The 144,179-nt window shown below is 42.1% G+C and overlaps 1 protein-coding gene across 2 annotated transcripts; it reads right to left on the bottom strand.

The window, feature by feature from the left end:
• Window positions 1–43,887: 43,887 nt before the first annotated feature.
• LOC127045479 (sodium channel protein type 5 subunit alpha-like) lies at window positions 43,888–137,577 on the bottom strand. 2 transcript variants are annotated; one of them, XM_050941521.1, is made up of 28 exons: window positions 137,335–137,577; window positions 134,971–135,089; window positions 132,482–132,598; window positions 130,595–130,723; window positions 127,608–127,699; window positions 126,445–126,666; window positions 123,212–123,275; window positions 117,386–117,527; window positions 103,938–104,135; window positions 102,801–102,980; window positions 101,788–102,189; window positions 100,205–100,331; window positions 95,425–95,663; window positions 94,871–95,062; window positions 93,357–93,710; window positions 86,002–86,445; window positions 83,596–83,746; window positions 82,296–82,312; window positions 81,037–81,160; window positions 72,874–73,028; window positions 69,174–69,347; window positions 68,523–68,645; window positions 53,794–54,072; window positions 52,993–53,050; window positions 50,366–50,503; window positions 49,601–49,701; window positions 47,619–47,889; window positions 43,888–45,116 (listed from the first exon to the last, which is right to left on the bottom strand). In XM_050941521.1, the coding sequence occupies exons 1-28, from the start codon at window positions 137,575–137,577 to the stop codon at window positions 43,888–43,890; spliced, it is 6,084 nt and encodes a 2,027-aa protein (XP_050797478.1). The 2 variants fall into 2 exon arrangements, with proteins under 2 accessions (XP_050797478.1, XP_050797479.1); XM_050941522.1 differs by lacking the exon at window positions 82,296–82,312 and having other exon boundaries at window positions 83,606–83,743; window positions 100,205–100,334.
• Window positions 137,578–144,179: the final 6,602 nt, after the last annotated feature.

Raw genomic sequence — 144,179 nt, 5'->3', positions numbered from 1 at the left:
AGCCCTCTACTGCAAGAACAATGCCCCAAACTTCCTTCTTCACCTACTTCTGACCTGTATATTTCTTCCTGTCCTCTGTAGATTCCTCTAATGTCCTTTGCCATGCACTTCCTTACTTTAGATTTCCTCCCATTCCACTTACAGTCCTCCAGACCTCCTCCCCAGCTGGCTTCAAGCTGCAAATTTGCTAAGCATTGCCGAAGCTGGGAATGGGCGACAGGGGATGGATCACTTGATGATTGTCTGTTCTGTTCATTCCCTCAGGGGGCACCTGGCATTAGCCACTATCAGAAGACAGGATACTGGGCTAGATGGACCTTTGGTCTGACCAGTATGTGGGTTCTTACGTAAAGCACTACCACTCAGCAGTACCTGAGATACTGCATTTATTTCCTGCTGTAAATATGTATGGTAAATGATGGCCTTGTCATGATGAACTGAGAATACTCAGCACGTTGCAGAATCAGATCATGAGAATCCTGCCCTGTAGCACAACCTGATCTCCAGAGCCACCTGTATCCAATAAACTCACAGCATGCTCCAAGACTATGCTGGGTGTTTTCTGAATATGACAAACTGGTCTGACCTTAATTTCTATGGACAGTTTCATGAATAACAACACTCTCTATTAATTCCTCCTTTCATTCACCAAGTGGAGATTCTTGGAGAAATTCTCACATAGGATAAAGCCATTTTGCACCTACTATCTGATCTCATAGATCCAGTCCAAGATTATCCCCAACAAAGGAGATCCTCAGGTGGCAGAAAATTAGTTCAGAAGACCTTATGCTGCTCCTCCTTCCTGCTGCCAGCATAGCTGGGGAAAGAAAACAATCAAGCAAGTGATTATTTCTGTTTCCAACTAAGAAATATGTCCTTCCTATGATTTTTGTTACCTCACCTCCCCTGCCCTGAACTTCTCTTTGTTATTCTCATCCACCTGTTTTGTCTTGTCTTTTAGAGTTTAAGCTCTTTGGGGCAGAACCTGTCATTTACTGTGTGTTTAGATGGTGCCTAGCACAAAAGGTCCCAACTGGCTGAAGCCTCTAGGCACTTCTGCAATACAAAGGTGGAAAAAAAGCAGTGTGGTTGGAATGTCCCTGAACCACAATCAATCACTGGCTGTAGTTTTGACTCACTTGAAGATACTGGCAGCTGGCCTAATTTAGAGCTGCCCATAAAATGCCTTAACTGTGCAATGAGGGACAGACCTGCACATGGTGGCAGCAGGATCAAGGCAGTTCACATGTGAGCTTTAGGCAACGTTGCAACTTATCTATTGGCCTTAAGTGATGCACAAGATGTTGTGCAAAATCTAGGTCCTTGGGTGAATTCCACACAAAGAAAGGAAGGTAGAGCAGATACAACCCATAATTTAATTGAACTCAGCTAATAATCTGGTTCCATAACAATATATATTCATGTTCAATGTTACTTGAACTTTGCAACTCATAATTAACCTTTTTCCCCATATACCATTGCTCTTTAATTATTCAGTGGAAATTCTGCCTATAATAGCGCTCTGATCTTTAAAACAGAAGAATGTATTATTACTGGTCACTGAGGAAGGACAGACCAAAGCCAGAGACCTCAACATACAGCTTCTTTTTAAGATAAGAAATGCTTTGACTCACTTCTGAAGACTCTAACCTGTGGTTCCTGTAGTAAGGGTAAGATCCTCCTCTTTCTCCAGAGTGTTCTGGAGGAAGAGTGCCATAGATATCATACTCCTTTTTGTAAGCTTGTCAGTCAAAGTGAAGCCGCCCCTTTTCTTTGTCACCCAACTGATCTCTGTACACCTGTATGATACTCCTTGTAAATTTCTCTGCAATTCACTTTTCAGTGGCAGTGTGATGGGGTGGCTGCCCCTCATTGGTATGCAAAGGGTTAAAGCAACCCTGGTGAAACTGCACAGGAGGCAGTCAATAAGGAAAAGGCTTGTAGTGCCAGCCAATTAGGGGAAGGTTTATTGGAGGAGCCAGTCAGGGCCAGGCTGGCCCATTTAAGAAGGGACTGCTAAGCAAAGCAGAGGCAGTCACTCCCTGGAGTTTGAGAGAGGAGGACTGGCTGCTTAGAGGGCTGGAGCACTATGGACAGAGCAGCACCTGGCAGAGTCTGAGGAAGCTCCAGGCTGATGGCTGCCAGACTGAGGCCCCGATACAAGTGGAAGCAGAGTCAAAATGAGCTCTACCCTAACATCTGGTGAGTGTAGAAAAGAACTTCAGGGGCTGATCTTGTTTGCATAGGCATACCCACCCCGCCTAGCATGAACCCACAGCTGCCTAAATGGTCACTTTGGCTGCTGTGGGAACCCCAGTTTCTCTGTTATTGGGGCAGGAAGAATAAAGTGTTGTTACTCTGGTTATGTGAATCAAGGATAATGAAACTGTTTTATGCCAGAGGGACTTGCCATCAACTAGCTAGACAAGGGACATGGGTTCCAAAACCTAGTGAATTGAGAGAGGCTGGAGACTGGTATTTGTACCTGATGGTATGAGTCCCTTTTGAGGGCCTGAAATGCCAATTGTACCACCTCCTCTCTCTGCTGTGGAATATCAGAGCTAATTTTAATTCTATTAAGAGTCTAATTACAAGCTGCTGAGCTGAATTCACGTTGGGCCAATGGTGCACCAGCACTGAGGCTCCTCCACTACAAGCTGAAATCACTAAAGAGCTAAAATCACTAAGAGCTGAAATCACTGAGTACTGTGGGGGCTGAAGCTATGTTGCTGAGTGGCTAGCTAAGTGGAGCAGTTTGCAGGACAACTGAAGCAGCTTGCGGGACAGCTGGTGGAGCGGAGCAGTTTATGGAATGGCTGGTGGAGTGAAGTGGCTCGTGGTGAAGGCTGCAGCAGAAACCCATGGAGAGGCGGGGCAGTCGGCCTCGGACCACGTAAGGTGCCCCTTAACACTGCTGTGCCCCCCCGCCCCGGCTGGGAGGTAAAACTCTGCAGATAAACTTTTGAACTCTGGGACTGCACTGACCAGGGACAGAGACCTTTGAGGTGTTGGACTTGTGGGACTTTGAGTGATCTTTTGGGTTGCTGGACTTAAGACCCTGATGGGAAAAGGATACTGCCAAATTTACTTGGGGGTGGGTCTTTTGCTCATGGTTTTGTTATGAATCATGTTTGTGGTGTTTCCTCAACATAATGCCGCATTGTTTCCCTCCTTTATTAAAAGGATTTTGCTACACTCAGACTCCGTGCTTGCGGGACAGGAAGTATTGCCTCTTAGAGGCACCAGGGGGGTGGTATGTAATTGTCCTAGGTCACTAGGTGGGAGTCTGAGCTGGTTTTGCATTGCATTATTGAAACGGAACCCCTAGATACTGAACCTGGCCCTTGTTGCTGCCAACTTAGATGGCAGAAGGGTTACACAAGAATAGAGGAGAGGTGCTGGGGCTGTGGGGAAGTGGCCCAGGGAAGGAGACGGCAGAATTGGAGGAGAGATAGCACATGGCTCCTGGCTATAGGGTCCCTGGGTTGGGCCCAGGTCTCTCCCCATCCCCACCCCCAACTTAGCCTCCACTTGCTACTGAGGGGAGTGGCCATTGTATGGACTGCAGTTTGCCACTGGGACAAGTAGTTGGACTGAGGACTGTCGGTCCCCCGAAAGGGGGGAAATAAGCGAGTGGGGCACAGCTGGAGGGCTGTGTTCAGAAAAGGACGCAGTCTAGGGAGTGGTGCAGGTCCTGGAAACAGAGACAGAAGTGATGACAGGTAAGACACCACCTAAGGAGGGTGCACTGGCAATCCTGAGCTAATTCCCAGTACAGCCAGCAGGAGGCACTGTGATGATGAGTTGAACACCGTCACACATGGTGGAGAACACAGGTACACTGTCACCTCTGATACAAGGGGAAGACAGTCTCTCAAATAGTTTTCTAAGGGATACATAAGGTGGAGAATGGAATTGGGGTATACCGAGGCCTTCTTTGCAGAGGGTTCTGGGGCCTTCCCGAACTGGACTCCAAAGTTGGTGCCTCTGTGGGAAGGGGCCAAGAGGCCACAAGGACAGCTTCAGACTCTGCTACACAGGTGCTTACCACCCAGCAGAGACAGTGGGAGGTACAGGAACACCTGCAGGCCTATATGGCCAGATTAGCAAAACAGCAACTGTGCCTGTTTAAGTTGCTGCGAAAGGGAGTCCATGAGAGTTGTAGCAAGCGAGGGGGGAAGCCAGGCACCAGAACCAGGAGGCCGAGGGAATGTTTCACCTGTGGACGGCTGCGACACATTAAGAGGCAGTGCCCATACCGGGATTGGGAACAGAGGCCCCACCTGGAGAATAGGAAAGCAAAAGAGCCCAAGAGAGACCCCCAGCCCCCATGAGAAGAACAGGAAGGAACTGGGCATATTGGACCTGTGGGCAACAGGGACACATGCAGAGACAGTGCCGTCTGGGTTGTAGGAGCAAGGCTAGTCTAGGGGAAGAGGCCGAGCAAAAGGAGAAGGACCATGAGAGGGCCATGGCCAAGGGGAGACAAGGGATATGCTTCCAGTGCCATGAAAAGGGCCATATAAAAAGGTATTGACCCTGGAGGAGAAGGAGGGGGATGCCTGAGAGCCAGGCTCGGTCAGGGAATGCTCAGAGCAAGGGGGCAGTGAGGACTGAAGCCCTGAAAGCCATCTTCCACACCCAGCAGGGGGAGTTAGGGAGGTGATGGGTAAGCTGAGTGGGACAGAGAGGACCCAGAGAAAGAGGGGAACCCACATAGGAGTAGGACAAGCTATGGTGGGGACCCAGACAGACAGGGGAAACCACAAAGGAACAGAACAGGTTACGGTGGGGACTCAGACTCTGGAAGACGGAGGCAAGCTGCGCCTTTCAGTGGAGCGCTTGAGGCAGGAGAGAGACATCCTGTGGGCCCAGCTGCAAGGGAAGCTCAGAAGATAGAAACCTCCCATCCCACCTCTGGATGTGTTAGGGTGACCAGACAGCAAATGTGAAAAATCGGGAGGGGAGTGGGGGGTACTAGGTGCCTATATAAGAAAAAGCCCCCAAAATTGGGACTGTCCCTATAAAATTGGGACATCCGGTCACCCTAGGATGTGTGGTCTTAACGTGGCGTGTGTGTGATGGGGCGGCTGCCCCTCACTGTATGTAAGGGCTTAAAGCAAACCTAGGGAGTCTGCATAGGAGGCAGCCAATAAGGAAAAGGCTTGTAGTGCCAGCCAATTAGGGGAAGGTTTATTGGAGGAGCAAATCAGGGCCAGGCTGGCCCATACAAGAAGGGGCGGCTGTGCAAAGGAGAGGCAGTCACTCCCTGGAGTCAGAGGGAGGAGGACCATGGACAGAGCAGTGCTGGGCTGTGTCAGCAGAGTATGAGGCCTGCCTGCCTGAGTCCCTGATACAAGGGCAGAGGAGAAGTGCTGGGGCTGCAGGGAAGTGGCCCAGGTAAAGAGACGGCAGAGTTGGAGGAGAGGCAGCATGCGGCTGTTGACTATAGAGTCCTTGGGTTGGGTGCCAGAATAGCAGGCAGGCCTTGGGCCTTCCCCCACTCCACTTAACCTCCATTTGCCACTGAGGGAAGTGGCCAGTGTATGGACTGCAGTTTGCCACTGGGACAAGCGGTTAGAACCTAGACTGCAGTTTGCCAGTGAGGCAAGTGGTTGGACTGAGGACTGTCGGTTCCCTAGAAGGGGGGAAACAACTGAGTGGGGCATGGCCGGAGGGCTGTATCCAGAAGAGGATGACATGGTCCAGGCAGCAACATAGGTCCTGGAGGTAGAGACAGAAGTGATGACAGGCAATACACCACCTGAGGAGAGTGCACTGAGCTAATTCCCAGGATGGCCAGCAGGAGGCACTGTGGGGTTGAGTTGAACACCATCACAAGCAGCCTTGAATTCAGAGTGAACTAGAGAAAACTGATAGAACCCAGTAGTAACAAGAAGTTGACCATCTTTCATCCTGCTTCTTCTGTACTAGTCTTTATTCCCGGTAGCGGACACAACTAAAACAAAAGGTATCAAGAGAAGTGACTACAGAAATGGCAAGCCAGCAAACATGTAGAACAATATATGAGTTTGCAATAATCATGGCTGACAAAACATTAGGGAAAATAAAATCAATTGGAAAAGTAGTTCAAATGAGGAGTTGTCCTAGTCATCAAATCTGAAGAGATTTTATAGATTTAAGGTAAAATTTTCAAAAGCTCCTATATCCCATTTTCAAAAGTACCTAGGCTCACGTCTCCTTGAAAGTCACTGATATTTAGACTCCTAAGTCACATAGGTGCTTTTTAAATATATCCACCTTAAACTTCTGTATCATCTTCTTACAGAATTTATATTCCTTTAGGGACAAGAAGAGGCATCACACATTCATATCAGTCCCCTGAAAAACTGCATATTCTCTCGTGCTTTACCTGCCACTGCCCTAGAGAAGTGGAAGTAAATGTTCAGCTATGCATGAATCTACTTAGGCACCTAAATCTATATTTTGACACTTCAGTAAAAGTAGTCCCATTTTCAGAGGTACTGAGCAATCAAAGCTTCCAATACAGCCTTGGCCTAAGTGTGCTTCCTCACCAACACTTCCAACCTCTACTAAAATGGAAAATGAGTAACTGATACTGGAAATTCTTGCACCTGGGTTTATGTATATTTGACTGAATTTTATTTCCTCCCAAAATAAGGGGAGAACAGAAAAAAGACAAAAGAACAAGAAAATGAAAGGAATGGGAAGGAAAAGAAACAAAAGAAGACAAAGGGGCAGGGAGGGCAAAGGAAAAGCTACATTTCAGTTTTAATCTGCTAGGAATTAATCAAAGATTTTTAAAAGGTTAGATCAAATCATTTCATATTTTCCTGAGGTCCGTCTTCTCTGAAACATTACCTGCTATTTAGTTGATAAGTGAGCCCAAGTGGCTGTGCCAAGTTTTTATCCCTGTAGGCAGCCATCTCTTCCATCTAAGCAATAAAAGTAATTTGACTACAAGCAAGCTCTAGAGAAAGTTTCCAAGATGATGGGATACTCCCAAAACACAATTCTGGGAAGTAATTTTTAAGGATGTATCCATTATCATATTATTCCTTCTATCTACTTCTAGCAAAAGAATTGCATCTTGGGAAAGTCCCAAAACATGTGAACCAGCTTGGCTCTGGGTGACCCACATCTCCAGCAGCAGTCTGTGTTGGCAAGGCCCAGGCACTGTAACCTATGTAGGGACCTGTGTGAATGAAAAATAATTTTCTGATGGATCAGCTTTAATCGTAGATCAATAATAGAGTTTTTAATGTTTTAAAGGGCACTTTCCCATTGGCTTAAGTTCAAGAATATACACAAATCTTTGTTCCAGACAATCTAAATTACACAGGTCTTTTGGTCTAGGAAGCTGTGACAGGCTACAGCTGGTCTGAGGAACCTGAGGAGCTATTTCCACATCACGAACAATTGTGGAGTCAGTTGCTTCTAGCACACCAGGACCAAATAGTCAGGAAGTAGGGCCTCCAGCAGAGCCAGTTTGGAAGCAGGGCCTCCAGCAGAGTCAGTCTCTGGGCAACTTAACTAGCACAGCTGGCCTGTAGAAGGGTGTCTGATTGCCTACGTACACCATCTGATTTGCAGAAGCATCAGCAGACTGTCTCTTAAGCCCAGCAACAGCAGCAGTTCAGTGGCTGCTCAAAGCATTCACCTGTTCCTACTTGTTCCCAGACTCATCCAAGGCCTACTCGTGCATTGTATCCAGCCCAGCTCCTGAGCTGGACCCAGCCCTGCCCTTGCCTTGCCTCACTCCAGGTAACCCATTTGTGACCCTTGCTCCAATTCCTGACTTCTGTCTTCAGCCCTGATGCCTGGCTTTTGACTTTGGCTCTGACCCAGGTCTCCAATTTCTGACTATTGACTCCTGCACTAAACACTAGGCATGATTCCTGTTCTAACCACTAAACATGACTTCCCATGAGACTGACAGTCCTAGCAGCCCTGAAATAAACAATAAGGGAACTACAGCTGATACAGCAAGAATGGATTCTACAAAGGCCGATATCTCTCAGACAGAGATAGTGTGAAATCTACAGACCTTGCAGGCTCAGGTTGTTGCCCTGCAGGTAAGGAATGAATCCTGCAAGCTCAAGCCATGCCACCTATGCCTCCAACCCCTGCTCCCCATGGCTCATAGACTCATAGACTCTAGGACTGGAAGGGACCTCGAGAGGTCATCGAGTCCAGTCCCCTGCCCTCATGGCAGGACCAAATACTGTCTAGACCATCCCTGATAGACATTTATCTAACCTACTCTTAAATATCTCCAGAGATGGAGATTCCACAACTTCCCTAGGCAATCTATTCCAGTGTTTAACTACCCTGACAGTTAGGAACTTTTTCCTAATGTCCAACCTAAATCTCCCTTGCTGCAGTTTAAGCCCATTGCTTCTTGTTCTATCATTGGAGGCTAAGGTGAACAAGTTTTCTCCCTCCTCCTGATGACACCCTTTTAGATACCTGAACACAGCTATCATGTCCCCTCTCAGTCTTCTCTTCTCCAAACTAAACAAACCCAATTCCTTCAGCCTTCCTTCATAGGTCATGTTCTCAAGACCTTTGATCATTCTTGTTGCTCTTCTCTGGACCCTCTCCAATTTCTCCACATCTTTCTTGAAATGCGGTGCCCAGAACTGGACACAATACTCCAGTTGAGGCCTAACCACCGCAGAGTAAAGCGGAAGAATGACTTCTCGTGTCTTGTTTACAACACACCTGTTAATGCATCCCAGAATCATGTTTGCTTTTTTTGCAACAGTATCACACTGTTGACTCATATTAAGCTTGTGGTCCACTATGACCCCTAGATCTCTTTCTGCCATACTCCTTCCTAGACAGTCTCTTCCCATTCTGTATGTGTGAAAGTGATTGTTCCTTCCTAAGTGGAGCACTTTGCATTTATCTTTATTGAACTTCATCCTGTTTACCTCAGACCATTTCTCCAACTTGTCCAGATCATTTTGAATTTTGACCCTGTCCTCCAAAGCAGTTGCAATCCCTCCCAGTTTGGTATCGTCCGCAAACTTAATAAGCGTACTTTCTATGCCAACATCTAAATCGTTGATGAAGATATTGAACAGAACTGGTCCCAAAACAGAACCCTGCGGAACCCCACTTGTTATACCTTTCCAGCAGGATTGGGAGCCATTAACAACTACTCTCTGAGTACGGTTATCCAGCCAGTTATGCACCCACCTTATAGTAGCCCCATCTAAATTGTACTTACCTAGCTTATCTATAAGAATATCATGCGACACTGTATCAAATGCCTTAGTTCTCCCTGATTCACAAATTCAAGAGTGATTATGACAAATTTCATGGGGTCCTAAACAAGTGTCAGCTCTTATTTCTCCTACACTCACCATCGTATCCCACTGGCCAAGCCTAAGTAGGATTGATTATCAGCATGCTTACCAGTGAGGCTATAGCTTGGGTTTCTCTGCTCCTGGAAAAATCAAGCCCACCTCTAAGACAATTTGAGGACTTTGTTAGAGCTGAAGCAGTGCTCTTCAATGACCCAAGTCATAAGTTTACAGATGAAGCTGTCCTTCAGGTGCTGTAGCAGAGATGCTGGCCAGTTGCTAAATATGCAGCAGAGTTCTGCCACTTGGCAACAAACACCAAGTGGAATGAGGTTGCCCAGTGTTATTTTCTGCTCAGCCTTAATGACAATATTAAAGATGAACTGGCACAGGTAGAATCTCTGTCCAGCCTGGAGGCTTTAGTTGACCTGTGCATCAAAATAGATGACTGCCCAACCGAATGCTGCCAAGAAAAAGAAATGGTCCTCCTGGCTCCCTCCTACTCCCTGTCACATGTCCTTCCCATTCAAGTCAACCAGGTCCAGCCCTGTCTCTGTGATGTAGAGAAGAACTGACACTGGGCATCAGGTCTATGCCTATATTGTGGGGAACCAGAATGCTTTGCATCAAGCCAAGGTTTGAGCTGCACCCAGGTTGGGAAAAACCAAGCCCCAGCCCCAACAGGGGAGCCCGAGCTGGATAGGCACCCTTCTCTTCACCCCAGCAGGCCACTCCCATGCTTGTCTGCTGGTATACTTGTAATGGCTAATCAGTGTTCAACCTACCTCCAACTCTTTCTCTGGCTCTGGCACCCTGCTATACTCAATATCAACCTAGCAGCACTGGTGGACTAGATTACCTCAGGGAATTTCATGGATCTGAAGTTTGCCTGAGTACACAGTATCATCACCCAACACAAGAACTCCCTTGAGTTACTAGAGTCCATAGACAGGCAGCTCCTTGTGCTGGGACTGATCACCCTCAGATGGCCCCCTTAGAGTAATTACCCTTTGAAACCACCAAGAAGTCCTCCAGTTTGAGCTAATTCTTGCACTGCAATCATCAGTTGTCCTTGGTATCCCCTAGCTCATTGCCCACAACCCACAAATCCGCTGGTGATCAGGCATTGTGTGCTTTGACACCCCATCATGCAGACCGTTCTGTTTCCTGAGAGATGACCCAGGACCAGCAATCCTTTGAGGCTTTGGTTGTCCAAAGAATTCAGAGCTGTGAAGAGAGGATCCAGAGACAACCTCAGCCACCCACATGACCTCCTCAATGGCTCCAAGGATTCCTGTTAAATATCAACACTATGCCAACATGTTGGACAAAAAGAAAGCCAACGCCCTACTGCCCCACTGTAGTTAAAACTGCCTCATTGACTTCCACCCAGGAGAATAAGTTTCCTTTGGGTGCATTTATTCCATTTCTGAACCCAAAGTATGGGCTATGTACACATCTTCAGCAGGGGTCCCAGTCTTCATGGTGGAGAAAATTAACTTCCTCTAGCTTTGTGTGCACTACCAAGCTCTGAACAAGACTGTGGTACCCCTCACTGCTTACTAATAAACTGTCTGAAAGACTCCACTCTGTCAAAGTCGGATCTCCACAGAGCTTATAAACTGGTGAGGATTCGGAAAGGAGGTGTACAGAAGACTACCTTCTGTACTGGGTCTGGCTTTTTGAGTATTGGTTATGCTGTTGGGTTGTGCATTTCATAAACGACATCTTTAGGGACATGCTGGACCAATTCAATGTCATTTACCTGAACAACATCCTCATTTTCTCCAGAATTCAGGACCTCCACAATCATCACATGCACACTATCCTGGAGAGAGACTGCCAGAATCACCTCTACACAAAGTTTGAAAAATGAAAGTTCAATAAGGACACTGGAATTCTTGAGGTATATTGTCTTACCCACATAGGGTGATGCAATAGCCAACTGGGCCATACTCAAAGACATATGCAGGTGCAGTGATTCCTGGGATTCCACCTCTCATGCTTTTGATATTTAATGGCACTGTTTAAACATGACTGCCAAAAAAAAAAGACACCAAAAACTGTTCATTTAAAGAGGAGAAACAAAACACCACTAATGGGGAAAGAGTGGATGGATAAGGGGATAATTTTAGTGCTTAATTTGTAAAGATACTGCAGCTGTTAAAAGTGGGCACACCAAATGTCACTACAAAACAAAGCAGAGATTTTGACCACAAATATCCACTTGGCTCCCATTTAAGATCTGACAAGATTGCTTAATTAAAGGATCCATATTTTCAGAGCACACATTATTTCAAAGGTCACTTAAATTATTCCAACTTAAAGCTACAGGGGCAAAATCACAATGTAATGGATCTCCACAGCACTGTCACTTCATTTCAAAACAAACTGTCTCTCTTCAAAAGTGATCTGGAAACTAGGGAGATGCTTCATTTCCTTCCAGAACACAGTTTCAATTGTTGAAGGCTTGGCCATGATGGGCCATTTTGGCCAATTCAAGACCTGGAATCTGGTCTTGAGGAGCTTCTGGTGGCCAGGCCTATGAGTTTATATCAAGAAAAGGTCCTGTGACCTCTGCACCCATATCAAGAACTCATGTTCAAAACACCTAGGTCTCCTCCAGCCTCTGCCCATGCCACTACAATATTGGTCTACTATATCAATGGACTTCATTGTAAAGCTGCCACACATCTAGGGACACACTGTAAACCTGGTTGTTGTTAACCTCCTAGCAAAGATGGCACACTTCATCTCATGCTGTACTATTCCTACTGCACGAGGTATAGCTCTGCTCTTCCTGAAAAATGTCTTCCGCTACCATGGGTCACCAATGGGTACTGGACTGGACTGGGGTCCCCAGTTCATATCTCAGTTCTGGTGGGAATTTCTCAGATTCCTTAACATCAAGTCCCTCACCTTCTCCACCTATCATCAAAGACTAATGGGCAAACTGAGAGGGTCAATCAAATCTTGGAGCAATATCTTCACTGCTTTTTGAATTGCCACCAGAATGATTGGCTTCCCCTGCTGTGCTATATCAAATTCATTGTGTGAAATCCATGCCTTGATCAAACATAACCCATTCTTTGCAAATTATGGCTTTTACCCATGCTTCCGCCTAGACTTGCCCATGAGTTCCCCAGTACCAGCTGCCATGGATTCAGCCTCCCATTTACACTCGGTGCACAAGGATCTCAAAGAATACCTGCAGTCTGTCAAAAAAACCTACAACCACCATGTGTGCCAAAACTGTCAGGATGGCCCCAATCTGACTGTAGGGCACACGGTATGGCTCTCTGCCCAGAACCTTAAATTAAGCCACCTATCAGCCAAAATGGATTACAAATATCTGGGCCCTTTTAAGTTTATAGAATGCGTGAACCCACTGGCCTTCAGATTACAGTTTCCTGAGTCATTACAAATCCCATCATTCACATCTTAGTTTTAAAGTCCTGCACTGAATAACCCATAAACAAATTGCTCCAACTTGTTACTGCCATCCACAGCAGTCCATGGACAAGAGGACTACTTGGTCCACTGAATCTTTGACTCTCAGCGAGTTAGAAGGTGGCTCCAGCACCTGGTGGACTGGGAAGTCTATGATCTGGACAAGCAGTCTTGGAAACCAGTAGAGAACATCCATGCCCTGGGCCTATTATGAGAGTTCCATTGTAAGTATCCCAAGGCCACAAGGAGACACCCTTAAGAGGGGAGTGTTGTTAGGAAGCAGGGCCTTCATCAGATCCCGTGTAAAAGCAGGGCCTCTGGCAGAGCCAGTCTCTGGGCAATCTAATGAGCGCAGCTGGCCTGTAATAGGTTGTCTGATTGGCTAAGTCACCTGATTGGTTGGAATAATCAGCATTCTGGCTCTTAAGTGCAGCAGAAGTTCAGCAGCTGCTCAACGCATTTAATCATGGCAGCAATAGCACTTGCCTCTTACTTGTCTTGTTCCAGTTTTGCCCCCGCCTTAAACCCAGCCTTGTTCCTCCCTTGTCTCGCTCCAGGTAAACCAGTTCTGATCGTTGGCTCTGATTCCTGAGTTCTGACTTTGTCTGTGATTCTTGGCTCTAGTGTCTGGGCTCTGATTCCTGACTGTCAATGCCTGCTCTAATCACTGGGCCTGACCACTCATATCCTGGTCACTGGCACAAACAGGCTCTTCAAGAGATGCTTAAGCTGCAGATAATGCCATGCAACTGGACTAAGTAGGCTGTGTTGTTACTGGAGTGCCTGGAAGGGCAGATCCTCTGAAATCAATTGGCACCCAAATTATCCCCTTATCCATCCACTCTCTCCCCATTAATGGTTTCTTGTTGATTTTCATCAATGGGCTGCCATAAAATCCAGCATGATTGATGAGAAGAGATGAGATTTAAATGTTATAACCACACTGGCTCACATTTTTCTGGCAGCGAAAATTAAACAGGATGTTTTTACAATCAAAACAATAATAAAGTGAATCCAGTATTCCTGCTAGTGGAAGGGAATGGACCAGCTCTGATTACATCAGCAGCCAAGGAGAAGTCTGTTCTGTTATATCCTTTTCTTTGGCTTTGTTTATCACCAGGGTAGATGAAGAGAATTTGAGAAGCAGTGCAGAGAACCAAGATGACAGAGGGAACATGACACACAGTATAGTCAGGCAGCAAATGCCACCCCTCCATTTCCTGCACCCATTTCCCTTGAAGCCTTCAAATACCAGACACAATCACAATTAAACATCTTGAACTCATGGGCTTGAAGAGGTAGGAAGAGAGTGAGGCAAATTAAGCACTGAGTCTAAGTGGCCTGGTTTCTCCTGACTTGCACTATATGTAGTCATTCTACACCCACTTCACAGATTTGCAAGTGCTGCCAAATCAAAATGCCTCACTCCTGTACACAGCTAGGGACTCTCATGCTCACATTGTGCAGATAGAAATCAGTACACAAGGAGCTTAATTCTCCTATGGTGAAAGTCAGTAACTCTGTTGAAATTACACTTGTGGAAAACTGGCATTTGGGGAGAATCAAGCCCATAGTGCAATATATTGAAGAATCAGGGCTGATGGCCCCATTCCGATATGGAAGCAAACTATGCTCAAAGGAGGAAGGGAAATCACTGTATGCCGCATCTGGGACCCTGGAGTGGTAGAGAAGCGCCTTTGTTCCCCACACGTTTACAAGATGTGCCATGATGAGGCAAGGGCTTCTGCAGAACCCTGAATCAGCCCTTCCACACTACCACTGCTTTTTCCAGGCAGAGCTAAGCTTCCTATTCATATATGCATAGTGCAGCCTTCTATAGCTGTACACTTTAAAATGTAACATGAGAATGTATGGAAAATCTACTGTGTAAGTGCATGAAGAAATTTTCAAGGGGTCTTATAACTTGGTCACATCAAAATTAGTTGTCACCAGAACAATCAAGGACACTCCAAAATGAGCACTATTTCTGTGCCTTACTGAAATTTAGACATTCTAGCCATTTAACTGTTACAAAAATCTATTATAAAAGGTATCCTGAAGTTTTGGACTCTCCATGTACTTAAAAATGGCTGAACCAGTTTTGCTCAAACTTCCTTTAAAAATAAAAATCAGTTTGAAACAATGATCAAGTCTGGAAAATTTCAATCCAAAAGGTGCACATTTCAGAAAGTTACAACAGAATAAAACCATGATATTGGAATGGGAAACTGTTATGCAATTTTAATTACAGCAGTTGCTGCTGCTGCCTTTATAACCCCTTATCAAGATATATATTTACTCCCATTTTCATAGTGGGGAAAAACTCAAAATCTTTTTCCTTCTTACAGTACCTTAAGTCAAACCTGATATATTTAAAATGTATATATTTAGTATAGTTATTCTTCAAATTCAGATATATTAGAGAAACGGACAAGATGATTTAATGGATGTTTTCCATGCCCTCTGTTTGCTAATCTATGAAATATTTTATCACAAGAGCTACCCAACACCTGATTTTAATTCTAGGAATAAAATTGGTTGTCTCCAGATACCACGGTACTTCAATATCAGGATGAAATCCTCTGAATTCATTTCCTTTTAACTTACAGTTTTCCAAACACTATCTTATCAATAAACTGATGATAATTTCAGAATACAGTCATTCGGTTACAGTAGATGCCAGCAAAACTCATTAAACTGGATTTACAATCAGATACAATGGAAGCAGACTGGTTGGAAGCTGACAAAGGGTATGTGGATCAGTAATTCAGAGGTTTCCTTTTTGAAATACTACAGAAGCTGCTACTTTTTCCTGATAAATATAGTTTAGTTGAGTTTTTCCTTCGCTTATATCTGTTTCCTTCCTGTTCACACCCAAGGTATACAAACATGTCTGGTTTTAGGAAAGAAGTGTCACATTACCACATATGTGATGTCAGAACAACCTGTAGCAATACCTAGTGAAACATGCAACAAAAGGAACTGAGTCTCATAGCTGTTTACGTGACAGTTTCAACATGGGCAATCACATCAATGGTGCAGGTTTCCTAAACTATCCTCTTAAGATAACAATTTTAGTAATTTCAATGAAATTTTATTGGAATTTCAGAAAACCCAAACATAGAATGATAGAAATATGGGGCTAGAAGAGACCTCAAGAGGTTATTCCCACCCCCTACTGCTCAGGCAAAATCAAATAAACCTAGGCCATCCCTGAGAGGTGTTTGTCCTAATCTGTTCTTAAAAACTTCTGATAACAGGGATTTCCACAAGCTTCCCTGGTAATTTATTCACGAGTTTAACTATTCTTATAGTTAGAATGTTTTTCATAATATAGCTCTCCCTTACTATAGATTAAGCTTTTTGTCCTACCTTCAGTGGACGCAGAGAACAATTAATCACCATCCTCTTTATGACAGCCTTTCACATATTTGAAGACTTATAAGGGCCCCCTCTTCCCCCAATCTTCTTTTCTCTGAATTAACTATGCTCTTTTTTTTTATCCTTTCCTCATAGGTCAGTTTTTATAATTTTTGTTGCTCTCCTTGGGACCCTCTCCAATTTGTCTAGATCTTTCTTAAAGTGTGGTGCCCAAAACTGGACACAGTACTCTAGCTGAGGCCTCACCACTGAAGAGCAGAGTGGGACAATTAACTCCCATGTCTGACATATGACATTCCTGTTAATACATCTACATTGAGGCAGAGTGGCCTCCCCTAAGCCAGTGCGGGAGGGACCACTCTCAGCACCTGAGGCAGCAGAACCAGGCCAGGCCCACTCCTTCAGAAGTTGAGAGGCAGGAAAGGAAGTATAAAAGGCAGGGTCTCAAGCTCAGGTGGGCCAGAGCTGCTGGAGGAGACAGATGCTTCCCATCTCCTGCTGAAACAGGAGCCCAAAGAGGACCTCTGCAGCACTGAGGACCCATCAGACCTGCCAGTGCTGCCCGCTGACTTAGGATGCCAAGTAGCTACTGGGACTGCTGCTTGCAGTGTACCCCGGGGAGATGGAGGATGACCCCAAGATATAGGTACATCACAAGGGAAACGTAGGAAGTACCCCAGGGACACCAGACAGTAGTTTGGTTTGTTGGTGCCTGAACCCCTGTCAGCATATTTCAGTCGGATCCCCGCTGACGCAGTGGCAGACCACTCCACTACTGTTAGGGCCCTGGGATGGGACCTGGTGGAGTAGGGTGGGTCTGGGTTCCCCCTACCCCTGCTGCCAGCCCCACTCCTGGGGTGGCAGCCTCCCCACATTAGGCCAAAAGGCCTGGGTTTGCCTGCTATCTGCCTGAGCTGACAGGTGATAGACTGTTAGTTAGCTCTACCCTGCCTAAGGGCCTGAGCCCTAAGACTGTTTGTTTACTCCACCTTGCCAGAGGGTTGAGGCTCATAGACTGCTTCTAGCTCTGCCCTGCCTGAGGCCCCAACCCCCTAGATGGCTTGGCGCGCCACCCTGCCTGAGGCCCCGACCCCCTAGATGGCTTGGCGCGCAGGCCTGCCTGAGGCCCCGACCCCCTAGACGGCTTGGCGCGCCACCCTGCCTGAGGCCCCGACCCCCTAGACGGCTTGGCGCACTGCCCTGCCTGAGGCCCCGACCCCATAGATGGCTTGGCGGGCCGCCCTGCCCTGTTTGAGGGCCAGACCTCCTAGATCACAGATCTTGATTTGCTAACTTCCCCCCTTTGACAGGGCTGCCCCCATAATGGCATATGGGTGTAGTTGAAATCCCACATTATTACTGAGTTTTTAAATTTTTATGGCCTCCTTAATCTCCCTGAGCATTTCACAGTCACTATCACCATCTTGGTCAGGTGGTCAGTAATATATCCCTACTGCTATATTCTTATTATTGGAGCATGAAATTACTATCCATAGAGATTCTATGGTATAGTTTGGTTCATTTAAGATTTTTACTTCATTTGATTCTATGCTTTCTTTCACATAAAGTGCCACTCCCCCACTAGCACCACCTGTTCTGTCTTTCCGATATATTTTGTACCCTGATACTACTGTGTCCCACTGATTATCCTAATTCCATCAGGTTTCTGTGATGCCTATTATGTCAATATCCTCATTCAATACAAGGCACTCTGGTTCACCTATCTAATTATTTAGACTTCTAGCATTTGTATATAAGCACTTCAAAAACTTGTTACTTTTTAGCTGTCTGCCATTATATGATGTAACTGAATGGGACTCTTTTTGATTTGACTGTTTCTCATCAGGTCCTACCCGAATTTTATCATGCCCATTCTCTCCTCTTTACTAGGACACAGAGAATCTCCATTAATAGATCCTCCCCTACGGGATGTCTCTGCCCAAACCACATGCTCCTCTGCACCTGCCAGCTTTCCCCCAGCCCTTACTTTAAAAACTGATTTCTGACCTTTTTAATTTTAAGTGCCAGCAATATGGTTCCATTTTGGTTTAAGTGGAGCCCATCCTTCCTTATAGGTTCCCCCTTTCCCAAAAGTTTCCCCAGTTCCTAATAAATCTAAATCCCTCCTCTCAACATCATCATCTCATCCATGCACTGAGACCCTGCAGTTCTGCCTGTCTAACTGGCCCTGCGTGTGGAACTGGAAGCATTTCAGAGAATGCTACCATGGAGGTCCTGGGATTTTAATCTCTTACCTAGCAGCCTAAATTTGGCATCCAGGACTTCTGTCTTATCCTTTCCTATGTCATTGGTACCTACATGTACCACAACCACTGGCTCCTCCCCAGCACTACACATAAGTCTATCTAGATGTCTTGAGAAATCCACAACCTTCACACCAGGCAGACAAGTCACCATGCAGTTCTCCCGGTCATTGCAAACCTAGCTATTTATGTTTCTAATGATCCAATCCCCCATAACTATTACCTATCTCTTCCTAATCACTGGGGTTCCCTCCCCCGAAGAAGTATCCTAAGTGTGAGAGGATACCATGACATCATCTGGAAGGAGGTCCCAACTATGGGATCATTTCCTTCTGCTCCAGTTGGATGTTCTCCTTCCTGAGACTTTCATCCTCCTCAATAGCACAGAGGCTGTCAGACCGGGAGTGGGACCATTCTACTGTGTCCCGGAAAATCTCATCTGTGTACCTGTCTGTCTTCCTTAGCTACTCCAGTTCAGCCACTCTAGTCTTCAAAGCCTGTATATAGACTCTGAGGGCCAGGAGCTCTTTGCACCAAATGCACACATATGCCACCTGCCCATAGGGCAGGTAATCATACATGCTGCATTGGGTGAAATAAACTGGATAGCCCGTGCTCTGTTACTGGACTTCTGCCAGCATTCTCTTATTACTCCTGTATCAGAGGGGTAGCCGTGTTAGTCTGGATCTGTAAAAGCAGCAAAGAGTCCTGTGGCACCTTATAGACTAACAGACATTTTGTAGCATGAGCTTTCGTGGGTGAATACCCACTTCGTCACATCTGACGAAGTGGGTATTCACCCACGAAAGCTCATGCTCCAAAATGTCTGTTAGTCTATAAAGTGCCACAGGACTCTTTGCTGCTCTTATTACTCCTGTAGCTCGTTCCTTTATTGATATTTTGTTTTTATCGGGGGAGGGTGTTTTGGACTTTAAGTTTAAAGAGTCTTAAGTGTATCTAGCCCCCCTCACACTTCCCTACCAAACTGCCTCCCAAAACTCCAGTTAGCTATTCCTGTTAGCTAGCAACCGTTCCTGTTCACAAATCTGTCATCGACTGGAACAAGCAAAAACATGTTAAATGTATTGTGAAAGGCGAATGATTATTTTAGTAAACAGAACAATACTTCTGTATCAACAAAGGAATTTAATAGTTCAGAGAAGACATGGAAGGGAAATAAACATTACATTTACTGGTTCTACTTATGGATATTTTCCAGTCAATACACATGCATGCGGTTACTCCCATATACGAATGAGAAGTTTATGTATGCATCAATGGGAGATAAGACCTTTCAAAGGGAAATACTGAAACAGAGTGAAGAGAAAGAAATAAAAATAATTAAGATACTCGCAGCCTATTCCATATCTTTGTATTAGCAAAATATTACATGCACCAGTTGTAGCAGATCTTACAGGCAACCCTATAAGCCAACTGAGCAGCATCAGAGCAGTGCATTGCTCTATCATGTTTGATTCTCAAAATCAGCCCTTCACTCTAGAGCTGGGAACATGGCAGAGGCAATAGGTTTAGTCCAGTGGTCCCCAAACTTTTGAGGATTGCAATTCCCCCCCTTTCCACTCTTCACCCCCACACGCACACCTTGGAGCAGGGGCCAGGAGTGGGGCCACAGCTCTGGGGACAGGGGAGATGCAGATAGGGGTAACGGAGCCGCAGCTGGGGGTGAGTCTGGGGCCAGGAACGGTGCCATGGCTAGGGGCCAAGGCTGGGGGTGGGAGCAGGGCCTAGAGTGGAGCCACAGCCAAGCCATGGTGGGGGCCGGCAACAGGGCTCCCAGATAGATGTGGAGGTGCACTGAGGCAGGTGCCGGGGTAAGGGCCAGGCGTGGAGACAGGAGCCAGGTCGGAGCACAGTTGAGGGTGGGGCGGGGCAGGGCTAGGTGGGTGCTCCTGGCCCACTCTGCCCCTCAAATGTTTCTCTGTGCCCCCTACAGGGTGTGCCCTACATTTTGGGGATCTCTGGCTTAGTCACTGGAAGGCAGAGAGAGCCTCTGTGTCATTCTATTGCAATCACTGTACTAATATGGGAAGTAGTAGCGTCTATATTCTGCCAGAAGGACAAGACAATCCCTGTAACATGAGAACCATAGCAGGGATAGGAACTGGTATGAAGACAGAAATATGAGGAGCTCTGAGACTCTAAGAGGGGCTGGGAAGATTCCCATTTGGGGTGAGTGGAAGGACATTGTTATCTTAAACTTACAAAGTATTTTAAAACCCCACTTATATGCCCTACACTGCACCTTTTACAAGGTCCTCATAAACACTCTCACTGTCTACGTCAATGAAAGTAATCTACATTTGGTTCATAAAGCTGCCTTACCCTGAGCACCCAAATCCATTAAAACCATCATAATTATCCTATTACAGTAAGGAAAGTATTTCAGAGAGGCTGTAGTGAGATTTTATAATTGTGCATTATGTAACCACCTGTAAAGTGTCAGACATCATACTCTCTAAATGCCCTAGTCCTTGACTACTGGCCACACTGGGGCTTGTTTGCACAAAAAGTTAGTGTGTGGCAACCTAGGGTGTAAATCTACAGCGCCTAGTGTGCACATTGTCTGTGCTGACCCAGCTGTTATGCACCAAAAGTTCCCTAACTCGCTTTGAGCTACTGCTGTTTCAGCACAACATGTGCACTCGATTGCACGATGGTTTGTGTTTTATTTGAAACTCTCAAGAATTATTTTAAACGGGTTCATAGTTTATAGGAATTTATTCCTCATTGTGCATGAAGTTTTCTCGTATATAGCAAGCCAGCACAGCAATTATTCTGAGGATTTCAAAGATGCATAGGATTTGTACGACATTGGTAATATGGATGAATTTCCCACTGTGAAAGTAGCAAGAAATTACCCTTTTCTAGTCGTATTTTATTTTGCAGGTTACATTGAACCACTTCAGGACCTGATTCTGCAAGCTCTGAAGTAAACAAGGGTTTGACACATGGAATGCTTGTAGGATTAGACCCCCAGGCTGCGTGTTAACAAACTATAAAAACATTGGCATATTTAAGTACAAGGACTCAAAATATTTGACATTTAGCTGGATAACAAGAATATTCAGTTATAATAATAGAGATTTATAAAAAAAATGTTTTGAAAGAGTATAAACTCTTTCTTCAGGGCATAAGATAAACCTCTAACAAATAGGTTTAGAAAGAAACTTCCCCTGGAGGCAAGTTATGGCAAAACTGCTACTGAAGGCGGAATGGGGAGAGACGCGGTTTAAATTTTCCTCTGAAGCATCTGAAACTAGCAGGATGGGGAAGTAAATGAACCCCTAAATGGGCCAATCCAGTCTGGCAATTCCAATCTTTAGGAATGCTCAGCTCTTCTGAACATCAGCCACTGAGGTGTTTAAGATTAGCTACCTAAAATTAGGTGCCTAATGTTAAGCATGTGAGTTTGAATGTGTATTATTATTTTTAAAATGTACCATATTCAGATGGAGTTAAATTACAAAGTTAAAGCACATCCTGTAGCTAATTTTCAAATGCAACCTGGATTGACAGTATTTTTAGAACTAAAGATTGTCAAAATCATATAGAAGACTTCTGCATGTGATGGTAGCGCAGTCTGGTATGGCTGTAGCATATCAGCATTTACAATGAAAACCCCTTTTGGGGGTATTTATTAGGGAACCAGAAAAATTCAGTTTGAGCTGCAAGCTGATCTGTATATATGTCAGCAGAGAAACAATGGTTTGTTATTATTGTTTTTACAAATTATAATATTTTTTTAAAGTCTGACCAGTTTTAGATTACGTATGGGAACAAAAGCAAATGAGGGGCAATTTAAGGGTGTAAATCTTAACCAGGGAATCTCTACTTTTGTCAATTTAAATAAAAGTCTTGGTGCTATTTTATTATTTGCTGCATGGCATTTCAAAATGTACAAAGATTCTGCAGGATTAACTTTGTTTTTGTTAAACAGATTTGAGTTATAAAAGACTATGCCCTTTATTTGCCCATCACAAACAGGATAATATGCTTTCACCGTTAAAGTTTAGGGACCCTCTGATAACAATGAGATTTTTGCACATCAGGGTGGATAAAAATCAATGATTATTTTAAAAAAAATCTTGATTTTTAATTTAAATCAGATATTTTGGATAAAATGCTTTTTGAGGGGAAAAAACTATCTAAAGATATATTATAGCTCAAAGATATCGTATCATCGAATAGGGATTATAAATTCTAATTCTATAGTATGAGACAATATATTCATGTAATATTTAAGAAAAAATTTTATAAATGAGTTCCAATGGTTCATGGATTAGGGACCCAATTTTATGGGATTCCAGGGGCTTCTGTATAGATTATTTAAATTAATCTTTCTATCTACCCAATGGGACTCAGTGCTCAGTCTAGAAGATACCATCAGAGATGCTTAGTTTTGCAGTTCTCAAACTGTGGATTTGTGTCTCCAAAGATAACATGCTTATTAACAGCAAAAATGTTTTTAAATACATAAATAAATATAAATAAATAAATAAATGAAGATGAGAAATAACGGACCTCAACTCTATTGTTCCTCTGCAAATTTGTGTACACAGAGTTAATTCCTTACCTCTCTCTAAAAGTGCACAGTTTCAAAAAGTTCAATAAATAGAAGATGGTTGGGAGTGGAATCGATCTGGACAAGAAGTCTGAAGATACGTGTTAGACGGGAGGGACATGCAGTAGAAATAAAAGTGAAACTGTTTGAGCAGCATATTCCAGAAATCTTAAGTTCTTTCTGACTGTAGCCCTCATTGATTTGAGATCAGCTATACCAATCTCTCCTTAGAAGGGAAACCTATAACGGCAGCAGGCCATAAAAGACACCGAGTTTGGGAATAAGAATCATTCAAGAAATATATTTGCTGATAATGTTTTAAAGAAAGTCACACCAGTCAGGGGTGGCTCTAGGCATTTTGCCACCCCAAGCACAGCAGGCAGGGGGCCTTCGGCGGCTTGTCTGCGGGAGGTCCCCGGTCCCACAAATTCTGTGGCAGCCTGCAGGAGTTCCGCCAAAGCCACAGGACCAGCGGACCCTCCGCAGGCATGCCACCAAAGGCAACCTGCCTGCCGCCCTCACGGCAACCGGCAGAGCGCCCCCCGCGGCTTGCCGCCCCAAGCATGTGTTTGGCGTGCTGGTGCCTGGAGCTGCCCCTGACACCAGTGGACTTGTGGAAGTCACTTAAGCACTTGGATTCAGAGACTGTTGAAGTGATAATCTCACCTTTAACAGCAGTAGCTTCTTCTGCCGGTTTAGAAAGACTATTTTCTTCCTTTGGACTAATTCATTCCAATTTGAGAAATCGTTTGGGACCTGAAAAAGCAGGAAAGCTTGTTTTTCTTTTCCAGATTATGAACAAACAAGAAGATGAAGATGACTGTTTGCTGCAGAAGCCAATATTTTAAGTTTCTCATGTTGACCTGGCTGACATAGTTGATTTAATTTTTTTGTTTTTTTAAATATTTCATTTAACTATTTTAAGTTAAAAACAATTTTAACAAAAACCAGCCAGATTTTTAAGAACTTGAATGTTTAACTAAATTTATACATTCACAGGCTTGTTTTGTTAAAATATTAGATGTTTGCTGTTGAATACATAGCATTGTTATTTTAGTTAAATAAAACAATTTAAATGTCTGTCTGGTGATGTTCTCCTCTTAATACAGCATGACAAGAAAATCCTCCAAATATTAATGATTAACCTGTTGAACTGGAGATAGTTCACCTCCCAATGACTTCATAAATATCTGCTTCAGTTACCTTTGGTAAATGAAATCACCAAACACTCATTCATTTTCTGATATAGCTGTAAAACTAATCTGAAAAGTTTTCAAAATAAATCACTGTAAAAATGTATAGTGTGTACCTTCTAAAAGTGAAACCTACATCTATCTCTGAGTTGTGAATATGTATTAAGGTTATAACAACCAACAAAAATGCGCTTTTATGTAGAAATCCATGATTAAATCAAGTCTTCCTGACTAGTGATTTAAATCATGATTTAAATCAAACCCACTCTGTTGCATGTGGGAGATCTGCAAGATAACAACTTCTAAATATTGGCCCAAATTAAGGCCTCCCTAAGGTGGTAGAAAGGAGGCAACACAAAACAGGTATTTACTCCTAAGTGAAAAGCCACAATTGGAAACAAGGAAGATTTCTGGCCAAAGCACAGGACTAAGTGTGAAGCTATGTGGAGCACAAACTTCCTTTGTGACTTCTGGCAAGATACTCAGTTTTATCCTTTTGTAAAATACAGATGATAATACTTCCCTATTTTATAGGGTGGTTGTATGTGTTAAATCAGTGGGACTATTCATGGAGAAAAATACTTCATGTGAAAATGGGAGGCAGAATCTGACCTGTATGTTTGCAAAGTGCTTTGAGGTCTTCAGATTTAAGATGCTACAGAAATGTTAAGTTTTATTATTGTTTGCCAAAAAGTGGACATCAAGAACCAGAATAAAACCACACACCACAAACTGGATCCCCCAATCAGGTACGAGCTTGGTGTTGTGTTTGTATATGACTAGTGTTAGCATTAACTTTGATTGGTCATCTACAAAAAGTTACATAAACTCAACTTCTTAAAGCTAAAATCTTTTGGCCTGTAAATCTAAATATATCACAGCGTGGACAACAGGCCAACATTAAAATTACATCACAAGCTGCTTCCCAAAAGAAGCTGTTTGCCACCCTCCAAACAGCCTGCATTTCTGAAGGTCTCTTTCTCCTGCACTTGCCATCTGATAAGATTATGCAGACAGAGACCATTCACAAAGCAGCAGACAACTCCTCCATCTCATCCTGAAACTGGTCATCCCAGCTTTCCTGTAGCCAGCTAGTATTTCATGTTCTCTGTATGTATAAAAAGACGGTTACTCACCTTTGTAACTGTTGTTCTTCGAGATGTATTGCTCATATCCATTCCAGTTAGGTGTGAGCGCCGCGCGTGCACGTTCGTCGGAAGACTTTTACCCTAGCAACTCCAGTGGGCCGGCAGGTCGCCCCCTAGAGAGGTGCCGGCATGGTGCCCGATATATACCCCTGCCGGCTCACCCGCTCCTCAGTTCCTTCTTGCTGGCTACTCCGACAGTGGAGAAGGAGGGCGGGTGTGGAATGGATATGAGCAACACATCTCGAAGAACAACAGTTACAAAGGTGAGTGTGACTCCCAGTTCAAGAACTCCCCAGTGGTGGAAACTCCAGCTCATTGCGGCGGCTCTGACCCCTTGGAGCGGTTCCTCCCCATCCCGGACGGCACCCACTCCCGAGGCTGCATGATTTATTCGAACCCTGCCACCCTGTGTGGGGATGCGCAGCTCCCAGCCTGTCCAGCCCACGGGAGGCATTAGCAGGCGCCGCCCCATGTTCTCTGCCCGCTACCTGCTGGCGACCGACTGCTACTCAATGGGTAAAATAGGAGAGGCCTGCAGGTGAGTGTTTTGCATTTACACCCACCCCCGCTGTGGGTTGATCTGTCCTATGTTTTCTTTGCAGTCCGCTGTGAATCTGGTACCCTATATCAGAGCACCGAACGGCACTGCTGTAAATGGTAAATTCATCTACCACTTTTCTGTGAAAGCCAAACGATATGGTGATGCAATGCCTCGGGGAAACAAAGGAAGCAAGAAAAAGAGGAACTGAATCCACAAGTGAAAAAATGTTCATTTTTTGAAAATATTCTTGATAAAAAAAATCCAGGGGAGATTGAGACTGGTTTTGGTAAAAATGGGCTTTGGTTTCTAGCTTTTCAATGAAAAACTGGAAAATGTCTTCAAAAATGAAATTATTCAACATAAAACATTTTCTTGAAATGTAATTTGATGAAAGATGTCACAGCTTTCTCTCTCTCTTTCTCTCTCTCTCTCACACACACACGTTGTGTATGAATCATCAGCTATTCAGTGAAGCACAATATAGACTTTAATTTTTATCGTGTGGGCCTAACGCACAAGATTTTACATGTAGTTTGCTAGCACTTTGAAATATAATCTATGTAAGAACCTTCTTAATATTAAGTCTAATGCAATATTTATGTATAATTCTCAATCGCATCTGAAGAAGTAGGGCTTTTTATCCACGAAAGCTTATGCCCAAATAAATCTGTTAGTCTTTAAGGTGCCACCAGTCTCCTCCTTGTTTTTGTGGAAACAAACTAACACAGCTACCCCTCTGATTCTTAGTTAAGCCAACATCCCCCTCCCTCTAGTGGCTAAAGAGAATATTGCTACTTCTGACAGCAATTACCTTTAAAATAAAGGTTTCAGAGTGGTAGCCGTGTTAGTCTGTATCAGCAAAAAGAACGAATATTTGTGGCACCTTAGAGACTAACAAATTTATTTGGGCATAAGCTGTTGTGGGCTAGAACCCACATCATTGGATGCATCTGATTTTGTAGCCCATGAAAACTTATGCCCAAATAAATTTGTTAGTCTCTAAGGTGCCACAAGTACTCATTATTTTTTCTTCAAAATAAAGGAACTGCAAGGATTGGTCACATTTCTTTGAGCCAGAGTAGGTCCTGGAGGTAAAAAATAAACAGCCAGGAGCAGGGAAATTATGAAGAATTATGAGCTATTATTTTTGAGTTGGTAGTAAAACCCAACTTCAGGAAGAATCAATTTAGATACAAATGCAATCCTGCAAAAATTTATGCATGTGTTTAACTTGCATTTGAGTATGTTAATAAGTCTTTGCAGGATCAGAGCATAACTCTGGATCTGTGCACTCTATTGTGGATGGCAGAAGGACTTAGTCTTTTCACATGGTTTAGAAGCAAAAGCAAGAGATTCAAAGGTTGCTATCCCTAATATTTCTACAGTAAACTACTAAACATAATAAATAAGTAAATGCATATTTTTTAAGATCGGAGCAGTACGGGGCACAAGCAAAAATATTTTTCATTTTGTATTCAGTTCACCTTTAAAAGGGACATTAGGTTAAAAAATACAAGTTTAAAAAAAAAGTTTCCTGTCATCACTAATAAGACTTTATATTTTAAAATTGTTCCAGTGGTTTATCACTCTCATGTTACAAATTTACATCTTATTTCCAGACTTAATTTGTCTAGTTTCAACTTCCAGTCATTGGATCATCTTATATCAATTCCTGGCTTTGTCAAAGACTCTGTGTGATCTTGACCAAGTCACTTAATATCTCAGTTCTTCATCTGTAGTATGGAGGTGTTATGCCCCCAGGTTTTCTACACTCTGGGCTCTGATAACTTTTGCCACCACCAAGCTTCACACTTGCAAATTTTGTATTGTGTCTCCTCTCACTCTGCTCCCTCATTGCAAGGACTTGGTCTCCAGGAGCGAGCGGCTCACTGATAAGTATGGTAGGTGCTCTTCAATGGCCACTGGAGGAAAAACCAATCACCCCAGATCCATTCCAAAGTCGTTTAATGAACTCTTACTTTATCAATTACAAGTAAACCCATGAACAAACTCAGTTACACTTCAACAGTTACATTCTCAAGCACAGGCAAGTCTTATTACAGAACCCAGTTCAGACTTCCTTCTCAGACGCTTCTGGATCTGACATCCTCCGAACTTGGTCTCAGTACCACTTTCCCAGTAGCCTGAGCCCATACAATCCACAATGGACTGGTCTCTGATGTCTAGTGAGTCCATTCTTGGCAACCTTCATTGGGATCTTGGATAGACTCACCTCCAGCTGGCAAGCCTCAACTCTCCCTTCCCAACAGTCCTCACCCAGCTGCTGGAATCTGAACAAACATTCCATGATGGTTCCTAGAAACCAAATGGGCCATTACAGAGTTCTCTGATGATAAATCTTTGTCGCATGTTCAACCACAAGTTTAATTTCCACATCCCCTTACATAAATTACCTAACATTTGCCACAAGGGACAATAGGATTTCCCTGTCTCACAAGGGGTTTGTGAGGACAAGTTCATTGTCTGTGCAGTACACAGATACAAAAGGACCATAGAAAACTCCATAAATTGTACAGTCATGTCTGGTTGTCCTACATCCTGACATACTCAAATAGCTTCAGCTTAGAGTCCTTCATAATTTGATATTTTGTCATTCAAATATGGTTTCATCCCCTGAACCGTGGTGTGAAAATGGCTAGTAGTGCCCCTTTACATTTCAAAGACCTAACACAAAGTCAGTATAAAGACAACACTGAAATACATTTCCCCATCTTGCTTGATTCTTCATCATTAGATTACTCTTCCCAACAGCACCAGAACAAGAACAGAGGGAGATAGAAAGTTGGAGTGGCCTGTGAAAGTGCAACAAAACAAAAAATAGTATTGATTTCTACCAGAAAGTGACAGTTTGTTTTGAGAATGTTTAACAGCTTAATTGTGAGCAGAACTGTGCACGTGTAAAAAAGTGCAAAGTAACTTTTAGTGTTGAGCATATGTTTTTTAAAAAAGGAAAGTAATTATGTTTTTGGAAACAAAAGGTTCAGCAATCAAAGCTAAAAATAACTGGTTTGAGTTAGCACAAAAGAAAACAAAACTTACACGGGGTAAAAATATTAAAAATAAAAAAAAAATACATAAAAAACCCCAAAGTTTTAAATGTCATCCTAGACAAAGGGTAGCTGAAGCTGTGAATTGTCCAGTGCTGGAGGTGACCATGAGGTATTGTCCAGATAAGCTTCCCACTTGTGAGTAACTAATCATTATTTACTAGTGTTTTGCCTTTATTAAGATTTGTGAGACCCATCTGCTGAGTGTTGAAACTGAATCCAACAGTGCCCAGGTCTCCTGACTCCCTGCCCTGTTCCTGATAACAAGGTTTTAAAAGTAGTCAGAATTTTCTGGTGAGTCAATGACTCAATTACATAAAACCTGGCAGGAGACAGTAATTGGACAGACCTCCAATACTCTGTAACCTTGATTGTAGACTTGGGCCATTAAAAACAATCCTTTTCTACCCTTACGCCTTTAAAATCTTGGATGAAATTCTGAAAAGCACCTAAGTGACTGAGGAGCTTAAGTCCCATTTTCAAAGTGATTTAGGAGTTTAAATCCCAGTGACTTGTCTATCTCCCCAGTAAGCCCTGAACCAAGTCAATAAAAAGTACATTATATAATCACATATAACTTGACTGTACTCAGTTTAATACCTACTTCATCACATTGTTATTTAACCATAAACATCAAACACACTATAAATCCTTAGATTCTATGTTACTGAGTTGAAAGTGTTTATATTTCACTTTGTTATTTTTAATCTCAAACCACTATTGTTTAGCTACCATACAGTTCTACTTTCATGCCACTAGTTGCCAATGGTCTCAGGTTATAAACAATGCCATATCTCCTATCTGCCTTGCAACTGTAGTCAAATGTATTTCAATCAAATTTAAAGCAAAGTTGAATGTATTTCTAAAAGATGTGCTCTGTCTGGTTCAACTACAAGTAAAAGGGTACTTAAGGATCTATCTGAAGCAATCTCAGAACCCTAAGCAATTATCTTCGGGAACTCCTGGTGTACAAGTGAGGTCCCAGAGGACTGGAGAAGGGAAAACATAGTACGTGTCTTTAAAAGGGGGACAAAAAGGACCCAAGAAATTATAGGCCAATCAGCCTAACTTTGATACATGGAAGGATACTGGAATACATTATTAAACAATCACTTTGTAAGCACCTAGAGGATAATAGGGTTATAATGAATAGCCAGCATGAATTTGTCAAGAACAAATCATCCCAAACCAGCCTAATATCTTCCTTGGACTGGGTACTGCCCTGGTGGATAGGGTGGAAGCAGAAGATGTAACACATTTTGATTTTAATAAGGCTTTTGACACAGTCCCCCATGACATTCTCATAAGCAAACTTGGGAAATGTGGTCTAGATGAAATTACTATAAAGTGGGTGCAAAACTGGTTGAAAAAACAAACAAATAAAAACATGAAGAGTAGTTCTCAATAGTTCACTGTCAATTTGGAAGGGCATACCTACTTGGGTTTGCAGCATTCAGGCCTGGTACTATTCAATATTTTCATTAATTATTTGTATAATGCAGTGGAGAGCGTAGGCCTTGGTGGAGCCCTTGGCATACCTAACAGTGTGAACTAAAGTCTGTGAGCCAGAGCAGGCCTGGCCTTGGCAAAATAGCAATGCATCAGGTGTCAGCTAATCAACATTCCTGACTGGAGAGGACTGTACAAAAAGATCTCTCAAGTAACTATGGAAACACATTCTTAAGAGATGGTACAAGAACACATTAGCCCCTCCTAATATAAGGAGGGAATGACAAGATAATGGCTGAGGATGGTTTGTTCTAACTAGGAGATACAAGGATAAGTGCACAGCTATGGTAGATCCTTAGCTGCTGTATATCACCATACGTTGAATTCAATGGAGCTGTACCAGTTCATACCAGCTTACAATCTGGAACGAACTCTATGAGGAATTTATTGGATAAAAAGAGGGGAAGGAGGAAGACAGAGAAGGATGGATAATATGATGCAAAAGAGTGGTGTGGTGAGAGCCATGGCAGATGGACAAGGGCTTAAAAAAATTCAAAAGTGTTGTGGGGCTATGTTTTCACAGCCTCCGCCCCCAGGTAGTTGATTTGTATTGCCCTTCCCTGCTCAGAAGCAGGGAGAAGGCAGATAGGCTGCACCAAAGAGGATATAGGCTGGAGGGGACAGTACACCTGGGAAAGGAGCAGTTCACTGGTGCTTTTGCAGCCACCCACAGTAGCTATTAGAACACATACCGTTGTGCACATATGTAAGATCACATATTTGAATGACTGTGAAGTTTTGGAGTCCACTCAGGCCAGTATGGGGTGCAGTCAACACCTGCGTTGCAACTCTGGGTGCCTTAAATGCTATGCTGCTCTGGCTCACAGCCTTGACACCAACAGCCAGCATACAAGCAAGAAGGTCTCATCCTGGCTTCCATTGCCCGATTATGCTTTGCAGTGGGACCTCAACAACCCTTCCAGCCCCGAGTCCCCCCCAAACCATCTCCTCTGTAGTGCTCAGCCTCTCACTGTAGCACTCAAAACTTTATCAAGTTCACTTCTTCTTAAAAGAGGCCATACACAGCACCAGCCCGTCAGTTTGGCTGAGGATTTTACTTTTCAGTTTGAAATGCTGCACTGAGATGATTGTGTAAGATTAAGTTTATTAACAAAGAACAGATTTTTAAGTGATACCAGCTAGAAAGACTTGAGTTAGAAATGGTTACAAACAAAAGTAAAAATATGCTTCTAACACTAAAACCTAACTTAACTAGAAAGTTTTGTTCAAAGGAGATTTTTCACTACAGTTGTTCTTCTGGCATGGCTAGCTAGTTCTTAGTCAGGATCCAACACAGAGTTCAAAGCACTTGGTTGCTGTGGCTTTTCAGGTGAAGAATGCCAAAAAGACCACCTCTCTCTACTTATATCCTTCAAGTTTTATCTTTGTTTTCAAAGTCAGGAAGACCTTCTGGGGGCTCAGCTTGCTAAATCCATACCAAGGAGCCTCTTGCCCTATGCCATTGGGGTGCTCTTAGGGTCACATCTTCCCTTAAACAAAGTTGCAGGAGAGTCAGCCACTGGATGACTATAGGCAGCATGTCAGAACCCTATTTTCTGGACAAGGCATCTGTCACCATATTTTCTTTCCCCTTTATATGTATAATTTCTATGTCATATTCTTGGAACATCATGCTGTATTGTAACAACTTGGAGTCTGGTTCTGTGCAACTAAACCAATGGAGAGCAATCAGTCAGGACCCTGAGCTGTGTGCTTGCCCACACTATGGTGTAACATTCTCTAGGACAGAATAATTTTGTTCAATGAGTGTTAGTTTCTTGCTTAAGAAATCAGTTGGGCGGGTTTTGTCACTTTCCCGGACTGCATCAGTACAGCAACTAAACCACACCAATGTCTGATGAGTCTGTACGGAGTTCAAAAGTCTTGTCAAAAGCTGGTCTGTCCAGAAGAGACTTTTCTAACAAGATTTTCTTTACCTTATCAAAACATTGTTAACATGCCTTTGACCATATAACGTTGTTTGGCTTTGTCTTTTTGCACAAATCCATGATTAGAGACAATATCACTGAATCCAGGCACAAATAGGCAGTAATAGCTATGAAAGATTGGACCTGCTTTTTGGTGTGGGACACAGGCCAATAAACAATAGCTTCTATCTTCAAGCGAGCAAGAGAGATTTGACCCCCATTCTACCCAATGTCCCAGATAAGGAACCTTGGCTTCTCCAGTTTTACATTTAGATGCTTCAACCATCAGACCTGTATTTCTGAGTTTTGTCAGCACAATTCCCAAGTGTTTCATGTGATTTGATCATGAGTTGTTTAGGTGTGGAACATCAATATACACTCTTGTAATCCATTTAACACTTGGTTGCCAAGCCTCTCAAAAGTGGCTCCTGCATTAATTAACTCAACTGGTAATATTTTGAACTTATACAATCCCCATATCAGTAATAAAAAAAAAATTCTGTGCATCTTCATCTAAAGGGATCTGCCAGTATCCTTTTGCAAGGTGAAAAGTGCTAATATTTTACTTCACTCAAAATATCAAACATATCATCAACCCTGGGCATTGGATATGCATCTAGAACAGTGACAACCTTGAGTTTTCCATAATCAGCACAAAATCATGCAGTGTTATCTTTCTTAGGGGCCAAGACAACAGGTGATATTAGACACTATAAACACAACACTGTTAGACACTTATTTTGTTTGTGATTGCTTCGCTGCTGCTCATTTTAAACTTCCTTTGTTTATTTTGGGTGAGGAAATAGAACAAAGTTAGAGTTGGCCAGACTGGAAAAAGAGCAAAAAGTCCTAAAATGGAAGGCTGAGGAAGCATCACAGGAAAATCAGAATTGGGAAGCCAACAACGAGAGAGAGAGAAAGAGAGCACACGCGTGTGACACCAAAAATGGGAAGCAGACCAGCAAGCCAAGGAAAGGGAGGCAGGAAAGTAGCCACAAGAAGCAGCACAATGGCGGCTCCTGGCAAGAGAAGGACCCATCCCCCAAAAAGAGAAGAAAAGAGAAGCTGCATAACCTAACTATGATGGAAAAGCATACACAGATTCCACAGCCAACGGATGTGTTCTCTCCCCAAGGAATACCCAGGTAGGATAAGCTGTGTCCTGCATACAAAGAAGCAGACTGTATTGAGGAATACTTTACCACTTTTGAAAGACTCTGTAAAGTACATAAATGTAATGGGGTCCACCCACCACAGGTAGTGCCTCCTCCTGGCTGTTTTGGGGTTAGCTGCCAAGCATTTTACCCTCCTCTGGCAGGGTCTTCACTCATTCTGTCTCCCCAATAACACTTGGGACACTCTTTTCCCAGGTGTTCCCACTGCCCGCAGGAGTAACACTGCTTTGACGGGCCCCTGGTAGGGTGACCAGATAGCAAGTGTGAAAAATCAGAACAAGGGCTGGAGCTAATAGGCACCTATATAAGACAAAGCCCCAAATATCAGAACTGTCCCTATACAATTGGGACATCTGGTCACCCTAGCCTCTGGCCTCGGTACCTCCCTTCCTACCTTGCTCTCTGCAGCCTTTGCTAGTTTCTTCCCTCAGAACCTCAACTAGAGACAGCTGCTGTTCAGCCAGCTGCACCAAATAATTCTGCAGCTACCAATGTACCTCCCATTTTTTCTGCTGGTTCTTCAGCACCTGCCACAGCAGGGCATGAAGCCATCCCAGCTGTTTGTCAGTCCCCCTCTGCTGGGATGCCATAAGTGCCCTCTGCAAAAAAAAACCCTTCCACATACTGTATCTCCCTTGTCTCTTTTTCCTGTTTTCTGTTATGGTTCTCTATGCTTTCCTTGTATCAGGAGAGTCCAGTTTATGTAGTCCTTCACAGTCCACCGGAGTCTCTTAAACATCCCTTATATCAGGGGCAAATGTGTGCCCACATGCTCCACAAACTGTCACAGGGTCCACTCAGCGCAAATGGCACCTTCTCCTAGCCATCCTGGAGATTAGCTCTGCCAGGCATTGCTCCCTCCTCTGGCAGGGTCTTAACCCAACCTGTCTTACCCTGCAGCCTCCACTCCAGGAACTACAGCCTCCTCTTCGTGACTTTGCCCTGCAGCTGGCTCACCCAACATATGGCATTTCTGGAGGTGGAGTATCAAACTCCCTACATACAAACGGCAGTCTCCCCTGTTCTGCTCCAATCATGTCACTTCTCCAGTGGCTGGTAGGGGAACTCAGGCCCACCCTCTACTCCAGGTTCCAGCTCAGGAGCCCTCCAGTCAGCAGCCAAGGCCTGCGCTGTTTTACCTTGCTGTTTTTCACCTGAGCCTTTTCCTACCTTCCTGGCTTCCCCTACTCTGAGGTCACCACCTTCCCAACTCCCTCCTCTGAGGAAGTATCTGTAGACTACTCTCTAGTCCCTAACACACCTCTCTCCTCCCAGATAATGACTATAGTCTACTTCCCTGGAGCTCCCCCTTCTGTGCTCACCTCCTGGGCTTTATAGGCCTCTCCAGCTGAGTCTACTTCCAGTCAGTTCCCTGCTCCCTGGCTCCTCCTCCAGGTGCAGACTGTAGAGTTAATTGGGCCCACCTGGTTGCCTAAACCCTGCAGTCCACTCCATCACAATAAAATTCCAGATAACAAGAAAGTCCCAACACTAATTACTAGGCTCTTGGGAAAAATATTAAATTAATGTGTATAAATTGTGTGATTTGAAAAGAATATGGGCCAAGGGAAAAAGGGCAGACAATTATGATTAGTTGGCTGATATTTTCATACCGGGACAGTTCCTATGCTTATACTCTGAATAGATCAGACAAGCTATTTGGGATAAACCACTGGATTCTGTCCAAAAGTCAGCAGATCTTGCTGGTGCTTATGTGCCAGCTAGAGCATCCAGTGAGTTCAAAGACAGGAGCAGAAATCCAGTGTAAGGAGGGGAGCCTGTTTTGTCCCTGGTAAAAAGGAGGGTGTTTAGAAGCCTACGCACCCATCTCCCCAAACTAGATCCCATCTTGAGAAATCTCACTCTCAGCCTCCTGTACAAGAGAATGGTGCAAGAAGGTGCTACCTGTGTGACTCAGCTGAGCATGAGATGTTACCCGGGGTTCTTTCAACCCAAAGCTCTTGGCAACTTTTACTCTGTGCGAGTTTGTGTCAGGAAATAAATCAGGGGAGACACGGCCGTCCGACCAATAGATGGCTGGCACAAACAGGATAACATAATAGTGCTTTCACTTAAAGCTAAACTTTTCTTAGTCTCAAGCACTTACACATGTCCGCAACAAGATTAGTAAAACATCCTCAACCCTTGATAATTTCCAAAGCTGAGTGTGGCTTTCGAGTGACACAGCAGCAGGCTTCCAATGGACAAATCTTCCAACTGAAAGATGTATCCAGAGGGAGAGGCCAAAAAGAGTCCAAAAGAGTCCCCAAACGAGCCCAATTATCTCAAGCTTTTCCCCTTATTTATACATTAGTAATATAATGACATGTCCCTTAAAGAAACCTTGTTAAGTAAGCAGTTTCAATGATCAAATAAGAGGTTCCTTTTGATTATTGATTAATCAGGTTGTTTTTTTTTCAGAGTTTTCAGCCTTGAGACCCCAATAGATATTCCTGGGGCATATCCTACTCTTTTAAAATGCATGTATTAGCAACTTCAACACAATTCTTATCAGGAAGGACGCAGGGTCAAACTGCCCTTTCTGTGGCACCCCAAAACTTCCCCCTCCTGCCTTGGTCAAGCTGAGACTGCTGAATGGCCAATTTACAGTTTGATGACTAGGTTTGCCAAAATCTCCCCTTACAGAGAAATACTTGACCTAAGCTAAAAGAAACTAATTCCACACCCCATCCAGTCCATATTAATGCTGCTGTCATTAACATAGAGGAGCCAGGGGGACCCCTGATTAATTTTGTGAGGTCTGAGCCATTACAGGTGGACATGGAATTTATCAAAGTTGCCAAGGGGAATGAGAAAGAATGCCTAGGGTAGAGAGACACCATGCCCAGATTTATCTGGTCAGGGAAATTACGGTCAAGGAGTCTGAGGTGCTGCAGTGTGAAGGTGTAGAACTCCTAGGACTGGGAAAATATAAAATTCCTCCACCATTAGCTAAAGTGCATTGGGAGTAGGAATATTCTGAGGGCCCCTTAAAAGTAGGGGAGTTGGACTGTATTGCAATGGAAATGGTGGTGGGAAATTATATTTTGAATATGTCCAAAGTAGTTAATATTGTAACCAATAGAAAAAGGAATATTGTTCTGTAATCCCAGAAGGAAATAGTAAAGCAAAAGAAACTGCTGTGGGAGAATGGGAGTGTTACCATGAAAACAGAATTAGGGTACCCATAGATTAGCTCACCTATTTCCCCCTCTCAGGTTTATCAAGGGTTCCCTCAAAACAGCCCACTTATTAACCAATCTGTTCTCCTACGGTATGGGTCTCCAGGATGGCTACGGAAATATCTGGAAGACACAGATACAGCCTTCCGATAAATGAGTCACACAAAACAACAGTCTTTCCAAAACAAGGCACCTTTTTATTGGTGCAAATAACAATCCCTAATATAATAATAACCTAAAACACAAATCCCTCACAAGTTAAAGATCACCCTAAACCGCAATAACATACTTCTGTGCTCCTAAGTGGCTGCACCCTGCTTCAGATGGCCAATCTTCCACCGGGCACTGACAGCAGCTTTTAAATGTTTCTTAAATGTTACATATATACATTCCTTTTACAGTTAACAGACATTTATACACACAAGCACACACATATGCACACTAACATTGCACTATACAATGATTATGACTGACAGGCTTACTCTGTCTGCTGACCTCACTGTCTTCTCCTCAGGTCTCTGCCTTTTCTGCCACCGTGTCCCAGTCTGTGTGTCTGCATTCCAGTGGCAGGGCAGGACACCCTCTGCCACTGTCCTTCTCCTGCTTTTTTATTGTTACCTCCTAACCCCTCGGCTGCCCACTGATACACAAACTTATACTGTCCTGTCAGAACTTTCTAGACCAGGGGTTGGCAACCTTTCAGAAGTGGTGTGCCGAGTCTTTATTTATTCACTCTGATTTAAGGTTTCTCATGCCAGTAATAGATTTTAATGTTTTTAGAAGGTCTCTTTCTATAAGTCTATAATAGATAACTAAACTATTGTTCTATGTAAAGTAAATAAAGTTTTTAAAATGTTTAAGATGCTTCATTTAAAATTAAATTAAAATGCAGAGCCCTCTGGACTGGTGGCCAGGACCTGGGCAGTGTGAGTGCCACTGATAATCAGCTCGCGTGCCACCTTTGGCAAGCATGCCATAGACTGCCTACCCCTGTTCTAGACCATTCTGCTAATATCTTCCTGTCAGATCTTTCTTGGATGCATGCCAACTGCCCACTTTCCAAACATTTCAATCATTCCAAATTGTCAGTCTATTTTTAGCCTGCAACCCTTGTTTACCTCAGAGTTATGATTTGTTGACCTTTCTCCTACTTTAGTTTTCCTGCCAATTTTATTTTTAGTGCTATGTGACCTGCAGCTTCTAGTGGGGGGGTGACTCTTGCCTATTTAAAATGGAAGCCAGAGGTACAAAATGGAATTTGGGGAATTTCTCTGCTATCAGGAAGACTCTCTCAGCTCCAGCTCAGCAGAAGGAAACAGTGTGCTTTCTGGTGTGGGAGGAGCTGATACCAACTTTTGTGTAGCAGAGGAAATTAGCATGGTCTTGGAAGGAATTAACCCCTGTAACTGAAGCAACTGTCAGCTGCCAGCATTTTACAGATGAGCATAGGGAAGACCCTATGCTAGAAAGCATAAGGGGACACATCTTAGACTGGAGGGAACCTCAGTGAGGGGGAATAGAGGAAGAGTTTTTTTTGAAGAGGAAGGAATGTTGTACAGGAAAGCTCCAATGGATAAAGATAAAAATGTTGGGAAACCTTCCAAGCAACTTGTTGTGCCTGCCCAGCATTATGGGGACTCAATGTTGCTGCCTTTTTGCTGGTCAGTCAGAGGCACAGAGCACCTATGCTAGGTTAAAAAGGAATTTTTACTGGCCAGGGATACAGAATAATGTGAAAGACTATTGCAGATCTTGTGACTTATGCCAGAAGAGAAAGAGAACTGCAGGACCCCCAAAAGTTCTTCTACCATTTGTCTGTGATAAGAGAGGCATTTTTAAGGTCACATTAGACATTATGGGCCTTAAAAGCCACATCCTACCCAAAGAAAGAAGCCATATCTTGGTCATAGTGGATTTTGTCACTAGCTATCCAGAGGCAATGGATCTCACAGAAGCCAGTGTGCTTTAAAGTTCACCCAGGCTAGTAAGGGATTCAGTCAATACCTGCTTTGCAATTCTGGGTGCCTTAAATGCTATCTCGTTGCAGCTCTCAGCCTTGACACCAACAGCCAGCACACAAATAAGAAGGTCTCACTGGCTTTCACTGCCCAATTACGCTTTACAGTGGGACCTCAACAACACTTCCAGCTCCCAATCTCCTCAAAACCATCTTCTCTGCAGTGCTCAGCCCTTCTCTGTAGCACTCACAAACCTTATCAAATTCACTTCTCCTTCAAAGAGGCAGTACACAGCACCAGCCTGTTAGTTTGGCTGAGGATTTTATTCTTCAGTTTGAAATGCTGAACCAAGATGTCTGTGTAATAAAACTAAATTAAGGTTATTAACAAAGAACAGATATTTAAGTGATACCAAGTAGAAGGTCTTGAGATATAAAAGGTTACAAACAAAAGTAAAAATACTCTCCTAAGATTAAAACCTAATTTAAGAAACTAGAACCTTATGTTCAAAGTAGATTTCTCAACACAGTTGTTTTTCTAGCACGGCTGGCCAGTTCTTAGCCAGAATCCATTAAAGAGCTCGAAGTGCTTGGTTTCTTTGTCCTTTCACGGAAGGATTACAGAATGTCTTTTTTTCTTTTAGCATTTTATCTTTCCTTTCAAAGTCAGAAATTACTCTCCAGGTCCCCCAGGGAGCTGACACCTTGTTAAGTGTTGTAGTCTTCTCCTCTGTCGTGATAATTAAGTGGTTATCTTCCCCACTTGGTAGTTTGATGGCTTGTTTACCTTTTATGTAAATGTACTTTGATTGTCTCTCTGTTCAATTTAAACTGGAGATACATTTAAAGTGGCTTGACTACATTCCTTTTATCTAGTGCAGGGTGACTTAAGCCATACTTGCCAAACATATTTTACCATCATAGTTCTAGCACATTTATAATTTTTCATGTGTCACCCATATGCACACCACACAATAATATTAATGACCAGCCTGTTACCAAATCACATAAGATATCTTACATGACACCTTTTAGATACAGATTATGACAACAGTGAGTTGGCATACACTGAACTGGTGAGATTTACTGCTACATACCTGGGAGCCCCTTGCCTGCTGGCATTGGGATCCTCTTAGAGTCACAGCAACATTCTCAGGAGATATGCATTGACTTCAGTGGTGCTATGTTGATTTATATTTACACTATTAGCTGACGCCCTGGCCACTTATGTACAATCAGGATATAACTCAATACCATAGATTGGTTAATATACATACAGATCCTAGTTTGAAAAATTTTATGCAAAATTTAGATTAAAATATCATTGCCAATCTGAGGAATATGCCTGAGCTAGTGTCCTTTAGCTGGAAACAAATACCATATTAGATTCAAAGAAAGAAGAATAGCCTCAAAATATGGGAAATGACTGCGGAAAAGAGATCTGGGGTGGGGTCATAGTGGATCACAAGCTAAATATGAGTCAACAGTGTAATGCTGTTGCAAAAAAAGTAAACATCATTCTGGGATGTATTAGCAGGAGTATTGTAAGTAAGACATGAGAAGTAATTCTTCTGCTCTACTCCACACTGATTAGGCCTCAACTGGACTGTTGTGTGCAGTTCTGGGCACCACATTTCAGGAAAGATGTGGACAAATTGGAGAAAGTCCAGAGAAGAGCAACAAAAATGATTAAAGATCTAGAAAACATGACCTTTGAGGGAAGATTGGAAAATTGGGTTTGTTTAGTCTGGAGAAGGGAAGACTGAGAGGGGACATGATAACAGTTTTTAAGTATATAAAAGGTTGTTACAAGGAGGAGGGAGAAAAATTGTTCTTAACCTCTGAGGATTGGCCAAGAAGCAAGGGGCTTAAATTGCAGCAAGGGTGGTTTAGGTTGGACATTAGGAAAAACTTCTTGTCAGAGTGGTTAAGCACTGGAATTAATTGCCTAGCGAGGTTGTGGAATCTCCATCATTGGGAACTTTTAAGAGCAGATTGGACAAACACCTGTCAGGGATGGTCTAGATAATACTTAGTCCTGCCTTGAGTGCAGGGGATTGGACCAGATGACCTCTCGATGTCCCTTTAAGTTCTATGAGTCTATGTGGCAAACCACTACCAAATCTATAGTGACTACTACTACTAAATGGACACAGAGTACAGAAGGCTAACCTAGATGGATATTTGGTTGTACTACATATTAACTTTGTCACTTCTCATATACCTGCTCATGCCTAGAAAATTTTACTCAGTGGAAAAATCTTGAGATGAAAGATCTCATGGTTTATGCCCTGTGGACAAGACCAATGGGACAGAAAGTACAAAGGCCACATTTTGATGCCTGAAACTATGCTCTCTTCATAAAGAGAATATATTAAATATACATAGTTCTATTTTTAAATATTTAACTCAATTTTATATACACAAATTAGTCACATAATAATTTCATTGTAAAACGGTCTCATTGTTGAATCTCTTTAGACAAGATAATCTCATCCGGATTTAATTTTCCATCAACCATACGAATGCTTTTAAAGGTGATTGTGATCATTCAGTGATTTCTTTAGCACGCTCAAGCTAAAACATTTTGCAAGGCACAGAGGACCCGACCTGTTGTATAGATCCAGTCCCCAAACACCTGCACAGAGGGAGTGAAGGTGCAGTGACTGATTTTCCAGCTCTTAGACTGGAATAGTGTCCATGAAGGGATTGTACTGTAGCTCCATGGCCTGTCTCTGATTGAAAGATGAATTCATTTTTCCTACCTGCATTTTAGTACCCTGCATAAAGATAAATTACTTGGTCTCTATGCAGGGAGAGATGAGTTTTACCCTAATATGAATACAATTTTAAATCTATAGAATTAGGCTTTATCTATGGATGGAGATGCATCGTGTTTACTGGTGAATAGTCTAGCAGAATGATTTCCAACAAATGGGCAAGTGCAATTCATTTTGTGTCACTGCCTGGTTCTTGCAGGGTCGCAAACAGGATTTTTTTAAATCATGTAATAACAAAAACTACATAAAAAGGAAGTATTTTATTTTGCCGTTTTTCCAGATCTTCAGCTGGTGCAAATCAGCACAACTCAATTGATTTCCATGGTACAGCATCACGGATGTCAATGACACTATGCTGAGTCACATCAACAAAGGATATCGCCCACTGTGTCTAGCTTCAAATTATAGGAAGAAAATAATAGTATGGGCCCAAAACTCCATAGTGAGAGGCCCTGTGGATTAGGGGAAGCAGGGAAAATACAACACAGAGAAAGTAAGTTAAAAGACATTATAAATATTGTTTATTATTTCTTGTACTCAAATATTACCTAGAAGCTCCAGCTCAGATTGCAGCCCTATTGTGCAAGGTACTGTAGATATGCATAGTAAGACAGTCCCTGCCTAGAGAGTTCATAATCTACATAGAGAGACAGACAAAAGTGAGGGAGGAAGAGAAAGGAATAATAACTATTATTCCCATTTCATAGATGTGGCACTGAGTGAAAGAGAGATTAAGGGTATGTCTACACTGCAATTAGAGGAGACTTGCGTGTGGTCACATGGGAAGTCTGTAGCCAAGCAAGAAACTGAACCCAGATCAGAGTCCTAGTTTAGTGCTTCAGCCATAAGTCCAAGCTTCCTCTCTGTTTGAAATAACTCCGGTGAAGAAAGAAAAGCTGTGTCTCCCATGGACCAACCACCCTTGAAAATTGCATACATCTTGCAACTTTTAAAAAACCTTATCTTGAAAATTGACCTGCATATAAACATGAGTGATATTTAAACAAATGAAGGAGAAATAAGGAGCTTGGCAATGTTGTAGCTATGACTACCTGAAAATATGACCCAAAGGAAGACAAATCAGCCACTGAAAAATGAAATGGTTCATACTAAGAGTTTGAACACATATATATATCCAATAAGTATTTACATGCATGGGAAAAGAGATTGAACACAGGTCCAGGAGTAGATGCCTTTGTGATATTTTTGCAAGTGCATGAAGGGGAGGGATAGCTCAGTGGTTTGAGCATTGGTCTGCTAAACCCAAGGTTGTGAGTTCAATCCCTGAGAGGGCCACTTAGGGATCTAAGGTGAAAATCAGTACTTGATCCTGCCTAGTGAAGGCAAGGGGGCTGGACTTGATGACCTTTCAAGGTCCCTTCCAGTTCCAGGAGATAGGTATACCTCCTATATATGTATTCATTGGGGGGAGGGATAGCTCAGTTGTTTGAGCATTGGCCTGCTAAACCCAGGGGTTGTGAGCTCAATCCTTGAGAAGGCCATTTAGGAAACTGGGGTAAAATTCCGTTTGGGGATTAGCCCTGCTTTGAGCAGGGGTTTGGACTAGACAACCTCCTGAGGTCCCTTCCAACCATAATACTCTATGATTCTAAGAGTAGCAAAGACCTTAAGAAAGAAAACATGGTGTACCTAACAAGGCCAATGCCATAACTACAAAGGGAAAAGATTCAGGTATGTTTAAAAACAAAAGAAAGTTCTTATTCAGTTTATTACTGTTTCTGGAATGTTAAATGTTACATTTATTATTTCATTATACTGCAGTAACATGACTACAATAGTATATATACCATGGCTATTCTGTTTAAATTCATCATATTGGAGGAGTTCGAGACACTGTCATATCAATGAGTCATGCAATGATTACGTTTGTGATATATGAAACACAGGATTGAACAGATTGTGAACCATAAATCTACCAGGTTTATAATCAAAAGTTAATTAGGAATGAATTAAGGCTACATTTCAACCCCCTTCCTACTTCCAAAAACCCCAAACTTAAACTGATATTTATTTCTAGACACCATTGAAATTTGTCTTCCTTGAACTTGCTCCCCAACAAAGCAAACCAATCTAAAGATGTAAATGTCTGATTAGCAGAAGTAAGTGGAATACAGCTCTATCAACACTATGTCTGGGCCACAGTAACCACACACTAAGGATTCTGCCTTAACTTGGTACTGCCACTGATATAATGGCTGTAACCATATACAGATTCTTCCTGTTCATATATAAATATAAACATTAAGCAAAGTTGAATGTAGCAGGGTCAAAATACCTTACCAGCTTCTGCAGTTAAGGGTAAAACCACCACTGTTTCTTTTGCAACTAATGTTTAATAAGAAAGCTGCTTTGATTGCTGTATATTTACATCATTACATGCTGGGAACAATATTTTAAAGCATTCTTAACAAAAAATTAAACAATTGATTCCTTTTCTCTCTCTGCAGATAGTGGACAATTGGTAGGTTCAACACTTTGCGGAGAGTCTGCCATCTTCACCTCAAGGTGCTCATTAGTGGTCCCAGTGACACTGTCATAGGATGGAGGGAAAGATGTTGAGGACACAGTTTCTGACTTGTCTAAATTTCTACCATAATTTTCATTCACCATGAATGCAATGAGGCCTTCTTTCTCTGGAGCATCTTCAAGGATATCAGCATCACAGGTTCTATGACGGTATAAAAAAGAGGCCTGCTTCATGGAACGTTGCATCAAATGACTCCTGTAAACCCTCTGGATAATAATGGCAGAAACTTCCTCTTGTTTGTGTCTGATTGTGGTTGTGATTGGTTCATAAGAAAGTCTGGATGGATTGGCAGCCATAAACTTTTCCTCCATGTGTACTTTTAGTTTATCCATCTCCTCAGATTCTCCTAGCACCCGTTTAGTGAAAGCAAACAAAATATCTAAACAGTGGATCCTATCTCCACTGACCAAGGGAAGATCCATTGCTATGAGCTTAATTTTGTTTGGTTTGGCTACACGTAAAGGTTCTGCCAGAGCATCTGCAAAGTCTGAAAGTGCCGAATACCCAATAAACTGAGTTGCCTCAGGATCAAATTTCTCCCAGACTTCATAAAACATATCAAAGTCATCTTCACCTAGAGGATCTGTACTTTCCTCAGTGGCAACATTGAAGTTCTCTAAAATAACAGCTATATACATGTTTACAACAATGAGAAATGATATAATGATGTAACTTACAAAGAAAATAATACCCACAGCAGGTTTACCACATTCTCCCACAATACCTTTTATGTTTGGATCACAAAACGGAGGTCCAGTGTTTAAAATAGGACTGAGAAGACCATCCCAGCCAGCAGATGTTGTGATTTGGAAGAGACAGAGCATGCTGTTAGGAAAGGTTTGGAAGTTGAACATGTCATCAATTCCACTCTCCCACTTAACATAAGCAAAGTTAGCCATGCCAAAAATGGCATACATAAACATGACCAGAAAAAGTAAGAGGCCAATGTTGAACAGAGCAGGAAGGGACATCATTAAGGCAAAAAGGAGAGTTCTAATTCCTTTGGCAGCTCGGATGAGTCTTAGTATTCGTCCAATTCGAGCCAAGCGAATGACTCTGAAGAGTGTAGGTGAGAAAAAATTTTCAAATATGTTAACAATGCCAGAGAGCATAGTGCCTAAAAACAGAAATGAATAATCAGTTAGAATTCCTAATTTTTGCTAATTATTAACTGAAAAACATAATAGTATCAGTAAAAATGTACTAGCACTGATGGATCTTGATTATGAAAGGAAAAGGTACACATTTTAAAAAAGTTATATGGCTTATCTGTAAAAGTTTTGAAATTAAAACAACAGACCCCAATGGACAATATTTTTCAAACACTGGAGTACTATGTATGTTGCACCCCTAAAATCTGTAAATGAACTATTGCACAAGGAAAACATACAAGTAGGTATTTTATGTGCATCATTTTGCACAACCACTGGTACATGTATATTTTTTGTAGGGGCAGGTTATGTAAGTGTATTTTAACATTTGGCTCTAAATGTTGAAAAAACAAAGCTTATATAAAAAAAAAACCAAAACATGACACCAGAGTCATAGGCATTCAGTGCTTAGATACTGTGGTGATGAAGGCCAAAGAAACCAGACAGAGAAAAAGAAAGTAAACAACAGTGTAATCCATGCTAACAATGAGGTTTTTGGTCCCTTTCTAGTGGCATGACCACACATAGAGGTTTATTAGTCTGTTACTCTAAGCTAATGGACAAGGTTTATTTGCACTAAAAGTAGAGTCTATCCTTTTAGATCCAAGGGCCCAAGGTTCAGCCACTGCAGATGACCAGTCCAGAGGTGGTGTTACACAAGGAAAGACTAAATTCATTCAGGGCTTCCTAAAGTGTCCCACTGCAGCTCCAACTAGACTTATATGACAACATAAAAAAAGGTAATCAACCAGCTGATGTCTGGAAAAGGCTTGATGTAAATATCTGTACTCTTTTTTCTCCCCATAATGCAAAAGGGTTTTCTTTTTCTTGCTCTCCCTTTAAGTCTATTTATTTCTGCTATTTTCTTGGAATTCCTTGTGGCAAGGTGCACTATAGAGAAATACTTCTCTTTTAAGGGAGATTTTTTCTTAAATCTCTAATCTTTATGGGGACCCACTTCTTTGCTCTCCATTTTTCACCACTGTCACCAAAGTGGAATCAGAAAGAGGTTTGGATACCTTTCTCTCAATACTCATACTGCCACACTAAATGGGGCTAATTATGTGGAGAGCAGATATTTTCCTTCCTCATATACCTTCTGCTATCACTTGTGCCTGTATTTGCTTTAGAAGTAGTTAAATTAGTAGAACAGAAATTTTATTCCAGCTCTTCACTCCATTTCTGCATTAAACTCCCTTCAAACTAAACGCAACAAATTTGGGCCTGATTCTCCTCTCTGTTACTCTAGGACAGTGATGGGCAATCTGTGGCCCGCGGAGCGCATGCGACCCATCAGGGTAAGCCACTGGCAGGCCACCAGACCATTTGTTTACACTTGCACAGCTGCCCGCAGATCCCATTGGCCAGGAACGGCGAACCGCAGTCATTGGGAGCTGCGGGCGGCCGTGCAAGTGTAAACAAATGATCTGACGGCTCGCCAGCGGCTTACCCTGACAGGCCATGTGCACTCCGCGGGCTGCAGGTTGCCCACCACTGCTCTAGTGTTAATCCATTGACTTCAGTTGAATGACTCCTGATTTCCACCAGTATGAGAGGAGAATCAAGATAATTTTAGTCTAAATTAGACTGTCAAATAAAATGACATGATGATATGAAGATTTTTCCATATAGAAAGATTGCTCTAACAAGAGAAATTGTCAAAGATAATGTGCTTGTTCCCAAGAATTGTTGGAAAATTGTATGACATCTACAAATATTAGGATTTTGAATATTCCCATATCGTTATTCAGGATTTATCAACTAAAGTTGCTATATTTTAATTTCAATTTTTGCAACTGAGTCTCCTTTACAATGTGAATGTATTGTATATGCTTTAAAAATGGCAAAATATTTCTTCATGAAACAAAATTATTACAGGTCATGATATCACATGAAAAAAGATTATATAATTTGAAGTCTGAAAAAAAATAATCTGAATTTTAGTAAAATTAGTTAACATTTAGTTAACATGTTAACATGTTAAAATGTTTCACATCCATAAAATAACCCCTAATTAACACAGAAAATTATTAACTTAATCATCTGAATTCTCTTTTCAGTGTTATGAGACCAAGGTATAATACTTATTATAACCTGGTGCATTCCATTTACAACTTTTCTAACAGTAAGAGAAAGAACACTATCAGAGATTGTATACAATATATCCTTCCACTATAAAAAGTAGTTCCTTTTAAAAGATAAGCTAAAACAATAGGGAAAGTTTATAAATTCCTGTTCTGTGCTACTTTGAATACATTTGTTGGTATTTATTCTTCTGACCTTTCTTCTCTTTCTCTCTTTTTTAAAAAAAACAATCTATTTTGACTACTTTCCCCAAAACTTTGTTTCTAAAATCCTGGGTCCCATTTCAGCAACAGTTTTTGGCCAAGTAGCCAATTGCAACTCACTTTCTTTTATGAAAACTAAATTTGGGATAGTGAAGAAAATGTTTGCGTATTTTTACCTACCAACAAAGGACACGATGACAACACTTAAATCAAAAATGTTCCAGCCATTGGTGAAGTAGTAGTGTCTTAGGGCCAATAATTTCATGATGCATTCTACAGTAAAGATGGCAACAAAGAGTATGTTGATTTTGTTAAGAATGTCCGTCTTCCTTATACTTTGATCATCAGTTTCCACCATCATAGTGATCATGTTAAGGCAGATGAGAATCATGATGATAATATCAAAGGCTTGGCATGTTACGATGTCAAATAAAAACCCCTGGTATTTGTTCTGTAGGATAAAAAAAAAAGAGTATTTAGTATTCATTATGAGAATGTAGGCATGCATAGAATAATAGAAATGTAGGGCTGGAAGGGACCTCATGAAGTCATCTAGTCCATCCCCCTGCATTGAGGCAGGACCAAGTATACCTAGACCATCCCTGACAGATGTTTGTCTAACCTGTTATTCAAAATCTCCAATGATGGAGAGTCCACAACCTCCCTTGGTAACATATTCCAAAACTTAACTAGACTGATAGTTAGAAAGTTTTTTCTAATATTGCACCTAAATCTCCCTTGTTTCATATTAAATTGTTTATTTCTTGTCTGCCTACTGTGGACATTGAGAACATTTGATCACAGTCCTGTTTATAAGAGCCCTTAACATATTTGAAAACCCGCTATCAGGTCCCACCTCACTCTTCTTTTATCGAGACTAAACATGCCCAGTTTTTTTAACCTTTCCCCATAGGTCAGTTTTCAAAACCTTTAATCATTTTTGTTACTCTCCTCCAGGCACCAGTTTGTCCACATATTTCTTAAAGTATGGCATCCAAACCTGGACACAACACCTGAGCTGAGGCCTCACGAGTGCCAAGCAAAGCAAAACAATATAACCCAAATATTATCCTTTTTCACAAACAGCATCGCACTATTGGTTCATATTCAATTTGTGATCCATTGTCATCCCCAGACCCTTTTCTGCAGTTCTACTGCCCAGCCAGTTATTCCCCATTTTTTATTTGTGCATTTCATTTTTCTTTCCTAAGTGTAGTGCTTTGCACTTTTACTTACTGAATTTCACTGTGTTGATTTCAGAACAATTGTCTAATTTATTGGAGTATTTGTGAATTTTATTCCTGTCCTCCAAAGAACTTGCAATCCTACCCAGATTGTTATTATCTGCAAATCTTGTAAGTGCTCTCCACTCCATTATCTAAGTCATTTAATGAAAATGTTGAATAGTACCAGACATAGGACAGATCCTTCTGGGATCCCACCAGATACGTCCAGCCAATTTGACAACGAATCATTGATAACCAATCTTAGGGTATGTTTTTCAACCAGTTTTGCACCCACTTTATAGTAATTCCATCTAAACCACATTTAGGGTGACCACACAGCAAATGTGAAAAATCGGGACAGGGGATTAGGGGGGTAATAGGAGCCTTTATAAGAAAAAGACCCAAAAATCTGGACTGTCCCTATAAAATAGGGACATCTGGTCACCCTAACCACATTTCCCAAGTTTGCTTATTAGAACCGTCATGTGGGACTGTATCAAAAGCCTTACTAAAATCAAGAAATTACATCTCCTATTTCCCCGGGGCTCCCCAATCATCCCTAGAAACTATGTAAAATAAATGTACATACTCACTAGTGGATAGCTCCAATCTTTATATATTACAATGTTATTTAATTTAATAATAGGTAGATTATATATTTATATCAGATTATACAAATCCTGAAGGATAATCAATTTGAGAATAAATATATAAAACAATATTTCAGCATTGACCTTCATAAATATTTAGTCTGTATAATCTTTATAATCAATGACAATTTCTTGGTGCAGGGTTAAGACTATGAACATTGTAGACTAATGGAAATAAACAGGTATATTGTATATATAGTCATATTTTTCAGTGGATTTAGTGAATTTTACTATGGATTTTCACCGATTAGAGATATTTTAGTTGGAAGAACTCAGGTGGTCTCACCAATGGCCTTGGGATAGGTTTTTGGGGTTTCTTGGATCCCAGTTTTTTCATTGCATTATAATATTTTCTCTGTTCTTCTGTCATAAAGATGTCTTGTCCACCTAAGTATATGGAGACAATGCTACTGTTATTTTTGATGAGAAAGAAACATTACTGTCATGCAAGCATCTAAATTATTGGAATCCAACATTTCTTTCTTTTTCTATCCTTTCATCTCTTGCTAGCCCTTCTCCTAATACCTTTTTAGGCCCAAGACAGTGCAGCAAGTTAACAAGATCTCCCAGAGCAACAGTTCTGTGGTGACAATCTAGTGGCTCAGAAAGCAGGAAAATGATTAGGTTGCTAAGAGCTCAGGCATCTGAGGGAAGGAGCATCTTTCTCCCTGCCCCTCCAACTCATCTTGCTGCTTCCTCCATCTAAGGCCCACTGCCCAATCCAAGAGCTGCTCTCAGACCCTGTTCCCACAGTGCACAGTTCCAGGGCAGGAGAAGTATCATTCATGGAACCATGCAGCTGGCTTCATAGACTCTTATGAACAGCGCAGGCCCAAGAGCCAAGAGTTACATGGCTAGGATATAGGAGAATGGTATGGAGAAAGGGAAGCACTTCACTTATAATGCTGCCTCTATTAAATTCAGTACTGATGCTACTCCATCTAATAAATGTATATAGATATTTCAGAGCTTCAGTGTACTGCTGGCATACTCTAGTTTGAAGATAACACATAAGGAATATATCAGGGGCCTGGGAACATATCCAATGTACTTATCTTTTTCTTTTGTTGGTTAAAATTGTCAATAATGACACCGACAAAGAGATTCAGTGTGAAGAAAGATCCAAAGATTATGAAAACCACAAAATAGAGGTACATATAAATATTATTGTCCTTTTGTGGCTGCAATTCTTTCTGCAAAAATGAAAAACAAGATGAAAATTGACTGAGAATAGTATGATCCTGGTCCTGGTCCTGGAATGAGTTCTGTATAGGTGCAGGGGTCCCCCTGCACAGAGATCCTTGCAGGATATCAAACTTGCTTCATCACCAGCAATGTAGAAAAAAACTGTCTGTAATGCAAAAGAATAAGGGATTATCTACCCAGTGAGTTAGTACACAGCAAGCCAGGGTGGGAATCTACAGTGCGCCTGCTTGCTGTAGCTAAACCACACACTGGGACTTTCACTCTGCTGTAGCAGTGAACACATGGTGAACTTTATGCAGTAAGCTGCTGCACTCTAGTTTCACACCCTGGCTTGCTGTGCACTAACTCACTATAGACAAGCCATAGGTCTTGCATTTCTGTGGTGGTGGGGGAGAAAGGGAAATGGAGACTAAATTTGTAGTGTGATTAAAGTTAAATCCAAGGACACCATAGACAATGTGGATGACAATTTAACAAGGAACAATGTTTTGCCTAGAATCTGATTATCCTTCCTGATAAGCTGAAAATAACTTCTGAAAATAATATGCCAAATTCTCTGTTATCTTGTTTCCATTGAAGTAAATGGGCAGAGAATTTGGCCCAAGGTCTAGTATAACTATTTGTTGTTTTGATTTCCTTTGCAAGCTTTGTTAAGATTGTTTTGTGCAGAACAGATTCCTGTAATTGGGACTGATATTGATTACATTTATGCTCAGAAACCAATAGGGCAAAATCTCCCATTTCACTAACTAAAGACTAAGAAATTAAAAGACTGAATTTAGGTTTTTTCGCACTTCAATATTCACACAAAGACACAAGATAATGTTTCTCTTTTTATGCATTTGTTTAACATATTATCCATCATAACTAAATATATGCCTGAATCAACTTTCACTGGGGTCCATGGAGTCATTACTGAGTACAGTGAGAGCTGAATTAGATTTTCTCGTCATGATTTTCACAGGTGTCAAACAATCAAGTTTTCACTGAGGTCAGTAGGATCTGTTGAGTACTCAATACTTGAAAATCAGGCCATTTAATGAGGAGTCTAACTTCAGGTTCTTCTGCTTTTGAAAATCTTGGCCTAGATGTTTTCGTACACACAAATGACACAATGTGGAATAAGCAAAAGAGTATTTCTCATTAACCGCCTGTGTCAATATGATGAAAATCTTGATGTGCACTATCTGGCCAATTGATATGTATTCCATAATCCATTTTGAAAGTATATTAAGTTCATTGCAAATCGATTTAGAGAGGACTAATGTTTGCGTGCATGTATCCCACACCCAAACTCCCTCCCGCATCCCCACCCCCTGACCTAGCCCGGAGCCCCCTTCCATACCCTGAACGCATCATTTCTGACCCTACTCCAGAGCCTGCACCCCCAACCCAGAGCCTATACCTCTCCCACACTCCAACCCCCTGCTCCAGCCCAGAGCCCCCTCCCACACTCGGAACCCCTTGCTCCCCCAAGCCCAGAGCCCTCTCCTGCACCCTAAACCCCTCATCTCTGGCTTAATCTCAGAGCCTGCGCCCCAGTCAGAGCCTGCACTCCAACCACCTACCCCAGCCCAGTGAAAATGAATGATTAAGGCAGGGTGGTGGAGAGCAAGCGACAGAGGGAGGGGGGGATGGAGTGAGCAGGGGGCATGGTAGGTGCGCGACCTTGGGGGAGGAGTGGGAAAAGATATTCGATTTTCCGCAAATATAAATTTGGCAACCCTACCCCAAGTACCAGAATTCCAGTCACATCTGACTCACTTCTGCTATGTATCTCAAAATGTGCAGCAGGAGAAGCCCCAGAATGTACAGAGCCCAGCAGTGAAGCAAAGCACCATTGGATATCCACTCAGAATGCTGACCACTTACTCCACAGAAAGTCCCAGCTGTTTACACACATGGATACATATTGAATCAGAAAGCAGTTTATAGTCTGTATGCCATCAGTGTGTACTATCTAATATGCACCACTTATTGCCCAAAAATTCATTGTGCATGAACTGCCCTCCCACTCTCTGTGTACATGAGACTTCTGTGTTCAGATAGCACCTAACCCAATAGGGACCTGATTCTGATTCGGGCTATGGACGTTACAGAAATATAAATATTAAATAAAATAATATTTGAGAATTTATTTCAAAGGATTGTCATCCACTTTAGTTCAACCCTGGATTGCTCCTAGTTATAATTTTGTAGGCTTTGAATTTGACAGAAAGCAGTTTCCCTCTAAAACATTCACTGTAGCAATTAACTGTAAGTATGGTATTGCAAGTCATTTGCAAGCAAAATGTGCATATCAGATGCTAGAAATAAAGATCAAGGAGTCTTATAAGTGGACAACACCAAGAAAGCAATGAACAGAAAAGACTTATAACATTGTACCACTTAAAACAAACAAGTATGAAAATTATCAAACACAACTAAAAACTGGAGAGATGGTCACCGGGGAGAATATTTAATTTTTGTGACCTACCCCTTTTGAATCTACTGCTGCATACATAATGTCCATCCAACCTTTAAATGTCGCCTAGAATAAAAGACAAATGATTAAAATCATATACAGCTTTCAGGGACAGATGTTTTAGCCTGTTTACAACATCTTCGTGCCACTGAGTTGGTGCAAAGGGGCTGCAGTCTGTCCATAAATGCCCAGTAGATTTACTTCTGGTTTGGGGAGATCTCCCTGATGACATGTCTGTGACACGGATGGGACTTAGGCCTTTGCGCCCCACCATCTTCTTGCATAGAGGGTATATCAGGAGAGGGAGGATGCAGACTGCAGGCATACTCTGCCATAGCAGTCCTCCACTTGTGTATGACCCATTAAGGACCTTAATTCAGTGGCAGACTAAAGCTGTCTGACAACAAGTTTAAATTGTGTTGGGGCAGGTGTTGATCCCAAGATTCAGGGAATTGGAACTAGCCCACTAATGCTGTCTTCCCCCTTCCCATTTCTGGCAGAGAGAGAGTTTTGCCTTGAGTTTCATGAAATTAAAACAAACATGTCATCTTCCCAGGAGCTGCAAATCAGAGTACATATGTTCAAATGGTTACATCATCAGTTTGTAGATCATCCCAAGGCCCTACATGTCTGTACACTAGAGTAAGAGGCCCCACATGGCCTAACCATATTGCCAGTCAGAACATGGGCTGGAGGGGGAGAGAAGGCCCTGCAGGGCCACTATTACCCATCTTGCACAGAGGTAGGTGAGAAATCAGCACCATGACGCTAGCCCATTGTGCCAACCAGCAAAAGAAAACAGAACTTACCACCTGAAGAAGAGCCAGATAACCAGAACCAACATTATCAAAGTTGACTTTAACATTTGTCCAATATATTTTTTGGGTGTCATTATAGGCTCTGCAATTCCGTTTGTCCTCTATACTTTTATTTAATTCTGAATTTTCTTCAGTCAAATTAACGCATTTTCCAAAACTTCCTGCGAATAGGTTCACTCCCATGATACTAAAAATGAGCCAGAAAATGAGGCAGACAAGCAAAACGTTCATGATGGAAGGGATGGCGCCTATCAGTGCATTTACAACGACCTTAAAAGTGAAATGAAAGAAAAGCGTACAGTTATTATAGGCATTATTATAGGCATTATAGACATGAGCATGGCCCTAAATAGCTACTCACTACATTCAACTGTTTTGAAAAACTAAGTAATCCCTTGTGTGCAATGTTTTATTCACTGCAGTTCCAAGATATTAAAGAGACAAGGTAATATGTTTTATTGGACAAGATAATATAAAGTAATATATTTTATTGAACCAACTACTGTTAGTGAGAGAGACAAGCTTTTGGGCCAATATAGAGCTCTTCTTCAGGTCTGAGAAACCTACTCAGAATGTCACAGCTAAATACAAGGTGTAACAGAGTGTTTAGTGTAAGTAATTAACACACATTTCAGTGGACCATTCAAGGTGAAGTGATCCATTAACATCCCTCCAGCAACAGGGGACAAAGGAAGGTGGGGGGAAGCGGCTAGGGTGGGGGTTCTTCGTGGGTTATAGATTGTTGTAATAAGCATAAATCCAGTGTCTCTAGTCAGTCCATGATTATAAATATCTAAAAAAGTTATGAATTTAAGCTCCCAGGTCTCTCTTTTGAAAGTGTTGTGCAGATTTCCTTTCAGGATGAGGACTGATAAGTCAGAAATAAAATGATCACTTTGTGAGAAGTGTTCACCCACAGGTCATGCGGTGTTTCTGTCTTATATCATTTTCCTGTATGAGTTCATTTGAGGGTGTAGTAATTGTCTAGTATTACCCACACAGTTGATATTTGGACATTCTGAGGTACACTAGGCCTGGGTAGGACCCATGGATCTCGAAAGGTGTGTTGTGGGGGGGTGTTGATCACTGTGGCAGAGGAGAAGATTGCACCATGGAATGGGCCACCCAAATCCCCGAGAGAGCCTGCTTCAATATAGAAATGCCCCAACAACAACTCTGTGGGTTAAATCAGACCATTACTATGCTCTCCAATGAACTCACACAGGAAAATGATAAAAGATAAAAACACCATAACCCATTCTGACTCATGCTTAATGGAGATTTTAACTTCCATTGTGAATCTTATTACATCTGGCTAGGACTAGGTGCTTCAAGGCATAATCTCTACTAATGATCTCAAGAGTCAATAAATGCAAAGCTGTCACATCCTGATTAGACATGGAACTTCTGCTCATTGCTGGTCCCAATTTTGATCTCCAGTAAATGCAGCCATGGACTTCAGAGTGAAACCCTGTACTCCAAACAAGAAAGATATGGGTGATATTTACCTTCACACAGGTCACAGCCAACAGGGTAAGATGGCTTCCCATAGGTGACATTTTGCAAGAGAGGGGTCATGCAGGCCACTGGGTGTTATACCCTAGAAATATCTAAAGATAAAGTGGGAGACTGGATTTCTTTGGGAGGAGTCGGGGGAGCGTCAAACTGACTACAGGTGTAGTATGAAGCTTATGCTATATTTGGGTGAGCACATTTAAGATTCATATTAAATTCTAAACCCAGGCAAGTTTTTCTTATATTTGTTTCTTTACAGGTTTTAGACACCTTTCATCACATCAGGCAAAATGAAAAGAAACCGCAAATATTGTACTATTCAAGTTTGCACTTTCTGGGGTTAAATGCTCCAATGACACGGGGAGGAAGAATTTTTAAGTTCTATATAGCTTCTGTAGAAATGAAGGAATTTCCCAGACAAAATCTTTAAGATTGTGTTAAAGTTGTAAATAAATATCTTAATTCAAAACAACATTTTTAGAACATGGTGATTATAAAAACAGGGATAAAATATATAGTTAAGGTTCGACAGTCTTAATTCTACCCCTATATCTCCACTCGGAAACCTGCTTACATCTACTTGTCCTACTTCATATAATTTCCAGTATGGGCTACAAAGCACCATAAACCAACCAACCATTAATCACAAGTAGCCTACAGTCTAATTGTCGATCACCTTTCAATTCACTTCCTCTTTATACATCAGGAAAATACAACCTAGATGGAACTATTATAAGATGGGGGCATAACTGGTTGGAACACTGTTCCCAGAGAGTAGTTATCAGAGGTTCGTAGTCAAGCTTGAAGGGCATATCAAGTGAGGTCCCTCAGGGATCAGTTCTGGATCCGGTTGAGTTCAATATTTTAATGAATTATTTAGATAATGTCATAGAGAGTACACAGAGTTTGCAGATTAAACCAAGCTGGGAGAGGTTGCAAGTGCTTTGGAGGATAGGATTAAAATTCAAAATGATCTGGACAACCTGGATAAATGGTCTGAAGTAAATAGGATGAAATTCAATAAGGACAAATGTGAAGTACTACACTTAGGAAAAAAAAACAATCAGTTGCACATATGGGAAAAGACTGCCTAGGGAGGAGTAATGCAAAAAGGGATCTGGGAGTCATAATGGGTTACGATTGTAATACTGTTGCAAAAAAAAAAAGCAATCATCATTCTGGGATTTATTAGCAAGATTATTGTAATCAAGACACAAGAAGTAATTCTTCCACTCTACTCTGTGCAGATTAGGCCTCAATTCTGGGCACCACATTTCAGGAAAGATGTGGACAAATTGGAAAAATTCCAGAGAAGAGCAACAAAAATTATTAAAGGTCTAGAAAACATGACCTATGAGGGAGGATTGAAAACACTGCGTTTGTTTAGTCTAGAGAAGAAGTCTGAGGGGGGACATAATAGTTTTCAAGGGGGAGAAAAATTGTCCTCAGTAATCTCCGAGGATAGGACAAGAAGGCTATAGGCTTAAATTGTAGCAAGGCAGTATAGGTTGGACATTAGGAAAAGCTTCCTAACTGTCAGGGTGGTTAAGCACTGGAATAAATTGCCTAGAGAGGTTGTGGAATCTCCATCACTGGAGATTTTTAAGAGCAGGTCAGACACCTGTCAGGGATCATCTAGGTAAAGCTTGGTCCTTCCTTGAGTGTAGGGGATTGGACTAGAAGACCTCTTGAGGTCTCTTCCAGTACTATGATTCTGTGATCAAAGACAACAACATCTTACTTCATATTCTCCACAGACACTTCAGATAGAGAAAAACTGATATGAGGGATGGTCAACTATGGTCAATAGAGCACAAGGATATTACATCTGATTTGTAATATACAGAGATTATGTCTTGCTATATACACCTTACTTGCCATATACAGGTAATAGTATGTGGAACTCCTCCACCCCCAGCGCTGCCCACATTGCGGAAACAAACCCTCCTTCCCCAGCACCGCCCTGCCGAAACAGCTGTGAGCCAAATAGGAAGGTCTGGGGTGGGGGAGGGGTGATACTTTATTCAGAATTTTTCAATTAAAGCAAACAATTTTTTAAATTATTTTAATTTTTTTATGAATCATGGAAAAATGAAAAACACCTGTTCCATTGAAAGAAAACATTTGTACTTTTCATAATTACCTTGAAAATTTAATGAGAGATATTACATCTCTTTTTGGCAACAAGCTTGTCATATTCAGGGGTCATATTTGAAGTGGATATTTTCATAATGTCTTCCAAATGCTCGTCAGTCAGAGAAGAACATTGCTTGTTTTTATTCATGTTCATGATGGAAAATGTTTGTTCACATATGTAAGTGCTTCAAAAAATGCTGAACGTTTTCAGTGCAACTTCGATAAGATTCTTGTATTTTTCATACTCCAGACTTTTGTAGAAGTGCCGCAGGCTGCTTCCTCTGTTCTTATTTCAGTAAACTGCTGAACATTGAAGTTCAATAACCTCCAACTGCAAATGTAGTGGCACTTCCTCTGGATCCACAGAAAAGGGATCTTCAATCAGCTTCAACTGGAAGTCTTCTTCTCAGAGCTGGCTCCAGGCACCAGCATTCCAAGCAGGTGCTTGGGGCAGCAATCTACAAGGGGCAGCAGTCCCTGTGTTTTTGCCCCCAAGCAGTGTGGTGAATTGCCGCCACGAACAGCGGGGACATTCCATGTGCCATTGGGCAGCACGCGTACTTCCACAGCGGTGGCAATTAGGCGGCAGTTTCTATGTTTAGCTTTCCGCGGCTGAAGACAGAAGCTGACGCTGAATTGCCACCGCTGTGGAAACGGGCATGCCACCCTAATGGCACATAGACTGCGACCGCCATCCACGGCAGCAATTCGGCACGCTACTTGGGGCGGCCAAAACAGTAGAGCCAGCCCTGCTTCTTCTTTAGACAAAGTAAGTTTTCTGTCAAATTCTTCAATCAATAGATTGATGTGTTTTGCGTATTTTTCTCCTAAGTCGCTGTGGGTTTGTGCTGAGGGATACGCTATGTGCAAGTGGGAAAGTGACACATTTCACCTTTTGACAGCTGACTTCTGAAAAGTTTCAATTTCATTTTGAAAGCTTTCACTGCTCCACACATTTGAAATATAAGTTGATTTTTTCCCCTGAAGCTGAAGGTTGAGATCATTCAGGTGTGTAGTAACATCACAAAAGAAAAAGAGATCTTGATTCCAGGACTCATTTTCAAGCTCTGGGAATTTTATTGGCCTCCTCTTTCAAAGCAACGAAACGCTGGAGCACTCTTCCTCGACTCAACCACCTCACTTCCATATAGTAGATTAAGTCGCAGCACTCGGTGTCTACCCCTTCAAGAAATGTCCTATATTTTAGTCCTCTAGAACGGATGTAGTTTACAATGGAAACTACCACTTACATTACATGCTCAAATTTTAAAACTTTGCTACACAAAACCTGTTGATGTATAATGCAGTGATGTTTGGTTATTTGTCTCCCAATAAATTCTTCAAGAAGAGTAACTGCTCCAACATTTTTTCCGCATATAGCTGGAGCACCATCAGTACAAATGGCCACCAAGTTTGTGATATCTAATCCCGACTTATTATTCATGCACTTTATCACTTCACTGGATATTTCTTTTCCGGTTGTGCAACCTGTCATGGCGCATATGTCAACAAGTTCTTCAGTAATTTCAAAGTTTTTATCAATACCTCTAATAAAAATAAGAAGTTGGGTGATGTCTTTTAAATCAGTGCTTTCATCCATAGCTAGGGAGTAAAAGCAGAATTCACTGACTCTCTGCTTTAACTGATCGCATAGATGGGTAGAAATGTCAGCTATTCTTCTCTATACAGTCATGCGTGATAGACTGACTTTCTATTAGCTGCTTCTCTCCAAATTCATTATTAATGGATTAATGCCCTCCATGAAATTTGGAGGCAGTCCAGTGTTGTTGCTGGAGGCTCCAGGACTAAGCCTTCATCTCAGGCCAACAGAAGAGTTCTTCCACAGCTGTGGAAACACTCCAGGAATTGATTATTATCATTAAGATGACTTGTTATAACTTATAAAATTAGCCTTAACACAATATGCCTAAATCTCCCTTTGGAGAAAAAGTACCAGAATACAAATTGAAATCTAACAGAATTTGGGGAGAAGCTGCTAAAAGAAAGGAAGTTATGAGTTAAGAAATTTCTCATTCTGTTGTACAGTTTCTCCCTTCATTCATTGCTAATGGGAAGTAGCAAGCAGTGAATCCCAGAAGTGGGGGTGGGGGGAAAATGATAAAGCAGAGTTTAATTACAGTAGAATAATATGCAGGAAAAAAATGGTTATTAACCTGTTCTGCAACTGTTGTTCTTGGATGTAGTGATGACAAGTCCAGACAAAGAATTTTCTCTTTGCTCTGTGTATCAAGTTTGGAAGCAGAGAAAGGGTGATCAGTGAATTTATTGACAATCTGAAGAGTTTCAGAAACCAGTACTGTCTTAGCCATGCTGGTGCAATGAGAATCATGTAAGCTGAGTCTTGCTCGAGCTTCACTAATGTTCTTGGAATCAGGGGAGGGTAAGCAAAATGAAGGCCTACAGACCATTAGATGATGAACATGTCAGCTACAGAGCCTGGACAGATCCCTGATTTTGTGCAATACCTCTGACACTTTTTGTTGCAAGCAGATCCACATGAGGCTGACCCCAATTCTGGAATTCTTAAGAACCACAGATCTCTTCGGAAACCGGTCATGGTCTGATGAAAACTCTATGAGCATTCAAAAGACCTGGTAGATGAACTGTTTTCAGGGACATCTGATATTGTATACACCATTCCCAAAGAAGTTGCACTTCTTGACATAAGGGTTTTTACCTTGTTTCTCTTGTCCATTTATGTTTCTTTGACAGGGTAATAAGGAATGAATTACCAATGAATGAGGAGAGAAGCTGTACAACAGAATGAGAAATGCATTACCTCATAACTTTCTGTTAGCAGCTTCTCCCCAAATTCAACCCAAATTCTGTTAAATAACCAGAATATAAATTGAAATGATAATGATAGGGGGAAGCAGGAGATGTTGTATATCTTGACTTCAGTAAGGCTTTTGATACAATCTCACATGACCTTCTCATAAACAAACTAGGGAAATACAACCTAGATGGAGCTATTATAAGGTGGGTGCATAACTGGTTGGAAAACCATTCCCAGAGAGTAATCATGAGTAGTTCACAGTCAAACTGGAATGACATATTGAGTGAAGTGCCACTGGAATCAGTTCGGGGTCTAGTTCTGTTCAATATCTTCATCAATTATTTAGATAATGGCATAGAGAGTACACTTATAAAGTTTGTGGACATTGCCAAGTTGGGAGGAGTTGCAAGAATTTTGGAGGATAGGATTAAAATTCAAAATGATCTCGACAACCTGGAGAAATGGAATGAAGAAAATAGGATGAAATGCAATAAGGATAAATGGAAAGTACTCCACTTAGGGAGGAACAATCAGTTGCACACAGACAAAATGGGAAATGACTGTGTAGGAAGGAGTACTGCAGAAAGTGATCTAGGAATCACAGTGGATCATAAGCCAAATATGAGTCAACTATGTAATACTGTTGAAAGAAAAGCAAACCTTCTGGGATATATTAGTAGGAGTGTTGTAAGCAAGACACAAAAAAATATTTCTTCTACTATACTCCATACTGATTAGGCCTCTTCTGGAGTATTGTATCCAATTCTGGTGGCAACATTTCAGGAAAGATGTGGACAAATTGGAGAAAGTCCAGAGACGAGCAACAAAAATGACTGAAGGGCTAGAAAACATGACCTACAAGAGAAGATTGAAAACATTGGGTTTGTTTAGTCTGGAGAAGAGAAGATTGAGGGGGTACATGATAATAGTTTTCATGTATATAAAAGGTTTTTACAAGGAGGGAGAAAGATAGTTCTCACTGACCTCTGAGGATATGACAAGAGGCAATGAGCTTAAATTGCAGCAAGGGTGGTTTAGATTGAACATGAGGAAAAACTTCTTGTTAGGTTGGTTAAGCACTAGAATAAATTGCCCATGGGGGCTATGGAATTGCCATCATTGGAGATTTTTAAGAGCAGGTTAGACAAACACCTGTCAGGGATGTCTAGATAATACTTAGTCATGCTATGAATGCAGGGGACTGGACTAGATGACCTCTCTAGGTCCTGTCCAGTCTTATGATTCTATTCTATGAAAAAAATGGTGGCAGTATTGTTGATGACTTGAACAACCTTGTCCTAGTCAGATCAAGACAAGACAAGATGAATTGCTCACAGTTCTAACAAATGTATATGTAGAAGAGGCTCTTTCTGAGACTTGAGTCTGATGATGTAGGAAGTTCACACCTCAACCTAGTTTAGCGGCATCCATTATCCTCATTTAAGTTGGTTGAAGAGATACAAATGGAAGGCCCTTGCAAACCTCAGAAGGGTTTAATCATTAACAAAGGGACATCAGAACTCAATGGGGAACTCTGACTATCATATCTATGCTTTATGTAAAGATCCACAAGTCTAGAAGGAAAGGTTATTCACCCAGTGCAGCAACTGTAGTTCTTCAAGATGTGTGTTCCTATGGGTTCTCCACTTCAGGTGTGCAGGAGTTCTGTATACCTTCAACTGGAGATTTTCATTAGCAGTTTCGACTGAAACTGTTCTTATTCTCTACACATCGTTGTGGCCCATGCCGAGGTTATACAGAGCTGCACGGATGAACCACCCTGAGTTCCTTCTCTACCACGAAGTCCCACCAAGAAAACTTCAAAGCAGAGGGGAAGGAGGGCAGATAGTGGGGCACCAAGTAGGAATACACTTCTTGAAGAACTACAGTTACTGCACCGGGGGGTTTCCTTCTTCTACAAGTAATATCCCTACGTGTGTTCCACTTCAGGTGATTTCTGAGCAGTATCCTCAGGAAGAGGCAGTTTTGGAATAAAGTCTGGCACAGATGAAAGAACTGGGCTGCCCACTGCCACATCGGATCTAGAGGCATGATATAGTGTTTGGAGAAAGTATGTACTGAAGATCACGTAGTGGCCTTGCAAATTTCAAGTACTAGAACATTCTTAAGTAAGGCCATAGATGTTGATTGTGACCTAGTAGTGTGGACCAGAACCCAAGGATACTAGGCGTTAGCAACCTCATAGCAAGTGATGATATATCCCCAAGTCCACCTTGATAGTATTTGGGTAGAAACAGTTGATAGGGACACCCTCCCGACCCCACCTTACCCAAGGCCCCAGGCTTTTTTGCTGAAAATAAAGTAAGAGTAGGCCCTTAGCTAGAAGCAAGAGTTTTAACTCCTGCTAAACTTGTTTTTCTGTACAAAGGGCACGCTGAGGCAAAAAGATGTGGTCAGGGCCCCAAAAAGAGGAACTAGAATTGGATAAAGGGGAACCAGAAAATCTGTTAAGTTATAACAGCTTTTAGTTTATTATGGTTTATTAAGTTGCTTGTGTGGGCGTAAAATATAACTCATGATCATTTGACCAAAGGAACACCAATAGGTATTTTTGGACCCAAGTTCCTCAAAAAGGCCTGAGCTACGTGCAATAGCGTAACCACAAGTAGGTGGAAAACCAGGTGTCGATGTCCTGACGATCGCGAAACCTGTAAAATGGGTAAAAAGTAACAAAGGAGCAGGCTTGCAAATTAGCTCATAACCGGTATATTAATAGCAATTGTTTTTAGCAGATGGTTAGAAGATGTTATTGTATTAGCCAAATAAGGTATCATCGGATGTATGAGTTCATATGATAATTTGCGGTTTTCGGCTTTATAAACCCAGGTATCACTGCTGTAAGGTAGAGCGACTTCCCTCTTGCTAGGGGGCCTGTCGTCTCTCCGTGTGTACACATGTATTCTCTGATTAATCAATAAAGGAGCCTCAGGCTGTCTGATCAACTCAACAGGGTGGTGATCATTTCCACGACACAGTGAAACACTTAGATCTGTCTTCAGAGGAGACAAATGGCCTAAGGCACTGATTCGACTTTCCAGACTACTGTACCCCTTTCAGGAGTCTGATTTGTCTTGTACCCCCAAGTGTCACCTAACTTAGAAACTACTTGAGAATAAACTCAGACATAAAATACAAAAGTGACACAGCTCACTATTACTGAAAAATTGCTTATGTTCTGATTTTTACAATATAATTACAAAATAAATCAGCATATATGTATTGTTTTTACATTTCAGTGTATAGTATATAGAGCAATACAAACAAGTCATTGTTTGCATGAAATTTTAGTTTGTACTGACTTTGCTAGCGCTTTTTATGTAGCCTGTTGTAAAACTTGGCAAATATCTAGATGAATAGATCTCTGGAAGATCTCTGAGTATCCCAGAGGCACTTGCACCTTTGGTTAAGAACTACTGGTCTAGAAGACTTCTGAAATAATTTGGTCCTATAAAGATAGAAAGGCAGTGCTCTTCTGACATCTAAAGTATGGAAAGAAGCTTCCTGACCTGAGTTATGTGGTTTTGGGGGGAAAATGGTAAATGTATGGTCTAGTTCAGGGGTTCTCAAACTGGGGGTTGGGACCCCTCAGGGGGTCACAAGGTTATTACATGGGGGGTCATGAGCTGTCAACCTCCACCCCAAATCCCACTTTGCCTCCAGCATTTATAATGGTGTTAAATGTATTAAAAAGTGTTTTTAATTTATAGGGGGGGGGTCACCTCAGAGGCTTGCTATGTGAAAGGGGTCACCAGAAAGAAGTTTGAGAGCCACTGGTCTAGTTCATATTAAACTCAGCTAAGAACATAAGAGGAGCCATACTGGATCAGACCAAAGGTCCACCTACCCCAATATCCTGTCTTCTGACATGGTGAATGCCAGGTGCTTCAGAGGGAATGAACAGAACAGGTAATCAAATGATCCATCCCCTGCTGTTCATTCCCAGATGGTACTTTAGGAAGGAATTTGGGAAATGGACATAGAGAAATGTTATCCTTGAAGAATATTATAAAGAGAATATCTGCCATTAAGACCCCGTTTTCCACAATTCTTCATGCCAATGCAATGGCTATTAAAAAGGCCATCTTCATAGATAGGTATAGGAATTAACAGGTCACCATAGGTTCAAAAGGAGGCCCTGTGAGACCTCTGAGAACTAGTTTAAGACCCAGACTGGAGCAGGGGCTTTGAGGGAAGAGGTTCCTCAGTCCTTTAGTGAACCTTACAGTTGTGGGGTGAGAGAATATTGAGAACCCTTCCACTAGAGAATGGAAGACTGATATTGCAGCTAGATGAATCTTAAGCAAATTACTTGTTAAGCCTGTTTTCTTTCTTCAGTTGTAGCAGGCAATCCAGGATAAGTGGAAGTGAGGACGATTCAGGGGTAATTTGCTATATTCACAGCAACAGCTCCTGCTCCACTTCTGAAGTACTATGGGTAGGTTCTTTTCTGCTGAACCTCTATTGAACAGGTAGACCCTATACCCATGAACCACTGAGGAACCATGCCCTGAGGTGGAGAATCTTTAGGTTGAGATGAAGCACTTATCCCACATCTTGAGAGAGAAAATGAGGGAAGCATGATGATTGACCATCAGACAAGGAAACAGTCAAGCCAGGTAAGGCTACCATGCTTGTCTCAGTCACGTAGAGATTATCCTGATTACCTTATCCTTGTCCTGCCTTATATTTTCCATCACTTTTAGAATCAGATGTGTTGGGGGAAAATGTGTAACACAGGCCCTTTGTCCAAGGAAGGAGAAAGTCATTTGCCAAAGACTGAAGGCCTAGGCCCTTCCTTGAGCAGAACAAACAACACTTCCTGTTTGTGGCTGAGACAAAAAGATCCACCTCCAGATGTCCCCACATTCAAAATATGTCATCTAGGATCCGCCGATTCATGGTCCTGGGAGAAGTGTCTGTTGAGAACATCAGCTGTGGAGCTTTGTGTTCCAGAAATGTACATTGCCGAAACGTGAATATGATAAGTTATGGAATTGGTGTATAGCCTAATTGTTTCAACACACAGACAGGGGATCTGTCAATTGATAGAAAATATGGAGGCTACTTTGTTTGTCGAGATCTTGATTGACTTCCCTCTGATCAGAGGAAAAAAGAAGAGACAGACATTTCTGACTGCCCTTAGTTCCAGCAGGTGGTTGTGGAGACTGGTCTCCTGAGGTGATCATCTGCCCTGGACAGTATGAACACAGAGATGTTTCCCTCCTGGATTTGAGTAGCAATGCATCTGTCATTATGGTTACCATCAGCATTGACCGAAGAAAGGCAATGCCAATCCCAACATTGTGGTGATCCTTCCACTGCTCTAGGGCATCTTTTATCTGGCATGGAACAGAAACTTGTTTGTTTGGCTAAGCTGTGTCTGTGAGGCGAATACACTGTCCTGAGCCACCCCTGAAAGCAGCAAAGGTGCAATCTTGCATGATATGTGATGAAAATGCAAGCCATCATATGACCCAGGGAGCTGCAAACAGAACCTCACTGAGGACTGAAGGCTCACTTGAATAATCTTGATGAGGTTTGTTAAGGTTATGGGAAGATAGGCCCTAGCAGTCAGCAAATCCAAAGATGCCCCAACTAAGTGTATTTTCTGAATAAGAGTCAACACATACTTCCTGACATTGGTCTGGAAGCCTAACTGTAGGAACAGTGAGAGAGCCCTCTGGGAGGCCAATAGCACTTCCCCAAACAGCTTTGAACATCCAGTTGCTGAGGTATGGCAGAACCACCATTCCTCTTGATGAGAGTGAGCAGCCAGCATCTCCAGAACCTTTGAGAACACTCTTGTAGCTGAGGAGAGACCAAAAGGAAGTATATGATATTGGAAGTGATCCTGACCTATCACAAAATGCAAGTATTGTCTGTGAGCTGGGTGTATGGAAGTGTGTCTTGTAAGTCAAGGACTTAAAATCAATCCCCTCAGTCTAATGAAGGAACTATTGCTGCCAGAGTCACCATCCTGAATTTTTGGCACTGCACAAGTTTGTTTAGGAGTCTTAGATCTAAAATCAGTATCCACCCTCCATTTTTCTTTGGTCAGAGGAAGTAACTTGAATAGAAACCCTTCCTCCTGTGTAGCGCTGGGACAGGCTCTATTACTCCTAAGCACAGGAGGTAGTTTATGTCCAGTCTTAGTATGAGTTCATGGGAAGGGTTCCTAAAGAGGGAGGGAGAAAAGGATGGAAAGGAGGGGGGTATATAACAATCTCCAAAACTCATTTGTCTGTGATAATTCACTCACATGTGTGTCAGAATGGGGAGATGGGAAAACGGTTGTAGCTGGCAGGCTAAACAATGGGGAGGCTTTAAACCCTCAACTGTTCCTTCAAAACTGATATTTTGATGATGAAGCTGGTTGTGTACTTGAACCAGGTGGGTTTGTGTTTCTCTTCCACTGGAACCTATGCTTCTTTCTCCGGGGTTTGATGCGTCTCTGGTACCTGGAGAAATGTATCAGAGGAAACCTGCTGCTGTGTGAGGGTGACATTCTGACTGCTCAGGTTATGCTGACCTTTGCCTTGAATTAGATGCAGTTGGGGTCCTATAACTCTGATGAAGAGTCCAAGGGCACCAGTACAGCCACATCTTTTCCCATAAGGAAATTGCATGGCTGCCCAAGGAGAAGGAAACTAGAAGCAAGGAAAGGTTCATAATAATTACAAGAAGACTGCTGCAGTCTAGTTTGAAACTGAACCTCTGATGAGAGATAGGCAGGTGAGGAAGAAGGAGATCCCTCCAAACTTGCCTCAGAAGCTGAAGAAAATATACATTCTTCTGAATAAGGACTTTGAGGAGTCTTCATTAAGTGAATTTCAGACCCTAAAGTTAGAAGTTCGATAGACAGTATTTATGATTCACCCATATACAGTACCAATAATGGATTTTCAGTATAAGTTACTAGAGGTGATTTGGGAAGATCAGATACAACTAAATCTGATGGTATGGCTGAAATAACTGGTACCGAAGCTGGAGCTATAGAAACTATCAGCATCAGTACATGCAGCATTAAAGAGAAAAGAGACCTGGAGGCAGCATTCTTGACCTTAAATGGCACCTGGGCACTTGGTACTGAATCCATGAGCCCTGATGGAGCACCTACAGTAGATGGTAGCATAACATTCAGAGGTGGTACTGAAGCCCAAAACAATCAGAAGATTCTCTTTAACAGTTCTGAGCTCTTAGTCATATGATTCAGGGCTTCTAAGGGCACTTTTCTATGCCTTGAAGTCCCTTTTGAAGTTTAAGGTGATTTTGCCTTCTTTTTCCTTGAAGGACCAGGAGAATGAAATCTGTGGCTCTTTTCAGCCAAAGATCTAACAACCACAGGAACATAGCCAAAGATCTTCTAAGAGTCACAGGACCACTTCCTGTTGAAGGAATACTGGAAACAAACTGGTCTGACTGACCAGGATTGGAATCAGGTCTCATGGATCTGCCCGGGAGATACATCCTGAGTTTAATCTCCCAGGTCATTTGAAACCACTGGCTGAAAGAACAGCAGATTGTACATTTATTAGAAACATGCCACTTATCTAGACAGTAAAAACACTTTTCATGTGGCTGGTATAGCAACAATACACAAATGGCATGTTTTGAAACTGGGAGATTTAGAAGTCAACATAGCTGCTTATCACCCAGTACCAATACCTAACTAAATGTTAAAACGAAAACTAAAATAGTAACAAAAGACCTACTCTAAAGCTAACTGACAAAAAAACTCTTTACAAAAGACTGAGCTACCCAAGTTTAAAACATAGATAAGTGCGCTTAAATTTTCCAATATGGTTAAAAAGTTATAAAATGCTCTATTGACAAACACTCCTAATGTACAACTGGTATTTTAATGATTAGCACATGAAGAACAATGATGTAGGTAAAAGAAAAGTCACAGATTGTAATAGAGTTCTTGCTAAAAGGAGTACAAAGAAAAGTGAGAGAATAGACTGAAAAATTGTCAAAAAGGATGATTTTAAAACTTTTATTATTCTCTGTATCAACCCATTTTTCACCAATCCACCACAAAAAATTCAAACTGTACTCATTCTGTGTTTCATTTGGTGCCATTTCAATGAGACTTTTACAAAACAGGTAGTTAAAGCGCCTGTTAAATCTGAATTCTTAAATGTAACCTTAACTGTGGTGCTGTGCAATATAATGAAAACAAAACCATATAAAATATTGTCACTTTACATCCTTGATATTTACACTAGATGGTTGCTTTATTTACTCTTACCCTCATCCCTTCAAACCGTGACAATGCTCTTAATGGTCTCAAAGCTCGGAGAGTCCTAAGGGATTTCATGGCTTCTATTTCGAAACTTCCAAGTGAGTTAGCTATGAGGGTTACTAAAGACACCTGAATGAAGACACAAAGTAAAAGTCCAAAATATTAATGAAATCCTACCATCTGTTCCTCCTCCTCTTCTTTTGTTTTAAACTCTTGCTTAAAACAAAAAAAATCTTACCAGTGGAAGTGTGAATAAATAGCCTGTATAGCACAAGTAGAAATGCATCTTAAATGGACACTGACAATTAAAAAATAATGGGTGAAATCTTGGCCCCATTGAAGTTAATAGTAAAATATCCATTCTCTTTCATAGTACCAAGATTTCACCCAATACATTTTAACAAAACAAATGTATTTATCTGAGTTATTAATGCTACCTGAGATTATAAACGATGGAGGAATTTTGAGTCCAAAATTTTAAACAGACTAATGATTTTCATTGCCCAAATTCAGACAACTTGAAGAGTCCTGATTTTCAGATGATAGGTGCTCAGCACTTTCTAAAAATCAGTTCCCCTTCAAGCTACATCCAAAAAAGAAGAGTGAACATTTTGTTGCTGTATCCAGTTCACAGAATTGTTCAAATGCAATACTTACATCTACAATTAGGAAATCAAGCCAACACCAGGCATTGGTGAAATACTTCCTGAAGCCATAAGCCAGCCATTTCAGAAACATTTCGAAGACAAAGATATAAGTGAAGATTTTATCAAGAAATTCCAGCATGGTTTTAATGTTTTTTCTTGTTTGAAGATTAATATCTTCAAATGCCTGGAATAATAAAGATTAAAATATTCCACTGAAACTCTGTAGAGTGCGATTATATTGAATGTGCTGAGATGAGAGAGGTATGCACTTTTCATTATGAAACCCCAAACCACATGAAACTTGGAGGCTTATCCTGCAAACAGTTACAAATCAGCTTAACTTTACACATTTGAATAGTCCCAATGAAGGTGATCATTACAGCTGGCTGGAACTACAGAATTTGTTTTCCATGGTTTTGGAAAAGTTTTCTTGTTTCACAGAATGGAATCCAGAAAAAGTCTAATTTGAGAAAATGTCAAAATGCTTTGTTTAGACACTTTTTGATCCAGAACAGCAAATGTCCTACTGTTCATGTTTATTCAGATTTTCACTGCATCATTCAGGGATGGAGGTGAGGAGGGTAAGATGGGGAGGGTGAGTGGAGGAAAGAAGGGATCCCCTCAACATTCCCAAAGTTGCTGCCAACCTTGGTCATACTGGAGTACTTCATTGTGGTGGAACCTTCCCTGTTACTTTACCCAGGAAAAGGGGACCTACTTAACCTGGGACTAATATACCTGCCTTCTATCACTCTCCTGTAGCCATCTGGCCTGACCCAGTCACAATATATAGTCAATCTTCATTAAAGTTATATTTTGTGACACAAAAATCTGTTTGTGGCAGACAAAGTGGTTACAAGCGGTGAGATGGAGGATGAGAAAATGTAAAGATGGGTGGTAGAAATGCCAACTCCGATCTCTCTTATGCTTCCCCAAATCCTGCATCAGCATAAATAAGTCCTCCAAGTATCAAAGCTGAAAGGACTTGGTATGTGGTCATTGTTTTAATGATGAAATAATCTTACAATTTGTTGTTTGTTTCATGAAGGGAACAGCAAGTTCTGATTTAGAATTGTGTATGCATTTCAGCTCTAGGCATCTTCCTGGAGAGCTGATGTGGTTCTTCACTCAGGGAAGAACATCAAATAAATCAGGATCTTGGAAGCAGAATTTTGAGAGAGATCAGCAGCAGATGTGATGTTCCTCAGCTGCTTTACATGTTACATGTGGAAGTTTGAGAGTTGCATCATCTGTCTCTGAAAATCCTAATACAAGTATAAACAGGTGTCCCTGTTACAAATATAGGCCTGTTCTGCACTAATGCGGTAAATTGATCTAAATTATGCTAGTTAAGTTATGTAAGAAATGTAATTTGAATCAACATAGCTTAGATCAATTTACAGTATTGTGTACACCGCGCTATGTCAATGGGAGATGCTTTCCCATCGATATAGCTTCAGCCTTTTGGGGAGGGGTAATACTGAAGTCGACAAGAGAGTGCTCTTGCATCAATTTATCATGTCTTCATCAGACCAGCAAAATTGATGGCTGCTGCATCAAACACAGCAACACTGATATATCTCATAGTGAAGACAACCCTATAGACTCAGTCAACTAAAGACCTAGATGACTATAGCAGAGTTTCATTACAGGCTTAGAAATTTCCTGGATACAATCTGTGAAACAAACAGTCAAATTCTGAGGTGACTCTAAGGAAATGTAATCCTAGAGGGAAACTAAGTTAGTTAAACCTACTTAAGGCCTCTCAATATGAGAGTTACACAAACTCAGACTCACACTAAACTCATTCAGACTTGCACCAATTTACAGCTTATGGTTACCCATGAACATATATCATAGAAGATGAGAGTTGGAAGGGACCTCAAAGGGTCATCTAGTCCAAACCCTTGCTCAAAGCAGGACCAATCCCCAGATAGATTTTTACCCCAGTTCCCTAAATGGCCCCTTCAAGGATTGAACTCACAACTCTGGGTCTAGCAGGCCAATGCCCAAACCACTGAGCTATCCCTCCCCCTCCATATATGCATCACTTCTGTCCCAAGGAATTTTATATTTGGTGGATTCTAGGGGGAGAATATATTTTCAGAAAGGTACAAAATTCTGCAGTGTTGTTGTAGTCATGTTGGTCTCAGGATATTAGAGACACAAGATGAATGAGGTAATATCTTTTATTGGACCAACTTATGTTGGTGAGAGAGACTGTCACAGAGTCAGGTCTATCCCCACAGCCTGCCACCAGTTTCCTAGGAGTGCCTTTTGTGCGCCAGGCCACAAGGACCTACACAGTTCCACAGAGATAGGCCTATGGTCTCTAAGACTGGGCCTTTGGCACCAGCATCCCTGTCTCTCTCCATTGATCCCTGCAGTGAATCCAGCCAAACCAGAGTCTGTGGGAGGCTTGTACTGTGCTCCTTCAGGACACAATGCTCTCAGTGAGTATTTACAGTGACACAGGCAGCCTTTTCAAAACAAGGTAACCATTTATTAGTCACCTGACTACAGAATCTGAAAATCCTTATCTGAACACAGAGAGGTAGAAGTTAAGCCATAGTCCATCCTGACCAAGCCTTGATGAGCCAGCCAAGTTGTGATGAACTCCATCTCCAGCTCTCTCCCCTCTATCCTGCAGATCTGGGCTCCTGAGTCCCTTCAAAAAACCCCCTTCTACCAGTCACCTGACACATCGTTCTCCAGCTCAGCTCATACGTCCAGCCTCCTGGGGTTCCCTTCTGTTAGATATGATTGTTCAGTCATTAGGGCATATTTGTGTTTTGCTGGATCCTCTGTTGATTTAGGTCAGTTTGGGCCAGGTTTTTTAATGACTGTATTCATTCTTCCACAGACAGCAAGGGGACACACACACACATCCTGCATTGTTCCAGGAGCAGTGTTAACCCTTTTGGACCCACTTGGAACATAAGAATGGTCATAATGGGTCAGACCTAAGTTCCATATAGCCCAGTATCCTGTCTTCCCACAGTGGCCAATGCCAGGTGCCCTGAGGGAATGAACAGAACAGGTAATCATCAATTGATTCATCCCCTGTTCGTATTTCTTCACATAATGCACAGTCAACTGTGGAACTCCTTGCCAGAGGATATTGTGAAGGCCAAGACAATAACAGAGTTAAAAAAAGAACTAGATAAGTTCATGGAGGATAGGTCCATCAACAGCTATTAGCCAGGATGGACCAGGATGGTGTCCCTAGCCTCCGTTTGCCAAAAGCTGGGAATGGGCAACAGGGGATGCATCACTTGATGATTACCTGTTCTGTTCATTCCCTCTGGGGCACCTGGCATTGGCCACTGTCAGAAGACAGGATACCGGGCTAGATGGACCTTTAGTCTGACCCACTACAGCTGCTCTTATGTTTGATTTTAATGCAGCACCTAAAAATGATAATCTATGCATTTGAAATAACTGCCACAGAAAAGCCACAGCAAAACCAATATACAAGCAGAATGGAAATCATCAGTCATGTCACTTACAGTACTTTACAGTCATTATAAAATAGAAGTTACTCCTATGCTAAGTAATTTTTTCCTCTCTCAACCAGTCTGAAACTTCTATCAACCAGTCTGAAAATACACGTTTCTGCCCTAAGCAAAAAAGTCATGTCTGGGATATTAAATTAACACCTCTGCATACAATTATAATTCAACCTGAGATGAGATTAAGTAAAAATTTACCAGGGCACCGCTGCTCAGCAGGATCATGAATATGATAAAGCTTTCAAACCAACTATGTTCAACAACTTTGTAGCAGGTTTTCCTCAGGTTCCACCACATTTTGCCTGGAAACTTTGTGATATTCACCACACAGCAAGGGAAATGTCGAACACAGCCTGAAAGAGGGACACGTATTACATGAGTACCCAGGGCAGCCATGGAAATTTCTGGGTTCAGGGGAAAGTCTTTAGTCCCTCAAACACTTGTCTGTCTCCTGTTTCCTCTTTCTCAGTTCTTTATTATTTGAAAGCAAACTACAAAATTATTTTTAAGCAATTAGGAGTATCTTGCACCCATTAGTGAGCTACCTTCCAGCTCACTGGAAATTGGTAAGAACACTGGGATTGCTCTCAGAATGCTGATGGCTGGGTTTACAGAACAAAGGCAAAACAGCAGGATGGACCTCATGGCATTGGAGATTTACCAGTTATCTCAACGCCATGACTAGCATTGAGAGATGGAAGAACAGCACAACCGGCACAAGGAGTTATTGTATCTTAGAAATTAGAAATAAAGATAATCTGTAGGGTCATCTAGTCCATGATATGATATGATCATATGCCAGCAATACCCCTCTGCTATGTACATCGGCCAACTGGACAGTCTCTACGGAAAAGGATAAATGGACACAAATCAGACATTAGGAATGGCAATATACAAAAACCTGTAGGAGAGCACTTCAACCTCCCTGGCCACACTATAGCAGACCTTAAGGTGGCCATCCTGCAGCAAAAAAACTTCAGGACCAGACTTCAAAGAGAAACTGCTGAGTTTCAGTTCATCTGCAAATTTGACACCATCAGCTCAGGATTGAACAAAGACTGTGAATGGCTTGCCAAACACAGAACCAGTTTCTCCTCTCTTGGTTTTCACACCTCAACTGCTAGAACAGGGCCTCATCCTCCCTGATTGAACTGACCTCGTTATCTCTAGCTTGCTTGCTAGCATATATATACCTGCCCCTGGAAATTTCCATTACATGCATCTGAGGAAGTGGGTATTCACCCACGAAAGCTCATGCTCCAAAACGTCTGTTAGTCTATAAGGTGCCACAGGATTCTTTGCTGCTTTTACAGATCCAGACTAACACGGCTACCCCTCTGATACTGTCTTATGAAAGGAGACTCAAAGAGCTTGGCTTGTTTAGCCTAACTAAAAAAGGCTGAGGGGAGATAAGATTGCTCTTTATAAATATATCAGAGGGACAAATATTAGGGAGAGAGAGGAAATATTTAAGCTTAGTACCAATGTGGACACAAGAACAAATGGATATAAACTGGATGCTAGGAAGTTTAGACTTGAAATTAGATGAGGTTTCTAACCATTAGAGGAGTGAAGTTCTGGAACAGCCTTCCAAGGGGAGTAGTGGGGCAAAAGACATATCTGGCTTCAAAATTAAGCTTGATAAGTTTATGGAGGGGATCGTATGATGGGATAGCCTAATTTTGGCAATTAATTTGGCAATTGATCTTTGATTATTAGCAGGTAAATATGCCCAGTGGTCTGTGATGTGATTGGGGTCGGATCTGAGTTACTAGAGAGAATTCTTTCCTGGGTGCTGGCTGGTGAGTCTTGCCCACGTGCTCAGGGTTTAACTGATCGCCATATTTGGGTCAGGAAGGAATTTTCCTCAGGGCAGACTGGCAGAGGCCCAGGAGGTTTTTCACCTTCCTCTGCAGCATGAGGCACGGGTGACTTGCTGGAGGATTCTCTGCACCTTGGAGGTCTTTAAACCATGATTTGAGGACTTCAGTAACTCAGATATAGGTTAGAGGTTTGTTACAGGAGTGGGTGGGTGAGATTCTGTGGCCTGCATTGTACAGGAGGTCAGATTAGATGATCATAATGGTCCCTTCTGACCTTAAAGTCTATGAGTCCATGAGATTTTGAATAGTGTACAGTAAATAAGGCATAGGACCACATACTGATCAACAAGGAGAAAATAAAATATTGAATAGCTGCTTATCAAGTAAGAATCATCCATTCTGTGCACTGAAGGAGGCAGGGGTGTTATAGAAAAAATAGTATGTGATCATGTAATTAAAGAATGTATCATAATGCACATATACAAACGGGCCAAGTTAAGGTTGCACAGACAACTTTAGCTCTGGCATGTCCTAACTTTTTAGTGCTTCATTTTGAAACTTTAATAATGTTTTTTTAACATCATTTTTTGTTTGTAATTATTATCTAACATGCACATATAATGTCTTAGGTGCGCATGTCATGGATATGTGTGTATAGCCTGAAGGAAGTCCTTTGTTTCCTTATGGTTTACAAACTTCAAATACTTTCAGATGATTACCACATATCTACATCTAGTGCATAGGAAGAGGGTAGTATGCTTTTAAATAGTTTGAGAGTCCTGTAGTGGTATTCACTGTGTTTTATGTTTTGAGGAGTCACCAGGACTAAGCAGAGCAGGGATATGTGTAGCTAGATCTTACACATTTATAAATATTTAATAACTGTGGTTATTTGGGACTGAACTGCCAGTGCAGTTTCTTCATATTATTTTTGTTCTGTAAATAGCAAAATACATACCATCACCTTATTTCAATGTATTAATAAACACTCTTTAAAATCTTGTCTCATAAACTCATCCCTACAGACCTTCAACCATGTTTGGTTTTCTCCTCTGAATTCTGTCCAGTTTGTCAACAAGAATGAAAGTAGTATTCTAAGAACAGTTTCACCATAAAGAAAGGGACCATTACTTTCTCTGATCTATAACAAGTTACAGCTCATATATAATCCAGAAGTGCATTACACACTGTGCTTGATACAGAGTCTTAGACAAAGCCAACTGAAAACAACTGGAGTCTTTCTACTGGCTTTAATGGTTTTGGATCACACTCACATTGTATTACAAGTTATATGTCATTTTTTGTCCAATACCTTACTTTATTCTCTTTTGAAATGACTGCTTCCAAAGTTGTCTTTATTTTGGATTATTTTTGCCCAAATATCTCAGCTTGTATTTTCTAAGATGAATTTCATTGTATTACTTGCCCCTGTGTTTTAAATCTTCTTGTTATTATTTCTTTGTCAGCATTGGTGTTTGCAACACTTCTCAGTTTAGTGACTCATACAAATTTAATTAACATGGTGTTTTTCCTCATTTCAAAATCATTAGTGAAGGTGTTAAATAGCACCAGACCCAAAGATGATCTCTTCAATATCCCCCGTTTATGAATTGTCCACAAGCAGCTTCCAGTTTTTGTAAATGTATTTGCTATTCAAAACTACTAGCTGAATCATTTAAGAGCAATAATTCTTGGTCTACAGATTGTTTGTGAGAAGGCTGTTGTGAATATTCATTATTCAAAATTCAAACTGCATTGGCTTCATAAGGCCTCAGTTAAATGAATGCAAGTATTTCAAACATTCGCTACATCAGTTATAATTACTTACATTTATGAGTTCAATGTTTTATTTTTGCCAGCATTTTCTAATATTCACTTAAAGGTCATTCTTTCAACAAAAATTCCAGCCATTAAACTGATCTTCTACAGGCCAGCCAGCCTCACCTAAGTCCTTGGAAATATCATGGAGCAGGTTCTCAAGGAATCAATTCTGAAGCACTTAGAGGAGAGGAAAGTGATCAGGAACAGTCAGCATGGATTCACCAAGGGTAAGTCATGTCTGACTAAGCTAATTGCCTTCTATGAGGAGATAACTGGCTCTGTGGATGAGGGGAAAGCGGTGGACACATTATTCCTTGACTTTAGCAAAGCTTTTGATATGGTCTCCCACAATATTCTTGCCAGCAAGTTAAAGAAGTATGGGTTGGATGAATGGACTATAAGGTGGATAGAAACCTTGCTAGATCATCGGGCTCAATGTGTAGTGATCAATGTCTCCATGTCTAGTTGGCAGCTAGTATCAAGCGGAGTGCCCAAGGGTCGGTCCTGGGGCCGGTTTTGTTCAATATCTTCATTATTGATCTGGAGGATGGCATGGACTGCACCCTCAGCAAATTTGCAGCTGACACTAAACTGGGAGGAGTGGTAGAAATGCTGGAGGGTAGGGGATAGGATGTAGAGGGACCTAGACAAATTAGAGGATTGGGCCAAAAGAAATCTGATGAGGTTCAAGAAGGATGAGTGCAGAGTCCTGCACTTAGAATAGAAGAATCCCATGCACTGCTACAGACTAGGGACTGAGTGGCTAGGCAGCAATTCTGCAGAAAAGATCCTAGAGGTTATAGTGGATGAGAAGCTGGATATGAGTCAACAGTGTGCCCTTGTTGCCAAGAAGGCTAATGGCATTTTGGGCTATATAAGTAGGAACATTGCCAGAAGATCGAGGTATGTAATCATTCCCTTCTATTCAGCACTGGTGAGGCCTCATCTGGAGTACTGTGTCCAGTTTTAGGCCTCACACTACAAGAAGGATGTGGAAAAAACTGGAAAGAGTCCAGCAGAGGGCAACACAAATGATTAGGGGGCTGGAGCACATGACTTATGAAGAGAGGCTGAGGGAACTGGGCATATTTAGTGTGCAGAAGAGAAGAATGAGGGGGGATTTGATAGCTGCTTTCAACTACCTGAACGGGTGTTCTAAAGAGGTTGGACCTAGACTATTCTCTGTGGTAGCAGATGACAGAACAAGGAGTAATGGTCTCAAGTTGCAGTGGGGGAGATTTAGGTTGGATATTAGGAAAAACTTTTTCACTAGAATGGGTTACTGGGGGGGAGGGTGGAATCTCCTTCCTTGGAGGTTTTTAAGGTCAGGCTTGACAAAGCCCTGCCTGGGATGATTTAGTTGGGGATTGGTCCTGCTTTGAGCAGGGGGTTGGACTAGATGACCTCCTGAGGTCCCTTCCAACCCTGATATTCTATAGTTTGATGATTCTATGATGATTCTAGGATAATTGCTATAAAATGAAACAATAGAGTGCATAAAATAGATAAATAAAACAGTTCTTAGTTTGACTCTAGCCCTCTTCCTGAAAACCTTTGTATGCTGCTTTGGCCCCAATCCTGCAAACACCTTCATACATGCTTAATTGTGAGCAGATAAGTAGGCTTCAAGGGAGCTACTCCCCTGCATCAAATTAAACTAATTCATAAGTGCTTAGGGTCTTAGATGGCAACCTTTACAATGCAAGATCTATATCTGCCTTGCGTGTACATAGTATCTAGCATATTGTTGGCATGACCAGAATACAAATCAATAATAAATAATCAAAATATTCATTGGATTTTTGTGTGTGGAATTTACTAGCTATTAAATTCATCAGTGAACTGCTTATGATTCTTCAACAAGTTTTTAATCCGTGATCTCATATCCCGTGGCACTGAAATTAATATTCCAAGTAAGATTTCATGTCTGCTATATCAATTCCTTAGGAATTCCTTGTAATAACATTATTGATGATGGATTGCTGTGGATTTATGTAATTCCACTGGAATTTAGCAATGATATTTATAGAATGAACTAATTCAACAGAAGCTGTATCCCCTGTATCTAATCAATTTCAGCTTGAAAACCAGATCCTTAGGTCCAGCCAAGTTACTCTCAGCACAGGACCTGAGATGAGCTAAAAAAGGTAGCTACCCTGGTGGTAGTCAGGGGACAGTTCTACACTGATGTAAATTAGAGAGTTTTCTAATTTGTTCTAATCTGCAGGTTGCTTTAATCAATGCCAGCAGCAATGGCCACCAAGGACTTGTTCCGCTATCTGGAGATTACCGGAGTGCAAAGCATTCCTCCTACTTCTGATATTTGTCCCAGGGGATGGGGACAGCTTGAGGTGGTGCAGAGCTGGCTACGTCACTGCTGCAGGAGACAGGGTTCCTCTAATCTGGTGAAATCCCCAGCTTCTCTGTCAGAGATCGACATAAAGGGACCTGACCAGGGTCAAAGACCTGGCTTACATTTGCAACTCATAGCCAAACAGGACACATCAATTCCCATTTAAAGCAGCACTGGGGAGTAGGAACATTTCCACATATATCAGACTAACACATCAAACTATTGACTTTGTCTAAATATTGTATTCTCTTTCTTGTTTTCAGTTATTCCAGTGTAAAATTTTCCCTTCAACAGTTTCTTCAACCCTCATATATCATGGATCTTTCACATACAGCCTCATCTCCCTTGCGCATTTTGCAGCCAGTGTCTCCATTACAGCTATTTCAACTACATTACAATTAATGTATTAATTTAAAGCCTAAAATACAAGCATGGCATCATAATGGTTATCTGTTTCACTTGTATCTACTCCAGGGCTAGTTTATGGAGTCTTTGTTAAAAGCCACAGTAATTTAGTACTAGCAGATACAATGAACCTGCCTCATTCTGAATTTTTGGTCAAAACTCAGAAGTGGAAGAGTCGGGTAATCAGAAGTAATTGGGAAGGAAATATAGGTGGGTTGCAGGGGAAGAGGCTGGGTGGAATGATAGAAAGGGCCTGAACAATGAAGGTAAGAAGAAGTGTGGAGAAATAGATGACAGGAGAGATTATGGTAAGGAGGGGCTGTGGGAATCTAGAGGGTTGTTATAATGAGAGAGGTAGCAGGAATGAGGAGCAGGACAGAATCAGGAGAGAGAGAGCTGGGGAAGAGGCAGTCAGGCAGGGTTAGTTAGTGAAGGAAGAAGCTGGATAGCAGATGCAGAGCTGCCACAGACAACTGACGTCACAAGGTGGATGGGTACAAGAGATAAAGGGAAGATGTATAAGAAGTGTGGCTGGTTGAACACTAGACTCAAACTGCAACAGCTAACTGCTGGTGGAGGGGCAAAAGGGAGGCACCTTTGAGTCTTGTGAGCCAGCTGGTAGGAGGAAAGAGCATGTCAGCTGACAGGAGTAGCACTGTGGGCAAGGAATCTGAATACTGTCCAGCTTTCTAAAATCAGTTAGTTCCCCAGGAACATTGGTCTTTTATAACCCTAAGGAATCATAACCCAGGTGGAGTGACAGATCCAGGCCAGTGGGGTACAGGAGTCTAGTAGAGGGCAAATATACTGGTCACTGGGTGAGCAGTTTTCTGTTCCCTGAGTGACCAGAACAGGGGCTTCACTAGAGTAATCCGGAACCTGCTAAAACCAATTAAGGCAGACAGGCTGATTAGATCACCTGCAGCCAATCAAGGCAGGCTAATCCGGGCACCTAGGTTTAAAAAGCTCACTCCAGTCAGGGAGGGGGGAGCTGAAGGAGAGGAAGTGTGTGAGAGGAGCTGGGAGCAAGAGGCCCAAAGAGCTGAGAGTGAGAGTGAGAGTGAGAGTGAGAGTGAGAGTGAGAGTGAGAGTGAGAGTGAGAGGCTGTGCTGCTGGAGGACTAAGGAGTACAAGCGTTATCAGACACCAGGAGGAAGGTCCTGTGGTGAGGATAAAGAAGGTGTTTGGAGGAGGCCATGGGGAAGTAGCCCAGGGAGTTGTAGCTGTCATGCAGCTATTACAGGAGGCACTATAGACAGCTGCAATCCACAAGGCCCTGGGCTGGAACCTGGAGTAGAGGGCGGGCCCAGGTTCCCCCCAAACCTCCCAACTCCTGATCAGACACAGGAGGAGTTGATTCAGACTGTGGGGAAGATCATTGAGGTGAGCAAATCTGCCAATAAGCGCAGGACCCACCAAGGTAGAGGAGGAACTTTGTCACAGTGGAAATTAATCTAACTGTGAATTGACCCTGATGACATGTTTTACGCTGTTACTTCTATTACAGACAGTTCAGGGAGACAACTGTTTGCTCTGAGAAATAACTGATATGAAGTAGGGGTTTGGATGACATGTTAATAAATTTAATATTTTCTCTGGTGAAAACCACAGTATTCTTAGTTTTGACTAGAAGGAGACAGCTGTGAAAATTAAAATAAGCATTGAGTACAAATATTGGCATGAAGTAAACTTGTAAAGCTGTGCAGCAATTTAAATTGCATTTCTGGACTTACCATCCTACAGAAATTCAGCTGAATCCTAACAAGTTCTCTCCACCAGTTTCATGTGTGTTTGACTATTAGAGAGATCTATGGATGAAAAGTTCTATGCAACTACTCAGTAATTATATTATTACTAAATACTCACAAGTAGACAGAGTGCCAACATTAACTAGGAGAACAGGCTACTTTGGATTGTTTGTCTCACTTACTAGTCATAGTGAAATTAGCAGATCCTTACCTTCTGGAAAACAGTTATCAGGTTCTTTTAAGTCTTCACCCAGCTCAGCGGTCTGTTTTAGAAGCTCCTCAGGGTTTGTCAGATCCACTGTGCTGCCTTCAGAACAGCTGATGTCATCCAGGTGCTATGCAAGAGAAGACAATGTATCATTTTTTGTTTAAAGTAGTCACTGTGCTTTAAAATAAACTGAATGCTCTTCTGTTTACATTCTGTTGCATACCAGAAGCAACTACAACAGTGCACTGTCATCATCAGGAGGGTGCTCTCTGCTTGTTGGGAAGGAAACTGCAGCTCATTGGGAAGGGTGCTCTGTACACTGCAGCCCAGGTTGGCTCGGGTTGGTTAATTTCAGCTAGCTTTGCCTTTCTTGCCGGCCTGGATTTGAGCCGACAGGTTAGTGAAAGGGAAAGCCCCGAACCAGGGGGTAGAGGGCATTCAGCTGACCTGAGTTTGGCACTGCAGGGAGCCAAGAAAGTAGATTTAAAAACAAAAATCTGCCAGCTGGACCCCTTCTCCATTTCCAGGGTTCAATTTCTGAAAACAGCTGGAAAGGTAACCCCAGGCCAAGCCAGGGGAAGGAGTAAAAGGGAAACAAAGTCAAGCTAGCTCCATCTGTGATGCTGTAGTAAGGACTTCATACCTGGATACACAGTGCCCCCCTGCCCCGCCCCATTGGGGCACATGGCCCTGTCTCATCTCACCCCACCTGGCATCCATGTGGCTCTCTTCACTGGCTAACCTGCCTCGCCTGCCCAGCCCACTTCGTTAGCCATCTTCCCCTGCAACACAGCGTGTGCTACCTACTATGGAATGGCGAGAAAGAACACATTTGGGTAAAAACAAGCCCTGGCTAATGTGCTGCTCTCTCCAAAGTGTGCCAGGCTTTAGCAAAATATTTAATTAGCCTCCACAAACTTCTTTTCCTCACCTGCAGATTATAGTGATCTCACCCCATGAAGCTCTGGAATGTGATTCCTTCTGAGGACATGATCAGTTGAGATGTAATGACATTGACTTGGTATACAACAGAATGGAGTAAGAAAATAACAGAATGGTTTTTATTAACACTATTGAGCTGCTTGTGAATGATTTTGTAACTATACATATTGGTGATTTTCTGAATGTCACTGTAATTGGCAGAGAAAGCCACTAGATTTGTCACTGGCCACTTTGACACTTATTTTCTTGCTAGGGAAACCAAAAAGTCACTAAATCTAGTGACAAAATAGCTAAGTTGGCAACATTCCAGTGGAATGGACTTTCTCTCCTGAAATATCTCCACATCAATTTAAAGTCAAAGCTAGATTTAACGGTACTAGATTAATCACTGTAATAAAACTTGCATAGGGGAATGATTCCAACTTTTCTTGAATTAAGTGCATATAGTTCTCAAACGCAGACAGGCTTTAAAACATTTCACTAGTTAGAGCTGAAAACAATTAAAACCAGAGCGCCCCACCTGGGGAAAAAGTGAGCGAGAAAGAGAGACAGACAGGGAAATGAAAATATATTTTATTCAGAGTCCTGTTTGGTAGAACTCTAAAAATTTCGGTTCAGAATGAAAGTACCGTAAAATGCCCTTGATAATTTACACGAATTAGAACATGTAATCACATGAAACATAATGTATTCTCCACTGGCATAGACTTCCTTGTACTCCAGCATATTTCACGCTTCACACCACTAGAAACGTGTGAATAATTCATAACAAATTATTTATTCAGTGAATTCTGCCACTTTTTCTGTTTCCAAATTGCTGATGAACAATTTGTGATTTTCTTGAATATGTTCCTTATTCAAAATTATTCTCCAAAGACTTGTGTAAATAATCATGGGATTTTATTTTTTACTTTTTGTGCACAATTCATTTAAAACATTCTGTATTTGAAATCTGAGCTGTTTCGATTGGACATATAGACAACATTGTATGTGTCCACCCCCTGACTAGAGGAGTATAACCCTAAGATATTCAGCTTGGAAAATTGTTTTTAAGATTACATATACAAAATTCATTTAATGTGTTTTGAAATTATACAGAAAAAAGACTGGACACACCAGAATGGTCCCTGAAACCATTTTCTGGGACAAAACATTTTTGGTAATTCAGATGTCAAGTAGACAATGTTAATTTTATAGGTAATGTTTCTGAATCAAAGGCAACTCAGAATCCAGCTTCTCTTCCTAATAAAGTTTTAAATTAATATTTATAAATACAGCATTTTGCTATTTCCATTCATAGAAATCCAACTATTCCACTCTTAACCAATGAGATAGAATACTTCAAGCTAAATATAACTGAGCCATGCACATTTATCAGTCATGTTATAATGCAAGTATTAATCAAAAATGGAACTATGGAACACCTACATGAACACCTACATGGCTAAGATATGAGGGCATCCCAATACTTAAAGAAAGAGTTCTTGTGCTTTAAACACAAAATAGAATAAAAAGATAAAATTTATTGTACAGCATTATTTTTGAGTCATTATCTTTATTAGATTCCAAAAAACTGAAACAGAACATACAGAGACTGGTGATTTCATGTTAGGTAAGAACATGGTGTTACCTCCTCTTGTCCTTGTGATGATTCATTCCTTTGTTTACATATGTTAAACTCACTTAAGTCTTCAGAGAAAACCTCAGATCCTTTACTCCAAACTCCTGGGCTTTTACATTGCTCTCCCCTCTGTCTCAGGTGGTTTTCCTGCTGAAGAAAGAACAGGAGTACTTGTGGCACCTTAGAGACTAACAAATTTATTTGAGCATAAGCTTTTGTGGGCTACAGCCCACTTCTTCGGATGCTGAAGATAAACTAAGATGGGTTTATTTTATTTTCTCTTTTCTTTTTTGTGGCAGAGGGATGGCACACTTAATTTTAAAGTAGAACACTCCAAATGGAACAGAAAGCACCTTGAACTGGTCACTTATAGTCTTGATCTTTATAGAGAGATACAAAGTGGGAAAAAGCGACAGAGTCCTGTGGCATTTTGTAGACTAACAAATGTATTGGAGCATAAGCTTTCATGGGTGAATACGAAGTGGGTATTCACCCATGAAAGCTTATGTTCCAATATGTCTGTTAGTCTACAAGGTGCCACAGGACTCTTTGTCACTTTTTACAGATCCAGACTAACACAGCCACCCCTCTGAAAGTGGGAAAAGTTTGCCTTGGTTACCTAAAATAAATGAAGGACTCATCCAAAGCCCAATGAAATCAATGGGAATCTTTGCCTCAGAACCAAGTGAAGAAGTCAGGACCTGAATGGAAAATTTTAGATTTATAGTCAGTCATGACTTCTGTGACGTTCTCATAGGTACCCAGGATTCTGAGGCACTTCACTACCACATGCCCTTAGCAAGAAAAAGCCTTCAGTCCTGCTGTGGGTCAGCTTATCAACTCCACTGCCCACGGGCAACCCAAGCACTGCCCTCTACATCTATGCAGGCCCCACACTCTCTCTCTGGCTTACCAATAGGCACCCTCCAACCCTCAAACCCTCCCAGTATCTCCCTGGAGTGTCCAGGCCCTGTTCCACCGTACACCTGCTGTATTCACAGATTTGCGGCTCCCGAAGATGCATTACACAGAAGATTCACCAGTCATACCTCAGATCACAACTCCTTTTAACACTCAGCACTTAGACACATTCATAGTGAAAACAAGTAAAAGTTTATTCAACAAAGTATAGAGCTTCAAGTGACAGCAAGCTGAACTATTAGAAACAAATGGTTACATATAAAAGAAAATCATTACATGTGTTCTAGAACATAGACTTACTGAACTAGTTACTTTCATACCTTATAGAGCAATGCCTACCCAAAGTCCTTCCAGAATTTTACCACCAGAAATGGCTGTGATCTGTTCATGAGATAAATCTTGCTATCAGATTGCCTCTGAGGGGAAAGATTCAGGGTATACCTCTGCACCTCCAAGTACATCCCACCATCCATTGTTTTTTTACTCCTGAACAGGATTCCCTGCTACTGTTTATTTTTCCCTATAAATTTCCTCTTTTGAAGATTTTGCAATCTCTTCCTTAGCATTTGACTCAGTATACAAACAGGTACCCACTGTGAGACATACAATGCCCAATACACACATGATCAAACAGAGAGATAAATGTCAATATTTGCTGCATGAAAGAAACATTCCTGAGATATATCACCACTGGGTTACCTGCCTTGAGAACTTAATTTTCGGTACAGACACATAGCTTCTTAAATATTATCAGTGCACACATTTTCCAGTGATTATGATGTCTAGAAACATCACATGCCACCATTTAGTGAATCATTATGCATCTAACTGACCCAAGCGATCCCTGTAAAAACTCTATGAGCCACCTATGCCCTCTGCCAGTTGGCATCCAGACATCCCTATGGATCACCACTCCATAGCTAAAGGGGAACTGCAAAAATTCAGATGAACTTAAAAATGTGTTTGTATGCACTATAATATAATAAATATAACTTTGAAAGAGCCATTCCATTCTTAACCCATCCATCTTTTTGCTGAGATGGCAGAAGAGAAAGAGAGGTCTCCTTGTTACAAGTTCACATCTTGAGCCCTTGACACTATTTCCTCTTTGCTTGATTACTGATACCAAACAGATTTCAAGGTCAGAATGAACCAATGTGATCAGCTAGTATAAATTCATCCATAACTCAGGCTGTAGAATTTTATCCAGTAATTCCTGCATAAAGCCCAACACCTTGTGATCTGTATTTCACAAAGACATCCAATCTTGATTTAAAGACTCCAAGTGATGGAGAATTTAGCTAATCCTCGGTAAATTCTTCTAATGGTTGATCACCCTAACTTTAAAAAATCTGAACCTTATTTCCAATTGGAAATAAACTTAAATAAATAAACTTCCTGCAGCTGGATCATGCTTTACCTTTGTCTGCTACATTAAAAACCCCATTAGTATCAAACATATTCTCCCTGTATATGCTTCTCACCTGTCTACTGTACTCAGTTTCTGAGAATGTGGTTGTCTTATCATCTTCTTCATAATCCCCACTATCAGAATCTGCCTCAGCAAGAGGGACACAGACAAACATGTTGGGGTTGGTGATAAAATCTTCAAGAATGCTAACTGAGCATTTGTCCCCATTTTTCTCAGTCACATTGTTACTGTGATTTTCTTTACAAATTTTCCCTTCTTTCCCAACCTCCACACATGCGTTCTTGGCAGCCAATTTCTTTTTTTTTTTGGCAGCTTTCTTTGGATGCTGGCACTGTCCACAACAGTAATCCCATGTTGCATGTTTCACCAGATGAAGTCCCCTGTGGATCCGAGCAAATGCAATCTTAAGATTGTTCACCTCTCCATCATCTTCAGGTGCTTGGAAGTTGTCAGCGCTGAATGAGTTCAGAAGTAGTGCAATGAACAGGTTGAGAACCTGAACATAATTGAAATAAAAAGAAAATCATTGCAATATAATTTTGAAATGTAAATAATGGCTTGAAGATTAGCCAGTTTCAAAACAATTTGTTCTTAATGCACCAACCTTAACAAGACAAAATGAAATGATTGTTTAGCAAATTATTTTTCATGCAGCATATTTGTCTCTCTCAAATGTATGTTTCCATGATCCTCAAATGAAAATAAAGTAGATTTTATGTAGCATATTGCAATAAAGGGATATGTATAAAAATCACACAATTTAACTGAAACACGAAAAAGACTAATTAAAAAAATTGGTGTATCATAGTACTCCATCAATCCCACAAGGAGGAGACAATCACATAAAATTACAGATACACTAATTACGAGGGTGCTGTTCCTTTAACAGGACAAGATTGTTAAAATAGTGTTGGAGAGATTTGTGCAATAGCGCTATCAGCCTGGATTTTAGGGTAAGGGAACAGTTTGGGCCTAGTACAGGATAATGAAGGTCTGATACTAGTCTTACAACAGTTTACCTAGGTACAATTACACCAGACCTGAATGGAGCTGCTTCTGATTTGCATGGATATGAGATCAGAATCAGGCTCAGTTTGTCTATCAACTTTGCAGCATTGTAATGAAGAATATTCTAGGACTTACTCCCCTTAGGCAGAGACAATTTGATTGCAAGTGGCACTATAAAATGTATATCCAGTTAGATGCTGAATATATTGCTCCAAATATAGTGCTGGAGGTGGTTGAATCAGCAGTTATAGAATCATGTTTTTTCCTCCAGGGTTTTCTAGAGGAGGCAGCCAGGAATTTGGGAGGAAAACCTATTTCTACATTCATTTTAAGATAAAAGAAGGATGAAATGGGTACTTAACCTTACAGTAACTGTGGTTCTTTGAGATGAGCTGTCTACATACATTCCACGGATGGTGTGCACATGCCCTTTGCACTCAAGTCTAGATTCTTTTGGCCACTTTGTTCTCATACCTCCAAACGAGGGCATAAAGTGTGGGGCGACCCCAACTGCCCCGCAATTCCTTCGCCCATACAGAATCCTGTTGTTATAAGACTGTTGTAGCAGGGAAGGTGGGAGAGGAAAAACTGGAAACACTATTCTGATCTTATCTCTAATCATTAAGGTAATGTCTAACTATTTACAAAGAATGATACGGCCACACAGTGAGTGAAAAGACTCAGATATTGCAGGGTTCTGACTCTGAGCCAGGGGTGATCAGAAGGAACTGAGTGGCGCTTGGGGTCACCCTGCCCTTTATGCCCTTCGCTTGGAGGCACAAAGACACTCAGGATGCAGGCATGGTCCCCAACAGACACTGCTGACCAAATGAATCTGAACTTGACTGTACGGGGCACAGGCACACCATCAATGGAATATATATGGACAAGCCCTGGAAGTTGTATTATGGGTTTGAAGGGAGATTTTTTAAAATGGGATTCTTGAAAAAAGGGGTTGAAACAAAAGGAAATTTCATTTATGAAGGTCTAACTAAAAGATCACTGAATTCAACAGATGTCTTTCCATCGATTTTAGGTTTGGGTCAGGTTTTAGAGAAGTCTGAGAAAAATCGAGAGAACAGAGAAGTAAAATTCCTTTAAAGTCATTGGTAAGCCTTGAATTACAGCTCTGGCAGAATGTTTTGCGTTAAAATCCTGGGGCAGATCTGGTGCTGCCAGTATTTTAAGAAGATCCCACAAATATTTTCTTCTTTGGTGTCATGTCCCAGGAATGTGTGTGTGGGGCTCAGAGTGGAGGGGTAATGGACTGGTGAATCTATACATTTGCCATCCCATTTAGACAAATATGGATTTTTTCATAACCAGGCAGCCATCTTGTGGGCCAAAGGAACATTGTTATCCTCATTTTACAGATGAGGAATCTCTGTTCGGGTTTGTTTACAGATGGAGAGGCACAGAGATGGAGTGACTTTGTTAAGTCCACACAATGAGCTAGCAAGAGAGCAAAAAATAGACTCCAAAAATCTAACAACATGATCCTGTGAAACATCACTTGTAAAACAGTAAGAAAGCAGGAACAAAATAAAGGATCAGGAGACATTAAACACGTGGAAGTGAGGGAGGGCAACCACCTTCCCACTGCTAGATCTGGTAGGTTACCTAGTGAAACTGTATGAGATTTTGACCTCAAAGGGAACTGCCCCCAACAGTGCATCCCCAGCAAATGTCTTCAGCAAAGGGAGGATGGGGACTCTAGAAGACCAGACTGAGAAATTTCCCCAAGGTCAGGACAGACGCTGAAAGGACTAGAAGAGACTTCCTTAGGGAACTGTGTCCACCTGATTCTGACATCTCTGCTGGGAACCTTCTCTGCAAAGGTAAGAAGTTGTGGAAGGTGAGATGCTACTGACTAGGAAGGGACAAAGAGTGATTAGTTTATGATGTCAGTGAATTCCCAGCTGAGCTTTCGTAAGCTAAATGTGATATGTATATAGGGCCTGATTTTTAAAAAATGTGAAGACTGAAAACCATGCCAACTTAAAATTTCACAGCAACTCCAGTGATATAACTCAGATCCTCTTACTCTACAATGACAGATGCCACTGAAGTTAAAACTGAATCTTTGTAACCAGTAAGGGACCAAAGACACGCAGATGATGAGTTCTTGATTTAATTCAGTAAAAACACACCAGCCCGTTCATTATAGTAGTGCCCTTCTATAGCACCTTTCATCTCAGGCTCTCAAAGCTCTTGAGAAACATTAATTCATCTTCCAACACCCCAGTGAGCTATAGGGACAGTAAATATCATTCCCATTTTACAGTTAGAGAAACCAAGGGAGATAGAGATTAGGTGACACTGGGCAAGATACAGTGTGAATCAGTGATTCACCTAGAAATAGAATCCAAATCTCCTGTTTCCTTGCCTTCATTCACCACTAAATCACAATCATAAGATGTGCTGGGTAGGGTGGCGGCAGCGGGATAGGGATTTGGAGTAGCAGGATATGCTGAGGGACAGGCCTGGGACACAATGGAAGCGTTCTGTGTTTTGTGCAGTGAGAAGGGAACACCCATAATTGGAACATCAGGGAATGCTGCAAGACTAGTTTGATTTAGTATCACTGGACTTGTATACATGAACAGTTAGTTCCCATCAAGTTGGGATGTAAATCTACCCCACATTAGGTTGCTGCTCTTTAAATGTCCGTGTGGACCATATAACTGCATACTAAAAGGTCCATAGTGAGCTTTGATCTAACCTGCTTTGAAACAGAATAAATGTTCTTGTAGACGAGTCCATTGACTCTTCTGCTGTGACTTTCTCCAAACTCTCCCCTGATAAAGTGCCAGTTCTGGATGAAACTTTGATTCAGGAAACCCAGCAGCAGAGGAAGACCAACAGGATTCAGGCATAAACCCTCTTTCAGAGAGGTTGGCAGATCCAGGCCAGCTACTGGCAGCTAGTCTCCTAGGGTGGTTGTCCCTGTGTCCAACTACCTCACTGTATGTGGACTGTTCAATTCTTTTGTTATAAGATCAAGATTGTAGGCGTCCATGATCAGGGCTGCCCAAAATGATTCAGGGAGCCTGAGGCAAAGCAATTTCAGGGGCCCCTTCCATAAAAAAAAATTACAATACTATATTCTCATGGAGGCCCCTGCGGGGCCCAGCACAAATTGCCAGACTTGCTCCCCTCGCATGGGCGGTCCTGGGAAAAATAAACCTTCTGCATCTCGGCACAAATCCAGTTTTGAGAAAACTTCTTTACAAGGTATCACTGTTTCTCAGCATCAGCTAGTGCTAAAAGGCACTAAAGCTCATTAAAAGGTTGGACAAATATGTGCCATCAAAACTGTTTCTGGATCAAAAACTAGGGGCTTTTAAAAAGCAGAAAAAAATCATGGACAATGTCTGCTTTCCTTCAAAATTTGTTGTGGTTTTTTTAATTGAAAAGCTGAAATTAGTCTGTCATAACCTGAATATGGTTTGGGGTTTCAGAAGTGTGTGGCCAAATATCTGCTGCTTGCTGTGTTTGATTGTTTAAAGGTCCATCCAGCCCAGTATCCTGTCTACCGACAATGGCCAATGCCAAGTGCCCCAGAGGGAGTAAACCTAACAGGTAATGATCAAGTGATCTCTCTCCTGCCATCCATCTCCACCCTCTGACAAACAGACTCTAGGGACACCATTTCTTACCCATCCTGGCTAATAGCCATGAATGGATTTAACCACCATGCATTTATCTGTTTCCTAGAGACTGGCTCCATGGGGTTCCTCACAAACTGGAGACAGTTACTGTGGGTTTCTCTTTAGTATAGCTTATGTACATACTCCACGAACTGAGCATTTGAGCTTGTTCCAAATCTGGGATGAGCTTATGTTGTGAAAACTGCAATGCTCAAAATAGCACATGTATGTGAATGCACATAGTGTGTTAAAATTAAATTACCCCAGGGGTTCTCAAACTGGAGGTCGGGACCCCTCAGGGGGTCACAAGGTTATTACTGGGGGCCGCAAGCTGTCAGCCTCCACCTCAAACCCTGCTTTGCCTCCAGCATTTATAATAGTGTTAAATATATTTTAAAAGTGTTTTTAATTTATAAGGGGGAGGTCACACTCACAGGTTTGCTATGTGAAAGGGGTTACCAGTACACAAGTTTGAGAATCACTGAATTAACCCCTCTGGAGCCTCAGGAAATGTGTGTGTGGGGGGTCTCCCTTGGTAGGGTTGGGAAGGAGGTAGGTGGTGTAAGATATTTCTCTTCTTATGTGATCCCTCCCCTAATGGCTAATTTTAAATGAAGCTACCTTCCCCTGACATGAATCTCCCTATGGCACTGAAATTAAATATACACTATAATTTGGCATTTGAGAGTAAAAGGGATGGTAGCGCTAATGGAAAAGCTAACAGCTTGGCTCTTCTGCAAGCCTCAAACTGCTGAATGAGCTTTAGGGTAGGGAAGGCTGTGCCTCCCAAACAGCCTGGCCCTGCCCCCATTCAACCCCCACCCACTTCCTGCCCCCCGACTGCCCACCCCACTCAGAATCCCCAACCCATCCTGCTCCTTGTCCCCTTACCGTACCTCAGAGACCCTCCACTACCACCCCAGGACCCCACCCCTGCTCCCTGTCCCGACTGCCCTGACCCCTATCCACCCCCCGCTGAGTCCTGACAGATCCTCAAAACGCCCACAATCCAACCCCCCATTCCCTGTCCCTTGACTGCCCCCCTAACCTCTGCCCCCTCCCTGTCCCCAGGACTCCCTGCCACTTAGCTAACCCCCCCGGCCCTGGCCCCTTACCCTCAGCTCCCCTCTCACCCGGATACTCAGCACAGCCAGGAGCTTCGCTCCACAGTGACGCCACACCTCCCGCGGGGCCTGAGCTATGCCCTTCTCAGAGCCACGTGGTCAGGGGGCGGGGACCGAGCCCCTCCCCCTCAGAGACACGTGGTCAGGGGGCGGGGCTGGGAGCTTCAGGCTGAGCTCAGCTCCCCCCGCTCAGCCTGGGGCTCCCAGCCCCGCCACCTGACCACGCGGCTCTGAGCGGGGCGGGGCTCACGGGCCCCGCTGGAGCCACGCTGCTGTTGTCCGGGATGTTGCTGTATGGACTGAGGCTCTGGGAGAGGGGAGGAGAGGAGACGGGGCCGGGGAGGGAGCCTCAGCCATGCTCGTGGTAGCCCCTGTGGAGCCCGGGGCCTGGGGCAAATTTCCCCACTGGCCCCACCTCAGTGGGTGGCCCTGTCCATGATCATTTATGATGCTGCTTGTTGGACAAGACAGTTATACCCAGATGGCTACCCCTTCTCCTGCCAGATAAAGTTTTTGACGCTTTAAATTGTTTTGTTTCATTGCACTAAGCTTCTTACTATGAGAGATGACTGCCAGCTCCAACTCACAATTTTAAAATAACACGTATAATGAGAATCTTTGGTCCTGAGACTCATCATTTGCACCAGTGTAACTCTGTTCACTCAGACTGAGGTACTTCGGATTTATAGAGGTGTAAGCAAGAGAAGAATTGGATCTTGTACCCTATGAGTTTTTCCACTGTATATATTTAATTTTGCATTGTGTTTTGAAATATGAGACTGTAGGGGGGTGCCATGTAAACATCACAAGCTGATGTTTTTGATTAACTCTGAATGTCCTGGGTTTGTAATGTTTGTTTTAGGAGTAATTACAAACATCCCTGTAATGTTTGGTACCCTTAAGCTACTCTTATGTGCTTTCAACCTTAATTCCAAATGAACTTAATTTTTATATGGGAATAATAAAAATATTCAAATCGTAATTTTTTTAAAAAAAAGATTCCACTGATACGCAAAAAGCAAGTTGGCAATGAAAATGTCATCTCAGAGTTAATGGGCCAGCATTCCCTTTTATGTATGCTACTTATACAGTAGTGTAATTACACTGATTTCCATGTAGTCACTCCTGATTTAGCCTAGTGTAAAAGAGAGGAGAAGTAGAGCCAATGCCTGGCATCTAAAGAGACCTGAATTATGAGCCTGCATTGAGCTATGTACCTGCAGAATTCTGATTTCAGGGTGACTACATATGGGTCCAGGGGCTGATTGCAAAGAATGCGGTGCAGACACAAGTTTTGATAATTATACACTTAGTGGTAATTTACACCAAACTCCTGATAAGAAAATTAATTCTTGCCAGTATTTTTTTTTCCTGTTAGAAAATTATTCCTTCCTGGAATGAACACTGTCATGTGAAAGAGTTCATTGCTACACTACTGAAAGTGTCTTACTTAAATATTAACAGGAGTTCTAAAGGTGAAAGACAAATGGGCTTTTCTAGAGCACAACATAGTGTGACCTCTTTACCAACATCTCTGGGGGGCTTACCACTGAGTGATAAAAAGACAAGTCAGTATATCATATACTATATATGCAATAAGAATAGAAAAATAGCTGGAAACTCACCACTAGGTTTCCTATCACCATGATGAGCAAGAAGACTAGAAGGCATAGTGGTTTATCAGCTACCACCATACAACTCCACATGGTCTCAATCCATTCTCCACACAGAATTCGGAATATAATAAGGAATGAGTGGAAAAAATCCATAAAATGCCAACGTGGCTTGCAATCCTCAGATATTTTACAGCATTTTTCAGCATATTTTTCCCCAAAAAGTTGCATTCCTACCACAGCGAAAATAAAGACTATGATCGCCAGAACCAGAGTGAGGTTACCCAGGGCACCTATTGAGTTACCAATGATTTTAATTAGGGTATTTAAAGTTGGCCAGGACTTTGCCAGCTTGAAGACTCTCAGCTGTGTAAAAAATAAAACATAGCATGAGATAACAGAAGATTAGATATTCCTCACATTGCATTGTTTAAAAATGGTTAAAAACATTATATATATATATTTAAAACTATTCAAACACTGTGAAATGTAGGATATTTTAGGGTCTATATATGATCAATGCAATATAGACATACTGATTTGCATATGAATATGATATATCACTATCCCCTGCTCTTTATTTGTTTGTGTCTTTTTGCTCCAGGGTAATGACTGTTTCTTATCTATCTTTATAGAGAGTCCAGCCCAATGAGGTCCCAATCCTGGTTGTTGTCTTTGCACACTTCCGTAACATAAATGATTATTATTACCCCTACTAGTAATTTATTAACAGCTTGTAATTTGAATGTCTCAGGAAATAATCTTGGGGGACAGTATATTGGCAGATTTCATTCTTCCAATATTTTCATGTCTCCTGGAAACAAAACTTTAATAACCTTCCTGATTAACCTAAGTTGTACTTGATTTGCATTTATAATAATCAATTTTTTATATGCAAATGGCCTAAATTTTAGACCCACAACTCCAAGTTACTAGGAGTTATGGATGTTCAGCACCTCTGGAAACCAGGCCAAGTACCTATCTTGAGTTTTTCATGCCACCCATCACCATAGTATACAAGGAACATAATCAGCAAAACACCTTAAGCATATGCTTAATTTTGAACATGTGAAGTCCTATTGATGCCAAAGTTTCTAGCTAAAAAAATACTGATATATAATATATATATAGATAAACCAGCCACCTCTCTAAAACTAAGGCTAGTAGATGTGCCTAGCCATTATATAATATAAATAATGCCTATTATATTACAATTTTTCTCCATCTCCAGCTTTGCTTCTTCTTTCTCAGTGTCTCTGCTTTTGCTTTTCATTCTGTTTATTCTTTGCTTCAGCTTTCACTATATATTAATGTTTGGGATTTTTTCTACCTCATTCACTAGATATGTTTTTAACCATCTTTGAGTAAAATACAAATGCTGTATTAGTTTCAGTCAAATCCAAATGGGTTTGAAATCTGGCAAAATGTCTTTACCATTTCTAGTACTGAGGTTTTACAAATTAATTTTCCTTGCATTAATATTCATGCAAAAGGTTTTATGAGATGGAATCAGTATGAGACATTACCAGTCTGAAAGAACGTAAAACTGATAGGGTTCCTCTTCCTTTTCTGCCTGAAGATCTGGGTACACACAATTCAGTTAAGCTTATGGTGACAACTATGCTGTCAAAAATATTCCAGCGTTGCTGAAAATAGTAATAGGGATCTAGAGCAATGATTTTCAAGACCATTTCTGCAGTAAAAATGCCAGTAAAGACCTGTGACAAATAAACAAGAAGTGATGTCAGCCAAAAGTGTACCATAAGCACATCTTCTCTCTAGACTACCTTCCTTTAAATATAGTAGCATAGCTATAGATAGGTCAATGAAATCTGAACAGCAGATCCTACTTTTATCATGTAATCATATAATGCATTGTCATAAAAACTCTAAGCGTTTCTGCTGCATTCTAAAGGATGTTTAGAATGTCTGAAAACAAAAAGTAATATCTGAGAACCCCATATCCCTGAAGAAAGAAAGAAAGAAAGAAAGAAAAAGCTTTTTCTTTCTTATAACCATTCTTTGTTGGTAGAAATATCCATAAATTCATTCTTCATATAGAATTTGAGAATTCACTTACCATGTTGCCTACGCGAAGCATGGATTTAAATTTGCGTGTCATGTTATAGTGCTCTAGTGCCATGAAGATAGTATTCATCACAATGCAAAGAGTGATAGCGAGGTCAGTAAATGGATCCGTTACTAAAATTGTTATTTTGTTCTTGATTCTCAACCACAGTGGACAACAGTCCCATACAAGATACTTTAGGGCAAAATCTTTCAGGCATGGATGGCATTTCTGTTGTGATTCTTCAAGTTCTTAATGACAAACAAACAAAAAAAAAGCAATAACCTGGTAATCAGTGCTGAGCCAAGTGGCAAAAGAAGAACTGCAACTAATGAAAGCACAGAAAAAAACACCCAAACTCCATCACTTCACAAGTGATCAGGGAACTCTTCTTGATACTTTCTGAAATCATATCACTCATTTTCTATAGAAGGCACTCCCTCACTCTGCAATCATTTTAAAGATCTTTCTGAGACCAGCAAATTAGTATTTAAACTCATTCTCTTCAGATAAGGACTGATTCAAAACTCACTGAACTTCAGCAGGCTTTGGATAAGGCCTTTGTTCGTCAGACATACACTCCTACTGTCAACACCATTAGAAAATATGACTGGGGTAAAACCTTGCTCCAGATGCACCAAGGAATATAAAACTACTTAAAACTACTTTTGTGCTTTCTCCCCCACTTACATGTCATAAATCTTGTTTGCAATATCACCAATGATCATGCTGCATGCAATAAATAGCTCTGGGATTGATTAATGTGGAAGTGAAATGCCTGTACTACCAGGGCTGGCTCTGGGCAGCAGCAAAGCAAGCAGGTGCTTGGGGCGGCACATTTGCAGGGGTGGCAAGGATCCAGCATGGGAGCTGAAAAGCAACAGGGGGCCCTGGGAACTGTAGTTCCTTGGTTCGCTCTCTGCCTATAGAGCCAGACCTGGAGCAGGGAAAGAACTACATTTCCCAGCATTCCCTTGGCAGCAATCAAAGGAAAGGGAGTGAGGTAGCTGGGACCTTATGCTGCAGCTTGCTGTGAATGGAGAGCTCGCTGCTAGAGTGGGGTGGCACTGTGAACAGGGGAACAAGTATGCCCAAGGAGTAGAAGGCTTTGGCCCAGATATACCCTTCAGAAGACATCCCCAGACTGGATTAGGGATACTGGTGTGACCTCACCTTTCAGCCCCCAAAGAAAGAATTAAGTGGACTAAATGGACAGTGCACCTCTCTAGCTGAAGCCTAGCAAAGGAGGTATGTGGATCCCACTAGAATTTAAAATGAAAAGTAAGGGAAGGGTGGCTCTACTAGAGGAGCTGGGCAGCTTTAGATACAGTACCAGGCACATAGGAGGATTTCCATTTCTGAGCCATGGAAGCAGAAATTAACGTTTCATTTCCAGATTTATCTAATATTCAGAAAAGGAATCTAGCACCTGCCTTCCAGATTTGAACACCCTCAAAATTCAGGAGTGCTCAAGCTCAATTTGGGCAGCTGTTACTTCATTTCTCCCAAATCATATATACTGATCCACTGTAACTTGCTGTAGAAAAAGTAGGATAAAATTGAGCAAGAAATGCTTCCCAGTGGTTTTTAAGACTGGAATTGCTATTTTCAACAGCCATTGCCTTTTTGTTAGTTTTATTTGTTTAAAAGGAAGACAGTGATATTGCACTGGCAAATTCCCCATAGAAACAAAGAGTGGAACAGAAGAATAATAAAGGCACCTCAACTTTTCTTCGTTTATGTAGGACAGTCTTATAATATGCATCCAGATATCCTCCAATCACACAAAACTGAAAATCGTTCCGGTGTACTGCAGTTCTGTAATCATATGGGAACCAGTCCTGTCTGTGTTCTGTGCACATCAAAATTCCTGCTGAATGACCCGCACTGGGAGCGAGTTACCGGTGACCCAGGGCTGGGGCGGCCGGGGATGCGGGTGGGAGGGGGGAAAGCCCAGGGCTGGGGCAGCAGGAGGGTGCTAGGGGGGGAGCCCAGGGCTGGAGTGGGGGGCAGCCAAAATTTTTTTTGCTTGGGGCAGCAAAAGACCTAGAGCCGGCCCTGTGTACTACACTTAAATTTTGATTAGATTCACTTCACCTGATATCACATCTGAATCTTAGGAAAGTTTTAGATTCACTTAAAGCCAAATCTCACTAGAGGCAAAACTAAGTACATATACATAGGTAACATTTATTAGGCTCCAAATTGTCAGTGGATCCGGACAATGCTGGTTGAAACTGTAAGTAAGGTTAACAGCTATTTTCAAAGATCTGAGAGTGATGAAAAAAGTGGTGTGATTCTTCCATCTGGTGTATAGCATTCATTTGATTAAAACAATGTAATTCACATTCTTTTGGGGAAGACTGGGCATCAAGTGTATTACCTCTGCAGCAAATGATCATTCTGTATACTCATGTACTATTTATAGTAGTAGCTGACAGCCCGTGCTGTTGCATAGGTGTAATTTGTAAAATCGTGTATGTAAAAAAAGATGAAAATGGCTGAGAACTTAAAAACTAGACAGTGGCAGACAGATTAGAGGGATAAAAGCATAAATGTGGGAACTAGAGTTTACAGTTTGGTTGAATGGCTCTCAGTATGCACACTATACAAATTGTTCCAGCACCCATGGGTGAAAGGCTGAACAAGCACCCTAGAGACGCTGATGTTGAACAAAGTATGCCAGGGAAGGGACAGGTCGTGACTGTTGCTTTGCAGGTACTGCTTCAAATTTTCACCTCTCCCAATGCTTTTGTTAATATTATTTATTTACTATTTCCGATAACCTATCAAAAAGTGGTTTAAAAGACTGGCAGGACAATGGAGGGAATATAATGCCTCATGTAGTGGGGGAGAGACATTATATTTCAAGCTCTTGCTAATGCTTCAGTATGACAACTAACAAAGAATGGGTACAAAATTGTTACAGATATATTCAGCCCAGTCAGTTGGAAATTACTCCTAAAATCCAGGCTACCTTTCTTATCCCCACACCTGTTTTTTTTTCATATAGCCCACATAGCCTTGTCATAAACAGATAGCTAAGGGTTAATGTTCTTTCACCTGGAAAGGAATAACCTGAAACACCTGACCAGAGGACCAATCAGGAAACAAGACTTTTTCAAATCTGGGTAGAGGGAAGTTTGTGTGTGAGTCCTTTGTTCTTGGTCTTCTGCCTGTACTCTCTCGGCTATGAGAGGATTTTTCTGCCTCCTGCTTTTCTAATCTTCTGTTTCCCAGTCGTAAGTACAAAAGATAAGATAGTGATTTATATGGTTTTTATTTTGTATTTACGTGTGTACTTGCTGGAGTGTTTTGAAGTGTGTTCTTTTGAATAAGGCTGTTTATTCATATTTCTTTTAAGCAATTGACCCTGTATTTGTCACCTTAATACAGAGAGACCATTTTTATGTATTTTTTCTTTCTTTTTATATAAAGCTTTCTTTTTTAAGGCCTGTTGGAGTTTTTCTTTAGTGGGGGACTCCAGGGAATTGAGTCTGTAGCTCACCAGGGAATTGGTGGGAGGAAGAAGTCAGAGGGAAAAGAAAATCTCTGTATGTTAGATTTATTAGCCTGACTTTGCATTCCCTCTGGAAGAAGGAGGGGGGAGAGATTGGCTCTCGGTACTTGTGTTTCCAGGACTGGAAATAAGGAGGGTGGAATGCCTCTGTTTAGATTCACGGAGCTTGCTTCTGTGTATCTTTCCAGGAACCCAGGGAGGGAACACCTGGAAGGGGGTGGGGGAAGGGAAATGGTTTATTCCCCTTTGTTGTGAGACTCAAGGAATTTGGGTCTTGGGGTCCCCAGGGAAGGTTTTTGGGGGGACCAGAGTGCCCCAAAACACTCTAATTTTTTGGGTGGTGGCAGCTTTACCAGGTCCAAGCTGGTAACTAAGCTTGGAGGTTTTCATGCTAACCCCCATATTTTGGACACTAAGGTCCAAATCTGGGAATATGTTATGACAAGCCTCTACCACATTTCAAATCTCTGTTCAAAGAATGGGGGGCATTAAATAAAAGGTCACCAGAATTTTTTAACATGGGCAAAACAAAAAGTTTTTTTCTCCAACCTTTCTTTCTTTTTCAGAAATGGCTAAACTCTTACAGCTGAAATTTTCCAAAATTGATCAGTCTATGGTAGACACCCAGCATATAAGATTTCAGCCCAAAAGATTAATGTGTGGCAAAGTTATAAGCAGCTGGAACAGAATCTTATAATGAGATGTGTCAGGTAACCTTAATAATAGGTGACACTAGCAGACTCATCTATAATTATGTATAAAAACTAAATTAAAAGAATTTTAAGATGGCAAAGGCAAGCACTGAAAAGTCTGGAAATGACAGAATTAATTTTGCCTGTGCAATCTTTATCTGGCTCCCTTGAGCATGTGCCTATGATAGTCTTTCCCAATATCCCAGACTATGGCAAAGTCAAGACTAGAACTCAGCTCTCCTGTATCCAGCTCCAGTGCCTTAAACATGAAAGAATGTCATTTCTCCTTCTGCGACCCCTATCTCATTCACTGTCCATCCTGTGCTCTGAATGAGGTGAGAGTCCTTTAGAATAAAAAGTCTGATCATGTAATTAAAGACTGTTTTATAACACATATTCACAAGGGAGCCAAATTAAGGCTGCATAGGTAACATTAATTCTGGAATTTCCTAACTATAGCATCTACAAAGGTTCCATTAACAACTTTAAATTTTTTACTGTTGCCATTTTGATGACATTCTGATCTTTCACATCAATGCATGCTTAGTTTTGAATTAAAACAAGATGAGAAATGACTCACCCTCCAAGACACTGGTAATGATACTGATTGCACTTGCTGCCCTTTGTCTTTGAAGTGGCTCATTAAAATAATCCACTGACAGACGAGGGACCAAATACATCTTGCTCGCCTCATCACACACAGGGCTCTGCTTAAAGAAGTAAATGTGGTTAGTAACATACCAGAAAACAAAGTGAAGTAACAGGCAGATGGGGTAGCTGTAGAGGTTAATATGAATGAAGACCTGCAGTGAAATAAATGGGTCTCTTCTGCAGGAAATAGCCATTTAGAATGAGATGTAAAATGAAGGATCTAATCCCTTGTGGCCGTTCAAGTTCCCAGGGTATTTGTATTCCAGTCTTCTACACAAATTTCAATTTGGTTAAAGAGATTCTGCCTATCTACAATTCCTCTTTTATTGAGCCTTCTGAATTTATCTGTAGTGTTTCTGCGCATCATGATACATGTTACACACATGTGCCCAAGCAGATAGTCTATGCTATACTATTCTATTAATTTTGTTATCCTGGCCTCTCTCTCCTCCCCTCTCTTCATGGATTTGGGTTGGAATCATATACAAATTTAATGGGTTTGTATGCTTTCAACCAGGGCTAGATAAAGGGCTAGATCACCCATAAGTCTTAACATTTTGCACATTTTTCCCACTCCCTATCTTCTAAACTCTTTTATCCTAGAGAAGGATCAACAGGTTGCAGATCTCCCATTGTGCATATATGATTTTCTTTTTACAGTACAAACTCTCCTCAGCCTGTTTTATTGCTTCTCCCTATGTCCTGCCTATTCGTCTCATCCCCACTGGGAAAATTTTCATACACTCTCCAAAATTTCTGAAATTCTACATAAAACTTTTTAAAAAGATCCAAAATCTAACACATCCATTACAGTGCAGCTCTTTGATTTAGTACACTGAGAGATTATTAAAAATGGTTATATTACAGGCAGAGTACAATTTTCAAACCATCATAAATTCTCCAAACAAAAGTGGATTTGCATCGGAATACAAAGGATCGCTTATTTTCAGTAAGAAGCATTTTCATGCCAAATTATATCTTTCTATTGCAAACCATTTCAGTACAAGAGTGGCTCAAAAAAGATCACAAGAATTATTTTTCATATTCAAAAATGGCTGAACTCATATTGCTCAAATTTGTCACCATTTAGCAGAGACGAGACCTAGAAATTTTCAGGTGCCTGAAAAGTAAGTTTGCAAAAGTTCTGAACAGGTAAAAAATGTTTAGAATGGAAATACTTCAACCACTTTAACAACACTTGTCAGTAGCATGAGAGCTGTGTTAAACTCATGTGGCCACTTTCAATGCAGATCCATTTACATCAGTGAAGTTGTATCTTCTTATTCAAGTGATGAATTTTGTCCATGATGCTCACACTGGTTCAGATTCTGTTCTCAACTTCACTGGAGTTACTCCAGATTTAAAATAGTGTAGTAGAGAGCAGGTCCTGCCCTACTGTGTTTTTGTAGATGTTCAATACGTTAAAGTACATAAAGAAACCACAGAAAACCTTATGCTTCTGGAGGAAAACATAATATGAAGTACATGTTTTTAAAATAGCACTTTTCTTACCAAATCACCTATTCTAGGGTTTTCCATAACTGGGGGGAGCAATAACCCTTCAGGAGCAAGTGGTTCTAGACTGTATGCCCTGGTGCTTCCTCCTCCCATTAATGAAACCACGCCATTGTAACCATCTGTGCTGTTGCACTTGCCATTTTGCATGCAGTTTGGAGTAGCAGGGTAAGAACTATGGCTCATTTGACTTTGCACACTCGATAGTCTTCCAGTCCGTGCAACCAACAGTGACCCACGCTGGATTTCATTTTCCCCAGCACTGCTGATCTCATCAGAACCAAAATCAGCTTTGGAGCTAATGTCTCTGCCAGAAATCTGGAAATTGAATATGCTTCCATGGCTGAGCCTGCGCTTCATTTGATTTGCACTGGCACCATAAGTAGGACCAAGAAGAGCCTAAAAGTCCCAAAAAAGGAAAAAGGGGGAAGTGGCACATCAAGCAATACATTTCTTGGGAATGATAAAGATTTTGAGTTCTCCCATCAACCATGGACAATCCATAAGTCCCACTATATTTAAAGTTACTCAAAAAGGATTTAATTTAGATTTTGAATGACAGTTATTGAAATCCTATCAGCTGAAGCAGGACTCTCTGGTAATCCTTGTAACTTCATTTCACTAAATATTGATTTTATTTTTGCAAAAGACTGCTTATGGAATGTTAATTGAATTCTAGTTCCAGTGCAGTCTTGTTTCATTTCCTAATACTACAGGAAATGCTTTTTTTAATTTATATTTTTAAATGTTCATGAAACTACTTCTCTTACAGAAAATTCTGCAATGAAGCCTGACACTTCACTTTCATTATACCTTCTTTCACACATAACTTTCTCAAAAGTTTAACTTTTGCACTGTAACATTATATGCTTCCTTCCCACACCAAAAGATATTTTTTTTAAAGACTGAAGAAGTAGATGTTAGCTTATATCTATAAAAACATCCTACTGTTTCTTAATGGGGTTTTATTTGTGCTTTTGAGCAATTCTTGAATTTACACAATGAATTACCGACTTTCGTTGATCATCACTGGACTGTGATTTGGGAATTTTTTGATCTTCCCCATAATCTTCTATCTCTAAGGACTTATTTTTCTTTCTCCTGTTGCTTCTATCTTTGACTTCTTTTGAAGGTAAAGGTGAGATTTCAGAAGAGCAAAGTGACATATCATTTCCTTTATCAGCCAATGCCTAAAATTAAACAAACAAAACCATAGCTGATATTATAGTTGCACAATTAGCATCTCAGTAAGGGAAAAGATTGCTGTGCTCTGTAATTCTTTCTTGTTAACAATTATCATTTCATATAGATAGTTAAAATACCAACATTTCTTGCTTTTGATGCAAGCAGGAATTAGGAAGGATTTCCCCCTCCACATAGAGCACTGAACGAGTAGTTACATGCTGCATGTTTATGTGCAAACAGGTAATAGTCCCTATCAGAGACAAAATATAACAGTCTGGACTATTCACATGGTTCAACTTCCATTGTTGTATACTTAGTACATATTTGCTTACTTTAAAAATACTCAATTTTTAACCTGATTCTGCATAATCTATCCACTTCCCAATATGAGGGCTTAAACACTGAAAAATCACAATTTGTGTTAAGTTTTCAGTGATACTTTTCTGTACAAGAATTCTGCTCTCTAGGCACTTGATCCATTGAAGTCAACTGGAGTCTTTTCATTTACATCAATGGCCTTTGGATCTAACTCTAAAGCAGTCAATGAACAAAATTATTGTATATTTCAATACCCAGCCTACTCACAAGAATAGAACAGCATAGCAGAGGAATACAAAAATGTTCATGTGTTTCATGTGTCTCATGTGGAAACTACAGATTGGTGGAATTTTAGACATACTTTATAATATCAATTTGCTTACAGTACCATGGACTAATATTATGTTCTGCTGTTCACTCCTCACAGCTACAATTTACCAACAAATAAGGAATCATTCCTATTAGTCTAGGCAGCAGTCTGATAACTTTGAATACGATAGTGGTTGGCACCTTTTCTAATCAGTGACCATGGAGTCATTGTTTATACACACTCAAAGATAAGGAGTGACTGATAAATTTCACTATCAATATTGTATACGGTAGGTGGAGATTGCCTAATTTTAACAAGGGAACAGTTCATGAACCTCTTGCTCTTTTTTTAACATTTCCATGGCTTCCTGAAACTTCCTTTCCTTTGCCTCTGTTTCAGCAATAGTAGCTTTGTTCTGCTCTTCGTATGCCATTGTTACTACAGCCAGGATCAAGTTGACCAGATAAAATGAGCCCAGAAAGATGACCACCATAAAAAAGAGCATGTAGATCTTCCCAGAAGCTCTGAGAGTCTGTAACACAAAGTACACACTACAGTAAGAAGTCTGAAATGACATTTAATGTCTAATTAGATTAATTAATATTGAAAAGCACATTGACGATGTAAAGCACTATATGAAAGTAATAAATATTGTTCTAAAATATTTTTAAAAGCTTGGTCATATATCCATATTCCTGAATAAAATGCTTGGAAAGAACCTTAATTGAACCCTGCCCTCTGCTCCCTCTCCTACTTCCTGTACCACTTGAAATAAGCCCTAATGACCTTCCTGATGGTGGCAGTAGAGCTCAGTTTGGGTGAACAGAAAGGGAGCTGCACATCTGAGGGGAAGGCTCTGTTGTGCTACTGGAGCAGTGCACAGTGACATCTCAGTCCCCTTCTGCTGCACTACACTCTCTGGGACTGCAGCGCATTAGGGTTAGTTTAAAGGGCTGTGGAAGAATTCTGTTGCCCCCTTGCAGGAAGTCTGGCAAACACCACCGTACAAAGAGGCTACGCTCTTGCCAAACAGCAAATAGGAAGAGGTGTGAGTCAAACTCAGAGGTGCAAGGTTCTGTATTATGTTGCCAGTCCCTTTTGTGCTCCCCCTTTTTATGGATATGTATGTCGCATATTTTGAGTTTTTCTTCCGGGCTAGTAAAGTTGTTTGCTTTGTAGTTATTAACCCACAGACCATCTAGGAAGTGTTTTTTGTGAGCTGTTTAATTTCCCTGTCAAAATTCTTAACGGAAAGCTCAGTATAGTGACTTAGCTGTAGTTTTCCCAACATACTGATGTGCACAACAGTCACTTATTCTGTGACTTGCACCCATCATTTCATAAAAACAAAAACAGTTACTAACCTGTACAATAACTGTTGGTTGTTGTGCACATACACATTCCACTAGAGTCTACTAAAGTCAGAGACATACTCATTTCACCTAGGGCGCCAGAGCCGGAGACTTCTGCCCACAGTACCACTTGGTGGTGCGTGCACTCCTCTCTCCTCATGCTATCAGGCAAGGGCATAGAAGGGGAAGACTGCTACCTCCCTCTCTGTTCCTTCCTACTGCCATAAGCTAAATCCAAAGTCACAAGGAAAGTGGAAGGTTCGCAGAATGTGTGTGTGTCAAACACATGTCAAAGACCAACTACTACTGTCGTGGTAAGTAACCATTTTTTCTCCTTTGAGTGATTGTGTACGTATACATTCCACTATGGGCGACTCATCAGTAGTTCTGTCACAGGTAGAGGGACTTTGGATGATTTGAAGAGCAACTATGGCACCGTCTTCTGTGGCATCATCACAAGAGGCTTGAGTGATGGCGTAATGAGTAGAGAAGGTATGCACAAGCATGTTGCTGCCTTGAATACATCAGCTATTGCAGAATTGCTCGTAAAAGTGGAGTGAGTCATTATTCTCATGGAGGAGGGACTTCAGAGTTTGATACAGTCAGAAAGCTAATGGGGGATTGTAAGCATGTGGACTCACCCCTGCGGCGCCTCCTGCTGGTCTATCAGGGAATTAGCTTGATTTCCAGCTCCCGAGTGCCCTCTACAGGCCGTGATCCACCACTGGTTGGCCCCCATGTCCCTCCCTGGACCCGAGTGCCCCTTTCCATTGGGGTGCTGCCCCCTGGCAGTAACCCCTTTCTCTCAGTCTTAGGGTCTCCCCTCCCCTGGGAACCCCCACCCACTATCCCCATCTCGCCTCAGTATAAGGCTACTGACAGTCATCGTCTAGCCCCCATGCCCTGGGGCAGACTGCAGTATCAGCCTACTCATCACAGGCAAGGTTGGGTTTGGACCTGCTGCCTTTGCCTATCCCTGGGCTGCCCCCTGCAATCCCCAGTATCTGTTGGTCTTATGCTAGGCCACAGCCTGGGGCTTTCCAGGCTGGAGCTCCCCAGCTCCTCTGCCTTTCCCCAGCCCTGCTCCACTCAGGTACCCTGTCTCTAGCTCCCTACAGCCAGGTGCTTCTCCCTCTACAGGCAGAGGGAGGCTGTTTGGGCTCTTGGCTCAGAGCCTTTTTATACAGACCAGCTGTGGCTGATTGCGGCATGGCCCAGCTGCAGCTGCTTCCCTAATCAGCCCAGCTTTTAGAGCTGAAGCCCTCTCCAGGGCTGCTTTTTAAACCCCTCAGGGCAGGAGCGAGTAACTACCCCGCTACAGGGATTTACTGAAAAGACACTGATTGACCCTAAGTTCTTTCAGCATAGGCCACAAAGAGTCTGGGGGAAGATCTGAAGGGTCTAGTGTGGTACAAGTAAAATGCCAGGACTCTACAAACCTCCAAGATATGGAGTGCTTCTTCAGCCACAGACAAATCAGGTTTTGAGAAAAACCAAGAATGGTTTGGTTCAGATGGAAGGCTGACACTACATTAGGCATAAATTTAGGATGTGGCCTAAGGGACACCTTCCTTATGAAAGACTGTGAAAGGCGGTTCAGCTAGGAGAGACTGATGTTCCAAAACCCTCCTTGAGAAAGTGATTACAACCAAAAATGCCATCTTCAATGACAACATAGGTTGTCATTCCTATAGGCTCAAAAGTTGCTCCCATGAATTTAAATCCCATACAGATACAGAAGGTGGAACAGGAGTGTACATGTTACTTAGGCCTTTCAAAACCAAGACGCAAGAGGGTAGGAAAAGCTGGGAAAAAAAATATGTACTGTCGAAGATAATGCCAAAATAGAGGCCAGGTGATCTCTCACAGATCAATTTGAGAGGCCTGATGATTTCAGGTGCAGAACATAGTCCACTATATGTGTAACTTATGTGTGATGGGGTGATAAACTGCGAGAATGAGCCCAAATAAAAACCTCTTCCAGTTTGATGTATATGTGGCTCTCATGGACTCCTTTGCACCACTCACCAAGATGGCCTCTCTTGGGAGCATAATTTCTCAGGAGTGTTCAACCAGAGATCATCCACACAGTAAGGTGGAGAAATTCAAGGTTTGAATTTAGGGACTTCCCCTAGTTCTGGGACAGAAGATCCTTGAGTAGTGATAAGTTATTGGCAATCAGATGAACAGTCGATGTAGATCAGTGAACTAATATTGACTTGGCCACACCGGTGCAATACAGATTAATAATGTTTTGTTTCATTTCAGCTTCCTCTCAGAGAGATAGGAACTGGGGGAGAATGAATATATTAGGTGACTGGATCAGGAAAGGAGACAAGCGCTTTTGATGGAACCTGGGCTGTGGCCCACCCCGGAACAAAATCATATACCTTTGTTATTCAGATTTTCAAAAGAACATAAGAATGGACATACTGGGTCAGACCAATGGTCCATCTAGCCCAGTATCCTGTCTTCTGACAGTGGCTGGTGTCAGATTCTTCAGAGAGAATGAACAGGACAATTTATCGAGTGATACCATCCCCTGTCATCCAGGCTCAGCTTCTGACAGTCAAAGGTTTAAGAACACCCAGAGCATGGGGCTGCATCCCTGACCATCCTGGCTAATAGCTATTCTCCATGAATTTATCTAATTCTATTTTGAACCCAGTTATACTTTTGGCCTTCACAAAATCCAATGGCAGCAAGTTCCACAGGCTGAGCGTGCATTGTTTGAAGAAGCATTTCCTTATGTTTATTTTAAACATGTTGCCTATTAATTTCATTGGATGGACCCTGGTTCTTGTGTTATGTGAAGGGGTAAATAACACTTCCTTATTCACTTTCTCCACACCATTCATGATTTTTTTAGACCTCCACCATATCACCCTTAGTCATCTTTCTAACAGTCCTAGTCTTTTTAATCTCTCTTCTTGTGTTATGTGACGGTGTAAATAATACTTACATTATGGTTGCTATTTCTGAGCGTTTCAGCTATATGCACTTCTTGGACCAGATCCTTTGCATGACTTAAGACTAAATCAAGAATTGCCTCTCCCTTTCTGAGTTCCAGGACTAGCTGCTCCAAGAAGTGGTCATTAATGATGTCTAGACATTTTATATTTGCACTCTGTCTTGAGGTGACATGTTCTCAATTGCAAACCCATCTAAGGGAATCTGCCAGCATGTTTCTCATAGCGGGAAGGTGAAAGGCTTTTGGGAAAACATTGTGACATACAAATTCCATAGAAGGATAGCCTCCTGGCACAGTTGAGACTATCTTCCACCTGGCTAGCTTGTTCAGGTAAAACATGGCAGTGAAGTTGTCTGCGAGGATTTGTACCTTCTGGTTCTGAATGGCAGGCATAAATATGTGGCAGGCCCACCAACTATCTCTGAGCTCCAGCACATTTATGTGGAGGAAAACTTCCTGAGGTGACCAAAGAGCTTGTGTCTGAAGTTGACTAAGATGCCTCCCCCATCTGTTACCAGGTTCTAGGGCCAGAAACAGAATTCCTTTGCACTAATTTTGTGGATCCAACCATCAATCCAGAAACTAGAACATTCAATCCATTATGGAAATCTGCATGTCCAGAGGATGCCTGGAAGGGTGATATACTGAATGAAGCCAGGCCTGCAAACAGTAAAGGTGACATCCGGCGTGTAGAGGTACGTACATACACAAGGCCACGTGACCCAGGAGCTGAAGGCAGGCACATGCTGCTGTTGCTGGATTGAATTTGAGGTTTTGGGAAAGGAAGGCTATAGTGTGGTGCCTCTCCTTTAGGAGTTAAGCCATGGCAGTGAGGCAAACCCACAGCTGGACCAGGGCTGGTCACTTAGCTATGACTCACCCCTCCAGAAGAACCTGAAGTGACGTATCTCTCAGGCATGCTTCAGCAGCTAATCCTTGGGCAGGTCCAAGTCAGATGAGCCCAGGCACTCCAACTGCCAAAGCCGTAAGTTCGTCTGTCCAATAGCACTACTCAGCTAGGGACCCTCCTTCTGCCTTGCTGTGTGTCAGATTTTCTAGGCTTCCAGACTACCCTGGATCTTGTCCCTATTCCAGTCCCAGCTTTGCCCAAGCCTTGTTCCAGCCCACTCCCACCTTCTCTGTTCCCTATTCTGACCCTACTCCAGCCCTGTTCCTGACCTGCTTCAGCCATGCACCCACCCCCTGACCCCCAGACCCTTGGACTGATTCCAGCCTTTAGCCTGTTTTCAAACTCCGATTATGATCCTGATTTGGCTTTTCTATGGACTCTGGTCCTGGTTCTGACCTCAAGCCTTTCACCGGACCCCAGTTTCAGCACTGCCCTCAGCCTAGTCCTGGTTGTCCATCCAACTTTGACCCCTGGTACTTCTTCATGGGCACCACTCCAACCACGAGGCCTGACGACCTAGAAACCACAATCTGATAATGACTGGTCTGGCATTGAAAGTCAGTCATTGAGTCAGTTTTAATTAAGATTTGTCCAAATTTAATTTCAGACCCAGATGAGAGAATGTTTGATGACTAGGGTGTCATTTTGGACCTGAGCACTTGATGCTGCCCTGTCATAAACAGATTGTTAAGGGTTAATGTTTCTTGTACCTGTAAAGGGTTACAAGCAGGGAACTGGACACCTGACCAGAAGACCAATCAGAAGACAAGATACTTTTAAATTTGGGTGGAGGGAAGTTTTTGTGTGTGTTCTTTGTCCGTTGTGTGTTCTTCTCTCGGAGGGTCTGAGAGAGACCAGACATTACTACAGGATCTCTAAGTTTCTTCTCAAATAGTAAGTAAAAACAGGCGGTTTTTAGGCTTTTTGATTGTTTTACTCTATTTGGAATTGTGGCTCTGGTTGGTTAACTTTTATATGTGTAGTTGCTGGGAATATTTTGATTTGTATTGGTACTGGGGGGAACGTTTCTTTCTGGTGTCTGTAAGCTATAGGACCCTGTAATATTTACATCTTGAAGTTACAGAGATAATTCTTTACTTTTTCCTTTCTTTTATTAAAAGATTTCTTTTTTTAGAGAACCTGATTGATTTTTTTCCCTTGTTTCCCTTGTTTTATTCCAGGGGATTGGGATAACTCACCAGGAAGGGTGAGGGGAGACGGGAGGGGGAGAGATAGAATCTCTCTCTGTTTTCCTTGAATCTGTTTGCCTCTTTGTGGAAGGGAAGGGAGATGCTTCTCTGTATGGTGATTTAAGAGGTTGGATCAGTATCTCTCAGGATAGCTCAGGGAGGGAAATTCTGGGAGGGGGAAAGGTGAGGGGAATGGTTTTTCTCCTTGTTTTAAGAACCCAAGGGATCTGGGTTCTTGGGGTCCCCAGGGAAGCTTGGGGAGGTCAGAGTGCCCTAAAACATTATATTTTTGGGTGGTGGTAGTGCTATCAGATCTAAGCTGGTAATTAAATTTAAAGGATTCAGGTGCTAGTATCTCATTTTCTGAACTCTAAGGTTCAGATCTGAGAAGGAATGCTATGATATGGTTGGCAGCTGGGTGGGATAGATAAGAATCCAAAAGCCAGTAAGATTATTAATTAGGTTCTCTGCTAGCTGGTTATAAGCAGAGGGAAGGGGTTTATTTTTTTAAACTGCAGCCAGAGAAATTTTTTTTTCTTCCTTGCTCCGTTCTAGCTGTGCATAGGGAGGGCTATTAAGGTTTAACGATGGTCGTTTGTTAAACAAAGCAGCCTTAAGTGGTCAGCAACATACTCCAGCCAGGACACATTTGTAAATGAAAGAGAGTTTTCTTTTGCTTTTTAACTCTTTCGGGAGAGGCTAGTAAGTTAAAAAGGACTCTGTTGCTAAGCAACCCCAGGAAGCCAACAGAGAACCAGCAATTCAGGCAGTAAACACCAGAGGGCGCCTCAGCACAAGAAAGCAGGAAACATGACTTCCGAGACAAAAGTGGACGCAGAGGCACAAATCAAAGAGGCAGACACATGGAAAAAAAACTACAAGAGATGGAGCTGAGAGAAAGAGAAAGAGAAAGAGAGGCGGCCCACAAAAGAGAACAAGAAGACAGAGAGGCAGCCTACAAAAGAGAGCAAGCAGCCAAAGATGCAGACCACCAAAGACAGCTGGAACTCCAGAGGGAGACCTACCAGCAGGCCCTGGAATTAGAAAAGGCTAAGCAACAGAACCCAGCCAATCCTAACAACCCGTCTCAAGTTGTTGTTCCACATCCCAAAAAATTTCCCACCTACAAGGCAGGTGATGACACTGAGGCCTTCTTAGAAAATTTTGAAAGAGCCTGCCTTGGGTACAGCATCTCTGAAGACCAGTACATGGTAGAATTGAGGCCACAGCTCAGTGGACCTTTAGCAGAGGTGGCGGTTGAAATACCAAAGGACCGAATGAACAATTATAAACTGTTTCAAAACAAGGCCAGATACAGAATGAGGATAACACCTGAACATGCCAATCGGCGGTTCAGAAACCAAAAATGGAAACCAGATGTGTCATTCCCCCGACACGCCTACCACATTGCAAAGAATTATGAAGCCTGGATATCAGGAACAAAGGTTAACAATATGGACGAGCTGCACCTCCTGATACAAATGGAGCAGTTCTTAGATGGTATTCCTGAGGAAATAGAGAGGTACATTCTAGATGGGAAACCCAAAATGGTAATCGAGGCGGGGGAGATTGGAGCCAAATGGATGGAAGTGGCAGAAAAGAAGAAAGCTACTGTCAAGGGGAACGAATACCCAAGAGGGCACACCGACAATAAACCCTACAACCGAGGGCAGCCAAAGACCCCACCTACAACCCAAGGAAAGCCACAGATGCCCTATTCTCCCACCTCACCAGTCTCCAGTAACCCACCTCGACCCAGTGACCAGTCAGCTGGAAGATGTTTTAAGTGTAATGAACTGGGACATATCAAAGCCAACTGCCCAAAGACCGCCAACCGAGTGCAGTTCATTACACTACCATCACACCAAAGATCCCCAGGCCCAGATGCCTCTCAAATACCCTTGGAGCGAAGGGAAATTTTGAGAGTGGGCGGAAAGAAGGTTACCGCGTGGAGAGATACCGGGCACAAATGTCAGCTATCCACCAATCCTTCGTCGACCCCAAATTCATTAACCCAAAGGCCCAAGTGACAATTTACCGCTTCATGTCACAAGCTGTAGACTTGCCTACAGCTGAACTACCTGTCCAGTACAAAGGCTGGTCAGGAATGTGGACTTTTGCAGTCTATGACAATTATTCCATCCCCATGCTACTGGGGGAAGACTTGGCCAACCTGGTGAAGCAGGCCAAGAGAGTGGGAATGGTTACCCGCAGCCAAACCAGGCAAGCTTCCAGACCCATTCCTGTTCCTGAGCCGTCCACAGAGCCCCGTTTGTGTTACAAGAGACCCAAACAGAGGTAGTGGACCCGGATCCCATGCCAACAACGGAAACAGCCACAGTGGTTCCAGTCCCAGAGCAGGAACTGGAAAAGCAGCCAGCACCAGAACCGTTGCCAGCACTGATGACAGTGCTTGCAAGTCCATCTTCAACCCCAACGCCAGAGGGCGCCAGCGAGCCTGAACCGGCAGAAGCAGCAGACAACCACACCCAAGAGACTCAGCCAGAGCCTGAAATACCACCTGGTGCACCAGTGGAGAGCAGTTCACCAGCCATGAAAACAACCCCATCACCTACATTGCTTCCAGAGGGACCAAGCCCAAGTCCACAGTCTAAGGAAGAACTGGTGTCTCCAGCTTCAAGGGAACAGTTCCAGACTGAGCAGGAAGCAGATGACAGCCTTCAGAAAGCTTGGGCGGCGGCACAGAGCACCCCACCGCCTCCCAGCTCTTCTAATTGATCCCGGTTTGTTGTAGAACAAGGACTTTTATACAAGGAGACTCTTTCTGGTGGACACCAGGAAGACTGGCATCCGCAAAAACAGTTGGTGGTTCCAACTAAGTACCGGGAAAAGCTCTTAAGCTTAGCCCATGATCATCCCAGTGGCCATGCTGGGGTGAACAGAACCAAAGATCAGTTGGGGAAGTCCTTCCACTGGGAGGGGATGGGCTAGGACGTTGCCAAGTATGTCTGGTCTTGTGAGGTATGCCAAAGAGTGGGAAAGCCCCAAGACCAGGTCAAGGCCCCTCTACAGCCACTCCCCATAATTGAGGTCCCATTTCAGCAAGTAGCTGTGGATATTCTGGGTCCTTTCCCAAAAAAGACACCCAGAGGAAAGCAGTATGTACTGACTTTCGTGGACTTTGCTACCCGATGGCCAGAAGCAGTAGCTCTAGGCAACACCAGGGCTAAAGCTGTGTGCCTGGCCCTAACAGACATTTTTGCCAGGGTAGGTTGGCCCTCCGACATCCTTACAGATTCAGGATCTAATTTCCTGGCAGGGACCATGAAAAAACTGTGGGAAATTCATGGGGTGAACCACTTGGTTGCCACCCTAGACTAGACAGTCATCCGCTTAGGGGAATATTAAATGCCTGTATGATGGAGATGGGGTGCTATCACTGACACGCATTTGGGAAAGATCCTTGGGGCTGATGAGAGACTGAAGAGAAGTACTGCATACTGGTAGTGGTTGGTGCTTACCACAAATTGAAGATACATCCTTGTCACAGGAGGAATCACCATATGAAAGTATGAGTCTTGTAAATCAAGGGTAGCACACCAATCTCCAAGGAAAGGATAATAGAAGTGAGCGTAATCATGCTGAATCTGATCTTTTGGATGACATAGTTACGGTTTCTTAGGTCTAGAATGGAATGGAGACCCCCAGATTTCTTAAGGACCAAGAAGTACTGGAAATAGAAGCCTCTTCCTCTGTGCTGGTAATGAATTTCCTCTGTCACTCCCAATTCTAGAAGGGACCACAGCTCTTGAAGTAACATGGTCTTATGAGAGGAGTCCTCAAAACTGGATGGGGAAGGTGGGTAGGGGAAAGGGAGATGTAAATTGGATGACAGATTCCTCCTTTACTGTGCTGAGTGCCCATTTGTCAAAGGTAATCAAGCATAGTAAAAGAGAGATAGGCATTATCTGAAAGGAGGCAATATCATCAGTGCACTCTCTTCAAGGGAAGAATCAAAATGATCGCTTCAAGGATGCTGTCATCTGGTGAGAAGGACCGACCACAGTTGAAGATGGCTTGTGTCTTCGAGAAAAATCTGGAGCTTCTCTTAGAGGCATATGGAGTCCTCTGATGGAAAGAAGTCCTAGAACAGGGTTGTGGTTTAAATTGTTTCCTCTGAGTAACCAGAATGTAGACTCCCAATGATCAAAGTGTTGCATGAGAGTCTTTCAATGTGTTCATAGCAGCATTTGTTTTGGTGGAAAACAATTTAGAGTCCTCAAAATGTAAATTGTCATTTCTGGTTTGCATCTCTTTTGGAATACTGGCAGCCTACAGCCAGGAAGAATATCTCATAGAAACAGCAGTGGCCACAGAACACAAGGTGGTGTCAGCAGCATCTACTGCTGCATGAAGAGATGTCTGAGATGTATATTGACCATTGGAAACTAAGGATAGAAATTGTTCCCTATATTCCTCCAGAAATGTATCAGCATACTTAGAGATAGCCAAGAGGTTAACCAAATTATATTTAGATAAAAGAGTGAGATAATTGGCAACTCTCATTTGAAGCATGGCAGTGGAATATGCCTTACAACCATATAGCTCAAGTCTCTTTAATTCCTTATCCATGGGAGTGGCCTTAAATTGGGATTGGCGAGTCATTCATTAACAGTTGCGCCCACCAAGGAATAAGGAGATGTGTGGATGAAGAAATAATCAAAATCTTGTTGAGCGAATTGATTTCTTCTGTTTACTCTCTTAGCCAAAGGAGGTATATACACGGGAGTCTGCCAAAGAGTCTTCTCTGGGTTTAGTAGACTTTGCGGATAGGAAGGGTAACCCTTCCTACAACAGGAGTCTATACATTGTCCAGCAGAGTGTGAGGGTTCTCCTGCACAATCTCCACCTGGACCTCTACAGAGGTAGCCATGCTCCTCATGAGGTCCTGAAAAACACTGAAATCTTCTGGATTGTGCAGAGAGAGAAGTTGACTCCAGAGCTACTGATTCATCTGGAAAACATGAAGAAATGTGACCCCTCCAATTATTCCCCCTCCTCCATAGAAGAAGACTCCTGCACTACAGAAGGAGGAGACTTTCTCCTAGAAGGTGCATGACATGGGGGTGTAGAATCTTTTGGGATATCCAAAGGCAAGGAGGAAAAGGCATGGCCTGAGACATCTATGGTGACGGACCCCAAGCTGAAACTCCACTGTAGGGAATCCAACCCTAGTTTTTTGGTCTGGTATTTGAAGACCTGTAGGGTAATCTAAAAGATCTGGAGGAAGAAACAGAGTCCTCTCAGAGTCCAAAGAAGAAACATAAACATCCTCAGGATAGGGAGGAGCAGTTCCCATCAGAGTTCTAGGACATCTGGGTAGTGGAGACAGATGAGGTTCAAAAGCAGACAATGGTTGGGATGGTCAAGAGGCAGATAAACTTGTCAGTGCTGGTAGTGCCAGTAAATCCACAGAGTGCATCAACAGTGCCATGTGCATCATCACTAGTGGAGCCAGCACAGCTGCAGAATGCATCAGCTGTGCTGGATGCATGGCTGGTGCTGGCATAGTCAGTGAGCGCATAAACAGAGCTGGCATGACTACGGAGGGCATCAAGGGAGTTGGCAGAGATGAGATAGCCAGAGAGTGCACTGATGGCACCTGTTGCATTGATGGTGCAAGCTGAGGAATCAGCTGTAATGGGGTGTCAGATAAGGAAAAACCAAGGATAGTGCTGAAACAGACTAAACCAGTGAAGGTGAAGAAGGAGGATCCAGCATGGGTGAAGACACCAGTTTTGGCAGCCATAACAGAGCCAGAGTCAAGGGTGCCTCCTCAGACAGTATTGGGGAACGCTTAGGTTTGTATGGTCAAGAAAAAGTATCAGAGAACAGAGTCAGAGTCTGGAATGCTTCCAATCTGATAAAGAAGACAAAGCATGAGGTTTCTCATCCAGCTTGTGCTTAGGTGAGAAATGGCTGGAGAGGTATTGCAGGTTTAATCAAAATCCACTGTTTCATTGTCAGGGCCAAGTTCAGATGTATGCTGCATTACCTCCTTCATGAGGTAAATCTTCAAACTACTGTTTGTTTTTTAGTCCTGGTGGGGAAGGAGTTGCAAATGGTTGTCATTCATATGTCCCTCACCTAAACAGATCAGACAACTGGCATGCCTATCCATGACAGCCCTACACCTTGCACACTGTTTAAATTCTGGGGAATTTTTATAATAAATCTCCCAGGAATTTGTAAAGCTACAATGACTAGCTAAACTATTAAGACACTAATTCGCTATATAGACAAAGACTCAGAAAGATGGTTAACTGAAGCAGAGCAATGGGGAGCTCCAACTGTCACCATGAGCAGTTAAAAGGAATTGAGAGAGGAGCAGCAGTCACGCCCTGTATGCCCTACCTGACAGCATGAGGAGAGCAGGGGTTCGTTGAGGGCACTGGGCGCACAAACACCTATAGTGGCATGTATATGTGCACAATCATTTGAAGAAAAACAACTTTTTTTCTCTTTAAATTTTAAATACTTCATACATTTAGTCAGTTAGTTACTGCTTTACTTAGTACAGTAACTCCTCACTTAACATTGTAGTTATGTTCCTGAAAAATGCTACTTTAAGCTAAACAATGTTAAGTGAATTCAATTTCGCCATAAGAATTAATGTAAATAGGGGGGTTAGGTTTCAGGGAAATTTTTTCTGCCAGACATAAGACTAAATATATATAGTATACATTTTTTAAAAAAATTTAATAATTTAATACTGTACACAGCAATGATGATTGTGAAACTTGGTTGAGGTGGTGGAGTAAAAGGGTGGGATATTTCCCAGAGAATGCCTTGCTGCTAAATGATGGGCAGTTCAGCTCCCCCCCCCACCCTGTGGTGTGCAGCTCCTGCCCCTGCCTTGGAGCTGCTCTTGGGAGCCTCCTGCTCTGTGGAGCTAAGGTACAGAAGTGTGGGAAGGAGGGGGACACTCTGACATTAGCACCCCTCTTCCCCCCACCTCTGCAGAGCAAGCAGGAGGCTCCCAGGAGCAGCTGCAAAGGAGAAGGCAGGAGCAGCACACAGCAGTGGGGCACAGAGCAGCTGAATTACCCAGCAATTGATAGCCTGCTGGGCTGCTGCCGCACAGGGAACTTAGGGGAACAGGGAGCTGATGGGGGGCTGCCAGTCCACCCTGGTTCCAAACCCCCACCAGCTAGCTGCAACAAGCTGCTCTTTCTGCAAGCAGTGGACAAAGAAGGCAGCTGCCAAACAGTGTTATAAGGGAGCATTGCTCAACTTTAAACCAGCATGTTCTCTTATTGATCAGCAATGTAACAACGAAACAATGTTAACCAGGAAGACTTTAAGTGCTCCTGTATTTGAAATAAGTAAATTTGATACCTGTTGATAGAGACGCTCCCAGTAATCTTGTGTCATCAGGCGGAACAAGGAAAGAAAGGCCCAGCCAAATGTATCAAAACTTGTGTAGCCATAATCAGGATTTTCCCCTACTTTGCGACATATATAGTTACCTGGACAGGAGCTACAGATGAGAATAGAAAAGTGATGAAACTTCAAATATGCAAATTTAAAGGGAAGCAGCTTCAATTCATGTGTAAATTTAGAATATATTCAACTATATTGAAATTCAAATATAGGGACTCACTTCTTCTGTGAAACCTGCAAACAGTATCCTACGCTATGCAAATGTCCTCCACACCTCTGCGATAGTTTGGTGGGAAGAGGGACATAGAGTGGAAGGGTAGAGACAGTAATACAAAAATAGATGCACACAAGTGCATTTTTAATGACATATATGTATCTGTGTATTCTATATAATATTTCCTATTCTAAGGCCTGGTCTACACTACGCGTTTAAACCGAATTTATCAGGTTTAAAGCAATTTACCGCTGCACCCGTCCACACAACGAGGCCCTTTATATCGCTATAAAGGGCTCTTTAAACTGATTTCTGTACTCCTCTCCGACGAGAGGAGTAGCGCTGAAATCGGTATTACCATATCGGATTAGGGTTAGTGTGGCCGCAAATTGACGGTATTGGCCTCCAGGAGGTATCCCACAGTGCACCACTGTGACTGGTCTGGAAAGCAATCTGAACTCGGATGGAGTGGCCAGGTAGACAGGAAAAGCCCCGCGAACTTTTGAATTTCATTTCCTGTTTGGCCAGCGTGGAGAGCTCACCAGCACAGGTGACCACGCAGAGCTCATCAGCACAGGTAACAATGCAGTCTCCTAAGAATCGAAAAAGAGCTCCAGCATGGACCGTACGGGAGGTACTGGATCTGATCGCTATATAGGGAGAGGATTCAGTGCTAACAGAACTCGGTTCCAAAAGACGAAATGAAAAAACATTTGAAAAAATTTCCAAGGCCATGATGGAGAAAGGCCACACCAGTGACTCAGTGCAGTGCTGTGTGAAAGTTAACGAGCTCAGACAAGTCTACTAGAAAACCAAAGAAGCAAACGGAAGGTCCGGAGCAGGGCCGAAAACATGTTGCTTCTGTGCTGGGCTGCATGCAATTCTAGGTGGGTCCGCCACCAGTTCCCCACCCCTGTCTGTGGATTCTGAGGTGGGGATGGTAATCTCAGCCATGGCTGAGGATTCTGTGGAAGGGGAAGATGAGAAGGAGGAAGAGGAGGACGAGCTTGCAGAGATCACACAGCACTACGTTCTCCCCAACAGCCAGGAGCTTTTTCTCACCCAGATGGAATTACCCTCCCAGCCCTCCCAAGCCACTAGCCCAGACAATGAAGCCATGGAAGCGACCTCTGGTGAGTGTACCTTTGTAAATATAAACATGGTTTAAAAGCAAGCGTTTTTTTAATGATTGATTTGCCCTGAAGACTTGGGATGCATTCGCGGCCAGTACAGTTATTGGAAAAGTCTGTTAACATGTCTGGGGATGGAGCAGAAATCCTCCAGGGATATCTCCATGAAGCTCTCCTGGAGGTACTCCAAAAGCCTTTGCAGAAGGTTTCTGGGCAGGGCAGCCTTATTCTGTCATCTATGGTAGGACACTTGACCACACTATGCATGTAGCAAGTAATCTGGTATCATTGCATGACAAAGCCTAGCTGCGTATGGTCCCGGTGATTGCTGGCATTCAAGGAACATCCATTCTTTATCTCACTGTGTTATCCTCAGGAGAGTGATATCGTTCATGGTAACCTGGTTGAAATTCAGGAATTTAATTAAGGGGACAGCCATTCCTACTGGGCTGTTTGCCTGTTGCTTAAAAGAAATCCTTCCTTGCAGGTAGCCAGACAGGGGGAGGGGAGGGGGGGAATGGGGCTGAGCTTTTTCACGTTTGGCTAGCAGGGATCTTCCCTGCTACCAGCCACGCGGTGGGTGGAGGGGTAAAATGATCATCCCAGAGAATTGGATGGGGGGGTGGTTTCTGCTGCTGCATGTTAACAGGAAAGAAGCATCAGAGGACACTGTGTATATGAAGGCTGCAGAAGCCGAAAGACAATGGCTTACCATGGACGGATGCAAGCTGAATTCTGATGCCCGGACTTGCATCTGTGAGATCTCTAACACCAGAGCCGCAGGCACTCAATATTAAGATGCAAAATGCGACCTTGTAGAGAAATCACATGTGCTATGTAAGGTGAATAGTGTTGTTCACCATGAAAGAGTATAAGCATTGTTCTGTAAAATGTATCTTTTTAAATACTTCTCTCCCTTTTTTCCCTCCCTCATGCAGCTGCAAATTTTTCAAGCCTCCCTGCTCCATCCTGAAGGCTATCTCAGATAAGGTGGCGAAAAAAAAAGACACGAGACGAAATGTTCTCGGAAATCATGGAAGTGACCCGCAATGAAAGAGTTCATCTGAATGAGTGGAAGGACCTGGTATCAAATTACAGGAAAGATGCCAGTGAACATGAGGACAGGAGGGACCAATGTGAGGAGAGGAGGGACGAACGTGAGGAGAGGAGAAACGCTCAAGATGAGAGATGGCAGCAGGAAGATCAGAGGTGTAGGCAGGAAGATCAGCGGTGGCAGGATGCAACGCTGGGGCTGCTGCGTGATCAAACTGACATCCTCTGACATCTGGTGGAGCTTCAGGAACAGCAGCAGGGTCACAGAATGCCACTGCAGCCCCTGTGTAACCACCCTCACCCCTCACCATGTTCCATATCCTCCTCACCCAGACATGTAAGAACGCGTGGGGGAAGGCTTCGTGCACTCTCCCACTCCACCCCCGTGGACAGCCCAACCAAAAGGCTGTCATTACTTTGAAATTTTTTTAGTGGCCTTTTCCTTCCCTCCTATCCTCCTCCCAAACCACACCTGGGCTACCTTGTCAGTTCTCTGCCTCTTTTTATAATGACTTAATAAAGAATACATGATTTTTAAACGATAGTGACTTTATTTCCTTAAGCAACCTATAATCGAAGGGGGAGGTTGGGTTGCTTACAGGGAAGGAGTCAATCAGGGTGGGGAGGTTCATCAAGGGGAAACAAACACAGCAGTCACACCGTACCCTGACCCGTGATGAAACTCGTTTTCAAAGCTTCTCTGATGTGCACCTCTTCCTGGTATGCTCTTCTAATCGCCCTGGTGTCTGGCTGCACGTAATCAGCGGTCAGGTGATTTGCCTCAGCCTCCTACCCTGCCATAAAGGTCTCCTTCTTACTCTCACAGAGATTGTGGAGCACACAGCAAGCAGCAATAACAAAGGGGACATTGGTTTGGCTGAGGTCTGAGCGAGTCAGTAATGTGCACCAGGGTGCCTTTAAACGGCCAAATGCACATTCTACCACCAGTCTGCACTTGCTCAGCCTGTAGTTGAACAGCTCCTTAGCTGTTCAGGCTGCCTATGTATGGCTTCAAGAGCCATGGCATCAAGGGGTACGCTGGTCCCCCAGGATAACTACGGGCATTTCAACATCCCCAACTGTTATTTTCTAGTCTGGGAAGTAATTCCCTTGCTGCAGCCGTTTAAACAGAGTAGTGTTCCTGAAGACGCGAGAGTCATGAACCCTTCCCAGCCATCCCACATGGATGTTGGTGAAACGTCTCTTGTGATCCACCAGTGCTTGCAGCACCACTGAAAAGTACCCCTTGCGGTTTATGTACTGGGTGCCCTGGTGCTCTGGCGCTAAGATAGGGATATGGGTTCCATCTATCGCCCCCCCCCCCCAGTTAGGGAATCCCATTGCAGCAAAGCCATCCCACTATGACCTGCACGTTTCCCAGAGTCACAACCTTTCGTAGCAGCAGCTTAATGATTGCTTTGGCTACTTGCATCACAGCAGCCCCCACCATAGATTTTCCCACTCCAAACTGATTCCCAACTGACCGGTAACTGTCTGGCGTTGCAAGCTTCCAGAGGGCTATCGCCACTCACTTCTCAACTGAGAGGGCTGCTCTCATCTTGGTATTCTGGCGTTTCAGGGCAGGGGAAAGCAAGTCACAAAGTTCCATGAAAGTGCCTTACGCATGCGAAAGTTTCGCAGCCACTGGGAATCGTCCCAAACCTGCAAAACTATGTGGTCCCACCAGTCTGTGCTTGTTTCCCGGGCCCAAAACTGGCGTTCAATGGCTAGAACCTGCCTCATTACCAGCAGGATTTCCAAAGCACAGGGGCCCGCTGTTTGAGAGAATTCTGTGTCCCATGTCCTCATCACTCTCGTCGCTGCGCTGCCGTAGCCACCTCCTCCTCACCTGGCTTTGCAGGTCCTGGTTCAGCATAGACTACACGAGAAAGCACGAGGTGTTTACAACATCCACGACTGCGGTCTTGATCTGAGCAGGGTCCATGCTTGCTGTGCTATGGCGTCTGCACAGTTCACCCAGGGAAAAAGGCACGAAACAGTTGTCTGCTGCTTTCACGGAGGGAGGGGTGAGGCTGTACCCAGAACTACCCACAAAAATGTTTTTTGCCCCATCAGGCACTGGGATCTCAACCCAGAATTCCAAGGGGCGGGGGGCACTGCGGGAACTATGGGATAGTTACTCACAGTGCAACGTTCCGGAAATCGACGCTAGCCTCGGTACATGGACACACACCACCGAATTAATGTGCTTAGTGTGGCCACGTGCACTCAACTTTATACAATCTGTTTTACAAAACTGGTTTATGTAAAATCGGAATAATCTCATAGTGTAGACATACCCTAAGTTAACAGTCCTTTGAGTCTACCAGTGTATCTTGTCTTAGCACATAGTCTGAATGAAATCAAAGGGAATATGGGTGTAGGAGTAACTGTTTAGAAGATCGATCTCTACATCTAGGGAGGTGGTGGAATCTCCTTCCTTAGAGGTTTTTAAGGTCAGGCTTGACAAAGCCCTGGCTGAGACGATTTAGTTGGGAATTGGTCCTGCTCTGAGCAGGGGGTTGGACTAGATGACCTCCTGAGGTCCCTTCCAACACTGATATTCTATGATTCTATGATCTATTTTTGGCACTGTGAGCTAAGATGATTTTTAGATTGTGAATTATAAGACCTTCAAGGGAGAGGCTGACTTTTCTGTGTCTTGCGCAGAGCAGAGCACTTGCCAGACTGTGGCCCAGGCTTACTCAGCTGCACAAAAACATAAGGGGAATTAAGACCCTCCCTCTCGAAACTCTCCTGCACAGCCTCCCTGTATCTCCACTGTAGAGACAGGGCACTGGGTAGAAAAGGAAGCTGGGGTTACATGCTTAGTACTTCCCCCCTGCCATACTCAGGCCTTGAAAGCAGGCAGGGAGTAGGCAGAGCTTTGGCTCCATAAGCCCACCCCCATCTGAAACTCCCCAGCCTTTTTCTCAATCTTCTCTTCTTATATCACTGGGGAGGAGGAAAGTTTGGATTAGACTTTTTTCTCTCTGAAATGATGCACTCATTCTTATTAGAAACACTGAAGTTAATCCTACTTCCTTCTCCACATCCCATTCTTTTAAAATATAATTCACTAAATGGAAATGTGTATTACATGCATTCCTGAGAAGAAATTGAAAGTAATTGCAAGAACATCTTCCAGGAAGCCTGGAAATAATTTAGACCTTAGTATGGAAACCACAGGTTTGAGCTTTATCCCCTATACTTCATTAAATTGTCTTATTATTTGTATATATTTTCATTATCCTTGTTCCCATTGCTGTTGTTGTTAGGAACCTGAAATCTGTTTTTCACATTAGTCGCTGGTGGACTGAGTTAAGCCAAAGACTATGAAGCAAAGAAAGAAAAGAATCAAGAAAGATTGTACATTGCACTTACCCAGCATCTGAGCTATTGCCACACAACAAGGCATCATTGGTGCCATTCTTCTTGAGAACATTTTCTACAATAAAAATGAAAGCACTGTAAATCAAAAATGCTTTTTAACATCAACCCGCTAGATTAATGTGAATTAATTAATACACACAGGTAAAATTGGCATTTGATGATTAAAAAAAGTTACTCATGTGTAGAGTAGCTGGAGTTCTTTCAGATGTGCTGTTCATTCCACTCGTTGCACCCCATGCACTAGAGATTAGAATCTTTTGGCGAGCAGTGTCCATTGTGTCCCTGCATGTACCTTAAATGTCCTTATGCTTCCATACCAAGGGCATAAAAACATGGTGCATGCTCAACTGCCACTCAGTTCCCTTGCCACTGCAGAATCCATACATAAAAGGACTCTGTAGTAGTGGGCAACAAGGGCAGGTCCTGGAATACATATATATGGGTAACACATCTTGAAGAATTCCTGTTACTGTGTAGGTAAGTAATTTTCCTGTCTTTGAGTTGTTCTCTCTCTCTCTCTCTCTCTCTCTCTCTCTCTCTCTCTCTCTCTCTCTCTCTCTCTCTCTCTCTCTCTCTCTCTCTCTCTCTCTCTCTCTCTATGTAGTTCTCTTGATAACTCCCACACTCCCTCTCTGATTTCATGAGAGATTCCTGAAAAGAGATAGGGAAAGGGGGTGAGGTGTAAGCGTACAATGAAATCGTATGTAATAATATACTGAAACAATCTCCAGTACTTAGCAGTCTGTTGTTATAGAGACCCATGACTCCTGGAAGAAGTGTAGATGGTTTCCAAATGGAAGGGGGAAAGGGTCTAGATCTATCAAAATGGTGGTGGTGCAAATCCAGAGCAACGTGTAAAAATGATTGCTTGCTCAGAGATACAGGGTAGGATGTAGGGTGATTATCAGGTGTTTGCCAAATATTTTTACATGGTCCAATAATCCATCATTAATGGGAGTGTCACACACTGTGGCATTATGGCATGGAGAATGTCTAGCATTTTCTGTGGGGACTCCTGCATCTCCACTAATGGACTCTGGAGGAACTCAGCTATCTGCTTTAGCAGTTCTTGGAAGCTCTTACAGTCATCTGGATGAGACAATGTAGAGGAAATCACTGCCTCGTCTGAAGATAAGGATTAAATGGCTATAGGCACTTGTAAATCTTCAGTCTGAGGATGTTTCTCCTCCTCATAAATTTCCTCTATTGGCTGAGGATCATGTGACACCATCTGAGGCATTGCCCTGAGCCCCTTCCTGCACACCGTACCCCCTCCTACACCCCAACCCCTGCCCCAGCCCTACATTCATGGCCCTGCTTGCACTTTCCCCACCCAGATGTGGCCCTCAAGCCACAAAGTTTTCCCCACCCAGATGTGGCCCTCAAGCCACAAAGTTTCCCTGTGCTAGACATTAATATCTCATTGGATTGCATGTGCTATCATCGTATGTGAAGTTATGAAGTTTGGCTATGTATGTGTTACTGAAAAATGATGTGAGGTTGAAAACACACACAAGCTGCCTTTCAGGTACAACAGTAAAAAGGAGAAACAATGTTAATGGCTCACTCAGGAAAAGCACACAAGCACAAGGCTTACCCCAGAAACTGTGTACAATAGAAACCTCTCCAAGATAGCACTACACAATGGGAACAGTTTGATCCAGGTCACAGCAAAAGAGCTTACCAACAAGCGAGAAGAAGATATAAAAGAGGGAAATGACCTCATGATGGTACCTCACTCTCCCTAAAACAACACACCTGGAAACACTCGAGGAACAAAGACTGAACTGAGGGAAGTGATGGTCCCAGGCTAAAGGTATTTCTAACCTGTATATGAAAACCTGGAAAACCCGTTGCAAAGCAAAGACAGCTTGTACATTTAGAATCTGCCACCTTGTTTATCACTCAGGGTGAGAATTTTCTAATTCATATCCTATGTATCTAGTATGTTAAGCTCAGTTTGTGGTTTTGTTTATTTACTAGGTTATCTGCTTTGATCTGTTTGCTATCACTTATAATCACTTAAAATCTATCCTTTTGAAGTTCATAAACTTATTTTATGTTTTAATCCAAACCAGTGTGTGTTTGACTAAAGTGTCAGGGGAAAATCTCAGCTTGGTTACCACAATGTGTATGGTATTCTTCACATTGAGCGGGAGGCAGACCAGGTATCAAACCCATATACTGGCCAGATTTGACCAGGGCAGGGTGGTACTGCACTGGGGTCCTAGGCTGGGAGGCTGGTGGTTAGAAAGCCTGCATGTGACTGCAGCTGGGTGTGTTCCTACCTGTGTGAATGCTGATGAAAGTGCAAGTTTGGAGGGCTCTGCAGCTTGTCACAGCAGTACAGTGTGAGAGGGAGCCCAGGCTGGTGGGTCAGAGGGCTCAGTGGTACCCCAGCTCCAGGTGGTACCCCGGGGGGAACCCGTCACACATGTAAACAGTTTTTCTGGTGTGGTTCCTCTTGTGTATTTTGAGATATTTCTTCTGCATAAAGCTCTTTCTTCCCTTGGTGCATCTAACTAGTGCCTGTCCACTTTGGTGTGTTTTCACATACCTCTGTTCTCATCCATACATTCACCAGTAACTGTGGTCATGACATACATATGGAATAAAGAGATATAGAACGTATTTCAAGGAAAAAAGCAAGCAATTTAGCTGAATCTTTAATAAAACTGTTCACAGTCCACATCAAAACACATAAATGTGTAGCCTACTTAAACATACCATTTTCTGAGTAGCAGCCAAGTTAGTCTGTATCCGCAAAAAGGACAGGAGTACTTGTGGCACCTTATGCTCAAATAAATATGTTAGTCTCTAAGATGCCACAAGTACTCCTGTTCTTTTTATACAGTTTTCTGTTCAGTTATAACTGTTCAGCACACTGCACAGGGCAGAACTTCTGGGAATTACATCTGAGAATGAGCTAATGTGCATTTCAGTTACTATGGTATCATACTGGGAAACATAGATGAATATTACCGGAAACTTTGGGAACACTATTTCCAATACTTTTGATGTGGGGGAGAGAGAGAGAGAGAGAGACAGAATTGTATCACCAAGAGGAGAAATTATCCCAGGACATTTGCAAACCACTCTGGTATTTTGATGACTAATGTGTTGTGGTAGCAGTTCATTGGTATTTTCAATATCATTTGCAGTGCAGGAGTCTCTCTCTCTATATGTAAACTACCATTTTAAAAAGAAATAAGAGGGCAGTTTACCTGAATCATTAGTAAACAAGTCAAAGGAGCCCCATGTCTTATCATCTGAAGTAATGGTCCCGTTGGTGTAGCTAAAATTCCTGACACACTTATGTCTCAAATTGCCCTTAAAGAGCTGGAGGCCTACGAGGGCAAAGACACTCAAGCAGAAAAGGGTCAGGATCATCACATCAGTAAGTTTCTTAACAGACTGGATCAGTGCACCTACGATGACCTTCAGTCCTAGAGAGATAAAATTCAACGGTGTATGGACTGAGAAACTGATACACATACGGCATACCATTCTTTCGGAGATTTAAAACAAGATAGAGCAGCCACCGTTTCATATTTACTGGGCCAGTGTTACATGCATCTTTGCAATACGAGCATAGCCCAGATGAGCTAGAAGTGATCCACATGAGAAATGTAGTCTTTTCCCTTACATACATTTATCCCTAGTACTTTTGCAGGGAAAGCAGTCTGTATGGAGGGCAGAAGACTTCTTATGTTCTTCCCCCACATATTGCACCCTCCTCCATGCAAGGATCAGGATAGTCTGTCTTTCATAATCTAGAAAGGGGAATAAGCATCATGCTAATAAAATTTACAGGAATGTTACCTAGGGAGGACCTGTGAACACTAGAGACTTACAGAAAATAATACAGACAGATCAGAAAGAGACCAATGGACCAGATTCATCGACCTTATTCAAGTTTTATACAGCCCTTCCTTAATCAGGCAATACCTAATTGACTATCCTGATTAAGAAATAAGCAAAAACTGAATAGGATTTGACCCAAAAATAATAAATATTAATTATAAAGCACAAGTCTGTTGAGGTATTGACATTGCACAGTCAAAACAATGATAAACAAGAACAATTAGAAGGGCTTTCTGTGTAATAGACATTATAAAAATCAAACAAAATCCTCAAAGACATAAATAAAGAAAATAAATTATATGGAAAATTGTTTCCAGTGCTTAAATCATTCTGACTGGGCCAACAATCCTGAGACACTATCCATGTCCACAAATTCAGTGGTATCTATAACAGCTGAAAGTTATACAGATAAAAAAAGACTGAAGACCTGAAAAAACAAACAAACACAAAACAATAATAAAGTAGTTGGAGGAGAAAATCACTTGTAGTTGGCAGAAAATACTCAAGCATCTGGGCTTCTTACCTGGGACTACTGAAATGGTTTTTAAAGCTCTCAGAACCCTGAATGTGCGAAGGACTGAAACACTGCCTTGATCTCTAATTATCGCTGCATATCTGTAAAATCAAGACATGACACAATATGCTATTGAATGGAATGAACAAAGCAACTATTTTATAATGCCTTTTCCTAACTGCTAACCCTTCTGAGTATATAATATTTTGTGCATTAACAAACCACATGTCAAGGGCTCATCCTAAATATTATAAATCTATTTCTTGGTTACTTCAGATAGAACCTATTTACATGGCAGTGCTTGATTATGCATGTTGCCAACTTCCTACAATACACTTTTAAATTTGAACTAAAATAACACAGAAATTATTTAAAATTATGTATTTAAACCAGAGGAAGAAGAGAATAATTACTTTTTGAACAGATCCTCAAGTAAAACTTCAAAATATGCCTTCTCCCTAGACCCACAATAAAGCTATCAATTCCCCTGCATCGCAGGCCTACCTCCTAAAAAAATCCATCTATTTTCCTCCCTAAAACAAAATGAATTAAATCTCTCCTTTAGAACTGTGTCCCATGTTCCCATAAGGCAAAGTAATCACTTCTCCCCCCCAATAGCCCCATTCCACAAAAGGCACCTAACATCCTCCCATAACACAGAGTCCCCAATAGCTATCAACTACAGCCTTTGCTCTTCTCTGCTTCTCAGCTCTTTCTGATATTACCCCTTCCTCCACAGCCTACACACACACACACACAGAGTTCTTTTGGTGAAGCAGAAGGTCAAGCTTGAGACTTTGAGTGAGTCACAACTTCACAGGGAGAGATATTAATGAAGTGACTCGGAATGTTTCTCCTAGTTTATTTTATACACAATCTGGTTTGTCTGGAGCCAAGATGGGAAAGACCACAGCAAAGCTTCACTTACACACTAACAGAGGCACATGTAATTCCACATTTCTCTTTTCCTTTAATGGTATCATTTTTATGTTCTTTCCCTTAGAACAATAGCCAATAGTGCCAAGTGAACTGGTAACAAAAAAGGACCTATGGATATAATGCAGTGGTTCTCAAACTGGGGTTTGTGAACCCCTGGGGGTTCGTGAAATGTTACAGGGTGTTCTTGGAAAAAAATACTCTAATGGCGGACAGAGCTGTCCCTTGGACTTCCAATAGCTATGCAGATCGAAGCAAGCATATATGTCACGCTGAGGAGATTTAAATTTCAAGACTCCTTATACGACATGGAAAGGGAGGTGGATATTTTTTGCTGTTTTTTAAAATTAAATAGGCACCTAGCACTGTTTTTAAAATTATTATGAAGAACAAGTTCAAGCTTTGTAACATCTGTTGTTTGGCTGAACTACTCAAGACCTGAATGCTTGTGTAGGAAGAACTTTGAGCTGGCTTCTTAAATACCTTCATGCTGTTTCACATCTGATACTCCTTGATGAAACAGGCTTATTCAAAGTGATACAAGCTATGAAAGCGAGATCGTGGAAGAATGTTGCCATTTTCATAATGTAATAAAAATACTGTAATAATAAATAATAATACTGTGAATAAACATCATAAAAACAAATTTTATATTTCCAAGATCACTGCTTTTGTAATTTATACTCAGGTAAAAGAGAAAATCCCTGGAAATATTCATTTTTAGGAGGGGTTCGCGAGACTAGACATTTTAGTGAAAGGGGTTCACAGGTTGTTAAAGTTTGGGAACCACTGATATAATGGAACTCTAAAGTCTGTGGCTGTATTTGTGTGTGTGGTAGGAAGTTCCTCGTTTCCTCTTCATTGACTGGGCTGCAGTCAGGGCCGGCTCCAGGCACCAGCCCAGCAAGCTGGTGCTTGGGGCAGCCAGCGGCAAGGGGTGGCACATCCGGCTCTTCGGTGGCAATTCGGCAGGGAATGAAGCGTCGGCGGTAGAGTTGCTGCTGATCGCAGCTTTTTTTTTTCCCGCTGCTTGGGGCAGCAAAAAAGCTGGAGCCGGCCCTGGCTGCAGTCAGTGTGCTGTCACTGGGAGACATAGTGAGTTAGAAGCTGTCTGTGCAGACAGCTCAGAGGAACTCTGCAGGGAGTAGCTCCAGCCACTGTTGTTATGGAGTGTACTCTATACCATCTACTACAATGAAAAAATTGGAAATGCTATGGATGATAGTATTGCTTGTTTATTGCCTTACTGTGATAAAAAGAAACCAAGACAGAAGGAAGTATAAGACCCAGTGTCCTTGGAACTCACACCACTCTGGAATGTTCGGAGTAATCAAATAAACCCTGGACTAACAGATTCTGCCTCCTACAGGTATTTATATTTGAAAGGAAACTAACATAAAAATGGACATCCCCTTTGAGTCCTGAGCTGCAGATTGCAAATATTCTTGAGATGCTTGTGTAATAATAGCAAGAGTCTATACATACAGTGGCTTAATGGGTTTGGTTTTATTACCCTCTTGTGACTGTCACTGTAATAGCTTTCTAACTTCAGTAGTTCAAGCTCAGATTGTATTTCCGGTGACAAAATCCCAGATTTGATTCATTGACTACAATGGTGTCATTGACTACGTATGTGGCCAAAGTGCCTTCACACACATGCATTCACACACATACATGCACGCATACACACTTTATGATATTAAACCTCACTTCCTGTCAGGTCAGATCCTTTTCCTATTTCAAATAAAGGGGCTGCTGGTTTCTATGGGATGGAATACAGTGTATCTTATTGCTGTCTTTGCCTTCTGCGCAGCCCCTTTTATCCTCTTTTGAGGGATTGGCATACTGTTGCTATCCTCTACACCCTACAATGAGGGGGATACAGGAACACTGGATAGCTTTTCCAGATACAGTTATTGCTCCTTAAAATGATTTTATATCTTGGGTGCAAGGTACAACAATTTAGATACTTCAGTGAAAAGTTAGAGAAAAAAATCAAAACAAGCAAAAATACTTTAACTGCATGATATCCCTTAATATACAAATACACCCTTACTTACGCCAGAACAATGACACTGAAATCCAACCAATTCCATAGATCTCGAAGGAAAGTGAATTCATTCAGACAGAATCCTCTTGCCAATATTTTTATCAATACTTCAAAAGTGTAAATGCCAGTGAAAGTGTACCTGGGGAGTAAAGTGTCCAAGAAATGCGAGAACATTAGCAATTAGTGGAGGAGGTACATTCATCGTACTCACTCTGTGAGCTCCCTCAGAGCCCCCGGGAGCAGGTCCAATGGCCCTGTTGAAGATAATGGAAAGGCTCCATCAATTTCTATGAGTGTTGGATCAGGACCTAACTCACAGGCAATTTGAGATATTAGCTGACAGCAGTCTGGATGCAGTTATCAACATCTGTGTCTGCAGCATATTCACTCGCCTCTGACAATTTTCTTTGCTAAAATGTTAAGGTGTCTCAGATTGGGCACTCCAAATTTGAGGTATCCAAAATCACAGGCCACTTCTAAAATTTTTGAAGATAATTCATGTTATCACTTGCCAATGTGCCAAAATAGCTGTATGTGGGTCAGTTTGTGAATCTGGGAGCCATTTCTTTAAAGAACATTGAAAAACTTACAGAAATACAAACTTGCAGGATCTTCATTTTAAAGGCAGCATTGTTTTAAATGGAAATTGTCAGTAAATGCTCTGCGGGCTTTTCTGAGTGCACTTGTCACTTCAGCAAGACCGAGGTCTCCTGCGGGAATTCTAAAAGCATCTGATACTCAGAAAATATGTTCAGAAATTATTTAACAGCAATTTAGCTCTTTTCACTGAGAAAAAAATATTCTGAAAATACTGTCTGAATTCATTCAAACAGCATTTTCAATTCTCACAGCATATAATATTCTGTCTAAATTCTGACTCCCTTAGAAACTTAGGGCAGCACACCATGACAAATGGAGATGTATATTAAAATCATGCCACAGTTTTATTCAGATATTACAGTTAGCAAAGTGGGTGAGCTGATAGACTGAAAGCTGTTAATTCAGATGCTGATCCTGCAATGGACTCCAGAAGAGGAGGAGCTGCAGTGATGTTAATGAGATTTGTGCAGGTGCAGGGATCCAGCTACATAGAGTTCATTACAGGATTGCCAGCAGCAAATGTTCAAAACTCATGAGTGAGGCCTGAAAAAGTCACACGATTGGACTAAAAATAATGACATTTAGAAATAATACATTTGGGGTTCTTTTTCTTTGCCTTCTGTTGTTGAGGCTATTAAAGGTCACATATTCAAGTTTTCCTCTACAACTAGGAGGGCTAAAATTGCATCTTTTTTTTGAAATCTGAGATTTTCAGGTTTTAACATGACTCTAAGATCTGGGGCTTTAAGACAACATACTAAATATTGTGATATATAGTGAAAGTGATAACATTGCAAGAACTGGCAATGCTGAAGACAGAGTTCCGCAAGCAAAAACATCTGACAGAATATTTTACTAGAGCAAGTAGCACACAAATCAACATTACTGAAATAAATTTAAAAAGACAAAGGATCACATCTTGAAATCCTTATTCAATATTGACATTGATGGGAGACTCGTCTGGGAAAGCAATGAGTAAAAACTGAGGAAGGACTTCAGGGATTAGAGCAATGAAAGGTGGAGGAAAGATATACAATAAATGAAATTTAGCACTTTTTTTTCCTTCATGGCTCAGATTCTGCTCTCCAGTGAGTTACTCTGCGTTTACAGTGGAGCAAATGAAAATAGATGATGGCCCTATTTCCACAAAGCAATAATCCTGAAGTTCTAACAGAAGCAAAATTCCTACTGACTCCAGTAGGACATTACCTTGTGAGAGGACTACAAGATTAGGCCAATTAACTAATTAATTAGAACTAGAGAATTAGGAAAAATAAATTCCTACAGAAATACTTACTCAACATACTTGCTCCAGCCAGGAGAGTCAAGTGACTTAGACTTCCTAGGAGTGTCTGGCATAGCCATGAAGACACAATTGGTTAAAATAGTGCACATAATAAACATAGTGAACAATGTAAGTAACAGGAGTTAAGGTAAAGAACATTATTGTATAATCAGAAAATTTCACTAATACACAAAATGTTTTAACAGTTGTGGATTTAATATTTGACTTCAAATTCTCTGACATGCTTAACAGTTTTATTTTGATGTTATTCGTTTTAATGTCACCGCATAATACACTATTATTAACATTATTTATAATACAGTAGCATCTAAGCAACTAAGATTGGGACTTCATTGTACAAGGCATCACATGTAAAACTTAATAAAAACCAGTTCCTACCTCAATGGGCTCAGGGTCTAAACAGGAGAGAATGACAATGGGGAGGAAAGGGATGTATTTTTAGCCTCATTTTACAAATGAGAAACTGAAGTGCAAAGAGATAAAGGCCCCAGATCCACAAAGGTATTTAGATTTCAATGGAAGTTAGGAGCTTTGTTAGTGGCAGTTAGTTAGCTTTGTGGAACTGGGCCAAAGTGACTGGCCCAGGGTGACACAGATAGTTGTGACAGGTGAGAATTGAATCCAGATGTCAATGTCTCAGGTCAGTTCCTTAGCCACAAGACCATCCTGCCTCACACAAAAAACGTTTGTTCAAAAAGATATGTGTGGAAAATATATCACTGCTTGGCACTACTCTCCTTCTACCCTTCCTCTTCCCTCATATAATTTGTTACACTCATTTGTAGAGTCTCCATCTTAAATTGTATTATAAGCTCTCTGGGGCAGGAACCATGACTTTGTATGTGTCTCTATTGCATCTGGCTGGTGCCCTTGGGCACTAATGCAATAAAAGTAAAGGTAATAACAATGAATTTCTCATGAAACTCTGAGGCATGTATTGTATTTTGCCCTTTTCACAGATGAAGAAACAGAGTGGTTAAGTCACTCATCCAAGACCACAAAGAAAGAGCCAGGAACATAATCCAGGGAACTGATTCTGGTATCACTGACATTGATTTTATAGTATAGTAACTATGGGTGTGAGCCTGAAAGTGGTGTCGGGGGTTTGCACTCCCCCCCCTACAGGATCTACAAAAACACTGAGCACAGCTCAGTAACATCACTGGTGCAGATACCCACTCGCAACTGGTGCAGAAAGCTTAGCAGATACAGTCACCACATCACAGATGTGATCCATGTGCACCCAGCTCTGGAGGAGTGTGCAGAGGGCAGAAGGGGTGGGACACCACACTCCCTGTAGACATGCAATCCAGGAAGCAGGATTCCTCTGTGCCTACCAGCTGCAAGTTTAGGAGCCATTCTTTCAGACAGGGACCTCCAGAGACCCAACAGCTGCACCAAAAGCACTATGGTCCTGAATACAGGCAGCCTTGCTGGAGAAGGGGCATGTCTGAAGTAGGATTGCCAGCCCATGTGATCACACTTCAGCATGCTGGAGAGGTGACCCTAGACAAAAATCACCCTCCCGATACTGTTGCAGAGCCATACGCAACACCTCTCCATCGGAGCCTCTCCGCTGCTGCTAGATGGGCTTTGGATTACAGAACATACTTCTCCTCAGGGTTCTCATAACACCTTTGCAGGGCTCCATGTGATTGGTGGCACTCTGAGATCCGTACAGTGGCAGGATCATGCCCTCTCTTGGGTCTAAGTATCACTGTGGTACTCCAGTGTAACTTCACAGTGTAAAACTGGTGAAACACTCTAGTGAACCAAGCACATTGACTTTACATCTGACGAAGTGGGTATTCACCCACAAAAGCTCATGCTCCAATACATCTGTTAGTCTACAAGGTGCCACGCAGGGCCGGCGCTTCCATTTAGGCGACCTAGGGTGCCAGGATTTGGGAGGGCGGCATTTTGCTGCTCTCGGCAGCAATTCGGTGGCGGGGGGTCCTTCCGCGCTCTGGGTCTTCGGTGGCAATTCTGCGGTGAGTCCTTCACTCGCTCCAGGACCCGCTTCTGAAGTGCCCCGAAGACCAGGAGCACGGAAGGACCCCCCCCCATCGCAGAATTGCCACCGCTGACCAGGAGCGTAGAAGGACCCCGCCTAGGGCGCCAAAAACCTTGGCACTGCTCCTGGTGCCACAGGACTCTTTGCTGCATTGACTTTAATGACATTACTCCCAATTTACACAGGTATAGTGAGATCAGAATTGGGCCCTCTGTTACCTGGTTTCCAAGGCCATTCTTCCTCTGTTCAGATCTATCCCTGTACTTTCCAGTTTCATATACTAATAATAGTCATTTCTAAAATCATTCAAAATTATCCGTGAGCTATCTGGAGCACATGTATTATTGCTTTTAGAAAAAGGCTAGAGCTAGCATATGTTCTAAAATATAACAAGCACGGTATAACACCCATTATCCTTGTATAATTATTAAAAAAATAGAATGAGTAAAGCCAACTGAAAGGATATTTGTGTACCAAAATTTTAATCGCTGCTCTTCTGATTGAATGGAAAGGGCTAAGTATACACAAGGCACGTGTGGCAGTAAATCGGAAGATTGTTTTTCCTTTGTTCAGTACCATAAATGTCTTTCAAGAAAACAAAAACATGAGAGATAATATTAAATAAATTAAACTTTTACAGAAATTGAACTGAGGATGTTAATGGTTTGTATCTGTGGCCAGCGCTACAGATTATAGGTAAAAGTTTTATGTCTGGACTTGCACTTTGTTTAAACTGAAAGTCTTTTTTTTTAATTCTTGTCATTCCTTTTGATTTGTTATATATTTATACCACACAATTTTCAACGAATCAGTAAGAAATATTGTGTACTATGGAGAACACATTACATATCCTTTTTTTCCCAAGGAAAATTTAGGCTATTAATTAATCAGTTGGAAGTTCTCAGTAGGAAACTTCCTTCTTTAGTCCTGATCTTAAAAAGAATTTGCAAAGAAGTCATTTTACTCATGGCAGTATTCCCATTAACGTAAATGGGACAACTCATGTGAGAATCAATTTCCATTTGTTTGTAAGCATTTGCTGGATCAGGGCCTTTATTTACTGAACCACTTTCTCAGAATTCACTAATATTGACATTAGAATGGTCCAGAATTTTTCAATAAAAGTTTTTCATCAAAAAATACTGATTTGTCAGACCTGAAACTTTTCCTGCAAAAGAGGTGGTTTAGATTACATTTTAATTGGGAAGGTTTCTCGGGTCCAGGGTGGAATTTCTGCTAAACCAGGGACCCTGGAATTTCTGCTAAAAACTGGAAAAGGGGAGTGTCCTAACAACTGAGATATACAGTTAGTTGCTCTTCTTCTCTTTCTCAAGTTCTCCAGTTGGAGCTCTTCCACTTTGAATAAATAACTAAATATTCTTTGGACCAGAAAGAGACCAACTCTATTGCTCAGTTGTTTTGGAACTCACCTGTGCATATGGGAGACCTGGACTCATGTCCCTGTGCCATTGAATATTGAATTATTTATACATAGTGTGAGATGGGGGGAGAGATAGCTCAGTGGTTTTGAGCATTGGCCTGCTAAACCCAGCGTTGTGAGCTCAATCCTTGAAGGGGTCATTTAGGGAACTGGTGTAAAAATCTGCCTGGGGATTGGCCCTGCTTTGAGCAGGGAGTTGGACTAGATGACCTCTTGAGGTCCCTTCCAATCCTGGTATTCTATTATTCTAACTGCAACAAGAAATCCTTGGAAAAACCCATCCCGTTAGCTTGGGGGATAGGCCTTGAACCAGAGTATGGGAGAAGTGGATTCAAGTCTCAGAATTTCACATATATTTTAAAGGCTAAAATATATTCTATAGAAAACATTGTCAAAGAACTGGTGGTTCTGTAAATATATATATATTTATTTTCTGAATTTCCTTGTTAAAATTTGTAACATAGGCAATAGGCTGTATTAAGTGATTCTGACTATCAGCAGCCTTTAGAGAGAGGCTACATGTAATGCAGTGTCTTTGATCAGCCTACACATAGGTCTAGTAGGCTGGAAGATACTTTAGATAAACCAATAACTCAGTTTTCTGTCATCATGTAGTAACAGATTTTTATATTGTGTCCAATGTTATATTCAGTGTGGGTGAAATTCATCTTTGTGGAGAGGGCTAACATACACCACCAAAGTCCCACTTGAGCCCAATTTGGATAGCTTAAGCCAGCGGTAGGCAACCTATGGCACACGTGCCGAAGGCGGCACGCAAGCTGATTTTCAGTGGCACTCACACTGCCTGGGTCCTGGCCACCGGTCTGGGGAGCTCTGCATCTTAATTTAATTTTAAATGAAGGTTCTTAAACATTTTAAAAATCTTATTTACTTTACTACAACAATAGTTTAGTTATATATTATAGATGTATAGAAAGAGACCATCTAAAAACATTAAAATGTATTACCGGCATGTGAAACATTAAATTAGAGTGAATAAATGAAGACTCAGCACACCACTTCTGAAAGGTTGCTGACCCCAGCTTAAGCAGAAAGTAAGTGGTGCATATACCTCATGCTGATTAATTTCATTCTGTTTGATTAGTGGATTATAAAGTTAAGGTTTTATTACATTAGTACTTATCACTTAGTACTCCAAGTATGTTAGGTACCTATTTTATTATAACCTGATTTAATACAATTGTCTTAATATAATCATTCAAAGGAAGCACTGCCAAATTTAGCTTTCTGACCCCTAAACCAGAAAAGGCTCTCTACTAATAACTGGTCAAGGAGGCATGAAAATCATATCCTTCAGCATAAACATTTCTTCTCTGCACTTCTTAATAAAGCAAAGTTAAAACAACAAACTTTTTGAATGAGTCTAACCTTGTGATCGCTGTAGTAAGGGTCAAGATCCTCCAGTGGTTCCCCAATGAGCTCCTGAGGGGGATTTCCATAGAGAGCAGGCAGCTTCTGGAAAGCCTTCAAATCAAGCTGGGGTCGAGGTTTCTCTTCAGGCTTCTGACCTATGCATTCCTTCTTGGCAGCTATTCGCTTCTCAATAGCAGCCAAGGATTCACGCGTGAACTTGCAGAAATTGTTAGAACATGGTAGAGAGAAGTCAGCCATCTTTTCATCTTTTTCCTCCTGTTATAGATTGTATACCTAGTAGTGGAAACAGCTAACAAGAGGTATCAACGTAAGTGACTACCAAAAACCTGTCAAATACAACCAACCACAGCTGGCTTTGCAGTTGGCTTATAACTACACCTGATTTTGTAGCTTTCAATTTCCTAGGCAAACGAAACAAAACAAAATCAAACCAAACCACCACCACCAACCAAAACTTGCATTACCTATTAAATGAGATGTCTTATGTGACAAAGTCAGGCTGGACAGCTGTAAGAGAGTGGTGCATGTCAGATATTTTAGCCCTTTTCCATGTAAACTGACAAGAGTTTATCTTGGGTTAATCAGGGGGTTCTGGAGACCAGTTAAGGGCTGCCCGAGATCTTTACAAACCCCTCTTCTGGTGAAAGAGGAGACACAATCTGCTGCAGGGTTAGTGGCAGCAGGAAGATAGGCTTCTCCAGAGTGAGAGGCTGCTTTCCTCCCTGTTTAGGGGAAGGACTGGCACACCAGTGCCCCTCTCCCATTGCAAGAGGAGGAAGTGCTAAGCCCAGCAAGATGGAGGAGGTGCCCTGCCACATTTGTTTCTTTCTCTTCATTAATTCCATCAAAGAGTAGCCAATTTGCTTTCTTGAAAAAGGAGTTAACAGATTCCTTCCTTGAAGCCTGGAAGTTCCCCCTTGCTGTTGCCTTCCTCAAATCAATAAGATTCCACTTGTCCCCAAACGGATGGACAGCAGGGGTCCACCATTCTATGAACAAAGTGTTGGATCCCAACTGCCATGGAACCAATTGATACCAGTGTTCTGTCTCCATCTCCTGTAAAAGGAGCATACAAAGCAAAAATGTAAAAGCATCTTAAGCTGCTTGCTAAGAATAGGAGCCCTGCTGGATGACTGCTACTTGGAGCCGCTAGTCCTGGAACCCTCAAGGGGAGAGGCAAATCTTGATGTAGTCCTAAGTGGCGTACAGAATCAGGTCCAAGAGGTGAATATAACTGAACCATTTGGTCATCACAACCATAATGTAATTTAATTTAACATCCTTGTAGAGAGAAAAATACCAAAGAACCCCATCACAGTAGCATTTAACTTCAAAAAGGAGAATGTGATGGGGTGTTCACACCACATTAGACTGGAAAGTGTTAATGAGCATGAGAAGGGCCAGTTAAGTCGATGTGCTACATCTGAGGGGAATTAGGTGGCCTAAGTAACCTCTGATTGACAATGGAGCCCAGCTGAAAAGGAACAGGAGGGGCTAGTATAAAGCCAGGAAGATGACAGCTAAAAAGGGCTACAGTAAGCAAGCCTCCAGTCACTTTCTGGGCATTAGATAGAGAAAGGAGGAAACCTACTGGAGGAGAATAGAAATCCCAGGGATCCAAGCCCTGAAGAAAGAGTTTACCCAGAAGGTGGTGGGGTGGAAGCCTGAGAGAAGGTGTAGGAAACAGCAAACAGCAGCAAAGTGGGACATTGAAGACCTTGGCCACTGATTAGAGGATCCCTGGGCTGGAAACCAGAGTAGAGGGTAGGCCTAGGTTACCCTCCCAGTGACTGGGAAAGTGGCACAGTTAGAGCCATCGATACGAAGACTGCCTGGGATGGTTTATCCTGTGGGATTTTGTCACCACAGGAAGGGGACAACATAATGATCTGGCCAGAGGGCCAAGACATGAAGAAGGAACAGCTGAATCACAAAAAGGGAACACTGTATGTCTGGAGAATGAGAAGGGATGCAGTGTGAGCAGTAGGAATAAAGGGGCGTATCAGACTTGAGGGCAGCTAATCACCAGACATGGCTGTAATGTTGCACCCCATAATGCTTTATAGAAATATGCTTATGAGTGTAAATATGACATAACTGGAATATGTTCTGTGCTAGATATGCCATGTAACATATCTCTGCAAAGGTTATGATCTACTGGATATAATCATCCTATTTGTATGCATGTATCATTTTTGTATTTGAAGTTATGAATATTGGCTATGCACTTGTTTGATTTTAAGTAGCCTCAGTGAAGCATTTGGTCAGCTTCTTGAGAAAAGACTACTATCAGTAAGTGCCCAATCAAGAAACACTTAAGCTGACGATGAACTTCGAGAGATGCCAATCCACATCTCGGCTTTCCTGGGAACAAGACATCAGCCTGTAAGGAACTGAGTCATGTATGAACATGTGACTTGCCCCCGGGACTCCAAAACTCCATCTTGGAGCTGGATCCTCCATAGGAGAGGGGACGGGGTTTCTACCCACAAGAGAGCGAGTATATAAGCCCCTGGGGAAGCCCCTCCATGTTGTCTCCAGCTGGCTCAAGAGAGCCTCTCCACCCCAAAGGATGCCTGAAAGAAACTGGAACAAAGGACAGTAACTACAGGGGTGTGAGTGATTGCGAGACCCAGACTAAAAGGAGTTGTCATGGTATAAACCCCTACTCTGAACCTTAGCGTCCAAAAGATGGGGTACCAGCATGAATTCCTCTAAACTCAATTACCAGCTTAGTACTTGTAGCGCTGCCACCAACCAGGAATTCCAGTGCCTGGTACACTCCGGTCCCCTCAAAACCTTGCCCGGGGACCCCCAAGACCCAGACCTTCTGGATCTTAACACAAGGAAAGTAAACCCTTTCCCTCACCATTGCCTCTCCCAGGCTTCCCCTCCCTGGGTTACCCTGGAAGATCACTGTGATTCAAACTCCTTGAATCTTAAAACAGAGAGGAAAATCCACCTTCACCCCTCCTTCTCTCTCCCCCTCCCAGACTCTCCCTGAGAGAGAAAGTAATCCTAACACAGAGAGAAATTAATCTCTCTCTCCCCCTTCCCTCCTTTCTCCCCACCAATTCCCTGGTGAATCCAGACCCAGTCCCCTGGCTTCTCGCCAGAATAAAAAAACAATCAGGTTCTTAAACAAGAAAAGCTTTTAATTAAAGATGGAAAAACAATAAAAATTATCTTTGTAAATTTAAGATGGAGTATGTTATAGGGTCTTTCAGCTATAGACACTGGGAATACCCTCCCAGCCTAAGTATACAAGTACAAATTAAAATCCTTTCAGCAAAATACAAATTTGAACTCCTTCCAGCCAAATACACATTTGCAAATAAAGAAAACAACCATAAGCCTAACTCGCTTTATCTACCTAGTACTCACTATTCTGAACTTATAAGAGCCTGTATCGGACAGATTGCAGAGAAACCTGGTTGCACGTCTGGTTCCTCTGAGCCCCCAGAGTGAACAACAACCAAAAACTAACAGCACACACACAAACTTCCCTCCCTCAAGATTTGAAAGTATCCTGCCCCCTGATTGGTCCTCTGGTCAGGTGACAGCCTGGCTCACTGATCTTGTTAACCCTTTACAGGCAAAAGAGATATGAAGTACTTCTGTTCCATTAACTCTTAACTATCCGTTTATGACAGGAGGCTAGTCCATCAAAGAAGAAATGGAACATCTCTGAGGGTGATTTATACCTGCATTTAGTTTTCTTACTGTATTGGACTTAGACTTGGTGTTTTATTTTATTTTGTTTGTTAATTTACTTTGCTCTGTCTGTTATTACTTGGAGCTACTTAAATCCTACTTTTTGTATTTAATAAAATCACTTTTTACTTATTAATTAACCCAGAGTAAGTATTAATACCTGGGGGAGGGGCAAACAGCTGTGCATATCTCTCTATCAGTGCTACATAGGGCGAACAATTTATGAGTTTGTGAGTTTAACTCAGCGTTAATCTGGGAAAAGTCCACAACCAGGGTTCATAAACACAAACCAAGAGAAAAAGACCCACCCCCAAGTAAGTTGGGGTGGCCTTCTCCCCTCAGGGTCTTAAGTCAAGCAACCCAAGTCCCTTTAACCTGCCCATCCCTTCTCTGTATCTCACTCACAGTTGCAGCCCCAGAGATCAGAGGTTCCGCAGAATTCACCTCCCACTCTGCATGGAAGGCAGGGTGCGGTAAGGAGGCATCTTACACGCTGCACTGCTCGGGCATGCAGCTTTGGGGCTCTGCTCTGGCCCTCTCCACCAGCCACCCTGCTAGCCGCTTGCCACACCTTTCCACAAGCTGCCCTGCTGGCTGCACCTCTCCACCAGCCATTTGCCATGCCTTTCAGCCAGCCACCCTGCTAGCCCCTTGCTGCACCTTTCCACCAGCTGCCCTCTCACCAAGATGTCATCACACACATACTCGCCATACATACACACATTTAACTCAGCTTAAACAGGGCCCACACTACCAAATACAAGTACCTATCTCTACTCTCTCTCAACTCATTAGGCTTTAGAACCCATGTCCCCTGCCTAGCAAGTGCTGTTAAGTTGAGGGTGAGTCCTTCATTGGGGTATGCCAGGTACAGTTCTGCTGCCCTTGGGTCACACAACAACAATAACAAGCTTTTATTACAATGAGACTGGGGATCCAACACTAGCCACAAGTGATCATTTGGGCAAGCAGTCCCATCGTGTTGAACACCTAGGCAGGGTGGGTGTGTCCATGCAAACGAGATCAGCTTCCGAAGTCTTTTTCCACAGCTCACCACTAGACATCAGAGGAGAGCTCCTCCAAATTCTGCTTATATACAAATTATATGGCTTTTTGCTTAATTAGGTTATGTGAGCAAAGAATCAATCGATCTACTAACACAGAGGGCAAAAATTGTGACAGTACCTAAGTGATTTAGGAGCCTAATTCCTAAGTTTTTTCCAAAAGGGACTTAGGCACCTAGGAACATAATTACCATTGACTTTAAATGATTCTTGCCTCCTAAATTTCTAAATAACATCTGAAAATGGGACTTAGGTGCTTTCAAAATTTTTACCCACAGTGACTGTATATATTTTAAGCTCAGAGAAGTATAGAAATATTTGGAGGAATGTGATTCAAGACATATGAAATGTATGAAATGGACAGAAGGGAATTTTGTACTCAGGGTGAAAGTAAGTCCAGTGACTTACAGGTATGCTGGGACCAGCTCTGGCCCCCAGAATGGGAGAGGCCTAGGGCAGAAGGGGCATGGCTGAGGGAGTCAGAGCCAGCCTCAGCCTACCCTGTAAGGTAAATGCCCCCTTACTGGGGTAGCAGCAGCAGCCTGGGGCTCCAGGGGCTATTGAAAGGGCCTGGGGTTCCCTGCTTCTACCGCCCCAGCCCTGTAAATAGCCACAGGAGCCCTGGGGAAGCAGCAGGGCTCCTGTGGCTATTTAAAGGACCTGGGCAGCAGAGGCAGCTGGAGCCCCAGGCCCTTTAAATAGCCCCTGGAGCCCTCCGCTATTTAGCCAGGGGCTATTTCAAGGGCTGGGACGGTAGAAGCAGCAGGAGCCCCGGACTTTTAAAATAGCTCCCAGAGCCCCACAGCCCTACCCCAGGGCTCCAGCAGTGGGTCTCCTGGTGGCAATTTAAAAGGTCTGGGGCTCCAGCCCCTGCTGGGAGCCCCAGGTCCTTTAAATTACCCCCTGGGGAAGCCAGGCTGCCCCAGTACAGCAAACTGGCTCTTGCCAGCATGCCATACTGGGTGTACCAGCTTACTTTCACCTCTCTTTGTACTCTTACAGTTTACTGTATCTCCAGACTGGTCAACATGTTAATGAGGGAGAAAGGTAGTCTTCTTACCCGCTTATTACTTTTCTTAACCTTGCTGTAGGCTTGCATTCTCTTCACAGGAATATGGGAACAATTAAAAAGAGCTTTTACTCAGAAGACATGACAAAACATATTGTAGCAAAATGAGAAGTAGTCTAGGTTTTGCCACTTGCCTTTCTGTTATTAAGTGTAAGGTGGCAATATTCACCAAGACACGCCTCAGGTGTTGCTAGATTGCTTTGGTGAAGAAACTTCAGAGGCCAGGAGGGCGGAATGCAGAATAGTGCTCATGGTCATTCTTAACTTCCCATTTCTTCTTTTCAATGTCTCTGAATTTTGACTGAGTTATGTTCTAAAACTGGAGCCTGTAACACCAGGCTAGGAAGAGGAGACTGCTCAGAGTGAGTCACAATACCAAAAGAGAGAGAAAATAATGAATTCTGGGATGAAAAATTTGTTTGGTAGTTGATATAGCTTTTTACCAGTAGAAAGGGATGCGTTTTGTGCTCTAGACCCCAGTTTAGGAAAACACTTCAGTACATGCTTCAATACATCCCTATTCTCGAAAGCATGTCCTTCAGTGCTTTCCTGAATCAGAGCCACTATATCTTTGCAATATTTCATTCTTTGCAACTTTATATTACATATATGTGATTTTGAAATCAGTGCAACTCATAATATTGTAGTGAAATTAAAATGAAACCTGCTCTAATGTATTAAAGTCCAAATATTTGTTTTTTGTTGTTTGGGGTAATTCGGATGTTGTGGTATTGATAATGAGAGCTGTGAATGATGGATGAAATTACACTATTTCTGTGCAGTGCACAGAGGGAATACAATAATTGCTCTGCTGCGCTATCTGCCAAATGTTACATGGGTGCTCATCAGCAAAAATGCTTCCGTAAAAGTCTATCAGCCTCCAAAACTCAAGATATTCAAATAATCATTTAAAACACTTCCTCCCCTGACCTCACCATTCATGTTGTTTTGTTGAAGATTTCTCTTTTCCTTCATCAAAAAAACCCTTCAAA

This window comes from Gopherus flavomarginatus, chromosome 2 (genome assembly GCF_025201925.1).
Source record: "Gopherus flavomarginatus isolate rGopFla2 chromosome 2, rGopFla2.mat.asm, whole genome shotgun sequence".
NCBI lineage: Eukaryota > Metazoa > Chordata > Testudines > Testudinidae > Gopherus > Gopherus flavomarginatus.
This window is presented reverse-complemented; position numbering and strand designations above follow the sequence as displayed.

Excerpts from the sequence above, each read along its gene's own strand:
- LOC127045479 (XM_050941521.1), bottom strand. The coding sequence starts at position 137,577 with ATGGCTGACTTCTCTCTACCATGTTCTAACAATTTCTGCAAGTTCACG. Across the intron at positions 100,332-101,787 it reads ACCCTAGAATAGGTGATTTG|AGCCCTGTGTGTGATGAGGC; the intron begins GTAAGAAAAGTG and ends TTCTTTAAGCAG. Across the intron at positions 68,646-69,173 it reads TTGATTTCCTAATTGTAGAT|GTGTCTTTAGTAACCCTCAT; the intron begins GTAAGTATTGCA and ends GTCTTCATTCAG.